This window comes from Manis javanica, chromosome 6 (genome assembly GCF_040802235.1).
Source record: "Manis javanica isolate MJ-LG chromosome 6, MJ_LKY, whole genome shotgun sequence".
In the NCBI taxonomy this organism is placed as follows: Eukaryota; Metazoa; Chordata; class Mammalia; order Pholidota; family Manidae; genus Manis; species Manis javanica.
The window spans coordinates 51,024,032-51,142,357 of NC_133161.1; the positions used below are offsets into that span (position 1 = coordinate 51,024,032).

The following is a 118,326-nucleotide window of genomic DNA, read 5'->3' on the forward strand; positions in this document are numbered from 1 at the left end:
CATAATAAGATGCTCCACACCACTAATCATCAGGGAAATGAAAATCAAAACCACAATGAGATACCATGTCACATTGGTCTGAATGGCCACTATCAAAAGACAAAAAATAAAAAGTGTTGGCGAGGATGTGAAGAAAAAGGAACTCTTCTACACTGTTGGTGGGATGTCAATTGGTACAGCCACTGTGGAAAGCACTGTGGAAACCTCAATTAACTAAAAATAGAAATACCATAGAACCCATTAATTCCATTCTAGGAATTACCTGAAGAAAACAAAATCCCTGATTCAAAAGATATATGCACCCCTCTGTTCATTGCCTCATTATTTACAACAGCTAAGATATGGAAGCAATCTAAGTGCCCAGCAATAAATGAATGGATAAAGATGTGTTACATATACACAATGGAATATTATTGAGCCATAAAACAAAAAGAAATCCTGCCATTTGTGACAACATGGATGGACCTAGAGGGTATTATGTTAAGTCAGATAAGCCAATTGGAGAGAGACAAGCACCATGATTTCACTTACTTGTGTAACAAAAAATAACCCAAAATGAACAAAAAAGCAGTAGAGTCATAGACACTGAGAAATGACTGGTTGTTACCATGCAGGAGGGGCTGGGATTGGTGCATGGGAAGGGTAAGGGGGATAAAGGGGCACAATAATTCTCAATCATAATATAAGTTGGTCACAGAGATCATAGTACAACATGGAAAATAAAGCCAATGATTCTGTAACAATCTTCCTATTTTGACAGTAACTGTCTGAGTTGTGAGGATTTAATAATGTGGCTAACTGTTGAACCACTGTGTTGTATACTTGAAACCAATGTAAGATTATCATCAATACTTCAATTTTAAAAAATGAGTCAGATGTCTATCCCTCAACCTCATCATTTCTCTCTTCCCTTCCTCTTCTTTTGGTGACATACATTTTTGCTCTTCCTATAGCTTATTATATACTGAATGATTCTCAGATGGCTCACAGGAGAGTGAATATATTTGTTTGCCTTTCCATTGCCAGTACACATATTTCAAGAAACATTTGTGGCATTGAAAAGGCACTTAGGAATTTGTCTTTTTACCACACGTTAATATTTGCCATTTTAAAACAAAAATAAATACAATCTAACTTAATATACCACAAAATCTAATTCTCACCCTAGTTTCATGAGATGGAAACTGCTCAATATTATGTGAAAAGGGGGTCTATCAATTTTTGCAAATGCTGCGCCAAATAAAACTAAACAGGTTACTTTTATAGAGAACTTTTTAGGAACTTTATCATCTAATACTCATGATCAGTCTCCAGTTTAACATTTGTTATTCTCCAAACTAATTACAGAATTCTTCTGTGTTGAACATCCCGAGGGACTAGTGTTCAACAGAATACATTTGGAAAAATGCTGGTCTATTTCTTTATTTACAGTAATGAGTATAAAGGAAGTGATCTATTATTTCTTCCCTTTAATTATCCAAAGTTTGTTTTAAACCTAACTGCTATTTTTATAACTGAAATAGCCAAAATTAAAGTTCCACTATAAAACAGGAAACCCAAAAGGTAATAATGGTTTGAATGTGTGACAATGGTTCTCTTTAGCATTCATTAGAATGACTTAAGTACTGGTTAAAACACAGATTGCCAGTCTCCAACCCTCGAAATTCTCATTTATTATGTCTGGAATAGAGCAAAGAATTTGCATTTCTAGTAAGTTCCCAGGTGACGCTGAGGCTGCTGGTACAGGGACAATACTTTGCAGTAAGGTTTTATTCTCTCAAATAACATGAAATCTTGAGGTTAGTACAGAGGCTTCAGAATTATTCTCATTAGTTCATGGGTTTTATCCTCAAGGTCACCTCATGATCCAAGGCAGCTCCAATTCTAACCATCATGTTTACTTCTAGGCAACAGGAAAGGGGTGAAGGCAAAAGAGTGCATCTCCCAGATAATTCAGCTCCTTTTGAGGAGCCTTATTTGCAAAACTTAGCCAAAAGGCCTCCACTAACAGAGAAAATTAAGTGTAATATTTGAGCCAGTACACTGCCATCCCAAATAAAAGTGGAATCTATTACTAAGAAAGGAAGACTGTATTTTGACTCGGTAACTAAAGACTCTATCATACTAATTTAGCTACATGTACCTCAATCACCAAGCCCAACCGATCTGCCTCATAATAAGTTCATAAATTTCTCCCATATGTTACATCAGTATTTCTACTTCCCTAGATCTTTTGATAATTTCTCACCAACTTTATTATAACTGCCTTCTAAACAGTCTCCCTACCACCTTTCAAGGTAGTAGGTGGGAGATGGATTTAGAAGGAGTTAAGCTGTTAAAATTCTTCAGTGACTCCATATTTCCCATGAAATGATTAGGTCTGAGCATTTTATTATTTCATACAAAGCCCTCATCCACCTACAATGACTATTGCCTACTTCATATTTTATACTATCAAACACAACCGTTTCTCCCTTCTCTGCTTTCATCATGCTTTCTATGCTAATTAAGATACTCTTGTTCCTCCTTCACCTTTACTATTCATCCTTTAAGACTTAACTAAAGCACTTACCTCTTCCAGAAAGCTTCAGCTCCTTTTGAGGAGCCTTATTTGCAAAACTTAGCCAAAAGGCCTCCACTAACAGAGAAAATTAAGTGTAGTATTAGAGCCAGTACACTGTCATCCCAAATAAAGTGGAATCTGACACCTCTCTTCCACAGGATGAGAACCTCTTATGTGTAATCTCATAAAGCTCTGTCCAGAGCTATCCCTGGATATTCCATATTGCATTATGGATATTTGTCTACATCTCTCACTTTCTCAATAGAGTGTGTGCTTTGTAGTGTAAGGACCATGTTTTATTTATCTTCATATCCCCAGAACTCAGTACAAAGCAGATGTCTACTATCATTTGTTGAATAAAAGTATCACGCTTCATCATCAGCTGGGCAAACATACTGAAAATCTGTATATGATCTGCCCAACAATCTAATAACTTTTTCTATTTCAAGTATCATAGTATAATTATAAAATTTCAGAAAGTAACTGCAGCCAAAAAATCCCTCCTTAACTCCAGTTAAATGCAATTTCAAAGTATAGAAATTTTGTATAGCCAAACAACTTTTATTTTTTACAACTGAAATACCAAAGACACAACCTGTCTAACCATTACATTTCCATATTTTTCTGTTTATTTAACCAAACTTTAAACAAGGTTTTTTAAAGGAACATCTGTAACAACAAAAGAATACTAATCATTCAAAGTTGGCTTCACCATTTTTTGCATTTTTCTTATATTTATCCAAGTTCTCCATCTTTAATTCTTTTTCCTCTTTGTATTGAGTATATTCCGTATCTTTTTCTGAGTTTGGTGTTGATTTCCCCTTTGGTTGCAAGAAACATTCAGAATTCAAAACTTGTTCAGCAGTAATTGAACTTCTACAATAGATCAAGCTACAGAGAAGGGATTTGACATTATCATCCTGCAAGGAAAAAGAGATGTTACCAAAAACAAACAAACAAAAGAAAGGGCAAACCTGTAATAAGGAAAGAGGATCCAATTCAAAAACACTTTTAATCAATGATACAGAGCTAAAATGAGTTTTTTCTTATACAGATTTTTTAAGATTTCTACAGAATTCAACTAGTTTTTACTGGAAAGGATTACTCCAGTGATAAAATAATGGAACTGAACTATAGGGAAAAAATGTAAAAGGAAAAAGAGAAACACAGTTTAAAAATCTCAAAAACAAGCTTAATTCCAATGAAGGACATTTCATGACTTCTTTTCCCTCTTTTTTTTCGGGTACTGGTCAGAGTTTGCCACTATGAAAATGTTACACTGAAGCTCTACCTGGAAGGGTAACCTCCTTTACCTGATCAACTGCTTCTGATTTCAGTCTTGAACTGATATCCAATGAGAACTCTTCTACCACCATTACCATTATCATCATTATGGGAGTCAGAATTTACTATGTGCCAATATTTTCGAAAACATTATTTGTATTAACACATTTAAACAAGATAGTAAGGCTGCTTTTCTACTATTTTCAACTCCGAAACACATGGATATGCTTTCTTTTGATTCCTATGCTGACTTTCAATATGGGAGCCATTCACACTGAATAAAATTTACCTTTTTATTGCTAGCATTCTAGTTAGACTCTGAGATCCTTAAGATCAGAAATTTTAGTATATCATTTCATCCCAAAATGAGCACAATGTCAGGTATATAACAGAATATTCAGTAAATATTAACTATATGACAGAATACTGATGCCCATATTGCATTCTACAAAATATTTTTAAACATATTTAAAGCTAGTACTTTCAGTAGGCATAAACTTAACTAAAAATTAGAAATCTCAACCTTTTAAGAAACAGTACATGCTTTTGAAAACCACAAAGGTAGATTAAGAACAAGTAGAGAATCAATTCATGTTCTTGGACAAAAAATCTCTCATCACAAATGTGTTATTTTTCCCTTAGTTACTTATTAAACTTTACATGATTTCAATAAAATTGGTTTTTTCCCCTTGGAACTAGACTAAGTTAACTATAAAGATCTTTTAGAAGAACAATAAGCAAGAAAAGACATGAAAGCACTGATAAAAAAAACAGCAATGACGAAGAAACTACCCCTATTAAAAGGTATTATGTCTGTTAATTAAGGGAATATGGCACTGGAATATGAAGAAACAAACCAACAGTAGAAACGGAAAATTAAAAATATGCTACTGCACAAATGAAATTTTAGTATATGAAAAGGTAGTATTTCCAATGGATGGAAGTGATAACTTTTTAATAAAAGGTATAGGACAAATGGATACTCAATGTGAAGAGAAAAGATTTTATCTGTTCCTCACACCAAACACCAGGATAATTCTAAGTGTACCAAAATATAAATGTAAAAAATAAAGTTGAGTAAGTACTAGGAAAAAATTCAATTACTGAATCCCAAAAGTAACTACAGACAAAAAAAATTCTTCCTTAAGCTTTTCCCTCTTACAGATTTCACCAAATCACAAAATACAATCACGGAAGACACAGAAAATCAATCCATAAAAATCAAACCAAAATGAAACAAATGAACTTAACTATGTATCTGGTGACATAATCACACAAAATAATTACTTCAAGTGACTTCATAACAAATATTTGGACTGTATAATCTTGGTGGAATAAAGATCTATGAGATATATCCTATGGTCAAAAAGAAAGACCTTCAAAGAAATGTTAAACTACTCAATAACCTTATTATTCCTAATACCACTGTTGTTTTCAAACTGTTACATTTATTGTAGAATAAAGCAATTATGTAATTGTTAATATAAGATTATTACTATAAAAGGAAGAGATTTGAATTTTAAATTAAGGCAATAATCTTGAATTTGATTTGGAAATCCTATACAATGTCTGTACTCATTTTTCTTTTTCTAAAAAAAGAAATGCATTTCCTTTTGAAAAGACCCAATAGTGATGAGAAATCTTTGCACTGGTATTTTTTATCTCTAAATTTCCTACATGTTGATTCCATTTACTGGGCAAGGAATGTAAAAGATAATCAGGGACATCTTATTCAAAAAGCAAGTTATAAAAGACATACTGTGACAAAGGTCATAGGATCCATCTTGAATAGGGTTCTCAAAAATATGAGACAATCTGAGCAAAAAGATTGACTTTTTTAAATAACTTCAATAAAGTGAGACACATTACATATGTTTAAATCTATGAGACTGTGATATTATAAAACAAAAATTTTGAAATCTGATACCTTCTGGAGGTTGTTAAGATAACAGTTCAATATTCCTAAAACAAATTTTCATGAATGGACTAAACATTGTTTCTCCTATACTGTGCTTTACATCCATGTGACTTACTTATTTTAAAATTCAAAGTCTGTACCTCTTAATGCCTTTTACCTATTTTGCCTGTCCCCTCACCGACCTCCCTGGTGGCAACCACCAGTTTGTTCTCCATGTTTATGAGTCTACTTCTATTTTGTCTGGTCGTTTGTTTTGCTTTTTACATTCCAAACATAAGTGAAATTATGTGATATTTGTCTTTCTCTGTCCAACTTATTTTACTTAGCATAATACCCTCTAGAGCCATCCATGTTGTCACAAAAGGCAAGATTTCATTCCTTTTTATGGCTGAGTAGCATTCCACTGTATGTACATACCACATCTTCTTTAGCCATACATCTATTAATGGACACTTAGGTTGCTTCCACATCTGAGCTACTTAAATAATGCTGTGATAAACACAGAGGAGCATATATCTTTTCAAATTAGTGATTTTGTTTTCTTTGGGTAAATCCTCAGGAGTGGAATTACTGGGTCTCTAGGTATTTCTATTTTTAATTTTTTAAATAGAAATTTAACCACCAGAGTGCTTTAGTGTCTGTACTAATTTACATTACCAAAATCGTGCACAAAGGTTCCCTTTTCTCCATATCCTTGCCAGAACTTGTCATTTCTTGTCTTTTGGACAGTGACCATTCTGACTGGCAGGAGGTGGTATCTCACTGTAGTTTTGCCTTGCATTTCCCTGATAATTAGTGATGCTGAGCATCTTTTCATGTGTCTTTGAAAAAATGTCTATTCAGGCCATCTGACATTTTTTCTTAATTGGATTATTTTTCTTAGTGTTGAATTATATGAGTTCTTCATATATTTTGGATATTACAACCTTGTTGAATATATTATTTACAAATAGAGTCTCCTGTTCAGTAGGTAGTCTTTACATTTTGTTATGGTTTCCTTTACTGAATAAAAGCTTTTTAACTTATTAATGCAGTCCCACTTCTTATTACTGCCTTTGTTTCCCTTGCCTGGGAAGACTTATCCAGAAAAAACTATGCCAATAATTCAAGAGTATACTACCTATGATTTCTTTTAGCTGTTTTATTGTTGCAAGTCCCATATTTAGTTCTTTAATCTGTTTTGAGTTTATTTTTATGTATGATGTAAGACAGTGGTCCAGTTTCATTCTTCTGTATGTAGCTGTTCAGTTTTCCTAATACCATTTGTTGACAAGACTATTCTTCTCCATTGTATATTCTTGCCTCCTTTGTCATATATACATGGTTTTATTTCTGGAATCTCAATTCTGTTCCATTAATCTATGTGTCTATTTTTGTGCCACTATCATACTGTTTTGATTACTAAAGCTCTGTAATATAGTTTGAAATCAAGGAAGCATGATACCTCCAGCTTTGTTCTTTCTCAAGATAACTTTGGCTATTCAGGGTCTTTTGCGGTTCTATACAAATTTTAGGATTATATACTCTTAATTCTATGAAAAATGCCATTGGTATTTTGATAGGGATTGCACTGAATCTCTTGACAACTTTACATATAATGGTCTTTTTAACATTAACTCTTCCAATCAATGAGCATGGAATATCTTTTTATTTATTTGTGTCATCTTTCATTTCTTCTATTAGTGTCTTATGGTTTTCAGTGTACAGATCTTTCACCTTCTTGGCTAAATTTATTCCTAGGTATTTTATTCATTTTTATGCAATTATAAATGGGATTTTCTTGATTTCTCTTTCTGCTAGTTCATGATTAGTATATAGTAATGCAGCAGATTTCTGTATATTGGTTTTATCATCCTGCAAATTTACTGAGTTCATTTGTTAATTCTGACTTTTTTGGTGGAGTCTTGAGAGTTTTCTACATACAGTATCATATCATCTGCAAATTGTGATAATGTTACTTCTTCCTTACCAATTTGGATGCCTTTTATTTCTTTTTCTTATCTGACTGCTGTGGCTAGGACTTCCAGTACTACATAGAATAAAAGTGGTGAGAGTAGGCATCCTTGTCCTGTTCTGGATCTTAGAGGAAAAGCTTTTAGCTTTTACAATGGAATATGATGTTAGCTGTGGGTCTATCATATATGGCCTTAATTATGTTGAGGTATGTTCCTATACTCAACTTTGTTTTTATCATGAGAGTTTTTATCATGAATGGATATTGAATTTGTGATATGTTTTTCCAACCTCTATCAAGATGATCACATGGTTTTTATCCTTCCTTTTGTTAATGCAGTGCATCCCATTGAGTGATTTGTGGAAATCTGCTTCCAGACTAAAATTTAGGGTAACAGTAGTTGTTGGAGGAAAGATTACCTTTTTTATTAAAATCGTTCAATTAAAAGGATTCCAATTAATAAGCACAGATGAATGATAGAACTGGAAAATCACCATTTTTCAGTATGACAACATCTCTAGACTATAATCAGTAATTGGTACTAAAACTATTAGGCAGTTAATGAAAAATTAAATAATGGATGGATTAGGATGACAACACTGAAACTCACTGATCAGTCTTACTGACAATCAGATGCCAAACGATACCCCTCATATGACACAATAAGATTGGTAAAAACACCAACTATAAAATTTACTTGGTGTAAAAATGAGACTGAATTTAATCAAGACTCCATATCTATCAGGTTATTTTTTACATTGGAGAAAGGAGAAACATGAAATAGTATCAAAGGATCCAATCAGCCAACTTCAAAATGTGAGAAATTAAACAGATAAATGGCATGTAGAAAAAGAGAACTTCACATACCAAAAGATATTTAAAAGACATATTAACCCAACAAATATGGGTCTTTTTGAGATCTTGATTTGAAATATATATCTATATAAATATATCTGATAATATAAGGAAAATTAAGCATGAATTAAAAAATTATTGGCACTGTAAACTGATACAGTCACTAAGGAAAACAGTATGGAGTTTCTGCAAAAAATTAAAAATAGAACTGCTATATGGCCCAGCAATTCCACTTCCACATATTTATCCAAAGAAAACAAAAACACTAACCCAAAAAGATACCTGTACCCCTTTGTTCACTGAAGCATTATTTATTTACAATAGCCAAGATATGGAAACAACCTAAGTATCCATCAATGGATGAATAAAGAAAATGTGTATTTAATACACACACACCATATAGATATGCACATACATGCACTTACACACATGCACATGCACATATGATGGAGCATTATACAGCCATAAAAAAAGAATGAAATCTTGATATTTGACAACACGGATGGACCTTGAGCAGATTATGCTACATGAAATAAGTCAGAAAGACAAATGCCAAATGATCTCACTTATACAAGGAATCTGAATGAATGAATGAATGAATGAATGAATAAATAAATAAATAAATACATACATACATACATACATACATACATACCAAGCTCACAGATACAGAGAACAGACTGGAGGCTGCCTGAGGTAGGGGCCTGGGGAGCAGGTGACATGGGTGAAGGAGGTCAAAAGTACAAACTTCCAGTTATAAAATAAGTAACTCATGGGGATATAATATACAACCTAGTGACTACAGTTAATAATATTGTGTTACTAATTGAAAGTTTACTAAGAGAGTAAATCTTTAAAGTCCCTATACAAGAAAAAACATTTTTTGTAACAATGTATGGTGATGGGTGTTAACTAGACTTATTGTGGTGATCATTTCACAGTATATACAAATATCAAATCATTACGTTATACACTTGAAACTAATATAATAATGTATGTCAATTATACCTCAATAAAAATTTTTAATTTTGTAAGATGTGATAATGGCATAATAATTTGTTATAAACTAAACCTAAAGTAAAAGGAATGAAATAATAAAGGTTAGAGTAAGAAATAATGAAATAGAGAACAATGGAAAAAAAATCAATGAAACCAAGAGCTAGTTCTTTTTAAAAAAATCAACAAAACTGACAAAACTTATCCTGATTAACGAGGAAAAAAAGAGCATCCAAATTAGTGGAATCTGAAATGAAAGAGCGACATTACTACTGACCTTACAAAAATAAAAAGAATTAAAAGGGAATAAATGGGCAATTATATGCCAATAAATTAAATAACTTAGAAGAAATGGAGAAATTCCTTAGAAGATACAAATTACTAGTTTTTGGCTCAGAAAGACATAGATAATCTGAACAGGCCTATTAAAAAAAGAAAAATTTAAATTCATAATCAGAAAAACTACCCCCATAAAGAAAATCCTGTGTCCACATGGCTTTACCACTGAACTCTACCAAATATTTAAAGAACAATTGGTAACAATTCTTTAAAATACCTTCTGAAAAACAAGAGAAGGGAATATTTCCCAATTAATTATCTGAGACCAGTATTAACTTAAATGAAAACCAAAGATACCCCCAAAAAAGAAAACTACAGATTAGCATCTTATGAATATAAATTTATCCCAGAAATGTAAGACTGGTTTAACATCATGTAGTTAGTTAATGTACTACATCATATCAACAAAATGAAAAACAAAAATCACATGATCATCTCAACTGATTCAGAAAAAATCTAACACATTTTCATTAGCAAAACTTAAAAAAAAACCACTTAAATAGAATGAACAAAACAGAATGGAATATAATACAGAAGAACTTTCTTAACCTGATAAAGAGCATCTAGGAAAAATCGATATCTAACAGTGTATTTAAAAGTGAAAGACTAGATAATTTCCTCCTAAGATCTGGAACAAGACAAGAATGTCCAGTCTTCATACTTCTACTCAACACTGTATTGGAGGTTCTAGCCACTCAGGAAAGAAAAAGAAATAAAAGGCATCATGACTGAAAATGAAGAAGTATAACTATTTCCATTTAGAGATGACATGATCTTATAGATAGAAAACACTAAGTAATCCACCAAAAAACTATTAGAATAAACAAGTTCAGCAGGATACACCAATATACAAAAATCAACTGTAGTTTACAAACTTGCAATGAACAATCCAAAAGTGAAATTAAGAAAACAATTCCATCTGCAATATCATCAAAACAATAAAATATTTAGGACTAAATTTCACAAAAGTAGCACAAAACCTATATTCAGAAAACCACAAAACATGGTCAAAAGAAACTAAACACCTAAATTAATGGAAAAATATCCCATGTTCATGGATCAGAAGACTTAATATTGCCAAGATGGCAATAAATACTCCCCAAACTGATCCACAGGTTGAATTCAATCCTTATTAGAATCTGAACTGACTTCTTCGTAGAAATTGAAAAGCTGATACTAAAATATATATGGAAAAAAGTGATGTAAGCAGAATGGCAGAATAATAGGTCCCAGTCCTGGACCCCCCACAAAACACTGACTTAACAACCATTCACAGATGAAAATACCTTTATGAAAACCCCAGAGTACAGCTGAGAGGTTCCAGCACCATAACAGAGCACAAAATCTGAGAACAGTTACATTGAAAACAGTTAAAAAGAACAGTTTCATTTCTCCTGCAGTTCAGTTCAGAGAACCCCTCAGTTCGGAGAACCCCTCAGCCCATAATTTTTCTCAAGAATAAAGAAAGTGGATTAAGCATCTAGCTTCCCCAGCTTTTCAGGGTACTACCAGAAGACACTCTTTTGTTTTGCCTCACTCAGAAAGCTGAGAATTCACATGACTGAAATCATCTGGAGGACAGCTAAGAACAAAAAAAAGTGGCAGAGAATCTCAGCAAGTGTCACATATCTCCAAGCCACTAGTCCAAAGACCCCACTGGCTGGCCCACCCTACAGACCCCACAAACCAACTGGCACACTCAGAGGCCCTGTAAGCTGGCCAACACATTTCACAAACTCTGCTAGCCAGCCAGGTAGCCTGACTGCAGCCCCAACAGATGACCCAACTGTGGACCCCAGAAGGTGGCCCACGCATGCCTCCACAGATGGTGCCCTGTATACCTTTACAGAGAACACAGAACTCAGCAGCCAGCTCAACTCTGCAGGATTGGGAGAAGGCACAGAACCCTAAGACTGCTCCATTAGGAGGGAGGGGGAACAGTGGACCTTGCACCTATCATCCCTGCACAACAGTGCTCTGGCCTAGGGAAAAGCAGGCAGCTCTATTTGGCACAGCTCTGCAGGGTAGGGAGAAGATACACACTTGCAAGACATCTCCTTCAGGAGGGAAGGAGAGGAAAGAAGTGGAGCCTGCATCCAATGCCCTGGTATTTTAGGATAGTGCTCTAGGGGAAAGCAGCAGACAGATCTCAGCACCTGACACAGTTCTGTAGGATCAAGAGAAGGCACACAATCCTAGACTTCTACTCCAGGAGAGAGCAAGAAAAGTGTAGCAGGTAAATTCATAGAAAAGGACTCAGAGACCTCCAGAATCTCTAGCCAGACTGATGCTGATCTTTGGTCTTTCCTTCCCAAAGGCAGTCCATAAACACTGAAAGAGATGACTGCTTCTTCAAATGCACAGACACTAACAAAAGGCTACAAGAAACATGGAGAAACAGGTAAATATGAAAACACAAAGGAAAAGAAAGAAAACTTCAGCACAAGTCCCCCGCCTAAAGAAAAAGATCTATAAATTGCCAAATAATTCAAAATAATCATCTTAAAGAAGCTCAATGAGCTAAAAGAGAATATAAGGAAAACAAAACTAGGTCACAAAACAGGTCTTAAGAAATTTAAGAAGACTGATATCATTCCAAGTATCTTTACCAACCAAAATGAAATCAAACTAGAAATCAATAATATGAGAAAACAGGAAATTCACAATATAGAAATTTAAAACTATACCATTCAACAGCCACTAATCAAAGAAGAAATAAAAAAGGAAAATTAGGAGTGATCAAGACAAAAATGCAAAACACCAAAACTGATGGAATGAAGCAAAGGCAGTATTAAAAGATTAAGTTTATAACAATAAATGCTTACATTTTTTAAAAAATCTAAAATAATTCAATAGAGAATTCCTATAGAGGACATTTTTTTTAATCTAAAATAACCTAACTTTAAACCTCAAGGAACTACAAAAAGAACAAACTAAGCCAAAGTTAGTAGACAAGATAAAGTCGTAAAAGGACTATAATAAAGATTACAGCAGAAAGAAATAAAATAGAAAATACAAAAAAATTGTGAAACTAAGAGAATATTTTGAAAATATAAAAACAAGCTCTTGGCCATGTTAAGAAAAAAGAGAGAAGACTGAAGTAAATAAAATCAGAAAAAAAAGAGAAGACATTACAATAAATGCCACAAAAATATCATAAGGGACAATTATGAACAATTATCGCAAAAAAAATAGACAACCAAGAAAAAATGGATAAATTCCTATAAATATACAACCTTCCAACGCTGAATCATGAAGAAACAGAAAACTTGAACATACAATGAGGAAAATGAATTAGTAATTAAAGCCTCCCAACCAAGAAAACTCTAGAACCAGATGGTTTCACTAAAAATTCTACCAAACACATAAAGAATTAATGCCAATCCTTCTCAAACTCGTCTAAAAAACTGAAAAAGAAAGAACACTCCCAAATTAATTTTATGAGGCTAAAATTACATGACATCAAAAAGAGAGAAGAATACTACATGAAAAGAAAACAACAGACCAATAACAACCCTGGTAATTAGGTGCAAAAATTCTCTCAACAAAATACCAGCAAACCTAACTCAATAACATATTACAAGGATCATACAAACAACATGACAAAGTGGGATTCATCCCTGGATGCAAGGATGGTTCACCACATGCAAATCAAAAAATGTGATGTGATACATCATATTAACAGAATGAAAGATAAAAATCACATGATCATTTCAACAGATGCAGAAAAAAGCATTTGGCAAAATTCAATATCCATACATTATAAAAATTCTCAATAAACTGGGTATAGGAGAAACATAATAAAGGCCATATATGACAAGCCACAGCTAGTATCATACTCAATAGAGAAAGGTTGAAAGCTTTCCTCTAAGATCAAGAAAAAGATAGGATGACCACTCTCACCACTTTTATTCAACATATACTTAAAGTGTTAGCCAGAAAAAGAAGTAAAAGGCATCCCAATCAGAAAGGAAGAAGTAAACTGTCTCTACTTACACATATGATCTTACATATATAGAAAACTCCAAAGACTCTACCAAAAAAACTATTAGAATAAATGAATTCCATAAATTTGCAGCATAAGAAAATCAATATACAGAAATCTGCATTTCTATATACTGATAATGAACTAGCAGAAAGAGAAATTTAAAAAAGCCCATTTGTAATTGTATCAAAACAATAAAATACTTAAAGTTAACTAAGCTAATGAAGTATCTGTTTACTGAAAACTATAAATATTGATGAAACTGAAGGCAGCACAAATAAATGGAAAGATATTCCATGCTCACAGATTGGAAGAATTAATGTTAAAATTCCATATTACACAAAGCATTCTAAAGACTCAAGATAATCCCTATCTAAATTCCAATAGAAATTTTCACAGAAACAGAAAAAATAATCCCAGAGTTTATATGAAAACATAAAAAAACCCTACTAGCCAAAGTCATCTTGAGAAAGAACAAAGTTGAAGGCATCATACTTCCTGGTTTCAAACCATATTGTAAAGTTATAGTAACTAAAACAATATGGTACTGGCACAAAAAGAGACCAGCTGAACAAAATAATGACCTAGAAATAGACCCACATGTATGGTCAACTGTTCTTTGACAAGAGCGTCAACAACACAAAATGGGGAAAGGATAGTTTCTTCAACGAATGGTATTGAGAAAATTGGATATACACATGCAAAAGAATGAAACTGAACTTTATCATACACTATACACAAAAATCAAATCAAAATGGATTAAAGATATACAAGACCTGAAACTGTAAAATTTCTAGAAGACAAGGGAAAAGCTTCTTATATGTGTCTTGGCAATGCTTTTTGAATATGACACCAATGGGAAAAGGCAGACTACAGAATGTGAGAAAACACTTGCAAACCATATATCTGATAAAGGTTAATATCCAAAATACGTACTTACCTTACAACCTAATAGCAAAAAAAAAAAAAATTAAAATATGGGCTAAGACTTGAGTAGACATTTTTCCAAGAAGTTACACAGATGGCTAAAAGGTACATTAAAAAAGTTATCAGTCACTACTCATGTGGGAAATGCAAATTAAAAATGTTAGGAAGGCTATAATCTAAACAACAAATATAAGTGTTGACAAGGATATAGAGAAAAGTGAACCCCTTGTACACTGTTGGTAGGAATATAAATTGGTCCAGCTGCTACTGAAAACAACAAGAGATTCCTCAGAAAATTTTTTAAAAACTACTATTTATTATCCAGAAATTTTACTTTTGGGTATATAGCTAAAGGAATTGAAATCAGGATCTCAAAGAGATCTGTATCTCCATGTTCACTGCAGCATTACTCATAATAGGCAAGATATGTATATCACAGATATCAATATAAAATGAAAAACTACAAAACTCCTAGAAAACAACATAGAAAAAAGCATAGGTGAACTTGGGTTTGGCAATGACTTTCTAGATAGGAAACCAGAAGCACAATCACAAAAGAATGGATAAAAAAGACTTCATTAAAATTAAAAATTCCTGCTCTGCAAAAGACACTCTCAAGGAAACAAGACAAGCCATATATTGTGAGAAAATATTTGCAAAAAACATTTCTAATGAAGGATTGTTATTCAAAATGGTTTTTAAAACTCCTAAAATTCAACAGTAAGAAAATAATGTGACCAAAATATGTGCCAGACCTTTCCAGAAACCTCACCAAAAAAGATATACAGATGGAGACTGAGAGAGATTAAAGATGGTAGAATGAAAGGTGAGACAGAGGCCTCCTCCCAAAACCACATGTAATAATAAAATATAATTAATACAACTAATCCTGAAAGAGCAACAGGAAAGAAGGTTACACCAGACTGCATACACCTGGAGAAAAGAACAGACCTCGTGGAAAAGGTTAATGCACCAAACCTGTGATCTGGTGGGACCCAAGCCCTTCTCCACATCAGGCTCACTGGCAGGAGGGAAAGACACAGAGCAGGAAAGGAGTGGAGGCCTGGGACTGCTGAATACCTAGCCCTGGAGATCTGCTCTGGGAGCATGAACCTGCATTGCATGGTGCTCTGGTGATTACTGGGGTTGGAAAGCTAAGACAGGTGGAATACCTGGAGGGATTGAGATTCCAGCTGCTTGTGGAAAACAGGGATCCATATCTGGCTGCTCTGGGACCAAAGAAAGGTGGGCAGTCCGAGAGATTTCCTAATGGTGAGAGGGCTGCTAAAGGGGCAAGAATTGCAGAGTTTTACTGTTCAGGAGAAAGGACAGGTAGACAAAATTGTCTGGGCTCACTCTGTCTAGCAGGTTATGAACTTTCAGGAGCTTCAGGCGCTCCATCCCCCTGCGGGGCTACACAACTCCAAGGCCCCCCATAATGATACACAGTCTGCTGGGCCTTCCTCCCAGCTGACCAGCACCTAGCTTGCAAAACAGCAGCCCCTGCCCTGGTGTCAGGCAAGCCAGGGGGAAGCCCTGCCTATGGCAGCTACAAACACAAAGCATAGAGGATTACACCTGTGTGTTCAGCCCACTGGTTCTGGCAGTGGAGACAAGCATAGCAGTCAGGAAGCAGAAAACAGCTCTTTCTTCCTCCCAAGCACCAGCACCACTCCCCTGCAACCCCAGACATCCCTCCAGGGGTTAAGCAACTCCAGAGAGTAGAGCTTCTGGGCACTAGAGGGTGTCACATACGAATATGAAACGTCAAAGGAACCTGGTTCAAACAAAAATACCACAAATACCAGAAAAAGGTTCAAGTGAAACTGAACTCATCAATCTTCCAGAAAGAGATTTCAAAATAAAAATCATAAACATGCTCACTGAGGGACAGAAAAGTATTCAAGAACTCAGGAACAAATTCAGGATGGAGAACCAATCATTATGGAATTCAATGGAGGGATTTATTTTTTTTTCTTTCTATCTTTCTTTTTTTTTTTAACAATATAACAATATGACAGCAACAACATGTATGGAGCTGGAGGATATTATGCTCAGTGAAATAAGCCACATGGAGAAAGACAAGTACCAAATGATTTCCCACATTTATAGAGTATAAAAATGAAGCAAAACTGAAGGAACAAAACAGCAGCAGACTCAAACTCCAAGAAGGGACTAGCAGTTATCAAAGTGGCAGGGTGGGGGAGGGAGAAGGGGATTGAGGGGTATTATGATTAGCACACATGGTGTGGGGATCATGGGGAAGACAGTGTAGCACAGAGAAGGAAATAGTGACTCTGTGGCATCTTATTACACTGATGGACAGTGACTGCAATGCAGTATGGGGGGGCTCAACAATATGAGTAAATGTAGTAATCACATTGTTTTCATGTGAAACCTTCATAAGAGTGTGTATCAATAATACCTTAATAAAAAAATAAAAATATATAAATACTAAAAAAATAAAACAATTAAATAAAAAGATATACAGATGGCAAGTCAGCATATGAAAAGATGCTCCACATCACGTTGTCAGGGAAAATAAAACAACAGTAATATACCACTACATGTTTTAGAATGGCCAAAATCCAGAACATTGACAATACCAAACGCCAGCAGGAATGTAGAGCAATAGGAATTCTCATTCATTGCTGGTGGCAATGTAAAATGGTACAGCCACTATGGAAGACAGTTTGACAGTTTCCTACAAACTAAACATACTCTTTACCTTACAAGTCAGTACTAATGCTCCTTGGTATTTACCCAAAGGGGTGAAAACTATGTCCAAACTAAAACCTGGACATGGATGTTTACTATAGCTTTATTTATTATAACTGCAAAAACCTGGAAGCAACCTAAATGTATTTCAGTAGGTGAGAGACTAATACATCTAAGCCATGGAATACTATTTAGCACAAAAAAGAAATCAGCTATCAGGCCATGAAAAGACCTGGAGGAACCTTGAAACTAAGTGGAAAAAATGCTATCTAAAAATACTACATCCTTTTCATCTATGTAGATGGGGAATGTTGATAATGGATAGACTCTACTTATGTGTCAGAAAGATGTATCTGGGAAATCTCTGTATCTTCCTCTCAATTTTGCTATGAACTTCTCAAAAAGTTCATACTACTCAAAAAGATGAAGTTGTAACAACAGTTATAAAATACTACAAAATAAATGTTTTCTTTATTTAAAAAATAGCATGAGAGCTTTTAGAGCTTGATCATTATACTTTTATAGACTCATTTCCTGCCATATTTAACTTCTTAATAACTAGTCATACTGGATTTAACACTTTCATGTCTAGTGCAGACTATTTTCTTTACCTGCCATGCCCATCATCTCATCCCACCTTTTGTAAACTCTTAATTCAATCCTCAAGATTCACCTCAAGCAACTCTCTGGTGCCATTTTCAACCAACCTCTTCCCTTCTCCTTTCTCCAAAGAATTAAAAATTAGCTCCCTCCAAACTACTTTCTTAATACCCTATTTACAGATTTGGTACTTGTTCACATTTCTGAATTAATATTTTGTTCAATGCTGCAATTCTTGTAACCTAACACCTACTTCAATTGCTAGTATAGAATAGGTACTCAGAATATGTTGGTTGCATACATATATGAATGGCAAAGCAGTATGAATGAAATACATATGACAAAAAAAGATAGCTTAGATTTACTAAAAAAATTGTAAAATATTAATTTCAATATGATATGATATTAGAAAATATAGCAAAGACTATTTGTCCTTAATTACTATTTAGATTATAATGTGACAAACATACAGTCCAGCAATATTCTGTAGCAGTAAGTCTCTGGTGGTGGTATAAATATGGCACTTGAATTTTTTTCAGTACTTCTTTATTGTGAATGCTATTTTACATTCTCACAAAAATTACAGGACATTTTCAGTCAGACATTTAATTTTGCATCACTGTCACACACCTACAGCACATGTTTCCAACCACGAAATGACAAAAAGTTCACATACCAAATGAAACTGATCCACTTTTGGGATTCCATCTTCATTTTTCTCAAATTCCTGACTTCGAACAGAAAGCTGTTAAAGAAAATTAGAATAAGTAAATTCCCAGTGTACCAAACTACCAATCTTACAAAAGACTCAAATGTGGAACTCTTCAGTTTCTGATAAGGAAGAAGAGCTCACTCAAAAATAGCACATTAGCTGTTGCAGGATAAAAACAGCTTCTTAATAGTAACTACTTATTCACAAACAACCAAACAGTTCCTGAGGCTTCTAAAGTATCAATCAGGGTTGATGAACACCTACAGGCACTTTCTATACTTCCTCACCTTGTAAGCAATATATTAAAATTTACTAGTTATATCATGTCAATTTCACCAATACTCACATATTAAGGACAAAGTAAATAAATCAGGAAACTTTGTCTCCCTCCTAATACCTAGTCTGTGTTCAAGAAATGCATATTAAACTTTTTTAAACTATTTAATATAGAGAATTTCTCACATAGAGATACTCTGAATCCCAGGCACTCAACCCCAAGAACTATCAACCACAGCCACTCTTTCCCTATGCACAAACCTATATATGTTATTTTGTGAGGCAAATCCTATGCATTTCATAATTTCATCTGTAAAAATTTTAGTACATATCTCTAAAAGATAGTCTTTTGACACAATCACAATATTAAACTAAAAAATTCCCTAATTAAAATAATAGTTTTCAAATTTTTATCTTTGCAAAAACATCGTATGTTATTTTACTTTTGTATATACATATTTTTAATCCAGATTGAAGTAATTGTCTCACATTATTAAAATAAGCAGGACTTGTGGTCTCTTCCTGCTCCTTACCACTAAGTACAACTATAAAGTTTAGAAATAACATGAAATACAACCAAAGCACAAAATAGATAAGCCTCTAGCCAGACTTATTAAGAGAAAAAGAGAATCTACACACATCAACAGAATCAGAAATGAGAAAGGAAAAATCATGATGGACCCCACAGACTATGAAAATATTCATGCTAAGAAGCCGCAAAACCTAGAAGAAATGGACAACTTCCTAGAAAAATAAAACCTTCAAAGACTGACCAAGGTAAAAACAGAAAATGTAAATAGACCGATTACCAGCAACAAAATTGAATTGGTAATCAAAAAACTACCCAAGAACAAAACCTCCAGGGCCAGACGGATTAACCGCTGAATTTTATCAGACATATAAAGAAGACAAAACACCCATTCTCCTTAAAGTTTTCCAAAAAATAGAAGAGGAGGGAATACTTCCAAACTCATTCTCTGAAGCTACCATCACTCTAATACCAAAACCAGGCAAACACCACACAAAAAAAGAAAATCCCTGATGAACATAGATGCAAAAATACTCAACAAAATATTAGCAGACTGAATTCAAAAATACATCAAGAAGATCATACACCATGATCAAGTGGGATTCATCTCAGGGATGCAAGGATGGTACAACATTTGAAAATCCATCAACATCATCCACTACATCAACAAAAAGAAGGACAAAAACCACATGATCATCTACATAGACACTGAAAAAGCACTCGACAAAATTCAACATCCATTCATGATAAAAACTTTCAACAAAATGGGTATAGAGGGCAAGTACCTCATCATAATAAAGGCCATATACAACAAACCCACAGCCAACATCATACTTAACAGCGAGAAGCTGAAAGCTTTTCCTCTAAGATCGGGAACAAGACAGAGATGCCCACTCTCCCCACTGTTACTCAACAGTACTGGAGGTCCTGGCCATGGCAATCAGACAAAACAAAGAAATAAAAGGCATCCAGATTGGTAAGGAAGAAGTCAAACTGTCACTATTTGCAGATAACATGATATTGTACATAAAAAAACCAAAAGAATCCACTCCAAATCTACTAGAACTAATATCTGAATTCAGCAAAGTTGCAGGATACAAAATTAATACACAGAAATTTGCTCCTTTCCTGTACACTAACAATGAACTAGCAGAAAGAGAAATCAGGAAAAAAATTCCATTCACCATTGAATCAAAAAGAATAAAATACCTAGGAAGAAACCTAACCAAGGAGTGAAAGACCTACACTCTGAAAACTACAAGACACTCTTAAGAGAAATTAAAGAGGACACTAACAAATGTAAACTCATCCCATGCTCCTGGCTAGGAAGAATTAATATTGTCAGAATGGTCATCCTGCCTAAAACAATCTACAGATTCAATGCAATCCCTATCAAAATACCAACAGCATTCTTCAATGAACTGGAACAAATAGTTTTAAAATTCATGTAGAACCACAAAAGACTCCAAATAGCCAAAGAAATCCTGAGAAGGAAGAATTAAAGAAGGAGGATCTTGCTTCCCAACTTCAAGTTCTACTACAAAGCCATAGTAATCAAGACAATTTGGTACTGGTACAAGAACAGAGCCACAGACCAGTGGAACAGAATAGAGAGTCCAGATATTAACCCAAACATATATGGTCAATTAATATATGATAAAGGAGCCATGGACATACAATGGGGAAATAACAGCATCCTCAACAGCTGGTGTTGGCAAAACTGGACAGCTACATTTAAGAGAATGAAACTGGATCATTGTCTAACCCCATACACAAAAGTAAATTCAAAATGGATCAAAGACCTGAATGTAAGTCATGAAACCATAAAACTCTTAGAAAAAAACACAGGCAAAAATCTCTTGGACAGTGACATGAGCGACTTCTTCATGAACATATCTTCCCGGGCAAGGGAAACAAAAGCAAAAATGAACAAGTGGGACTACATCAAACTGAAAAGCTTCTGTACAGCAAAGGACAGCATCAGTAGAACGAAAAGGCATTCTACAGTATGGGAGAATATATTAATAAATGACAGATCCAATAAAGAGTTCGCATGCAAAATATATAAAGAGTTCATGCACCTCAACAAACAAAAAGCAAATAATTCAATCAAAAAATGGTCAGAGGAGCTGAACAGTTCTCCAAAGAAGAAATTTAGATGGCCAACAGACACATGAAAAGATGCTCCACATCACTAGTCATCAGAGAAATGCAAATTAAAACCACAATGAGATATCACCTCACACCAGTAAGGATCACCACCAACCAAAAGACAAACAACAACAAATGTCGGCGAGGATGTGGAGAAAGGGGAGCCCTCCTACACTGCTGGCGGTAATGTAAATTAGTTCAACCATTGTGGAAAGTAGTATGGAGGTTCCTCAGAAAACTCAAAATAGAAATAGCATTTGACCCAAGAATTCCACTCCTAGGAATTTACCCTAAGAATGCAGCAGCCCAGCTTGAAAAAGACATATGCACCCCTATGTTTATCGCAGCACTATTCACAATAGGCAAGAAATGGAAGCAACCTAAGTGTCCATCAATAGATGAATGGATAAAGATGTGGTACATATACACAGTGAAATATTATTCAGCCATAAGAAGAAAACAAATCCTGCCATTGCAACAACATGGATGGAACTAGAGGGTATTATGCTCAGTGAAATAAGCCAGGCAGAGAAAGACAAGTGTCAAATGATTTCACTCATATGTGGAGTATAAGAACAAAGAAAAAACTAAAGGAGCAAAACAGCAGAGGACTCACAGAACCCAAGAATGGACTAACAGTTACCAAAGGGAAAGGGACTGATGAGGATGAGTGGGATGGGAGGGATAAGGGGGAAAAAAAGAAACGGGGCATTATAATTACCATGCATAATGTGGGGCGGGGGGCACAGGGAGGGCTGTAGAACACAGAGAAGACAAGTAGTGATTCTACAATGTCTTACTACTCTGATGGACAGTGACTGTAATAGGGTATGTGGGGTGAGCTTGGTGATGGGGGTAGTCTAGTAAACATAATGTTCCTCAAGTAACTGTAGATTAATGATACCAAAATAAAATAAAAAGTAGAATAAAATAAAGAAAAATCAACGGGAAAAAAAATACAACTAAAGTCAGTTTCTTAAAGGTCAAAAGAAGGTGGCAGCCTGGCTGAAGAGCACAGGACTGGAGAAACAACACAGTGACAGGGTGTCTTAAGAACCCTCTCCCCAATCCAAAAAGGAAAGTGACCAAATAGGATAAACTCAAAGAAATTAATGCAACTTCTGAAAACTGCAAACAAACAAAAAATCTTGAAAGCAACCAAAGAGAAACAAAACATTACTTACAGAAGGATACCAAATTAAATAACCAAGAATTTCTCATGTGAAGCCACAAAGACCACAAGGAAGTGGCACAAAATTTTTCAACTGATGAAAGAAAAGCACTTTCAACCACAGATTCTTGATCCAGTAAAACTATCCATCAGGAATGATGGTGAAATCAGTATGTTCTTGGCCGAAAACAAAGTAAAGGAATCTGTCACTAAATTCTTGTCACTAGATTCATTCACATCACCATAAAGAGTGGCTAAAAGAAAACACCTCAACCAAAAAAGAAATGAATAAAGAAAGGGAGTATTGAACCATAGGGAAGGAAGAAATAACAATGGAAAGAACAGAAATAAAAAAAGAACAGACTAAAGACTATCCTATTCATGTTTCCTAAATCACACAATGACTGAAACAAAAGTTTTAACACTATGTAATGCTCAAAATAATATTTAAAAGTGGAGAGGATAAAGGAACCAAAATGGAAGGCTCCTATATTCCAAATGGGGTGTTAGAGAAGACTGCAACCCAGAAATGCCAAGAGTCACAGACCAGAAAAGCACCAAGAAAAGCCTGCTCCTTTTAGCCAAAGGACTGGGAATAGGGCTGGTGGTCCAGCAGAACAGAAAACCTTTTTGGTAATATCCCCTATTACAGTCAACTATCAAAGGAAAAACTGCCCTTATCCCACCCACAGTGTCAGCAGGGCTGAGTAGAATATTGGACTTTCACCTCCATCCATCAACAAACAAGCAGAACAAGGCAATATGAGATGGGACTAACTGGCACTCTACCCAGTGGTGTACCATCAGCGGGACCCAGGAAATTGCTAACTTCCATTCCCTCTCAGTGGCAGCAAAGTGAAACAAAGTAATGTGAGGCCATGCTGGTAAACACTCTTTTTCCTTCCTCTGTACAGAGAAAGGCAGTAGAAATGTTAGTGGGTTCCTTCAGCCTGGAACTCTTAATCCACCTACATGCAACTCTGCAACAATGAGATCCATTCTACTCAGTCTATTTGACTATGATGCTAGAATCACTTCTAGATTTGAGGGAGCTGCCACCCACTTTCCTTCTCCTAAAATGTCTTAAATGGAATATCCCTAAGACTCTTATCACAGGCCACATAAGCTAAACCTAAAGGAATGACAGGATATGAAATACTACTTTTCTCATTGTCTTATTTTTGGATTAAGCATCAAAACCACGCATAATGTGTGAAAAGTACACCTGAATTCTAAACCAATTAGCTCAAAGAAAGTAAAGTTAGAGATATCTTGAAAAAAGGGATTATATAATGTGAGGGACTTCATAGTAGTTGGTGTAATAACGTTTCTTAGTAACTTATTTCTGAGCCCTGGGCTCTTTCAGCAATTGTTTTTCAACTAACTTTAGTGAAGGCTGTGCCTTCAGGACCTAATGATGTGTGATGTGATGTGAAGGCAAAAGGTGGTCTTGCACATAGCCTCAAGACACTGAAATTCTGAGATGGGACATCACCTCTTCGTAAGTGATGTCTTTCTTTAACTCTCAAATCCTCATGTCTACACTTTGGGATAATGATGTGCTCCCTCATATGGTTGTTTAAGAGGATGCAATGAGATAAAGTTTCTAAAGCAGTTAGTTCAGTTCCAAACATGCACTCCCAGCAAGGGAGAATATTATTACCACGTTAAAATAGACATAATAATGTCCTTAAATTAATAAATACAATGCTTGGTCATATATTGGAGAAAAATCACATATATATGCCTTTTATAAAAGTTATTTGCACATGGAAATAAAACCTTTAAAAAACTGGGAAGGAATGTTTTTCAATAGTATATATACCAGACTATAAAACATATCTATAATTGAGGTCTGTCTAGAAAGGCTAAACAGAAGAGTAGGAGTAAAACAGAATACAAGATAGGCCAGATGTTTTATGATGGGCTCCAAAGTTGAAGAAGGAAGGAAGAGGAACTAGAAGGTTGCTGATACTCTGGGAGAAAAGGGAACTAATGAAAAAAACACATTGGAGATTTAAGAGCAGTTATAGTAAAATGTAAGGATAGGAAGTCCTGTCCAGATAAAAATATATTGAATTAGATCCTATCACTTTTGTAAAAGAAAATTATATAGAATCACAAAATCCTGGTTTTGGAGGTAACTGAAATTGCATGAAGGTATATGTCTCAAAGTTGTTAAGGAGGTCCAGAAAATGCAAGCTTAGGTTGTTCAATGGGTCATCAATATGAAGTTAGCTCTCCTAGATACACATTATGAGCTGGAATAAAATCTTCAAGCCAGGTTCCAAAAAATGTACAAGGGTCCATAATGAGAGATAAGTTGATGAACTCACCAAAAAAACATGGTATACTTTCTTTAACAGCCTAATATTTCAGCAATAATTATGGCTAAAATTTATATGTTCATTCTGATACATAAAAGCATGCATTCATTCACTTGGTTAATATTTAAGTGTGCCTGCTCTGTACCCAGCATAGTTTAAGGCAGTAAGGATACAATAACAGCCAAAAAGACAAGCTGCCCCCAAGGAGATTATGTTCTATAGGTTGAAGAAGATAATAATAAAGATAAATAAAAGTATAGTATGTTAAGAGAGAACTAAAGAAAGGAAGAGTTGCATTTTAGAGAAGGCCATGATGAAAAACTGTTAAACTTTAATTTTAAAAAAGGAGCCATTCACTTCTATTTTAAAATTATTCAGCTTCTTCCCAACAGCATCCACACACACATTTTTTTCAATATAAGTCAGAACTGCTCTAATTTTTAAAACTGACTTTTCAAAATTTCTTCTAACTTAAAAAAATACTGAAAAATCTTAACACAAATGACTTTAAGATAAAACTGCCTTCCAAATATACATTAAATCTTAACACAAATGACTTGAAGATGAAACTGCCTTTCAAATATACATTAAAAGATATGGTTTAAACTACATCTATGTGACAGGCATCAAGTAATGTATTCAGTTATTATGTCACCATGTTGTACCTTTCTATGTAAGTGGCTGAAACCCAGTAATAAACCAATATGAAACCAGTATGTTGTATATCAACTTTATTGCAATTAAAAGATATGGTTTATAGCTTAAGAGAGAAGGGTAGTTAACACTCAAACACTAAAATTTTATGTAGTTGAAGGCAGTCTTCAGAATGTTTCCATCATTTGATCTCAGTCTCATTACAAAAATGATCCAAAACCAAAATATCTTATGCCCAATATCAGTATTCCAGAGTTTTAATATTAAATAAGCTGTTACTTTTATTTTTGCTAATTCTAAAATTCTCAAAAGCCATAAATGACAGCAATCCATTCATGGCCCTAGAAATAAGATCCTTTGATAATGAATCCAGTCTAACTCTGAATATTGCCTTTTCAAGCATAGCCCTTAGGTAGTCATTTTTTGCCCTTTCATATATTTTAGACTATGTGTTTTTGCTGTAACTTGCCTAATTCTTTGAGAAAGAAGATCAAAGTATACAAAACCTTTGGTACTAAAGTAACTTTCCTATCAATAAAAAAATAATTTAAGAAAAAGAATTTGAACAAATAGAAATCAAAAAATGTTTTAAGTATCACAATAGCCCCCCAAAAATGAAATATTTAGGTATAAATCTAACAACACATGTGTAGGACCTGAAAGCTCAAAATTACATAATGCTGATGGAAGAAATCAAGGAAGGCCTAAATAAATGAAGTTCATGGATGAAAAGATTGAACTTAGTAAAGATGTCAGTTCTCCAAGATGTCATTCTACCCAAATTGATCTACAGATTTAATGCAATTCCAATCAAAATCACAAAAGAGTTTTGGTGTGTGTATATATATATATATATATATATATATATATATATATATAGATAAGTTGTTTCTAAAATGTATATGAAAAGGCAGAGATTTCCAAATAGCTAAAACAATTTGACAGAGAAAAATCATACTAATCATACCACCCAATTTTAAGAACTAGTATAAAGATAATCAAGACACTGGAGCATTGATAAACAGATATATAGACACAGATCAATGGAACACGTCAGAAATAGACTCCCACAAATATAACCAACAGAATGCTTACAAAAGTACAAGGAAATGCAGTAGAGAATTATACTTTTTAGTAAATAGTGTTGGACAACTGAACATCCATATACCATAGGCATCCATATACCATAATGCCTTAATATAAACCTCACTCCTTACACAAAATACATCAAAATAGATCCTACTTCTAAAATGTAAAGGATTTAACTATAAAGCTTTTAGAAAATCTTCATGACTGGGGTTAGGCAGACTTTAGATATAATATTAAAAGCATGATCTATAAAAGGAAAACAATAATAAATTAAACTTTATCACAATTAAAGCCTTTTTTCTGGAAAAGTCATTGTCAGAAGAATGAAAACACAAGCTACAGACTAGGAAAAATATTTGCAAATTACATCTGACAAGGGATTTGTATCTAGGATGTAATTTTCAATGCTCACAACTCAACAGTAAGAAATCCAATTTTAAAATGGGCAAAAGATTTGAACAGACACTTCACCAACGAGGAAACTGAATAAAAGGATGCTCAACATCATTATCCATTAGAGAAATTTAAATTAAAAGCACAATAAGATACTACTCTAGACCTATGAGAATGGCTAAAACAGAAAATGAAGGCAATATGAGATGTTCATGCAGAGCATCTGAAACTCTCATAAAATGGCAAGGATATAAGAGCAACAGGAACTCTCATTCATTGCTGGTGGGAATGCAAAATGGTACAGCCACTCCGCAAAACAGTTTGGCAGCTTCTTGTAGAGTCATACATATAATTACAATTTACCCAACAATCTCCCTCCTGGGTTCTTATTCTAGAGAAATAAAAACGTATGTTCAAACAAAAAATACCTATACACAAATATTCACACAGCAGCTTTATTTGAAATAGCCAAACTCTGGAAACACCCAAATGTCCTTCAATAGGTGAACAGATACATCAACTTGTTACATCCATACAAATAGAATATTACATACTCAGCAACAAAAAGGAATGAACTATTGATACACCAAACAACTTGGATGAATCTTAAAGGCATTATGCTGTGTGAAAAAGCTGGGCTCAAAAGGTTACATACTGTATGATACCATTTATAGGACATTCTTAGAAAGACAAAATTATACTGATAGGGAAAAGAACAGCAGTTGCCAAAGGTTAAAGCTTGGGGGAGGGAGTGACTACAAAAGAACAGCACATATGATTTCTTCTGAGTTATGAAACTGTTCTATATACTAACTGTGGTGACAGTTATACTAATCTATACATATAATAAAATTCATAAGTTAAAATTAATCAACATTAAAGAACAGGAATTCAGCAAAACAATACTATATTTATTCACAGAACTCTATTTTTTAACTAAGGTATCATTGATAAACAGTCTTATGAAGGTTTCACATGAGCAACATTGTGGTTTCAACATTCACCCATATTATCATCAAGTCCTTACCTCCCCACTGCAGTCACTGTCAGTGTAGCAAGATGCTATACAGTCATTATTTATCTTCTCCATGCTATATTGCCTTCCCCATGACCTATCTATAATGTCCCTTAATCCCCTTTTCCCTCCCACCCAACCCAACCTGCCCAAGCCGTTCCCTTTGGTAACCGAAAGTTCCTTCTTGGAGTCTGTGAGTCTGCTGCTGTTTTCTTTCTTCGGTTTTCCTTTGTTGTCATACTCCACAAATGAGTGAAGTCATTTGGGACTTGTCTTTATGTGCATGGCTAATTACACTGAGCATAATACCCTCTAGCTTCAGCCATATTGTTGCAAATGGTAGAATTTGTTTCATAAAACTATTATCATTTGACAAAGAAAACAAATTGGTGAAATAAAGACTGCTATTAACATACATAAATGACACCTTTGATAGTTCCCAGGAACATAACAATATTTGAGACATTTACTTTCATCCCTCTGATTTAAAGAATAGATTACTGATTTAAATTATTTCAGTTGAATCATTTCTATGGCTATGATCATTCTACGAAACTGGACAACTTTAATTACACATGCCAGGATAAGGCTAAAAATACTAGGGGATAATTAACTGGGGAGTGGGATTCCTGATATACCTAGATATACCTGAACAGGTATAAACACTCTTTTTGTAACAGCTTTATTGAGGTATAACTGATACAATAAATTACATATATTTAAAGTATATAATATGATTAGCTTTCACATATGGAACCACAAAAGCCACTAAATAGCCAAAGCAATCCTGAGAAGGAAGAATAAACCAGGGGAGATTATGGTCCCCAACTTAAAGCTCTACTACAAAGCCACAGTAATCAAGACAATGTGGTACTAGCACAAGAACAGACCCATAGATCAATGGAACAGAATAGAGAGTCCAGATATTAACCAACACATATATGGCCAATTACTATATGACAAAGGAGCCACGGATCTACAATGAGGAAATGACAGCCTCTTCAACAATGGATGCTGACAAAATTGGACAGCTACATGTAAGAGAATGAAACTGGATTTCTGTCTAACTTCATACACAAAAGTAAACTTGAAATGGAACAAAGACCTGAATGTAAGTCATGAAACCATAAAACTCTTAGAAGAAAACATAGGCAAAAATCTCTTGAATATAAACATGAGAAACTTTTTCATGAACATATCTCCCTGGGCAAGGAAAACAAAAGTAAAAATGAACAAGTGGGAATACATTAAACTAAAAAGATTCTGTATAGCAAAGGACACCATCAGTAGAACAAAAAGGCATCCTACAGTATGGGAGAATATATTCATACATGACATATCCAATAAGGGACTGACATCCAAAATATATAAAGAGCTCACTCACCTCAACAACCAAAAAGCAAATGACCCAATTAAAAAATGGGTGGAGGACTTGAACAGACACTTCTCAAAAGAAATTAATTCAGATGACCAACAGGCAAATGAAAAGATATTCTACATCACTAATCATCACAAAAATGCAAATTAAAACCACAACGAGATATCACCTCACATGTGTTAGAATGTCCAACATCCAAAAGACAAAGAACAACAAATGCTGGTGAGGATGAGGAGAAAGGGTAACCCTCCTACACTACTGGTGAGAATGTAAATTAGTTCAACCATTGTGGAAAGCAGGATGGACATTACTCAAAAAACTAAAAATAGAAATACCATTTACCCAGGAATTCCACTCATAGGAATTTACCCAAAGAAAACAGGATCACAGATTCAAAAAGAAATATGAACCCCTATGTTAATGGCAGCACTATTTACAATAGCCAAGAAATGGAAGCAACCTAAGTGTCCATCAGTAGATGAATGGATAAAGAAGATGTGGTACATATACACAATGGAATATTATTCAGCCATAAGAAAAAAACAAATCCTACCATTTGCAAAAGCATGGATGGAGCTAAAGGGTATTATGCTCAGTGAAATAAGCCAAGTGGAGAAAGACAAGTACCAAATGATTTCACTCATTTGTAGAGTATAACAACAAGGCAAAACTGAAGGAACAAAACTGCAGCATACTCACAGAACCCAAAAATGGACTAATAGTTACCAAAGGGAAAGAGACTGGGAAGTGTGGGTGGGAAGGGAGGGATAAGGGGATTAAGGGGCATTATGATTAGCACACATAATATATGGGGGGCACAGGGAAGGAAGTATAGCACAGAGAAGACAAGTAGTGACTGTATAGCATCTTACTATGCTGATAGACAGTGACTGCAATGGGGGTGTAAAGACTTGATAATATGGGTGAATGTTGTGACCAGTATATTTGTCATGTGAAACCTTCGTAAGATTGTGTATCAATGGAGAGCGAAAAGATGGCACATATATTTTGAATATACAGCAAATACAACTATTCCTAAAAGAGTGACCAGAAGTAACAGTACACTAGCCAGTCTACATCTGGGAGAAGTCAACATCTCACGGAAAAGGGTGCCATGACCCAGTGGGACCAAAGCACTCCCCTTACCCCAGCTCACACATGGGAGGAAAAGAACCAGAGCAGGGAGGGAGTGGAAGCACAGGACTGTTAAATACCCAGTTGTAGAAATCTACCCTGGGAGCACGAACTCACATTGCATGGTGCTCTGGAGATTGGAGGAGCTGAAAGGCAGAGTCTGAGACTAAGACTGTGAACAGGTTCCCACAACTAGCTATCATGGGACCAAAGAAAAGTAAGCACTTTAAAGGACCTCTCAATGGTCAGAGGGCTGCTGGGGAGCAAGGGTTTGAGAGAAGGAACTGGTGGACAAAATCGTCCTGACACACTCAGCCCGGCAGTCTGGGAACTTTCAGGAGCAGCAGTTCTAGGAGTAAAGTATATAGCAATCCAAGCCTATTTAAAGAAGGAAGAAAAATCCCAAATGAACAGTTTAAATTCATAATTATTGAAACTAGAAAAAGAAGAACAAAGGAGGCCGAAAGTCAGCAGAAGGAGGGACATAATAAAGATCAGAGAAGAAATAAATAAAATTGAGAAGAATAAAACAATAGAAAAAATTAGTGAAACCAAGAGCTGGTTCTTTGAGAAAATAAACAAAACAGATAACCCCCCAGCGAGACTTATTAAGAAAAAAAGAGAATCTATACACACAAGCAGAATCAGACATGAGAAAGGAAAAATCATGATGGACACCACAGAAATACAAAAATTATTGGAGAATACTATGAAAAATTATATGCTAACTAACTGGATAACCTAGAAGAAACAGACAACTTTCTAGAAAAATACAACCTTCCAAGACTGACCCAGGAAGAAATAGATAATCTGAACAAACCAATTACCAACAATTAAACTCAATCGGTAATCAAAAAAACTACCTAAGGTGGGAGGGGAGGATTTGGGGAAGATGGTGGCACGAGTAGGGCAGTGGAAAACTACTCCCAAAATCATATGTATTTTTTAAAATACAACAAATAAAACTACAGGCCTAACAGAGAGACCAGAGGATACAGTATAACAGCCAGGCTACATCTACATCTGGGAGAATGCAGCTTCTAACAAAGGGGGTAAGATACAAGCCATGACCCAGTGGGACGTGAGTGCTCCCCCTACCCCAGCTTGCTGCGGGAGGAAAGGAGTTGGAGCGGGGAGGGAGTGGAAACACAGGACTGCTAAATAACCAGCCCTAGTAATCTGCATCAGAAGCACAGATACACATTGCATGATGTGCTGGATATTAGGGAAACAAGAGTAAAATCTGTGAGTGGGTCCCCACAGCTGGCTGCCCAGGGACAAAAGAAAAGCGAGTGCTTTTTGAAAGTTTTAAAGGGGTGGGGCTTCACAGTTGGATGGACTCGTCCTGGCACAATAAGCCCACCAGCTGGGAATTCCGGGGAACTTCAGGCACCCTAAACCCATGGGTGGCAATGCAGCTCTGAAGCCCTGCATGGCGATCAGCCTGTCGTGCATTCCCTCTCCCACGCGGCCCCAGCAGAGCAGCCTGGGAGCAGCCGCGCCCACAGAAGCCGGCCAGAGCCTCCTCCGAGAGGGCAGCTTCCCGGGCCAGATCGAAAAGCCGTGGCCAGCGAGCAACAGCCCGGCGCAGCCAGAGGAAGCCAGGGCAGTGAACGGAGGAGTGCCATTCTCGCAGGAGAGCACACCAGGTGCACCTGCCTCTCCCAGAAGGGCACTGGGCTGCCCCACACACTGTGGCTCATGAAATTAATCCAGAGGCTGCTCCTGGAGTGCAGGTAACTGGCACAGGCAGCAGAGAAGGGCAAGGCAGCCAGCAAGCAGGAAAGGACTTTGTTCTCCCAGCTGACACATGTGCTACCTGTCTACGACTACCTCTATCACAATGAAAAGGCAAAAGAATTTGGTCCAGTCCAGACAACCCCTGAGAGAGGGCCTGGGGATATAGATATAACCAATCTTCCTGAAAAAGAATGCAAAATAAGGGTCAAAACCATGCTGACTGATCCGCATAGAAATATGCAAGAGCAAAAGGAGCATGTTGGGAGGGAGAATACAGATATAAAACAACCTCTGAAAGGACTTAAGAGCAGACTGGATGAGGTGCAAGAGGCCATTAATGGAATAGAAATCAGAGAACAGGAATACAGAGAGGCTGAGGCAGAGAGAGAGATAAAAGGATCTCCAGTAATGAAAGAATATTAAGAGAACTGTGTGACCAATCCAAATGGAACAATATTTGCATTATAGGGGTAGCAGAAGAAGAAGAGAAAAAGGGATAGAAAGTGTCTGTGAAGAAATCATTGCTGCAAACTTCTAAAAAATGAGTAAGGAAATAGGCTCTCAGACCATGAAAGCCCACAGATCTCCCAACATAAGAGACCCAAAGAGGACAACACCAAGATATATAATAATTTACATGGCAAAGATCAAAGACAAAGACAGAGTACTAAAGGTGGCCAGAGAGAGAAAAAAAGTCACCTACAAAGGAAAACCCATCAGGCTATCATCAGACTTCTCAACAGAAACCTTACAAGCCAGAAGATAATGGCATGATATATTTAATGTAATGAAAAAGAAGGGCCTTGACCAAGAACACTGTACCCAGCACAATTATCATTTAAATATGAAGGAGGGATTAAACAATTCCCAGACAAGCAACAGTTGAGGGAATTTGCCTCTCACAAACTACCTCTACAGGATATTTTAAAGGGACTGCTCTAGATGGAAGCACTCCTAAGGCTAAATAGATGTCACCAGAGAAAATACAATCACAGCAGAGAAAGCAGACCCACCAAATACTAACTAAAGGCAAAAAATAAAATCAACTATGCACAAAAGCAGTCAAAGGAAACACAAAAGAATACAGAATAAAACACCTAACATATAAAGAATGGAGGAGGAGGAATAAGAAGGGAGAGAAATAAAGAATCATCACTCTGTGTTTATAATAGCTTATTAAGCAAGTTAAGTTAGATGATTAGATAGTAAAGAAGCTACCCTAGAGCCTTTGGTAACCAAGAATCTGAAGCCTGCAATGGCAATAAGTGCATATCTTTTAATAATCACCCCAAATGTAAATGGACTGTATGCACCAATCAAAAGACACAGAGTAACAGAATGGATAAAAAAGCAAGACCCATCTATATGCTGCTTACAAGAGACTCACCTCAAACCCAAAGACACACACAGACTAAAAGTCAAGGGATAGAAAAAGATATTTCATACAGACAATAGGGAGAAAATAGCAGGTGTTGCAGTACTAGTTATCAGACAAAATAGACTTCAAAATAAAGAAAGTAACAAGAGATAAAGACGGACATTACATAATGATAAAGGGGTCAGTCAAAAAAGAGAATATAACCATTATAAATATATATGCACCCAATACAGGAGAACCAACATATGTGAAAGAAATACTAACAGAATTAAAGGAGGAAATAGAATGCAATGCATTCATTTTGGGAGACTTCAACACACCACTCACTCCAAAGGACAGATCCACCAGACAGAAAATAACTAAGGACACAGAGGCACTGAACACCACACTAGAACAGATGGACCTAACAGACATCTATAGAACTGTATACTCAAAAGCAGCAGGATACACATTCTTCTCAAGTGCACAAGGAACATCTCCCAGAATAAACCACATACAAGGCCACAAAAAGAGCCTCAGTAAATTCAAAAAGATTGAAATCCTACCAACCAACTTCTCAGACGACAAAAATATAAAACTAGAAATAAATTGTACAAAGAAAACAAAAAGGCTCACAAACACATGGAGGCTTAACAACATGCTCCTAAATAATCAATGGATCAATGACCAAATTAAAATACAGATCAAGGGGCGGCGGAGCCAAGATGGCGGCGTGAGTAGAGCAGTGGAAATCTCCTCCCAAAAACACATAGAGCTATGAAAATATAACAAGGAAAAATCTTCCTAAAATAGAGACCACAGGACACAGGACAGCATCCAGGCCACATCCACACCTGCAAGAACCCAGCGCCTTGTGAAGGGGGTAAGATACAAGCCCTGGCCCGGCGGGACCCGAGCGCCCCTCCCCCTGGCTCCCGGCGGGTGGAGAGAAGCCGGAGCGGTTTTTTTTTTTTTTTTTTTTTTTTTTGGAGAGCGCTTTTTGGAAGCCTTAGAGGGACGGGCCCCCGTTGCTGGGGAGGCAGGGTGGCGGGACCGGTGAGGGGGTGCCTGGGAACGGCGCCGGAGGACAAAGAATATCCCGCGTTTCTCCCTGCGAGACCTGGGGGCGGGTGCCTGAGACCGGTGCCTGAGGACGGAGGAGGTTGCGCGTTTTTCCCCTTTTTTTTTTTTTTTCTCTTTTTGGCGAGCGCTTTTTGGAAGCCTTGAAGGGACGGGGACCCCAGTGCTAGGGAGGCACGGTGGCGGGACTGGTGAGTGGGTGGCTGGGACCGGCGCCTGAGGACAAAGAATATCCCCCGTTTTTCCCTGCGGGACCGGTGGGCGGGTGCCTGAGACCGGCACTTGAGGACAGAGGAAATCGCGCGTTTTTCCCCTTTTTTTTTTTCTCTTTTCTGCGAGTGCTTTTTGGAAGCCTTGAAGGGACAGGGACCCCAGTGCTAGGGAGGCAGGGTGGCGGGACTGGTGAGCGGGTGCGTGGGACCAGTGCCTGAGGACAAAGAATATTGAGCGTTCCTTCCCTGCGGGACCGGTGGGTGGGTGCTTTTTGGAAGCCTTGAAAGGACAGGGACCCTGGTGCTAGGGAGACAGGGCAGCAGGACCAGTGAGCGGGTGCCTGGGACCGGCACCTGAGGACAAAAAAAAAAAAAAAAATCGCTTGTTTTTTCCTTTTTTTTCCTTTTTTTTTTCTCTTTCTTTCTGTTCCCTCTCTCATTGTTGCTGCTGTTGTTTTGGTTTGGAGAGTGCTTTTTGGAAATCTTAAAGGGGCAGGACAGGTCACTTAGACCAGAAGCAGGGAATCTGGGGATCTCTGGGCACTCTAACCCCCTGGGCAGCAGGGAGCACAGAGGCCCCTTACGGAGATAAATAGTCTCCTGGCTGCTCCCCCTCCAACGGGACTCCACCATTTTGGAGGAACAGCCCCAGCCAGGCCAAGCTCACAGCAACAGCGGAGATAAACCCCAAAGCAACTGGGCGGGAAGCAGAAGCCCTGTCTGCGCACAGCTGCCCAGCACAAGCCACTAGAGGTCGCTATTCTCCCAGGAAAAGGCTACAAACCAACAAGAAGGGAAGCTCCTCCAGCAGTCACTTGTACCAGCTCTGCAAACTATCTCTATCACCATGAAAAGGCAAAACTACAGGCAAAGATCACAGAGACAACACCTGAGAAGGAGACAGACCTAACTAGTCCTCCTGAAAAAGAATTCAAAATAAAAATCATGAACATGCTGACAGAGATGCAGAGAAAAATGCAAGAGCAATGGGATGAGATGCAGAGAAAAATGCAAGAGCAGTGGGATGAGATGCAGAGAAAAATGCAAGAGCAGTGGGATGAAGTCCGGAAGGAGATCACAGATGTCAGGAAAGAGATCACAGAAGTGAAACAATCCCTGGAAGGATTTATAAGCAGAATGGATAAGATGCAAGAGGCCATAGAAGGAATAGAAGCCAGAGAACAGGAACGTATAGAAGCTGACATAGAGAGAGATAAAAGGATCTCCAGGAATGAAACAACACTAAGAGAAATATGTGACCAATACAAAAGGAAAAACATTCGTATTATAGGGATACCAGAAGAGGAAGAAAGAGGAAAAGGGATAGAAAGTGTCTTTGAAGAAATAATTGCTGAAAACTTCCCCAAACTGGGGGAGGAAATAATCGAACAGACCATGGAATTATACAGAACCCCCAACAGAAAGGATCCAAGGAGGACAACACCAAGACACATAGTAATTAAAATGGCAAGGATCAAGGACAAGGAAAGAGTTTTAAAGGCAGCTAGAGAGAAAAAGGTCACCTATAAAGGAAAACCAATCAGGCTAACATCAGACTTCTCAACAGAAACCCTACAGGCCAGAAGAGAATGGCATGATATACTTAATGCAATGAAACAGAAGGGCCTTGAACCAAGGATACTGTATCCAGCACGACTATCATTTAAATATGATGGTGGGATCAAACAATTCCCAGACAAGCAAAAGCTGAGGGAATTTGCTTCCCACAAACCACCTCTACAGGGCATCCTACAGGGACTGCTCTAGATGGGAGCACCCCTAAAAAGAGCACAGAACAAAACACACAACATATGAAGAATGGAGGAGGAGGAATAAGAAGGGAGAGAAGAAAAGAATCTCCAGACAGTGTATATAACAGCTCAATAAGCGAGCTAAGTTAGGCAGTAAGATACTAAAGAAGCTAACCTTGAACCTTTGGTAACCACGAATCTAAAGCCTGCAATGGCAATAAGTACATATCTTTCAATAGTCACCCTAAATGTAAATGGACTTAATGCACCAATCAAAAGACATAGAGTAATAGAATGGATAAAAAAGCAAGACCCATCTATATCCTGCTTACAAGAAACTCACCTTAAACCCAAAGATAAGCATAGACTAAAAGTCAAGGGATGGAAAAACATATTTCAGGCAAACAACAGTGAGAAGAAAGCAGGGGTTGCAGTACTAATATCAGACAAAATAGACTTCAAAACAAAGAAAGTAACAAGAGATAAAGAAGGCCACTACATAATGATAAACGGCTCAGTCCAACAAGAGGATATAACCATTCTAAATATATATGCACCCAATACAGGAGCACCAGCATATGTGAAGCAAATACTAACAGAACTAAAGACGGAAATAGACTGCAATGCATTCATTGTAGGAGACTTCAACACACCACTCACCCCAAAGGATAGATCCACCGGGCAGAAAATAAGTAAAGACACACAGGCACTGAACAACACACTAGAACAGATGGACCTAATAGACATCTATAGAACTCTACATCCAAAAGCAACAGGATATACATTCTTCTCAAGTGCACATGGAACATTCTCCAGAATAGACCACATACTAGCTCACAAAAAGAGCCTCAGTAAATTCCAAAATATTGAAATTCTACCAACCAATTTTTCAGACCACAAAGGTATGAAAGTAGAAATAAATTCTACAAAGAAAACAAAAAGGCTCACAAACACATGGAGGCTTAACAACATGCTACTAAATAATCAATGGATCAATGAACAAATCAAAATAGAGATCAAGGAATATATAGAAACAAATGACAACAACAACACTAAGCCCCAACTTCTGTGGGATGCAGCGAAAGCAGTCTTAAGAGGAAAGTATATAGCAATCCAGGCACACTTGAAGAAGGAAGAACAATCCCAAATGAATAGTCTAACATCACAATTATTAAAACTGGAAAAAGAAGAACAAATGAGGCCTAAAGTCAGCAGAAGGAGGGACATAATAAAGATCAGAGAAGAAATAAATAAAATTGAGAAGAATAAAACAATAGCAAAAATCAACGAAACCAAGAGCTGGTTCTTTGAGAAAATAAACAAAATAGATAAGCCTCTAGCCCAACTTATTAAGAGAAAAAGAGAGTCAACAGAAATCAACAGAATCAGAAATGAGAATGGAAAAATCACGACAGACTCCACAGAAATACAAAGAATTATTAAAGACTACTATGAAAACCTATATGCCAACAAGCTGGAAAACCTAGAAGAAATGGACAACTTCCTAGAAAAATACAACCTCCCAAGACTGACCAAGGAAGAAACACAAAAGTTAAACAAACCAATTACAAGCAAAGAAATTGAAACGGTAATCAAAAAACTACCCAAGAACAAAACCCCGGGGCCGGACGGATTTACCTCGGAATTTTATCAGACACACAGAGAAGACATAATACCCATTCTCCTTAAAGTGTTCCACAAAATAGAAGAAGAGGGAATACTCCCAAACTCATTCTATGAAGCCAACATCACCCTAATACCAAAACCAGGAAAAGACCCCACCAAAAAAGAAAATTACAGACCAATATCCCTGATGAATGTAGATGCAAAAATACTCAATAAAATACTAGCAAACAGAATTCAACAGTATATCAAAAGGATCATACACCATGACCAAGTGGGGTTCATCCCAGGGATGCAAGGATGGTACAACATTCGAAAATCCATCAGCATCATCCACCACATCAACAAAAAGAAAGACAAAAACCACATGATCATCTCCATAGATGCTGAAAAAGCATTTGACAAAATTCAACATGCATTCATGATAAAAACTCTCAGCAAAATGGGAATAGAGGGCAAGTACCTCAACATAATAAAGGCCATATATGATAAACCCACAGCCAGCATTATACTGAACAGCGAGAAGCTGAAAGCATTTCCACTGAGATCGGGAACCAGACAGGGATGCCCACTCTCCCCACTGTTATTTAACATAGTACTGGAGGTCCTAGCCACGGCAATCAGACAAAACAAAGAAATACAAGGAATCCAGATTGGTAAAGAAGAAGTTAAACTGTCACTATTTGCAGATGATATGATACTGTACATAAAAAACCCTAAAGACTCCACTCCAAAACTACTAGAACTGATATCGGAATACAGCAAAGTTGCAGGATACAAAATCAACACACAGAAATCTGTAGCTTTCCTATACACTAACAACGAATCAATAGAAAGAGAAATCAGGAAAACAATTCCATTCACCATTGCATCAAAAAGAATAAAATACCTAGGAATAAACCTAACCAAGGAAGTGAAAGACTTATACTCTGAAAACTACAAGTCACTCTTAAGAGAAATTAAAGGGGACACTAATAAATGGAAACTCATCCCATGCTCATGGCTAGGAAGAATTAATATCGTCAAAATGGCCATCCTGCCGAAAGCAATATACAAATTTGATGCAATCCCTCTCAAATTACCAGCAACATTCTTCAATGAATTGGAACAAATAATTCAAAAATTCATATGGAAACAACAAAGACCCAGAATAGCCAAAGCAATCCTGAAAAAGAAGAATAAAGTAGGGGGGATCTCACTCCCCAACTTCAAGCTCGACTACAAAGCCATAGTAATCAAGACAATTTGGTACTGGCACAAGAACAGAGCCACAGACCAGTGGAACAGATTAGAGACCCCAGAAATTAACCCAAACATATATGGTCAATTAATATTTGATAAAGGAGCCATGGACATACAATGGCAAAATGACAGTCTCTTCAACAGATGGTGCTGGCAAAACTGGACAGCTACATGTAGGAGAATGAAACTGGACCATTGTCTAACCCCATATACAAAGGTAAACTCAAAATGGATCAAAGACCTGAATGTAAGTCACGAAACCATTAAACTCTTGGAAAAAAACAGGCAAAAACCTCTTAGACATAAACATGAGTGATCTCTTCTTGAACATATCTCCCCGGGCAAGGAAAACAACAGCAAAAATGAGCAAGTGGGACTACATTAAGCTGAAAAGCTTCTGTACAGCGAAAGACACCATCAATAGAACAAAAAGGAACCCTACAGTATGGGAGAATATATTTGAAAATGACAGATCTGATAAAGGCTTGACGTCCAGAATATATAAAGAGCTCACACGCCTCAACAAACAAAAAACAAATAACCCAATTAAAAAATGGGCAGAGGAACTGAACAGACAGTTCTCCAAAAAAGAAATACAGATGGCCAAGAGACACATGAAAAGATGCTCCACATCGCTAATTATCAGAGAAATGCAAATTAAAACTACAATGAGGTATCACCTCACACCAGTAAGGATAGCTGCCATCCAAAAGACAAACAACAACAAATGTTGGCGAGGCTGTGGAGAAAGGGGAACCCTCCTACACTGCTGGTGGGAATGTAAATTAGTTCAACCATTGTGGAAAGCAGTATGGAGGTGCATCAAAATGCTCAAAACAGACCTACCATTTGACCCAGGAATTCCACTCCTAGGAATTTACCCTAAGAACGCAGCAATCAAGTTTGAGAAAGACAGATGCACTCCTATGTTTATCGCAGCACTATTTACAATAGCCAAGAATTGGAAGCAACCTAAATGTCCATCTGTAGATGAATGGATAAAGAAGATGTGGTACATATACACAATGGAATACTACTCAGCCATAAGAAGTGGAAAAATCCAACCATTTGCAGCAACATGGATGGAGCTGGAGAGTATTATGCTCAGTGAAATAAGCCAAGCGGAGAAAGAGAAATACCAAATGATTTCACTCATCTGAGGAGTATAGGAACAAAGGAAAAACTGAAGGAACAAAACAGCAGCAGAATTACAGAACCCAAAAATGGACTAACAGGTACCAAAGGGAAAGGAACTGGGGAGGATGGGTGGGCAGGGAGGGATAAGGGGGGGGAAGAAGAAGGGGGGTATTAAGATTAGCATGCATGGGGGGGAGGGAGAAAGGGGAGGGTGGGCTGCACAACACAGAGAGGACAAGTAGTGACTCTACCACATTTTGCTAAGCTGATGGACAGTAACCGTAATGTGGTTGTTAGGGGGGACCTGATATAGGGGAGAGCATAGTAAACATAGTATTCTTCAGGTAAGTGTAGATTAAAAATTTAAAAAAAAAAAAAGAAAGAAAGAAAGAAAAGGGGGATTACTCCTTAACAGGATAAAACTATTGGTAAATCAAAGATCAACGCATGCTTTAAATATCCTTAATGTTGATCACTTAAAGGGTGTCAGATGATCAGCTATGGAGGTACTCTTTTCTGATAATATTCCTTTCTCTTAATTAAAAAAAAAAAAAAAAGCAGTTCCTGTGTGCTGACCTCCAATGAGTTCTGCACAGTGGTATAGAGGGCATGTCAAAGTGTGGGCAAAGGGTCTGTTTGTTTCTACGCAGAAGATCAAGGCCTAGCTTGGATATCCAGAAAATGAACTAAGATACAATATGAGGAGGAGCTTCCGGCATCAGCACTCTCTGGAGGACTCGTGCCGGGGGATGATCATCAAAAAGCCTCCACAGGGATCCGGACGATGCTGCGGTTGTGGCTGCATCCAGCCCACCGTCTCCTGGACTTGCCATAAGAAGGAGGAGGGAGATGTCTAGGCTGGCATGTGCATACAGTGAGACAACGAATTTGACTGGATCTGTACTGTTGGAACTCAACCAGGGGTTGGGAGGGGTGCAAGTTGTAGCACCCCAAAATCTCATGACTATAGACTATCTATGGTTAAAAGAACATATGGGATGTGAACAGATCCCAGAAATGGGCTGCTTTAATTTGTCTGATGGTTCAAGTACAGTTGGAAAATATCCATCATATCATAGATAAATTTTCACAAATGCCTAGGGTGCCTAAATGGTTTTCTTGGCTTCACTGGAGATGGCTGGTAATTATAGATTTGCTTTGTTTATGTCACCGTATTCCTATTATGTTAATATGTGTGTGCAAATTAGTTAGTAGTTTAAAACCTATACATACTTAAGGTACTATACAAGAAGATATGTCAAAGAAATAATCAATCCTCCCAAGTTTCCTTCATATGCTACATCTATAGCTTTTCTTCTTCCTTCCTAATTACAAACCTTAAATAGAATTCGTGCCTCATATCGAATTTACCGAGTATCATAATTCCTCCAGGTGGTAAAGATACCTCGAGACAAGTGCTGGGCATAGAAGCCACAGGGCATAAATCTGCAAAGAAGTAAAAAGCTAACCTTTGCAAACAATATGGCTTCTCTCTCACTTACCAACTTTACATTTCCCTGTATGGCCCCGGAAGATGACTGGTTAGCCAGAGACGGGTAAGATTCCTCAAGGGAGGAACAACCTAAGACAGGCACAGTCGCAGGGGGGCCATCAGGTGAGAATTTGGGGATCAACAGAGGTGAGGCTCAGAACCTCACCCCCCCTGCTTTGAGAGAAATCTTCTGCATCCGTGGATGTCTTGCTGCCCTTGTCTAGCCTGGATTAATACTTAGTCCATAGGCACACACCTGATCATCTGATCATCTACATTTGCCTTCTTACAGCACTAAACTATCTTTTCTACCTTTATCTTGCATCTACCTACCACTTCAGCATTTTATTAAAAATAAAAATAATAATAATAATAGGAGAAATGTGGGATCAACATATAAATCAAGTACAAAAATCAAATGAATATTCATATTTGACCTGATGGTTTATAGGTCATATTGCATGATCAAAACCGAAAGTTTCTGTGATGAATGCCCTTGTACTGTTCACCATGTAAGAATTTATTCACTCTGTAAGAATTCGTTCACCATGTAAGAACTTGTTCGTTATGCTTCAGAAGATTGGAGACTGACGAGAATTAGGCTTGAGATGGATTAATGATTGTACATTGAGCATTGACCCCCCTATACTGAATTTTATTGTTGTTAACAACCATTTGATCAATAAATATGAGAGATGCCCTCTCAAAAAAAAAAAAAAAAAAAAAATACAGATCAAGCAATATATGGAGACAAATGACAACAACACCACAAAGCCCCAACTTCTGTGGGACACAGCGAATGCAGTTCTAAGAGGAAAGTATATAGCAATTCAGGTCTATTTAAAGAAGGAAGAACAAACCCAAATGAATAGTCTAAAGTCAGAATTATTGAAATTGGAAAAAGAGGAACAAATGAGGCCCAAAGTCAGCAGACGGAGAGACATAATAAAGATCAGAGAAAAAATAAATAAAATTGAGAGAATAAAACAATAGAAAAAAATCAATGAAACCAAGAGCTGGTTCTTTGAGAAAATAAACAAAATAGATAAGCACCCAGCCAGACTTATAAAAAGAAAAAGAGAATCTACAAACACAAACAGAAACAGAAATGAGAACGGAAAAATCAAGACAGACCCCACAGAAATACAAAGAATTATTAGAGAATACTATGAGAATCTATATGCTAAAAACTAGAAAACCTAGAAGAAATGCACAACTTCCTGGAAAAATACAACCTTCCCACACTGACCAAGCAAGAAACAGAAAATCTAAACAGACCAATTTCCAGCAACAAAATTGAAGCAGTAATCAAAAAACTACTCAAGAAGAAAACCCCCGGGCCAAATGGATGTACCACTGAATTTTATCAGACATACAGAGAAGACATAATACCCATTCTCCTAAAGGTTTTCCAAAAAACAGAAGAGGAAGGAATACTTCCAAACTTATTCTATGAAGCCAGCATCACTCTAATACCAAAACAAGGCAAAGACACCACCAAAATGGAAAATTACAGACCAATATTCTTGAATGAACATAGATGCAAAAACACTCAACAAAATATTTGCAAACCAAATTCAAATACACATCAAGAAGATCACACACTATGATCCAGTGGGATTCATCCCAGGGATGCAAAGATGGTACAACACTTCAAAAATCCATCAACATCATCCACCACACCAACAAAAAGGAGGACAAAAATCACAAGATCATCTCCATAGATGCTGAAAAAGCATTCGACAAAATTCAACATCCATTCATGATAAAAACTCTAAATGAAATGGGTATAAAGGGCAAGTACCTCAACATAACAAAGGCCATATATGGCAAACCCACAGCAACATCATATTTAACAGTGAAAAGCTGAAAGCTTTTCCTTTAAGATTGGGAACAAGACAACGATGTCCACTCCCCACTTTTATTCAACATAGTTCTGGAGGTCCTAGCCATGGCAATCTGACAACACAAAGAAATAAAAGGCATCCACATTGGTAAGGAAGAAGTCAAACGGTCACTGTTTGAAGATGACATGATACTGTACATAAAAAACCCAAAAGAATCCACTCCAAAACTACTAGAACTAATATCTGAATTCAGCAAATTTGCAGGACACAAAATTAAGACACAGAAATCTGTTGCATTCCTATACACTAACAATGAACTAGCAGAAAGAGAAATCAGGAAAAAAATTCCATTCACAATTGCATCAAAAAGAATAAAATACCTAGGAATAAATATAACAAGGAAGTGAAAGACCTACACTCTGAAAACTACAAGACACTCTTTAAGAGAAATTAAAGAGGACACTAACAAATGGAAATTCATCCCATGCTCTTGGCTAGGAAGAATTAATATTGTCAAAATGACCATCCTGCCTAAAGCAATCTACAGATTCAATGCAATCCCTATCAAAATACCAACAGCATTCTTCAATGAACTGGAACAAATAGTTCTAAAATTCATATGGAACCACAAAAGATCCCAAATAGCCAAGGCAATTCTGAGAAGGAAGAGTAAAGCTGGGGGGATTACCCTTTCCAACTTCATGCTCCACTACAAAGCCACAGTAATCAAGACAATTTGGTACTGGCACAAGAACAGACCCATAGACCAATGGAACAGAATAAAGAGCCCAGATATAAACCCAAGCATATATGGTCAATTAATACATGATAACGGAACCATGGATACACAATGAGAAAATGACAGCCTCTTCAACAAATGGGTGCTGGCAAAACTGGCCAGCTACATGTAAGAGAATAAAACTCGATTACTGTCTAACTCCGTACACAAAAGTAAACTTGATATGGATGAAAGATCTGAATTTAAGTCATGAAACCATAAAACTCTTAGAAGAAAACATAAGCAAAGCTCTGTTGAATATAAACAGAGCAACATTTCATAAACGTATCTCCCCGGGCAAGGGAAACAAAAGCAAAAATGAACAAGTGGTACTACATCAAACTAAAAAGATTCTGTACAGCAAAGACCATCAGTAGAACAAAAAGGCATCCTACCATATGGGAGAATATATTCATAAATGACATATCTGATAAGGGATTGACATAGAAAATATATAAAGAGCTCATGCACCTCAACAACCAAAAAGCAAATGACCTGATTAAAAATTGGGCAGAGGATATGAACAGACACTTCTCCAAACAAGAAATTCAGATGGCCAACAGACACATGAAAAGATGCTCCACATTACCAATCATCAGAGAAATGCAAATTAAAACCACAATGAGGTATCACCTCACACCAGTAAGGATGGCCAACATCCAAAAGACAAACAATGACAAATGCTGGTGAGGATGTGGAGAAAGGAAAACCCTCCTACACTGCTGGTGAGAATGTAAATTAGTTCAACCATTGTGGAAAGCAGTATGGAGGTTCCTCAAAAAACTCAAAATAGAAGTATCATTTGATCCAGGAATTCCACTCCTAGGAATTTACCCAAAGAATACAGGATCCCAGATTCAAAGAGACATATGCACCCCTATGTTTATGGCAGCACTATTTACAATAGCCAAGAAATGGAAGCAACCTAAGTGTCCATCAGTAGATGAATGGATAAAGAAGATGTGGTACATATACACAAGGGAATATTATTCAGCCATAAGAAGAAAACAAATCCTACCATTTGCAACAACATGGATGGAGCAAGAGGGTATTATGCTCAGTGAAATAAGCCAGGTGGAGAAGGAGAAGTACCAAATGATTTCACTCATCTGTGGAGTATAACAACAAAGCAAAAACTGAAGGAACAAAACAGCAGCAGACTCACAGAACCCAAGAATGGACTAAGAGTTAACAAAGGGAAAGGGCCTGGGGAGTGTCGGTAGGAAGGGAGGGATAAGGGGATTAAGGGGCATTATGATTAGCACACATAATGTAGGGGGGCACAGAGAAGACAAGTAGTGACTGTATAGCATCTTACTCTGCTGATGAACAGTGACTGTAATGGGGTATGTTGTGGGGACTTGATAATGGGGGGAATTTAGGAACCACAGTGTTGCTCACGTGATTGTATATCAATGAAAAATGTTTTAAGGTAAGTAGGTTTGCATGATTTAGGGTAGTATTTTATAGGCATTAAAAAATATTGGATAACCAATTTTTGACTGTAATCAATATGTACAGTGTAATATAAGGATCCTGGCAATTGTTTCTTGCATAGTGATTTTTTTTTTCTCCAAATGATAAAATGATGGAAAAGTGAACTACATTGGCCTCCACCTAACATATATTTTCATTTTTAATTTGATTTCCTTTTATCTATTCAAACCTAATTTTTCAATGTTTGTTGTTCAGATGGATTATGGTTATTAAGAAAAATATTTCCTTAACCTACGAAATAAAAGAAACTAAATTAGGGAAATTAGTAACTTTCATAAAATTCTCTTACTTAGAAAACTAAACAAAGCAAGTTCGTCAATAAAGGTAACTTGGTGTGCTTGATTAGTATAAATCCAATCACTAGCTAAGTGCCAGCCCCACAGAATGTATACATTGAGATGTTTAAAAAGTGTACTCATTTCAATTTCCATTGTCTTTAGGTTTATCTCAGAGATTACCTCCACTTTTCACCATTATCTGAAATTCTACCTAAATGCTCACATGAATTGTTTTTGGAAATATGGATCTAAAACACAGAAGGTGAGATTGGTGAGAAGGTGTTGAAAAATTAGAACTGTCATATCATAATTGTTCTAGCTATACCTTATTTCACTAAAATATATGGGATTACCTACAAATTCAAGTCTATTTAATGAATCTTATGCTTCCATTTACTTACTTGCTGTATATATGGTAAAAATGACAATGTTTAAAAATATTTCTAGAAAAGATTACCCCCTAGAAATATCTATATATGTGAAATGATCCAGAGTAACCTATACTGGCAAATCATGTAGGAATTAGTTGAAATCCAATGATTATCATCACTCAAAGGAAGTTTAGGTAAACCATGTTTCCCATAGACGATGAATTGTCACAGTACAAATGCACATATGTGATAAAATACATAAAAATGAAATGGGTTTACTTAAAATTAATGCAGATGAGGTGCACATTGTTTCACAGAAAAATATTTATATGATTAGATTGAATGACTGTACCGATTGCAGCAAATATGACAATACTTGGTTCAGATCTATCATTAACTCTCAGATCCTCGAGTGGCAAAATGGCTAACAATATACTTATCAGTACACATTTATATCACCAACCTTTTAAATATAATCTACAAATATTTGAGTGTTCTGTAGTAATCTTTAAAGATTGTCCAGAAGGTTTTATACAAATATACATACACAGGTGCATGAACAAGCACACAAGTCCTTGAAAGAGAGAATAGGATTAGGCACATTGTCTCTCATTGTTGATTATTTATTCAAGGCCACTAGATCACCTGTCATCTGCAGCATAAACAAAACTATGTAGAATATACCAAAGATGAAATTCAGTTATCTTAATAGTTACTTCCAATATCTGAAAAGTGGCACTTAGTAACTAGATGGCAAGTAGGTTGTTTTATTGAATTCAACTAATTATTTTAAAGTAAATGTTGGAAAATACTGTTTTTTCATTTTCATTTTGCCTCTATATTGTTGATTGATCCATATCTTGCTTGAGACAAACTCTAGGTTACTATCTAGCAAATAGTAGGTATTAAGAACAGTGGCCCATTACACAAATACTCTTACTGAGGAAAATAATGTATTTCAGTTTTAATATTCAAAACTTAATTTATCATAAAATGCCTAGAGAATATAGACTTAAATATAGATATTCTGTATGTAAACACAAAGTTAAAGTGTTTGCCCTGCCATATTATTTAACTTTTTTGGATAATAATGATATTTAGGTTTTTAAAAATTATATTTCTTGTACAGCAGATTATTCACTTAATTTTTAAAATCTGGTTTTCTCCTAAGGCATTTCTACAAGTAATTCTCAGCTATGACTACTTAGAGAAAAATGTCCCAAAATAATATGGAAGAAATTTCAAATAGATTCCTTAACATAAAATTGCTTTGAGTTAAAAAAAATGTTAATACAGTACCATCAAATAGTAAAGGTTACTTTCATAATCTTTTCAGTTTTAAATAGCTAATTTTATGAAATTGTTTTATAGTATAATGGAAAGCTAATACTAATTTAAAAAGTCAGATTTCATTCTGCATGTTTTCTTCATTTTTCTCATGCAATGGTATTTTTCTAGTGCTAAAACAAAAGTAAAATAAAATTTTTATACTGGTAAAATTTTTTAAAAGATTGTGTATCAATGATACCTTAAGAATAAATAAATAAAAATAAAACTACCACTGTTTTTTAACCAGAGTAATACAACTGAGGAATAAATGTACTATAAAGCCACTTGATATTTTGAAATGTACATATAAATGACTGATCTACTTTAATTAAAAAACATACCCACAATAAAAGGCAGCCATAAGCATATAAGTCAGAACTTGGAGATGCAGGTTTCCCCATTTTCAGTTCAGGTGGTATCAAACTCAAGTCACCAACCATCATGTTCACTGAGGCTCGCTGACTCTACAAAAACAGTAAGTTACATATTTTAGAGGCAACACAGTTAAGGCAGCTTTCTGTAAAGTCTACTGCATTTAATCAAAACAGAAAACAAATTCATTTGAAATATTTCATTATTTCTTGCTTTCAAATATTTTTACTTTATCTCTGCTATTATAAATTGCTCTTAAAATCAGTCTCATAAAATTAACAGTGAGACTTTGGTTGCCAGTTCACAGTGTGCACTCAAGCAGATTCAAAACTAAGAATCACGGATGCTTTAACATTTGGTATCTCTCTTCTTTTTTAATAAATTTTCTAAGGGTTAAGAGGGGTGCTACTTTCTTTCTTTCTTTTTTTTTTTTTGGTCTTATTCAAAAGTTCTCTTGAATTTTTCTCAGATAAGGTTAAGTTCACATTGTGGTAAGTAAAAACTCATTTTAGTGTATTAACTGCGTAAGACTACATGTAAGTTTGCAAAGTAGGGTAAACGCCTAAAATAGTATTATAGTGTACTTTAGTTTAAATGTTGAGAACTTTGCAAATATGTAGAAGAAAAAAGTAATTTTTATATATGTTCCTTGAGTTCACTAAACGTTCTTTTTGACACTGACTCTTGACTCAAAGAATGAAAGTGATGAAGGACTGTTTTCTTAGATTCTGGTTGACTTCTCTTCCAATTTTCTTTAGAAGATTTTACTCATTGATTTCCATTAGCCATTTTATTGGAAGGTTTTTCCACTTGTTCTGCTTTCAGACACAGCAAGTTCAGATGTTTTACTAACTGCTCAACCTGAAAGTGAGAAACTGAAAGATCTGGCCTTTCTTTAGACCTCATAATCTCATCTTCATCACAGACTAAATTTGGTTCCCCAAGTTCAGAAGATCCAGGGTTTTTTACTGCTCTTCCATTTTAGCTTCAGTGTCAAAACCATCCCTTCTCTGTGTGGGCATCTCTTCTTCGCCAGGGATAGGTGGTCTGTTCTGCAGTCTTCAGGTCCTCTTCAGGGTTAATCCTATTTGCTGTAGTTGCTTTCTTAGTGTGTGTGTGAGAGGAGGTTTCGACCTTGCCTTTCTACTCTGTCTTTTCCCCCGCTCCTCGAGGTGCTACTTTCTAATTCTGAAAATCCTAAATAACTATTTTAAAAAACTGGAGGTCTACAAAATACTTTCCTTCTTTACTGGCCATTTTCAAAGTATACCACTTCTAACATGCCAAAAGATGATGAGTGACAAAAATATGAACCCTGGATTTTGAAAGACCTTGGTTACAATTTCCAATCTCCCACTTATTTGCTGTGTGACCTTGGGCTTTAACTCTTTGAGCCTAAACTAACTAATTTGTAAAATGAAAATAATATCTACCTTACAATTATTGTAAAGATAAAGGTAATTGACACAATAATTACCTAGCATGTAATCACTAAGCATTATCTTTTCTCCTACTATCTTTATTCTTGCTTCTCAGGTATGGTCCAAAGACTAGTAGCTACAACATCACCTGAAAGCTGGTTAGAAATGCAGTATCTCCATCCCAGAAATGCTGAATAAAAATTTGCATTTTAACAAGATCCCTAAGTAGTTCATACACATGGTAAATCTGAAAAGCAATGATCTTGACTACAGACTACTTTTCAAATTTTTCTTCCTAGTTAGTACTTCAGTGAAAGTTGTGTGGAAAATGGAGCAAAAGGTGAGTTTAATCAACATTTCAGAGCAAATGATTTTAAATGAAGATTTTAACAATGTTTTGAGTGATAACAGTAGCTGATAAATCAGTATAAAAAAGGAAGACTAATTATAGGAGTAGTCATGATATCTATAGTTATGCACATGGCACATTCAAAAGGTAAACTAATAAGATCCCTAAAATCAAGAACTTTAAAAAACTTATAATTAAGTTATTTTCTTAGGACATTATCTTAATTTTCAGATCAGTTAATATGATAAAAATATTTCAGCAAACATACTTTGTAAAATCCCTCATAATTCAGCATTTCTTTATAGATATACATTTTACTTTTCTCATCTTTTTGAGCCACCATATGAAAACCATTGAGACTAAATATGTACAAGCAGCATTACCCTATGACTTGTAGATGACCAAAGTATAAAGCATTATGACTTATACTAGTCAAAAGGGAATTGTTCATACTACACTGATGGACAGCGACTGCAATGACGTATAGGGGGGACTCAATAAAAAGGGTGAATGTATTAACCACATTGTTTTTCTTGTGAAACCTTCCTAAGAGTATATATCAATGATACCTTAATAAAAAATAATAAAAATGAAAACTAAAAAAGGGGGAATTTCTCAGATAATAAAATGTTGTCAAGGATACAGAGAAATTGGTATCCTCACACACTGCTGATGAGAATGTGCAACAGTGCAGCCCCTTTAGAAAAATAATTTGGCTCCTCAAAAAGTAAAACACAGAGGTACCATATAACTCAACAATACTACTCTCAAGAAAAATGAAAACATATGTCCAAACAAAAACTGTATACTAATTCTCACAGCAGCATTATTCATAATAATCAAAAAGTAGAAACAACCTAAATATCTATCAACTGATTGATGAATGTAAAAACAAAATATACTACATCCATACAATGAAATATTTCGGCATTTTTAAAAAGGAATAAAGATCAGATGCATGCTACCACATGCGTGAACCTTGAAAACATAAGGCTAAATGAAATAAACCAAACACAAAAGGTCACATATTGTGTGATTCCATGCATAGAAAATGTCCAGAATAGGTAAATAAATACAGAAAGTTAATTAGTGGTTTCCAAGGGGCTACACAGAGGAGGAAATGAGGAATGACTGCAAGTCAGAATGGGATTTCTTTTTGGGGGTGACAAAAATGTTCTGGAATTAGATCATGATGATCATTGCACAACTTTGTGAATATATTAAAAACTACTACTAAATTGTACACATTATGACATGTGGATTATATCTCAATAAAGTTATTTTAAAAAAGAGAAGTGCCCCCTTGCAATCATATTTATTTTGAGACAGCCCATTTTATCAAAATGGAAAAAAAGGGATCACAATATGCTTTCATTGTCTGGTATTTGCTATCTCTACAAACTGCTCTGAAATAATATGGCACCAAATTAACAGCAAATATAGCTGAACCAGCATTTAAGCTACATGGAAAAGTCCATGGTTCCCAAGTTTCTAAAAATGCTCATTAATCAAAAATAGCTAAGTATGTATACTTAAATATAATCTACTAAGGGGTAGGGCACCAGCAAAAGGGGAGATAAGAGATGGTCACCTAGTTTTTCTTGTATATCTCTTAGCAATTAAATGTTTCTTGATGATGATAAAATAATTCATGATTAATGTTGTCAATGCCATTGACTGTAATGCCAGATTGCTCCTAAGACTTTAACTGTGGTTAAAAAACATAACACACGCAATTTAGAAATTCTTGTTAGAGCACCTATCTGATAACAGATAGTTGCTTGTACTACATGACACTGTATGCCTTAACTGAACGTAAAGATATCATAATAAATCATCATATCATGTAAAAGTGCTAAACTACTGCCTAATAATATTATATGAAATCTAGAACCTATTCATAAAACGACGGTATTTACCACAGATTTGGTGAAGTCAAAATCTCCAACAATTCCTTGTTCACGATTTAAAGCAAATACATTGTTCTGATGGAGTGATCCATGAATTATGTCAGCCTTGTGCAGTGTATGCAGACCCTGGGCAACACCTTTCATGACCTTTAATGCTTCCTATAGATAATTAGATACAAAAAAAGTCAGAAAGTAGGCAAATCATTTTAATACCTGAACCTTTTCTCTAATTAAAAGACTTTTACAGAAGTGAGTAAAGCTTCCTTCAAGTGAACCTTTAATAAAAATACATCACAGAATTATTTAAAGTCCAGAAGAGCCCTGATTATGTAACTGGTGATATCATGTATGTATGTACGTAGATATGTGTGTGTATGTGTGTGTGTGTGTATATAAACATATATATATATATATATATGACTTAGACACTAATCTCTAAGAAGATTTAGGTTATAAATAAATAATGACCATATAAAGCTTCTAGAAAAGAAAAAGACTGAAATAATGCTACTGGGTAGGAAGAACCCAGGACATCCTTTATTGTTATTACTAATTAAAATCTGCAACAGAAATTAAAGCTATCACTTAAGCACTTATAATACCAAGTGCTCTACCATGCCATTTATGTATAACACAGCTTCCTAATCATAAGTATGGGCTTTGGTACCAAAAAGACATAATTTCAAGTCCCAATTCTGCCTCTGGATGAGGGACACTGTGCAAGTCACTTACTCTCTGTGAGTCTCACTTCTCTCATCCTTATATAACAGAATAACTCCTATCACAGAATTGATGGGACAATTAAATATTACAAGTCAAAGTTATAGTATAAAGTATACAATATGCCCTCAAAAAACATTAGATATTATTTTCTCATTTAACATATCCACAGAAATAGTGGTTTTTACTTACTTCTGAAGTTAATGGAACACTGGTTTGAATAGCACTCAGGTTTGCCCTAGGATAGTATGGGACCATCAGATAAGCCATAGGATCAGACTAAGAAGTAAAACAGAGAATGAGACTCAAAATGAAAAACTTCAATATATTTTAGTATCACAGGGTAACTTTTAGTGTACAAGATAACATTTCCTTTACTTTAGAAGGAATGAATTAACTCTCTAATACTTGGAGCTAAAACTTTTTTTAAATAAAATGTTTTCTGCAATAGATTAGCATAAGAACATTACCTTACACAAAAATAGGAATATTAGTGGTAGTAACCCAGACTCTTCTTTGGCTTCTCTCCAAGCTCTATGATAAATAGCTGCTCTCTGAATCACCCTGGCTTCTGTGTCAACATCGACAGAATAGCCCTTGTACCAAAAAAGAGCAGAGGTAGTTCCAACATTAAAAATCCCACTCGAATTATACATCATTCCAATTCAAACATGATTGTTATATAAATTAAGTTACATCTAATTTAATCTTTAATTGTATAATTACTGTATCTACTTTGAGTGCTACTATTTGGAAAGGAAAGAACAATTCTACCTGTACCTTAATATGCATTCTACAATGTGTAGCCATTAAGGCCAAATTAATTATCCTATTATCATGTTTAACAGTTTCCTAGATCAATAAAGAAATCAAAGAAAAGATGACTATGTTGGCAAAACCATTAGGATTTCAAAGAGAAATATAAGAAAAACAAGAATTTTAAAAGGCTATTGAATAGGATGTAATAAATTCACCCAAAAAAGGGAAACAAATATATCCTATTAAAGAAATATACTATTTAGGGAAGTGAAAGAAACTTTAAATTCAAATTAGTTCTGGCACCCAAACTGGAAGCATAATCATCAAGTCAATCAACTCTCATAACTTGAAAAACAAACAGTGAATTTTTACTTTCCTGGAAAATAACACTACCACTCCCCTTTATAGTTCTGAATCTCCCACAAGTCAGAACATAAACTAACCTTTAGAAGAATTAGCTGCCCGTTCACCTCAGAACACACCAAAGGACGCTTACTGCTGAGTTCCTTCATGGGCTCAGCATCAAGAAGATCTCGTTCCAAGCTCATAGTAAGAAGACCACCAGAGTTCTAGGCACAAGTTTTTGTTACAGCTGCAAAACTCTAACAGTCACAGCACTATTAAATCATCAACCTAACTAATTAAATGCTATTAAATATATTAGACATCAACCCTTCTGGAGAAACCAATAAAATAAAAATATTTAAAGTTTCATATTTTTTCTAGTTCCTGGCTCTTGACTCCTCCCACCCAAGGTATAAACACCACACATTTAATCACTGTTACAATTCTGGAACAGATTCTGAAGACTGGATTAACCAGACAAGTTTCCAAGGAATCCTGATGTTTACACAGAAGACTTGATGTGTTTCCTAGAAATATTAAAATTATGACAAGAAGCAGGTTGTAGAATGGAAATGAGAAGTCTACAAATTATGACTAAAATGAAGTAATTCTAATCTCTACCTCTGTTTGAAGTGGAATTCTCAAAAGTCAAAATGCCTTCAAATATTTTAATTCTACTCAATATTTCTGCTACTTTTTAAAAAGAAAACTTTTTTCGCTAAACCTATCAACAGTTTAGATCAAGGTAAGTTTTACTGCCATATAGATTCAGTTAGAGGGGTTGTAGAATTGTTCTCTGGTTTGTGTTTTCTAAAAGCATTGTCAAATACACAATATATAATCAACCTACATGGTATCCTAAGCATACACCATATTTAAGTATCTTAAAATTATTAAATCTTAAAACCATAAGCCCATGATTCAAACCTCTTATAAAATCTTCCACAATAGATGAGCATATTTTTAAAAATTAATTTTCAACTCTTACACAGCACTACATATTCAGTCACCCATCTTACATAAGACAGTCTCTAAGCTAGAGTTAAATAAAAGCAAGAAAAGCTGCACATTATTTTAAAATCTAATCTGGAAAGATTTTATGATAATTGCTTTAACAATCTACAGAACTTTACTCTTACATATTTGAGTTCACAGTCTATATGTACATTACTTTTTATCCTATCTTTAAGCTATTATCATGAATTTAATGACAATGTTAAAGAATAAATTTCATCTAGTCCCTCATAACACACAGAGCTAACAGATTCTGCCCTGAGAGCCAGAGTTTGCCAGTACTGCTCCAAACTGCCATTCTCGACCTTCCAGGCTTTACATCCTGCCTGCCTACAAAACTACACCCATGCTAAATCTCTACCTTAACCAACTTCTCTAGAATTTTTTCCCAGTTTGCTGTAACTTTAAAGATACATTCTGCTTAAATTCCTCAAGATTAGCAGTGTCCTGCTTTTATTCTAACTCTTGCAACAGCAGCTAAAATTCCTGTCATTTCAACAATAAACACCTGTATTCAACTATCATGCAATGTACTGAAGGAGTAATAGGAAAAAAAAAGAGAAAAACATACAAATAATATGAATAGTAAAACAAAATATGCCAGTATTAAAGACAGTCTTGAGAAAAGGTTTTAATAATACCTAGAAACTATTCATCAGGAACATTTTTATAGTAAAGATATTATACATTTAACACTGACACACAATTTTAACATCATCACTTTTCAATTACTACTCTCCCTCAGGGGAAATAAAGCTCACCATGTAGTTAGGTAATCCTATTTCAGGATAAAGCAGAGGCAACTCAGGGAACCACTTGTGTACCAAACTATTCAGCTTCTCCTAAATTTAAAAAATATTTTTATTATAGATCAATATATATTTGTGACATGTTGGTCTTCAGGAAAAAATAACATACCACTAATTCCCTTAATATATATCTAGTAAGATATATATTCTAATAAGATACATAGCATAGTAAGATATATCATAACTGATTTGCCTTCTACTATAAGAAATACCAAATGAAAATGAAGTCATCTTCAATCTAAATTATCATTCAATAACACAAGAAAAAATTTACCAATTCCAAGTTTGGTGTAAATATTTAGGCACAAAATCTTGCCTATGGTCAAAACCCACACTTACTTTCAAGGTAAAATTAAAAAGTGTATTGATACACCAGTCTGAATCATAAAATTGTCATTTCTCAAAATACTAAGAGCACAGTGACATTTAAAAATAATGGCTTTTTCATTGAGGAAATAAATCATAAAAGCTTTGAAAAAAAGATAAAAGATGTAGCTCTATAAAAACCACCTTGGAAGTAAATGTGAAAATCAAGGACTCGCAGAAATCATTTACCACATGTTTATTAAGTACTTAAGCTTTTAGACACTTGTCAAGTCACTGGGAGATAGCTCTTTAATCCAAGGTTCATAAGGTGAATAGTGAAGTAAGTATACACTGTCAGATGAGTTTGTTAAATAAGGTATAATACTTAAAATGTCTATTATTTTTATAGTATTTTTATTTTTCAAAGCACTTTGTCTTTCTTCTTCCCCATAACATCCCTGAAACATAAAATACAATATTCTTCTCTTTTTAAAGAAGAAATACACTGTCTCTCCCAAGATCACAAAAAAGAGTGCAGAATGGAGACTTAAAGATGTAACTCCTCCCCAAAACTAGGTAGTTTTGTTATATTCTTCAACTAAATTATGTTGCACCATTAATGTTTTCACTGCAGTTTTATGCTAAAATGATGTTCATATAGATTTTAATAAAGGAAAAAATCTTTAGGCTTTATGTTAAACAGAAAACAAGCAGCATGTGCAAAGTATAATCACACTCCAGCCTTGTTATTATAGTCCACTTTCATAAAATAGATACTTGAATTCAATTTTTAGAGTAAAAACTAATTCAAAACCTCAAAAAAATCAAATACTTACATACTCCTCCCTCTCGTGATAAACTTCCTGGAAGACACTACTGCGCAACTGAGTTATATCTTGTTTTATTTTTTCAATTTGAGATCCATCATATTCATCAGACTTTAATCAGAAAGAAAAAAGTATCCTTACAGATTTATTAAAGCATACTGAAAACAAGTTTTTCTAGTAAGAATTAATGCAACTTCTATACCTAGCACATAACACTTATACCTAACTCGTCACACTTGCTGAATTACTATTATTCTAATGCTGACTTTTCCAAAACCTGGAAAAAGGAATTATAAAAAATAAAGACATAAAATCAATTACATAGATTTTTCTCTCTTAATTTGCTGTAGACTTTCAAAGATGACTGAGTACCATCATAAAGTAAATGTCAAGAATAGGAACCAGAGAACCATTAAATTCCCTAGCTTTGATTTACACGTGAGAGTTGTCTAAAAAAAAAGGAGTCAGTGTGTGGTGTGTCTACTGGAGGAAAGACTTGGACTCACAAAAACTCCAAAACTATAAGGATAATAAATAAGCAAGCCCAAAATATATGTTTTCCAGCAGTAGACTCATAGAAACTGAGAAGTGACTAGTGGTTACCAAGGAGGAGGGGTTAGGGCGGATTGAGGAGAGGGAGACAAGGATAAAAGGGCACCATAATTCTCAATCACAATATAAATTGGTCACAGGGATGGTAGTACAGCATGGAAAAGAAAATGATTCTGTAACATCTTTCTACTTTGATAGACAGTAACTATGCTAGAGGGGGAGAGGATTTAATAATGTAGGTAACTGTTCAACTACTTTGTTGTACATCTGAAACCAATATAAGATTGTATAACAATGATATTTCAATTAGAAAAAGATATGTTTTCAAAGTTGGATATTTCTTCAAAATTTAAAAAGTTAAACTAAAAAATTCATTCATTCCCTACAGACAGAATAGGATAAAACTGGAAAAATCTTAAACTATTAAAGTAGGTCCAATCCATATCCAATTAAATGCTCCAAAGAGGAAGAAAGCTAATTCAAGTTGGATTAAGACATAATGTGGATCCCTTTTGTACATATACTGACTCCTCAAGGGAACACAAAGAATTAACCAATTTATACACAAAGTTCAGGCTAAATAAAGAGGTTAGTCCAGATTAGAGTGTCCTAATTCTCCCAAGTTCTATTACCATTTGAAAACAACTTTAAATTTTTGCAAGAAATGGTATGTCCAGCCATTAAAGAGAGAGTTAACAAAAGACATCATAATCTTAAAAATACTTTATGTAAAACTTCTAATTTGGGGGAAGCACCCCATTACCTTGCATATAGTAGGTTTCTTTTATAATAGGCTTATGACAATTCAAACCTAAAGTTTTTTATATTATTCTAAAATGTTCCTGAAAACCAAGGCAGCCATGTTAATCGTTATTAAAAAACATTTAGTAACATGGCAAAAAGTTTACACTAATGTAATAATATCATTTACATACACAGAGGAAAAAAAGATAAAATATATAAAACAAAATGTAAATAACAGTTCTTTTAAATAGTGTATTTATGCATTACTTTGATGAAACAGAGCCCAAGTAAAATGAGGTACACATAGAGTTCATTAAGAACCAACTGTTTCCTTACTTCTTCCAAATTATTCTTTTCAACCAATTTCCATCTCAGTTGAGCTTTTAAACTTTTCAGCGTCTTTTTAATGGACAGCAAGTGATCCACATTGGGACTCTTATCTAAACATTCAATAATCTTCTTAAACTAAGTGAGAGAAAGAGTTAGTTAGATTTTCAAAACATAGACAATATTTATTGAAAACTTACTGACCATTTCTCTATTAAGATTCAACTAGTGAGATTCAAGACAGCAGCATGAGAGGTGAGATGGAGAATTCCTCCTAAAACTACAGATAGTATGAAAATGTAGTTAACTGATACAACTAACCCTAAAACAACAAGAAAGAAGGCTGAACCAGACTGCATGCAGACCTCGCGAACAGAGCAGACCTCACAGAACAGGGTAATGTACGAAAGCCTTACTCAGGCAGGACCCAAGCCCTTCCCACACCTCAGCTCACCAGTGGGAGGAAGAGAAATGGAGTAGGGGAGGAGGTGGAATCTTGGGACTGCTGAACACCCAGCCCTGGAGGTCTGCTTTGGGAGCAGAAACCTACACTGTGTGGTGCTCTGGACATTGGGGAGCTCAGACAGGTGGAGTGCTTGAGAGACAGATTCCGGCCATTTGTGGAGGAGGGGATCCACACCAGCCGCTCTGTGTCAGAGGAAAGACAGACAGTCTGAGAGGCTTCCTAGCAGCAAGAGTGCTGCTGAAGGAGCGGGGTTTGCATGGAGCTTGCTGTGTGGGGGAGGGGAGAACTGGACAAGGTTGTTTGGGTGCGCTCTGCCCAGCTGGTTGGCAACTTTGAGGAGCTTCGGGTGCCCCATCGCCCTGGCTGCCTACTCAGCTCCAAGGCCCCCCACTGTGACACACAGCCTGCTGCGCCTTCCTCCTAGCCTGCCAACACCGGTTCACAAAACTCCAGTCACTGTGCTGGCATCAGGCCAGCCAGAGGGAGGCCCTGCCTACAACAGCTAGAGATGCAAAACACACAGGCTTACACCTGTGTGCTTGGTCCACTGGCTCTGACACTGGAGACAGGCACTGCAGACAGGAAATAGGAAACAGATCTTTCCTAACCCCAGGCACCAGCTCCACTCCCCTATGATCCCCAGCCTCACTCTAAGGGCTGAACAGCTCCAGAGACTGGAGCTTCTGGGCACTAGTGGGCACCACAGAGAAATATGAAATGTCAAAACAACATGGTTCAGACCAAAATCTCACAAACCTCAGAAAAAGGGCCTAATGAAACTGAACTCACCAATCTGCCTGAAAGAGAGTTCATAATAAAAACCATAAACATGATTATGGAGGTACATAAAAATTTTCAAGAACTCAGGAATGAATTTAAGTCAGAGATTCAATCATTAAGAAATTCCATATTTGAAATGAAACATACAATGGAGGGATTTAAAAGCAGATTAGATGTAGTAGAAGAGATGGTAAGTGGAACAGAAATTAGAGAAGAGGAATACAAAGAAGCTGAGGCACAAAGAGAAAAAAGAATCTCAAAGAATGAAAGAATATTGAGAAAACTGTGTGATCAATCCAAATGGACCAATATTCGTATTACAGGGGTACCAGAAGAAGAGAGAAAGGGACAGAAAGTGCCATTGAGGATGTAATTACTGAAAACTTCACCAAGCTGAGCTCAGGCCATGGAGGTGCACAGATCTCCCAACACAAGAGACCCAAGTATGCCAACATCAAGACATATAACAATTAAAATAGGAAAGATCAAGGATAAAGACAGACTTTTAAAAGCAGATAGAGTGAGAGAAAAAAGATCACATACAAAGGAAAACCCATCAGGCTACCATCATACTTCTCAACAGAAACCTTACAGGCCAGAAGGGAATGGCAAGATACACATTTTAATGCAATGAAGCAGAAGGGCCATGAACCAAGAATACTATACATGGCAAGGTTATCATTTAAATTTGAAGGAGGGATTTAAAAATTTTAGAAAACGTTGAGAGAATTTACCTCCCACAAACCACTGCTACAGTGCATTTTGGAGGGACTCCTATAGATGGAAGTGTTCCTAAAGCTAAACAGATGGCACCCAAGGGATAGACAAAGAGTACAGAATATGATTCATAACATACAAAGAATGGAGGAGGAAGAAAAAGGAGGAAAAAAAAAGACAACCTTTAGGTTGTGTTTGTAATAGCACACAAAGTGAGTTAAATTAGACTGTTAGATAGTAAGGGAATTACCCTTGAACCTTTGGTAACCACAAATCTAAAGCCTGCAATGGCAATAAGTACATACCTACCGATAATCACCCTAAATGTAAATGGTCTGAATGCACCAATCAAAAGACATAGAGTCACTGAATGGATTAAAAAACAAGACCGTCTATATGCTGCTTACAAGAGACTCCAAACCCAAAGACATACACAGACTGAAAGTAAAGGGATGAAAAAAGATATTTCATGCAACTAACAGGGAGAAAAAAGCAGGAGTTACAGTACTTGTATCAGACAAATCGACTTCAAAACAAAGAAAGTAACAAGAGACAAAGAAGGACATTACATGATGATAAAGAGGTCAGTCCAACAAGAGGATGTAACTGTTATAAATATCTACACACCCAACACAGGATCACCTACATATGTGAAAAAAATACTAACAGAATTAAAACGGGAAATAGAATGCAATGCATTCACTTTAGGAGACTTCAACACAGCACTCACTCCAAAGGACAGATCAACCAGACAGAAAATAAGTAAAGAGACAGAGACACTGAACAACGTATTAGAACAGATGGACCTAACGGACATCTACAGAACACTCCATCCAAAAGCAAAAGGATAAAGTGCACATGGAACATTTTCAAGAATAGATCATATACTAGGCTACAAAAAAAGAACCACAGTAAATTCAAAAAGATTGAAATTGTACCAACCAGCTTCTCAGATCACAAAGGTATGAAACTAGAAATAAACTACACAAAGAAAACAAAAAAGCCCACAAACACATGAAGGCTTAATAACATGCTCCTAAATAATCAATGGATCAATGACCAAATAAAAACAGAGATCAAGCAATATATGGAGACAAATGACAACAATGATTCAACAACACAAAATCTGTGGGACACAGCAACAGCTCTGCTAAGAGGGAAATATATTGCAATACAGGGTTACCTCAGGAAAGAAGAACAATCCAAAATGAGCAGTCTAAACTCACAATTAATGAAACTAGAAAAGGAAGAACAAGTGAGGCACAAAGTCAGTAGAAGGAGGAACATAATAAAGATTAAAGCAGAATTAAATAAAATTGAGAAGAATAAAATAATAGAAACAATTAATGAGAGCAGAAGCTGGTTCTTAGAGAAAATAAACAAAATAGATAAACTCCTAGCCAGACTTAATAAGAAAAAAAGAGTCTACACACATAAACAGAATCAGAAATGAGAAAGGAAAAATCACTACAGACACCATAGAAATACAAAGAATTATGAGAGAATACTATGAAAAATTATATGGTAACAAACTGATAACCTAGAAAAAATGGACAACTTTCCAAGGCTGACCCAGAAAGAAAAGAAAATCTGAATAGACCAATTACCAGCAAAGAAATTGAATTGGTAATCAAAAACAACTAATAACAAAACACCTGGACCAGAATGTTTCACTGCTTAATTCCATCAAACATTTAGTGAAGACCTAATACCCATCCTCCTTAGAGTTTTCCAAAAAGTAGAAGAGGAGGGAATACTCCCAAACTCATCCTACAAGGCCAACATCACTCCAATACCAAAACCAGGAAAGACACCACAAAAAAATAAAACAGACCAATACCCCTGATGAATATAGATGCAAAAATACTCTACAAAATATTAGCAAACTGAATTCAAAATTACTTCAAAAAGATCATCAGTCATGATAAAGTGGGATTCATCCCAGGGATGCAAGGATGGTACAACATTCAAAAATCCATCAACGTCATACACTACATCAACAAAAAGAAGGATAAAAACCACATGATCATCTCAAACGATGCTGAAAAAGCATTCAACAAAATTCAACATCCACTCATGATAAAAACTCTCAACAAAATGGGTATAGAGGGCAAGTACCTCAACATAATAAAGGCCATATATGACAAACACACAGCCAACATTACACTTAACAGTGAGAAGCTGAAAGCCATTCCTTTAACATCAGGAACAAGACAAGGATGCCCACTCTTCCTGCTTTTATTCAACATAGTTCTGGAGGTCCTAGCCACAGCAATCAGACAACAGAAAGAAATAAAAGGCATCCAGACTGGCAAGGAAGAAATCAAACTGTCACTGTTTGCAGATGACATGATATTATACATAAAAAACCCTAAAGAATCCACTCCAAAATTAATATATCTGATAAATGAATTCAGCAAAGTTGCAGGATACAAAATTAATACACAGAAATCTGTTGCATTTCTATACACTAATGATGAACTAGCAGAAAGAGAAATCAGGGGAAAAATTCCATTCACAATTGCATCAAAAAGAATAAAATTCTTAGGAATAAACCTAACCAAGGAAGTGAAAGACCTATACCCTGAAAACTATGGGACACTCTTAAGAGAAATTAAAGAGGATGCTAATAAATGGAAATTCATCTCATGCTCTTGGCTAGGAAGAATTAATATTGTCAAAATGGCCATGCTGCCTAAAGCAATCTACACATTAAATGCAATCCCTACCAAAATACCTACAGCATTCTTCAATGAACTAGAGCAAATAGTTCTAAAATTCATATGGAATGACAAAAGACCCCAAATAGCCAAAGCAATCCTGAGAAGGAAGAATAAAGCAGGTGGAATTACGCTCCCTGACTTCAAGCTCTACTACAAAGTCAAAGTAATCAAGACAATTTGGTACTGGCACAAGAATAGACCTATAGACCAGTGGAACAGAATAGAGAGTCCAGATATAAACTCAGGCATATATGGTCAATTAATATACGATAAAGGAGCCATGGATATACAATGGGGAAATGACAGCCTCTTCAACAGCTGGTGTTGACAAAACTGGACAGCTACATGTAAGAGAATGAAACTGGATTATTGTCTAACCCCATACAAAAAAGTAAACTCAAAATTGATCAAACACCTGAATATAAGTCATGAAACCATAAAACTCTTAAGAAAAAACATAGGCAAAAATCTCTTGGACATAAACATGAGCAACTTCTTCATGAACGTATCTCCCAGGCAAGGGAAACAAAGGCAAAAATGTACAGGTGGGACTATATCAAACTAAAAAGCTTCTGTACAGCAAAGGATACCATCAGTAGAACAAGAAGACATCCAACAGTATGAGAGAATATATTCATAAATGACATCTGATAAGGTATTGACATCTAAATTATACAAAGAGCTCACTCATTTCAACAAACAAAAAGCAAACAAGCCAATTGAAAAATGGGCAGTAGAGCTGAACAGACAATTCTCCAAAGAAGAAATTCAGATGGCCAACAGACACATGAAAAGATGCTCCACATTGCCAGTCATCAGAGAAATGCAAATTAAAACCAATTAAAACCACAATGAGATATCACCTCACACCAGTAAGGATTGCCTCCATCCAAAAGACAAACAACAACAAATGCTGGCAAGAATGTGGAGAAAGGGGAACTCTCCTACACTGCTGGTGGGAATGCAAACTAGTTCAACCAGTGTGGAAAGCAGTATGGAGGTTCCTCAATAAACTCAAAATAGAAGTATCATTTGACCCAGGAATTCCACTTCTAGGAATTTACCCTAAGAATGCAGCAGCCCAGTTTGAAAAAGACGTATGCACCCCTATGTTCATCACAGCACTATTTACAATAGCCAAGAAATGGAAGCAACCTAAGTGTCCATCTGTAGATGAATGAATAAAGAAGATGTGGTACATATACACAATGGAATATTATCCAGCCATAAGAAGAAAACAAATCCTACCATTTGCAACAACACAGATGGAGCTAAAGGGTATTATGCTCAGTGAAATAAGCCAGGTGGAGAAAGACAAGTATCAAATGATTTCACTCATATGTAGAGTATAAGAACAAAGAAAAAACTGAAGGAGCAAAACAGCAGCACTCACAGAACCCAAGAATGGACTAACAGCTACCAAGGGAAAAGGGACTGGGGAGGGTAGGTTGGAATGGAGGGATTAGGGAGTAAATGGGGCACTACGATTAGCACACATAATGTGGAGGGTGGGGGTCATGGGGAAGGCAGTATAGCACAGAGAAGACAAGTAATGATTCTATAGCATCTTACTATGCTGATGGACAAGTGACTGTAATGGGGTATGTGGGGGGGACTTGATAATGGGGGAAGCCTAGTAACCATAATGTTGTTCAAGTAATTGTACATTAATGATATCAAAATTTTAAAAAAAAGAAGAAACAATATGAAACAACATGGAAAATAGTCATGATAAAACATTAATACAAAAAAAGATTTAACTAGTATTTATTGAGTTCAGACTGAAATAAGAAACTCTACATTTTTCAATACACAATTCTACCAACTGATTTCTTAATTATCCACATTTCTATTGAGAAGAATATCAGTTTCAGCAATCAAGGTAGTAAAGGCAAAAGAAGTATTTCAGGCTGAAACAGAGTGAGACACACTTTGCAGAAAGGTTGTAAATTGGAATTTTTGACTGTAAATTGAAATTACCTTTCCCAAAAGTACTTTGACAATATGTATCAACTTTTTAAAATGTTCATTCCTTCTGACTTAGTAATTAACAATTTTTAGGGATTGATATGAGAAAATTATGTATACAAAATTATGTACCCACAGAAAATTATGCATGAAGATTATGTACAGTGTTACTTATAGTAAAAAAAATGGAAGTAAACTTAATGTCTAACATGAAAGGTTAAATAATGTATATATATTCTGGGATGATGTTTTAGTAGCTCAAAATGACAGTATAGAGTAACTATTAATCATATGGGAAAATGTTCATTAATACGCCATTAAATGAAGAAAACATTTTCAAAATAACCTAGAAAATAATGCAATGCACATGATATATATATGCATACATGTGTCACCATCCAAAAAGGAAATACTCTGAAACTGTCAGTGTCTTTTAGGCTAAGGGGATTATAATCAATGTTTTTATTTCTTCTTATCTTTCATTATATAGCACATTCTACTGTAAAGTTGTATAAGCAGAAAGAATAATGATATAGGTTATGTTTTTTTAAGGAAATAAGGAAATAAAAGATTTAAGACAATGAAAAAACTCAATATATTTGTATCAGTGAAGTTGCCATTTCCTCTGTGGGGTGAACTTAATCATATAGTGGCTAATGATAGCTATACTGTTTTTCTAGTAATGAAAAACAGTTTACCTACATATTGAACATTAAAACTACTTGAGATTAAGTATTAAAACCTCAAAGTATAGATATATAAAACCAATAAAATAAAGCATATTCTAACCTCGATACTGTCCTTATACTTGGATTGTACCATGGCAATAAGCTTTTCCTCTGAATGGATTTTTTGTAGCACTTGGTTGTATGTATTTAAAACGATCTCCTTGTCTGCATCACCTTGCTCCTGAATGAAATCACACACGGAAATGTACACAAAGGAGTATCCAAAATAGTTAAAATTTTCAATAACAATGGGTAAAATTAAAAATAATGGCTGTAACAAATTTCTGTATCCATTTTAAAATACTTCTTAAACACAAATATTTTTCTAGAAAGAGAGATAGATGTCAAAGATGTTCATACGGAAATTTTATTTTCATTACATTATTATTCCTAAAGCTGTCTGGAGTGAAGGGAAATAAGTGATATTAATCTGTTAAATTTAAGAACTAAAAATATATAGAACTTCAACACTTTATTTTTAGAAATCATCTATTAACAACCACTTCTAAAATCAACTCTGATGAAACCATTCAGGTAAGAACTATTTGACAATAGGGAAATACAGTAATGCATATGTATTTTTTAATGCTAATCTGAATAAAATCCCAAAAGTGAAAAGAAGCAAGTAAAATGAAGAACATAACCACTGAGACATTGGTAAGCATCCTAGGAAAACTGGGAAAGAGTCCCAGTGAGCAATATTAACTATATTAACTATAAAATGCTCTTTTGAGGAGCTACACTAATTTTTAGCCTGACACAGCAATAGCGAATATACACAACAGAGAAAGGGAGCTACTAATCCATTTTGTGTATCCATTTACAGGGCTCTCCCAGATTTTATTTCAAGTTTTCACAAACTCTGAAGAGTCTTTTCTTATAGTCATTGGGTATGATGGACTCAAGAATCAAATGATACAGAAAACTGATACACTCAGATTAAGAGGAATCTTTCTACAATTAAACATTATTTTTTTAATGTAAAATGCCCTATTAAAATGAAAATACCACCCTGTGGAAGAATAAGACTTTGCATTGTGTTTGGATTAGAATTTGACAGTGTTACTATTTCAAACAGGCTGCCTATAAGAAGACCACTTAATACCAATCTTACTACTTTCTAACCAACAACAGAAACCATACTGATTCAAAGAAAGCAGTAAGAACATCAATACTCACAACCAGAGATATCTCCAGCTCTTTGCAGACATTTGACTCAGTCTTCTCAAGGATTTCATCAATATTACCAATTGTGTCTTCAGAAGTCAGTGATTCTCCCACAGACAAGTCAAAAGCCTCATTTGAAAAAATAAAAATATAAACTATTTCATTAATTATTTCAATTAGTATTGTGCCCTTATACCTGGAACATTAGACTATGTATTGGGTCATGTGGCAGAAATAAGGATACATAAGATAAAGGACTAGCTTCATAAAACTTATGCAACAAAAAGGTAAACACAGATTTTTAACATAATTAGTAGTTAAGAGAGGTGAGAGGACAAACACAGATGAAAAGTATGGGGGAAAACAGGCACATGACCATGACTTTTTGGTAAATAGTAAAAGAGGCAGCCTGACTAAAAGATGATGATAAAAAGCCTTGAATGCTCAGGTAGCAAGTTTAAATCTAACAGGTAGCAGGCAGGCAATGTCAACTCTTGAACAAAGAAGAGGTATGTTTATACCTGGTACTTACTGATGACTTAGTAGTATTTAGGAGTCTAGAGATTAAAACTATCTAGTTTCTATCTCATTAGGACAACCAAGGTATTTTCTACTAGGAAATAGACTTAATAAGGTATTAAATAGAATAAAATTAGGGGCCTAAACTATAAAATGAAACATAAAGGTCACAAGCAATCACTATGATTTCAGAGATTCAGATTTGTGATTATGGAGATCTGGATTTGGAAAATAGCTAGGGAAATGAAAAGAAAAGGGTAACTGATATTAACCTAAACAGAAAGATAGTTATGGTCAATAACAAAAGAAAACAAAGAAATAACTTGGATGTTAGTATATCCATAAGTACCAAAAATGAAGAGTTCTGGAAGTAGCTAGAAATTAAAGATTTTTTCCCAAAACAAAGCTAGAAATGCATATTTAGAAATCATTCACACAAATAGGGTAAATGACACCATCAGAGTCCTTGCCCTTGCTGAGGAAGTTTTAAGCAGTCAAAAGAACAGAGAATCATTAACAAAATTAGGCCAAAATTTAATTAGGATTCTGAGTACATTACATAAGACCACATGCTCCCAAGCCTTTTGGAAAATTACATGGTGTTTTTACAATAAAACATCTTTTCTAATATATAATATCAACTAATACTCCACATTTATTTAAGATCTCTTTAAGATATTTAATATACCTAAAACTTAAGACTTAAATACTGTCAAACAACTGGCATAACATTTTAAGCATGACTAGTTAGCCAACTAATGTTAAAACACATTATGTCAAAAAAAAAAAAAAAACACATTATGTCAAAAAAAAAAGAATATGCCTAACAACTGATGGTTAAATATAGTGTTGTAATAATTTAAGATTTTACATAGGGTAATTTAGTGAAGAAAATAAAATACTCTGGTCAAATTAAAAAAAAACACACATTGTATCTTGCTAAAAAAGAAAACAAAAAAAAAGAACAAAACCTACTTACTACCCTCTAAAGCACATGTATATATACATACTCTTATCTCAACACTGTAGCTATAAAATACACATTACACTTGAAATAAATTACAATGCTATCTTACACCTACATTTTAACTGCAGTTTTCATATATGTCCTAAATAGAGAATATACATATGTGAATGCCTTATTCCTCCATCCCAGCCTTCTCTCTCTATCTGCTTCTCCCCCTTCTCCCCACCTTCTGAGAAAAGAAGTAAATTACATTTGAAAGTTTTTTTAATATTCTTTGGTTTATACTATACCACTGGGCAAGAACTCTTATTACCTTTAAGGTGTTCTGGAACCATGCTACAAGATGTTGTAGAGAAACGTCTGTTTCACTTCTAACACTGGTGAACTCCTCTCTTTTACCACACTTCCAGTCATAAAATTTCTTAAGTATTTCCTCAGAGTTTGTCCCTTCTTTGGCCTGTCCATATACTGCTTTTAAAGAGGCTGACAAATCCTGCAAATATTTATTTCTGTTTTAATAAAGTTTTTTAACTTCATATTACAATTCAAGCTCTGTATCAGAATCTAAGAGACAGAAAAGCAGTATGTGGAATCCCTATCATTGACAATTTTATAAATAAAACAGAATAAATAGGCAGTCATGAAAACATAAAACTACCTAGAAAATGATTTATTTGGTTTATAATAGCAAAAGTTTATCAAGTGAATTAAGATTACAAATAGCTTTATATTCTTAGATTTTTAATTAAGTAGAAATTACCCTCTTTTCTCTGACTTTATATAAGAATCACTACTGTTTTATCCTGACATGGAAGTTTCCAATAACTTTTGCTAAATAAAAATAAACTACAGACCAAAATATACAAATAATTCCAATTAAGTAAAGACTTACTATATAAACACACACACACACACTTAAAAGCATTTTTTAAAGGACTGGAAGAGACAGAGAGCTCTCAGAAAGCGGCAGCCCAAGCAAGAGGCAATGGGTTTATACAGTATATCATAGAACTTAGATGAAGCAAGAATTGATAGCCAGTACAGAAGGGTTGGCCAGCCCTCGGGCATTCTGTTTTCTTCCCTTTTCCCCTGAATACCTGGTAACAGTTCCATCCAAGGTGGTAGCCACTGGAAAAGAGCAGTAGCCAAGGTACAGAGACTGGGAGGTACACTGAAGAGTAAGATCATCCAGAACAGAAGCCAACAGAAAGTAGCTGAACCCAGACTGCAACCCTAGAAGCTCAAAGAAACAACCCAATCCTGTTCCCTAAACCCACCTGAAGTCTTTGAAGTCATAGTCCAAGCTTTCACATCTCCTTAGGGACCTCTACTGTACTATCCCAAAGCTACATAACAGCACAAAACTAAGATAGCTTATAGTTCTCCAACAGAGTATGAGATCTTGAGGGGACGTTAGGAAGGATGAAATATGTGAATAATACAGGTACTCTGAAAGAAAGATAAACTTAGCCACCACATTAAAAAGGAAGCAAGATCAGTGGCCCATATATTGGTAAGAACTCAAAATAAGCATAACAAATATTCTCAACAAAAAGAAAGAATACTGCAAATACAAAGCAAAACCAAGCAGATATAAATAATAACCAACTGAAGTTATTAGGTATGAAACAAATAATCTCTGAAATAAAAGAACAAAATGGATTGGCTAAATGGCAGAAAGAATATAGCTAGAGAATCAGTGAGCTAAGTCAAGGATCCCTCCAAAAAGACACAGAAAGGGATAAAAAGAAAAAACAATGGATGAACAATTAAAATATATAGAAATACCCATCTAACAGAAGTCCAAAAATGAGAGAAAAATAAGTGGGAATAAATGGGATATGCAGGGGTGGAGAACAGTATCTTTAAGAAATAATTATCAAATATTTCTTACAGTTAAAGAAAGATAAAAAAAACCTCAGACTGAACTGACTCAGATTAAATCTAAATATATATGCTTTAGTGTAATTTTGTAATAAAGTCAAGAGAAAATGTTAAGCTTCCAGGAGAAAAAGTATCACAGGACAAAAATAAGATTGATATCAACGGCTATGGAAATTATAAAAAAATGAATTATTACTGTTAAACTTCTAAAGAAATAAAGGCCTTTATTGGACCCAATATTTTATAGCAAGCTAAGCAATTGTTTTAAATGTAAGTGATTGTTTAAATGTTTGAATTGTTTAAATATCTCAAGTCATTTAATACCACCGAAGGACCTCTTGGAAAGCACTCCTAGAGAAACACTCCAACACATAGAAAAAAAACAAAAAGATATCCAACTTCTGAAATAAGAATTAGAAAATAACTCCAAAGTTTGTTATTTAATTGAGCTATCATTTACAATATCCACAATAGTCTATGACTAAAATCTAAAATATCAACTGTGGTTGGTTGGTTAGTTTGTTTTTGGGAAGGAGATATAAACAGAGAGGAAGATATATCAAAGGCAAGTGACCATTTTAAGATATTAAGGGTAGAGGGCAAAATAGGAGGAAAAAAATTTACAGAAGTAAGTTATATAAAAGTATTGATTATAAGTAAACTCAAAATGGATCAAAGACCTATGAATAAAAGACATGAAACTATAAAACTCTTAGAAGAAAACAGGCAAAATCTGCTGAACATAAATATGGGCAGTTTTTTCCTGGACACATCTCCTCCGGCAAGGAAAACAAAATAAAAAATGAACAAATGGGACTACATCAAACTAAAAAGCTTCTGTACATCAAAGGAGACCATCACCAGAACAAAAAGATAACCTACAGTATAGGAGAATATATTTGTAAATGATTTATCCAATAAGGGGTTAACATCCCAAATATATAAAGAGATCATACACCTTAACACACACACACACACAAAAAAAAAAAAACAAATTATCCAATTAAAAAATGTTGGGGAAAAAAAACAGACATTTTTCAAAGAAGAAATACAGATGGCCAACAGGCCCATGAAAAGATGCTCCACATGGATAATCATCAGGTAAATGAAAATCAAAACCACAGTATCACCTCACACCAGTCAGAATGGCCATCCAAAAGACAAGAAATAACAAGTTTTGGCAAGGATGTGGAGAAAAGGAGACCCTCCTACACTGTTGGTGGGAATGTAAACTGATACAGCCACTGTGGAAAACAGTATGCAGTCCCTCAATAAACGAAAAATAGAAATACTATTCAACCATGTAATTCCACTTCTAGGAATTTATCCAAAGAAACAAAATCCCTGATCCAAAAAGATACATGAACCCCCATGTTTACTGCTGCACTGCTTACAACAGCCAAGATATGGAAGCAACCTAAGTGTCCATCAACAGATGAATGGATAAAGATGTGGTATATATATATACAATGGAACATTATTCCGCCATAAAACAAAAAGAAATCCTGTGATTTTCAACAACTGAATGTACTTGAGGGCATTATTCTAAGTGAAATAAGCCAGGAGGACAAACACAGATAATATGATTTCACTTATTTGTGGATAATAAATACAGAGCAAAACAGACTGAACAAAACAGCGGTAGGCTCACAGACACTGAAAAGGAACTGGTGGTTACCAGGAGGGAGAGTTTACGGTGGGTGGGTGAGGATGGGGAGGGGGTTTAAGGGGCACAAAAATTCTCAGTCATAATGTAGGTTAGTCATGGGGATAGTAGTACAGCATGGAGAATACAGCCAATGATTCTGTAACATTTTCCTATGTTGACAGATACTAGCTATACTTATGGGGGTAAGATTTAATAATATGGATAACCGTCAAGCCACTGTATTGTATATTTGAAACTAACATAAGAATGTATATCAACTTTTTTAAGAAAAAAAAAAAGAAAGTACTGATCATAAATAAATAAAGTTACTCATAAAAAGATAAGATTTATAGGTTAGATTCTTTTTAAAAATGATCCATTAGTGTGTCATGTAAGAGAGAGATTTAAAATAAAAGGGGGGGAGATACAAAGCAAATAGTAACCAAAAAGACAGGCAGTATAAGAATTTTAAAAGGGAACAAAATTTTATCCCCAAACAACTTAAGGCGGAACACAAAGATACACAGTGGTTAAAAAGAAAACAGTTTAAAATACATAACAACTGTGAATAATTAATATCCAACAATACAGCATTGAAATATTTTGAACAATTTTAACTAGTATATATAACAAAATATACCAAGTAGAACATACAACAAAAATATCTCAAAACTGATAAACTGCATAACTCAGTCCATGCAGTCCAAAACAAGACCAAAAAGTAAGCAAAAATACATTAAGATAAAAGCTTAAAACAACAGGAACTGCATACCAAGAAAATCTACAATATACTTCCTTTTTGACTTGTAAGGGACATTCCTGAAAAATCACCACAAAAAAAGTTTTAATAGATACTGGAAATCAGAAATCATGAATTTTAATCTCTTTGGCCTTCCTCATTGAAGTGTAAGTTGTATCTCTTAAGTACTTGAAGAATATAAAAAGAATCAAACTTAATCACCAAAATAAAGGGAAGATTAAAGACCTAATTTAAAGATTCTGGTGACCTAGGGGAACAGTAAAAAGGGAGACAAACCTGATATGGCAAAAAGATTTTTCTTGTTAAGAATAAATTTTAAAAAGAACTTTAGAAATGATCTTGGTTGCAGACCTGTGTTTCCTAACAGCTAATGAGAAGAAAAACAGACCTTACAGGATAAAGTAGAATTTGCACTGTAGACAGGTAAATTCTTACTATGCCACTGCCTTTTTACATGCAAAGCATACTTTACCATTCTGGAAGAACTTAACACTATTGATGCAATTCCATTTAAGAAAATGTTTCAAACCAGGACTCTGATGGCTTCTGAACCATACAAAGTATCATCAAAACTACATTTTCATCTAGGTGGACAAAAAGAGACAGACCCCAAATGTCCCTGAATATCTTTTTCTCCAACTCTCTAGCAAAATAAGACAAGGACACCAGCTAACAAGCTACTCTTCAATTTGGTATTAAAAATACCGACCGAAGCAGTAAAAAGTCAGTGTGAGGTCACGGGGAAGACAGTGTAGCTCAGAGAAGACTAATAGGGACTCTGTGGCATCTTACTACACTGATGGACAGTGACTACAATGGGGTATGGCGGGGAGGGGGGGTGCTCGATAATAAGACTGAATGTAGTAAACACATTGTTTTTCTCGTGAAACCTTCATAAGAGTGTGTATCAATGACACCTTAATAAAAAAAAGTCAGATACATACAAGACAGAAGTAGAAAAGGGATATTGTTTTCAAATGACATGACCACACAGAAAGCTCAAAGGGTATCAACAGACAAATGAGAACTAAAAAAGAGTTGCCAGAGAAACATCAATATAGAAAAAGCAATAGCATTCCTCTACACCAACAAAAATAGTTAGGAAATGGAAAGTAAGATAATATTCACAAAAACAACCAAAACTACAAATATCTTAAAGTTAAATGAAGAAAATGCATGAGTCCTTCAGAGAAAAATTTTAAACATCACTAAAGGACATTTAGAAAAGATCTGAGTAAGTAGAAAGAAATATGTTCCTAAGTAGAATGATTATACTGTCCTGCTAATTCACTCCAAATTAAACTCACTGCTGAAATGGCAGGACAGAGCTAAAAAGACAAGGCTCCACAACATCACACAGCTGTTGTACTCTAATCCCTGATCATGGATCTTAACACCCTATAACTTAAGTGCCAGGATCCATCTCCTAACTCTGACATGTGGCCCTACTAGATTTTCTCCTCGAAAGCAGTGGGCAACAGGGACTCAGATGCCTTCTACTGCTCCCAACTCTATGGGTTTTCACCATGAATACTGCTCTAGCAAGCCTAACATGTGTGACCATTTTACCTTGTTTGTAGGATAGATATACATATATACATAAACAAATTCAATGTGTTAATATAAAATTTTAATTCCACTGAAAATAAATTAAAATTCACCAAAGAAAAACTTCTGCAACCATCAGTACTATCTGAAGTCTCAAGGTAAATGTTAATTTCACCTCAAATGATAAACATATTTTAATGTATATTTAATAATTTTTAAATTCCAACCTGCAACGTTTTCAAGCGTTTATTAAGAGGTAACTCATCTACTTCCAGAATAAAAACTTCAACTGCTAATTTCAGCTCTTGTTGCAGCTCATTTCTTTTAGCAATCAAAATAGTCCCTTCATTCTGGAGGAAGGAAAAAGAATAACCATTGTTAATTCATTAGGTGTTTTTTCACACATTGACCTATGTGAAAAAAACTGACCTTGTAAAATTTAACATTATATCCCCCAAACATACTAATCCTTAAAACACCTTGCTCTTTAGATCAACAAACTGACAAAGAGCTTTTTTCCTGTAACTAGAAATGACATTCAAGTTCAACAATCTTGCTCTAATCTTTATTTTTCCCATTATTTCTGCAAAAGTAAAATTTTTGCTTTTCTTAAGAAAATTATACAAGTTCCTATTATTATCTACACACTGCCTCCCTCCTACTCCCACCCTACCCTCAATTCCTTCATCAACTGATCTTTAAGGTTCATTCATCTGCACCAAGATAAAACCCCCACTTGCCCAAAAGATTATTTTGTAAATAGGTATGAGAGATATCCAAGAATCCTCTGCATTTTGTCTGTTATAGTAGTTAACAAACTATATTGAAACTATTTATACATCTATCCCATACATAAGAAAGACAGAAAGAGAGGATCATAAACAAATTTGTGTCTCTGCTACCTGTAACAGTGTCTAGTACATACACTTTAAAGCCTGAATTTTATGATACTCTTCTTGTGTAAGCTCAACCAGACTATTTTAACCATAAAGACAAAAGAACAAAATTTTTTCACCAAAAATATACATGGCAATCAAGTTAAGGAGCTGTGCAAAATACAAAAATGAAAATAACAATACTAAGGCCCAAATTGAGCAAACAACAATACTAAGACCCAAATTAAATAAAGGGAAATAAAATGGCAACTTTATATGAGTGAAAATTATTACTCTGTATTTATCCAATCTACTCTTCAGTCTCTAAAATGAACTTTAGAGCAATGAAGCCTTAAAGGAAGTCCTGAAACACTAACAGTAGCAGAAACAAGTATCTGCTTTAAAAAAAGAAATTTGTTCTACTAGAATACCTAATCCTAGAGTTATATTAAACTCTCTCCCTCTGTCCTGAATCACTTTCCTATGCTCAAACCACAAAAAACAAAGCAAAAAATAGAAGAGCAGTTCTTTTCCATCTTATTATATGAAAATGCATTATGAAGTATTTTAGTGTTGGCAGTATGGTTTAAATGTTAAGAGAACACACTTTGCAGCCAGACACACCTGGGTTCGAATTCCATATTAACATTTTGAGCAATTTCCTTAAATACTGTGGGCCTCAGCTTTCTCATTAATAAAATGGGAGTAAAAATGCCCATTTTAAAATCACTGTAAGAAAAAGTTTATGAAGTAACTATATCATTACCTGTGTTTCATTCAGATTCAAAAACTATTACTTCTGTCACTTTTTTTCCTCCATAATCAGAAGTGACCAGTTATAGTCTAATATGTAAAATAACCCAAATATAATCCCTTCTCCAAATTACACATTCCTGGAATTTCCAAAAGCCTAGTTATTCTACTCATTTTTCTCATTCAAAGCTAGTTATGCTGCCAACTGACCAACTTAAGGATGAATAGGGAATAAGACATTCAGGGAACAATCTTCCAGAGACAGAAACCAACATACTTAAGATGGGACAACACCAAACAGAAGTACAGAGCTCACAGATACTATGGAAAGCTATGATTTCTGTACCAAATACCTTTAAATGAAAAATAAGGAATTGTGCTCAGCTCAATATAATAAAACTAAAGAAAACTGCAAGACGAAATAAATGTACTTTAAAAGAATTCATATAAAATATTCCATTCTTCATACCCCTACCTAGCCCATGAATAACTACCTCTTAACAATGGGTACCTTAGATAGCATTTAATAATAAGGTGGAATCCAATATTGCAGTCCAGAAGACAAGAACACATTAGTGGGAGCCAACCTGATTTAAAAGGCTCATGCCTCACAATATTTTACAGGCATAGATTTCAGGTCCCTCAGGGGTATGCCCAGTTGCAAGAGTCCTTACCAAGTATTTGGTAACAACATTTTATAATCCTTCCCAGTTTATTTAAAATTAACCAATCAGCAATTTTATTGACCTAAACAATGTTGCCTAACATGACTAAAATATCATTTTATCAATTATCAAGGGAACATAGAGAGGAAATTAACCAAAGGTCAAATTCTCATTCAAAAGGGGAAAAGATTTTGTTAACCTTTATCCACAATTCTATGTATCTATCCTACCTTTTTTTTACAAGGCAATAAAGGGAATAAAATTATTAATATGAAGATACTGTGTTAAAGGTTTCATGCAAAGTATCCTTACAATATCTCAGTCCTTCTGCCTTCTCAAAACAGCATTTTCTTATGTTCAACAGATAAAAACCATAAAAGAAAAAAATTCTTGACCCACCACATTCTGACAAGTTTGAATCTTTTCCTGAGCCAGATTGTATTCTGTCCAAATTCTCTCTAATTCATTCAAAGAAGCTGGGGTTGTAAAGCACTCTTCATCCAACACTTGTATAGCATCTGAAAGGTCATTTCCAAAATGAAGATTGATGCTGACACATCTGTATATTAAAAAATAGCAAAAAGAAAAGATCAAGAAATTTGTAAATTGGTGTGAGCAAAAGTTACACTAAAATAATAAGTCTAAAGTCACTACTTACAACACTGGCTTTGAAGAGATACTTTTACAACTTTACAAAATCACAAATAACTTTGATAAATTTTTAATTAAAAATGAGAAAAAATTAAGTATTTTCTTTAAACCTTTATATAATGAAAGTAAAGCTTCAAGTCTGCAGAATTTTAAATGATATCAATGGACTTTCAATTCTAGCCTACCATTAGATTGGTAAATACTTCTTTAAAACCTTAGACTTAGCTGAAATAAGTAGGGGAAAGAAAGACAAATACCATCATTTCACTGATATGCTAATTCTAAAAAACAAACAAGCAAAACAGAAATAAACTCATAGACACAGAGAATAAACTAGTGATTGTCAAAGTGGGGGGAAGCAGGAGGAAGGATGATGGATAAAATAGATGAAAGGGAGAAGAAATTAATGAAAATGGTTGAGATCTTGATTTGGGTGATGGTTACATGACTGTATACACATGTCAAAATTCATTGAGCTATATACTAAGATTTATGAATTTTATTGTATACACTTCAATAAAAAATAATTTTAAACTTTTAAAAAATAAAAACTTTAGACTTAGCCAACCTGGTTTATCAACACCACAGGAACATAGTCTTTGTATACTAAAAAACAGGCTAGTATTCATGAAGTTTAAAAAAGAATGTTTTTTAAAAAAGGAATTAGAGGGATTGGATTAAAGATGGTGGTGTGAGAGGTGAGACAGAGACCTCCTCCTAAAACCACATTTAATACAAAAATATAATTAATACAACTAATCCTGAAAGAGCAACAGGAAAGAAGGCGGCACCAGACTGCATACACCTGGAGAAAAGAGCAGATCTCACGGAACAGGGTAACATACCAGAGCTATGACCAGATGGGTCCCAAGCCCTTCCCCCACCACAGCTCACCGGCAGAAGGAAGAGAAACAGAGCAGGGAGGGAGTGGAGGCCTGGGACTGCTGAACACCTAGCTCTGGACATCTGCTCTGGGAGCAGGAACTTACATTGCATGGTGCTCTGGTGATTAGTGTGGTTGGAAAGCTAAGACAGGTGGAATACCTGGAGAGACAGAGATTCCAGCTGCTTGTGGAAAACAGGGATTTATATCTGGCTGATCTGGGTGGGCAGGCTGAGAGACTTCCTAAAAGCAGGAGGGCGGCTAAAGAGGCAAGGATTGCACAGAGCTTATGGCTCAAAAGAAAGGACAAATAGACAAAATTGTCCAGATGCATTCTTCCCAGCAGGTTGAGAGCTTAAAAGACCTTCAGGCACTCCATCCCCCTCGCTGGCTATGCAGGTCCAAGGCCCACCACCATGATATGCAGCCTGCTGTGTCTTCCTCCCAGCTAGCCTGCACCTGGCTCAGGCTCGCAAACCCGCAACTCCTGCCCTGGCATCAGGGCAGCTAGAGGGAAGCCCCACCTATGGCAGCTACAAACATAAGCACAGAGGCTTACACCTGTGTGTTCCGCCCACTGGTTCAGGCAGTGGAGACAGGCATAGCAGCTGGGAAGCAGGAAACAGCTCTTTCCTCCCCCCAAGCACCAGCAAGACTCCTCTGCGACCCCCAACATCTCTCCAGGGGTGGAGCACCTCCAGAGTACAGCTTCTAGTCACTAGAGGGCACCACAAACAAATTACAAAACATCAAAGGAACCTGGTTCAAAGCAAAATTATGAACACACCTGGGAAAGACTGAAATGAAACTGACCTCATGAATCTTCCTGAAAGATATTTCAATATAAAAATCATTAACATGCTCATGGAGGTACAGAAAAACATTCAAGAACTCAGGAACAAATTTACGATGGAGATCCAATCATTGAAGAACACAATGGAGGGTATTAAAAGAAGACTAGATTTGGTGGAGGAGACAATACACAAAATAGAGAAGAGAAGAAGAGAGAAATAGAAAGTGTCTTTGAGGAAGCAATTGCTGAAAACTTCCCCAATGGGGGAAGGAGATAGTCTCTCAGGCCATGGACGTACACAGATCTCCCAACACAAGGGACCCAAGGAGGACAATACCAAGACATATAATAATTAAAATGGCAAAGATCAAGGATAAGGACAGACTATTAAAAGCAGCAAAAGAGAGAAATAAGATCACATACAAAGGAAAACCCATCAGACTATCATCAGACTTCTCAACAGAAACCCGACATGCAAGAAGGGAGTGGCATGATATATTTAATGCAATAAAACAGAAGGGCCTTGAACCATGAATACTTTATCTGACAAGATTATCATTTAAATTTGAAGGAGGGATTAAACAATTTCCAGATAAGCAAAACCCGAGAAAATTTAGCTCCCACAAACCATCTCTACAGTGCATTTTGGAGGGACTGCTATAGATGGAAGTGTTCCTAAGGTTAAATAACTGTCACCAGAGGTAATAAAAAGGGACCAATAAAGCATACAGAATATAGTACATAATAAATAAAGAATGGAGGAGGAAGAAAAGGAGGGGGGAAAAAAAGAACCTTCAGATTGTGTTTGTAAAAGCATAGTAAGTGAGTTAAGTTAGACTCTTAGACAGTAAGGAAGTTAACCTTGAACCTGTGGTAACCACAAATCTAAAGCCTGCTATGGTAATAAGTACATACCTATCAATAATCACGCTAAATGTAAATGGTCTGAATGCACCACTCAAAAGACATAGAGTCACTGAATGGATAAGAAAAACAAGACTGAACTATATGCTGCCTACAAGAGACTCACTTCAAACACAAAGACATACACAGACTAAAAGTCAAGGGATAGAAGAAGATATTACATGCAACTAATAGGGAGAAAAAAGCAGGAGTTGCAGTACTTGTATCAGACAAAATAGACTTCAAAACAAAGAAAGTCACAAGAGACAAAGAAGGACATTAGATAATGATAAAGGGGTCAATTCAACAAGAGGATATAACCATTATAAATATCTATGTACCCAACACAGGAGCACCTACATATGTGAAAAAAATACTAACTGAATTAAAAGGGAAAATAGAATGTAATGCATTCATTCTAGGAGACTTCATTGCACTCATTCCAAAGGACAGATCAGACAGAAAATAACTAAGGAGACAGAGGCATTGAACAACAGATTAGAAAAGATGGACCGAATAGACATCTACAGAACTCTCCACTGAAAAGCAGCAGGATACACGTTCTTTTCAAGTGCACACAGAACATTTTCCAGAATAGACCACATACTAGGCCACAAAAAGAGCCTCATTAAATTCAAGAAAATTGAAATTGTACCAACCAACTTCTCAGATCACAAGGGTATAAAACTAGAAATAAATTGTACAAAGAAAACAATAAGGCTCACAAACACATGGAGGCCTAACAACACGCTCCTAAATAATCAATGGATCAATGACCAAATTAATACAGAGATCAAGCAATATATGAAAACAACAGCACAATGCCCCAACTTCTGTGAGATGCAGTGAAGGCAGTTTTAAGAGGGAAATATATAGCAATCCAGGCCTATTTAAGAAGGAAGAAAATCTGAAATGAATACTCTAAATACACAATTATTGAAACTGGAAAAAGAAGAATGAATGAAGCCCAAAGTCAGCAGGAGGAGGGACATAATAAATATCTGAGAAGAAATAAATAAAGCTGAGAAGAATAAAACAATAGAAAAAATTAATGAAACCAAGAGCTGGTTCTTTGAGAAAATAAACAAAGTAGATAAACCCCGAGCCAGACTTACTAAGAAAAAAAGAGAATCTACACACGTGAACAGAATCAGAAATGAGAAAGGAAAAATCACATCAGACACCACAGAAATACAAAGAATTATTAGAGAATACTATGAAAATCTATATGTTAATAAACTGGATAACCTAGAAGAAATGGACAACATTCTAGAAAAATACAACCTTCCAAGAATGACCCAGGAAAAAACAGAAAATCCAGAGACCAATTACCAGCAATGAAATTGAATTGGTAATCAAAAAGCTACACAAGAACAAAATGCCTGGATGAGATAGATTCACCACTGAATTTTATCACACAAAATACCCATTCTCCTTAAAGTTTAACAAAAAATAAAAGAGGAGGGAATACTTCCAAACTCATTCTGTGAATCCAGCATCACTCTAATACCAAAAAGAGGGAAACCTTTTCCAGAATTGACCACATACTAGGCCCCAAAAAAAGCCCCAGGAAAAGACACCACAAAAAAGAAAACTATAGACCAATATCCCTGGTGAACATAGATGCAAAAATACTAAACAAAATTTAAGCAAACCAAATTCAAAAATATATCAAGAGGATCATACACCATGACCAAGTGGGACTCATCCCAGGGATGCAAGGATGGTACAACACTCAGAAATCCATCAACATCATCCACCACATCTACAAAAGGACAAAAACCACATAATCATTTTCATAGATGCTGAAAAAGCATTTGACAAAATTCAACACCCATTCATGATAAAAACTCTCAACAAAATGGGCATAGAGGGCAAGTACCTCAAAATACTAAAGGCCAGATATGACAAACCCACAGCCAACATCATACATAACAGTGAGAAGCTGAAAGGTTTCCTCTAAGATCAGGAACAAGACAAGGATGCCCACTCTTCCTGCTTTTAGTCAACATAGTGCTGGAGGTCCTAGCCATGGCAATCAGACAACACAAAGAAATAAAAGACATCCAGATTGGTAAAGAAGAATTCAAATTGTCCCTGTTTGCAGATGACATGATATTGTAAATGGAAAACCCTAAAGAATCCATTCCATAACTACTAAATCTGATATCTGAATTCAGCAAAGTTGCAAGATACAAAATTAATACACAGAAATCTGTTGCATTCCTATATACTAACAATGAACTAGCAGAAAGAGAAATCAGGAAAACAATTCCATTCACATTGCATCAAAAAGAATAAAATACCTAGGAATAAACCTAACCAAGGAAAGGAAAGACCTATACCCTGAAAACTACAAGACACTCTTAAGAGAAATTAAAGAGGACACTAATAAATAGAAATTCATCTCATACTCCTGGGGTAGGAAAAATTAATATTGTTAACATGGCCATCCTGCCTAAAGCAATCTACAGATTCAATGCAATCCTTATCAAAATACCAATAGCATTCTTCAACGAACTGGAACAAATAGTTCTAAAATTCATATGGAACCACAAAAGACCCCAAATAGCCAAAGCAATCCTGAGAAAGAAGAATAAAGCATGGGGGATCTTGCTTACCAACTTCAAGCTCTATCTACTACAAAGCCACAGTAATCAAGACAATTTGGTACTGGCACAAGAACAGACCCCCATAGACCATTGAAACAGAATAAAGAGTCCAGATATTAACCCAAGAATATATGGCCAATTAATATACAATAAAGGAGCCATGGATATACAATGGGGAAATGACAGCCTCTTCAACAGCTGGTGTTGGTAATACTGGATAGCTACATGTAAGAGAATGAAACTGGATTACTGTCTAACTCCATACACAAAAGTAAACTCGAAATGGATCACAAACCTGAATGTAAGTCATAAAACCATTAAACTCTTAGAAGAAAATATAAGCAAAACTCTCTTGAATATAAACATGAGCAACTTCTTCATGAACATGTCTCCCCAAGCAAGGGAAACAAAAGCAAAAATGAACAAGTGGGACTACATCATACTAAAAAGCTTCTGCACAGCAAAGATACCATCAGTAGAACAAAAAGGCATCCTATAGTATGGAAGAATATATTAAAAAATGACATATCCAATAAAGGATTGACATCAAAATATATAAAGACCTCACAAACCTCAATAAGCAAAAAACAAATGACCCAATTAAAAAATGGGCAGAGGACATGAACAGAAACTTCTCCAATGAAGAAATTCAGATGGCTAGCAGGCACTTGAAGAGATGCTCCACATCGCTAATCATCAGAGAAATGCAAATTAAAAACACCAGTTAGGATAACCACTATCCAAAAGACAAACAACAACAAATGCTGATGAGGATGTGGAGAAACGGGAATCCTCCTATGCTGCCAGTGGGAATGTAAATTAGTTCAACCATTGTGGAAAGCAGTATGGAGATTACTCAAAAAACTCAAAACAGAAATACCATTTGACCCAGGAATTCCACTCCTAGGAATTTGCCCAAAGAATACAGGATCCCAGACTCAAAGAGACATATGCACCCCTATGTTTATTGCAGCACTAGTTACAAAAGCCAAGAAATGGAAGCAACCTAAGTGTCCATCAGTAGATGAATGGATAAAGAAGATGTGGTACATATACACAATGGAATATTATTCAGCCGTAAGAAGAAAACAAATCCTACCATTTGCAACCACATGAATGGAGCTAGAGGGTATTATGCTCAGTGAAATTAGCCAGGCAGAGAAAGACAAGTATCAAATGATTTCACTCATCTGTGGAGTCTAAACACAAAGCAAAAACTGTAGGAACAAAACAGCAGCAGACTCACAGAACCCAAGAATGGACTAACAGTTACCAAAGGGAAAGGGACTGGGGAGGATGGGTAGGAAGGGAGGGATAAGGGGAAAAAGGGGCATTGTGATTAGCACACATAATGTAGGCGGGGGGCATGGAGAAGGCAGTGCAACACAAAGACAAGTAGTAATTCTATAGCATCTTACTATGCTGATGGACAGTGACTGTAATGGAGTATGTGGTGGGTACTCATTAATGGGGGGCATCTAGTAACCACAATGTTGTTCATATAAGTGTATATTAATGATACCAAAAAATAAATAATTAATTAATTAATTAAAAAATAAAAAAGCAATTAGAGAAGCAGACCAACTAGCAAAACAAACAAGGCCTGTCCATATGCTTTTATCTGGCTTCCAACTGGACTGCCCCATTCTAACAGCACATCATTTCATCAAATATGGATTAAATATATTTTAATTTCTGCCTCACAGCTTTGCCAGTGTAGACACTTGACTTTCAGTACTGCATCAGAAGCTTATTAACCTCTGGAGAGACCAAATTACTCAAAGTATTTGGACACTTATAAACTAGATGCCAATTGACCGGGTTATACTGAAGAACATAAATTTCCATTGGACAAAAGAACATGCAGTGTTAACTCATGGCAATCTTCTTAGCATTTCAAAGTACATGAGAAAATGAATTACTGTTTAAATACTGTGTGTAGCATAAAAAGGGAACTAAGTTGTTTTAAGAACTATTTTTTCCACATTTCAGAAAAGGCTGAAAATTATCCCTAGCCAACAATAAAGCACCCTCTATCAAGATAAAAATACCTACATAATTCATATACAGAGTCTAAGAAATGCTTAATAAACTCTGCACAAGACTTATTAACCAATTTCTTCTCTTTTCTTCTAACACCATGAAGACCACATATTTCTTTTTTCATACAGGGTATAATTTAGATTACTGAAATCTTTAGTTTCAGTATAGGCCTGAAAATAACCCCAAGCAAAACAACCAGACATAGTAGTTTCTCATCAAACTACCACTTAACAAGTTGTGTTCATTTTTTAATTTCACTCTTGTGGAAGACTTTAGGACACTATAATTCCACATAGTATCAACAAAACACTGACAAACATGCTATAAAATTTGTCTCAGGAGTAATTATTTTTACTTGCTCTCTTTAAAATTATAAAAATTAAATGACGACGTTTGAAAGCAAAAATAGTGGGCAATTTAAACCATCACCAACTAATTAGCATTAATTTTAAATTATTGTTCTCAAAACTATGCTTCTACTTACCTAGTTTCTTTTAGTATTTCAACCTTAGCGGCCAGATTTTTCATTCTGGTACCTACACAAGTCTTCAGAGTACTTTCTAAATGTTTAGTCAAGTCCATGGTAGTTGCTTTCTCTTGCTGAAACAAACAACAAGCAGTGAGACCCAAATAGGAAATTATATTTCTACTGTTATTTAAATGTTAAAGGTTAAAAAATGGTAGGCCACAGGATAAACAGTAATTCCCCTACTAACTGGGATCTGAGAAAGATAATCTAATCTATTTCAGCCTTCTGCCTTCACCCAAATTAAAGACTCTTGTATTTCATCCTAATTAGAAGCCAAATAGAAACTTTCACATAGTGTATGTCTTAACACTTCATTTCTAAAAAGATAAAAAATCCCTGTAGAGGGCCTGTCCACCACTCTGCAGACCAGTCGAGAAATAAAAGCCTGCAGGCCTCAGGAAAAAAAAAATCCCCATAGAAATCAAATGATCATCAATGACAATGTTTTCTGATGAAGACTTACAACATTCTGCATTACAAAAGAATCAAAAAACATAATTTCCTTAATCCAAGCTAAACTCCCTGATTCTGAGTGGTATGTCAAATATATGTCTACTAATGATTATCCAAAATTATGTATGCAGCAGAAATGTGGTTAAAGACCTGACCATTTTATTCCAATTATACTACAAATCAGATTATTACATAGGTAAAAGAACTTTTACACAGTATTTAAACATGCTCTCCAATCCTCACATTCTCTCTTCAGTTAAATAAAAAGAGAGAACCACCATACACCGAATTCTTATTAACAGCAGGCTACATTCAAGTATGCATATGCCTTCTGCTCCCATTTGTTGAGCTAGAATGACCAGGAAGAAAACAGTTATGTTTGTTTTTAATCTGTTTATACCCACTGTAACTGTTATGATAAATACTAAGAAATAAATTATATAAATCTAAGAAATAAATGTGGGTAAATGAAAAGTTGTTGAATCTTTGAAAATGTCATTTTAATACATTGCAAAGACTTCATAAAAGCAACTTTTAATACAAATTGCTAATGTATTACATGTGGTTGAGAACTATAAAAGAATATATGAGGAAAAGAATCATTAAAGTCTAAAAGAACTGTGAACTTAGATTGTTTCTCAAATGCCATGAACTTATTAATCCACTTGTAAACAAAACTGGAAATCAGATGACAAATAATGAGTTAGGTTTTTAAGACAAATAGAAAAGATGGCAAACTTAAACCCAACCATATCAGTAATTATATTAAATGAAAATTAGCTAAGAACTCCAATTACAAGATATGACATTATCAATCTGAATGAAAAAGCTTAGACTCAACTACAGGCTCCTTATAGAAATCACTTATCAAATATAAAAAGACAGATGAAAATCAAAGGATAGAAAAGATATAACATGTAAATATGGCTATATTAATACCAGGCAATGAGGATTTCAGTACAGGGAGCACTTCCAACAATAAACAGAGATGTTTCATAAAAACAAGTGAGTCTATTCATCAGGAAGACACAATAATTCTAAATGTGCATGTACCTAATAACAGATCAAAACACAAGTAAAATCTGACAAAACAAAAGGAAGATACAGACAAAAAAACACAACAACATGTGGAGATTTCAATACTTCCCTCTCAGTGACTATTTAACAAGTAGATAGACAATTAGGTGGCAAAGATCAAGCATAAGGACAGACTGTTAAAAGCAGCCAGAGACAGAAATAAAGTCACAGACAAAGGAAAGCCCAGCAGGCTAACATCAGACTTCCCAGCAGAAACCTTACAGGCCAGAAGAGAGTGGCATGATGTATTTAATGCAAAAAGCAGAAGGGCCTGGAACCAAGATTATTTTATCTGGCGAGATTATCATTTAAATTTGAAGGAGGGATTAAACAATTTCCAGATAAGCAAAAACTGAGAGAATTTACCTCCCACAAACCATCTCTGCAGTCTATTTTGGAGGGACTGCTATAGATGGAAGTGTTCCTAAGGTTTAATAGCTGTCACCAGTGGTAATAAAACCACAGTAAAGAAAGTAGAACAGCTAATTACTAAGCAAATGCAAAATTAAATTAACTATCCCAAAGTCAATCAAGGGATAGACAAAGAGTATAGAATATGATACCTAATATATAAAGAATGAAGGAGGAAGAAAAAGAAAGAGAAAAAGAAAAGAACCCTTAGAGTGTGTTTGTAATAGCATACTAAGTGAGTTAGGTTAGACTCTTACATAGTAAGGAAGTTAACTTTGAACCTTTGGTAACCATGAATCTAAAGTCTCCAATGGCAAAAAGTACATACCTATCAATAATCACCTTAAATGTGAATGGACTGAATGCACCAATCGAAAGACATAAAGTCACCGAATGGATAAAAAACAAGACAAATCTATATGCTGTCTACAAGAGACTCACTTAAAACCAAAGACATACACAGACTAAACGTGAAGGGATGGTAAAAGATACTGCAACCAACTAATAAAAAAAGCAGGAGTTGCAGTACTTGCATCAGACAAAATAGACGTCAAAACAAAGACAGTCACAAGAGACAAAGAAGGACATTACATAATGATAAAGGGGTCAATCCAACAAGAAGATATAACCATTATAAATATCTATGCACCCAACACAGGAGTACCTACATATGTGAAACAAATACTAACTGAATTAAAAGGGGAAATAGAGTGCAATGCATTCATTCTAGGACACTTCAACACTCCAGTCACTCTGAAGGACAGATCAACAGACAGAAAATCAGTAAGGACACAGAGGCACTGAACAACACATTAGAACAGATGGAACTAACAGACATCTACAGAACTCTACGCCCAAAAGCAACAGAATACACATTCTTCTCAAGTGCACATGGAACATTTTCAAGGATAGATCATATACTAGGACACAAAAAGAGCCTCAGTAAATTCAAAAAGATTGAAATTGTACCAACCAGTTTCTCAGACCACAAAGGTATGAAACTAGAAATAAATTATGCAAAGAAAATGAAAAATCCCACAAACACATGGAGGCTTCACAACATGCTCTTACATAACCAATGGATCAATGACCAAATAAAAACAGAGATCAAGCAATATATGAGACAAATGACAAAAATAATTCAACACTGCAAAATCTGTGGGATGCAGCCAAGGCTGTGCTAAGAGGAAAGTATATTGCAATACAGGCCTACTTTAGGAAAGAGGAACTGTCCCATATAAGCAGTCTAAACTCACAATTAATGAAACTAGAAAAATAAGAACAAATGAAGCTCAAAGTCAGTAGAAGGAGGGACATAATAAAGATTAAAGCAGAAATAAATAAAATCAAGAATAAAATAAAATGACTCAGTGAAAGCAAGAGCTGGTTCTTCAAGAAAATAAACAAAACAGATAAACCCCTAGCCAGACATATCAAGAAAGAAAGAGAGTCTACACACATAAACAGAATCAGAAATAAGAAAGGAAAAATCACGACGGACACCAAGGAAATACAAAGAATTATTAGAGAATACTATGAAAAATTATATGCTAACAAACTGGATAACTTAGAAGAAATACACAACTTTCAAGAAAAATTCAACTTTCCAAGGCTGGCCAAGGAAGAAACAGAAAATCTGAAAAGACCACTTACCAGCAACGAAATTGAACTGGTAATCAGAAAACTACCTAAGAACAAAATCCCTGAACCAGATGGCTTCACCGCTGAATTTTACTAACATTTAGTGAAGATCTAATACCCAGCCTCCTTAAAGTTTTCCTAAGAGTATAAGAAGAGGGAATACTTCCAAACTCATTCTGAGGCCAGGATCACTCTAATAACAAAACCAGTCAAAGAAACCACAAAAAAAGAAAATTACAGACCAATATCCCTGATGAACATAGATGCAAAAATACTCAACAAAATATTAGCAAATCGAATTCAAAAATACAACAAAAAGATCATCCATCATAATCAAGTAGTATTTATTCCAGGGATTCAAGGATGGTACAACATTCAAAAATCCATCAACATCATCCACCACATCAACAAAAAGGACAAAAACCACACAATCTTCTCCAAAGATGCTGAAAGACCATTTGACAAAATTCAATACCCATTCATGATAGAAACTCTCAACAAATGGGTATAGAGGGCGAGTACCTCAACATACTAAAGGCCAGATATGACAAACTCACAGCCAACATCATACTTAACAGTGAGAAGCTGAAAGCTTTTCCTGTAAGATTGGGAACAAGACAAGGAAGCCCACTTTCCCCACTTCTATTCAACATAGTACTGGAGGTCCTAGCCATGGCAATCAGACAACACAAAGAAATAAAAGACATCCAGATTGGCAAGAAAGAAGTTAAACTATCCCTTTTTGCAGATGACATGATATAATACATGGAAAACCCTAAAGAATCCACTCCATAACTACTAAATCTGATATCTGAATTCAGCAAAGTTGCAGGATACAAAATTAATACACAGAAATCTGTTGCATTCCTATACACTAACAATGAACTAGCAGAAAGAGAAATCAGGAAAACAATTCCATTCACATTGCATCAAAAAGAATAAAATACCTAGGAATAAACCTAACCAAGGAAAGGAAAGACCTATACCCTGAAAACTACAAGACACTCTTAAGAGAAATTAAAGAGGACACTAATAAATAGAAATTCATCTCATGCTCCTGGGGTAGGAAAAATTAATATTGTTAACATGGCCATCCTGCCTAAAGCAATCTATAGATTCAATGCAATCCTTATCAAAATACCAATAGCATTCTTCAACAAACTGGAACAAATAGTTCTAAAATTCATATGGAACCACAAAAGACCCCAAATAGCCAAAGCAATCCTGAGAAAGAAGAATAAAGCATGGGGGATCTTGCTTACCAACTTCAAGCTCTATCTACTACAAAGCCACAGTAATCAAGACAATTTGGTACTGGCACAAGAACAGACCCCCATAGACCATTGAAACAGAATAAAGAGTCCAGATATTAACCCAAGAATATATGGCCAATTAATATACGATAAAGGAGCCATGGATATACAATGGGGAAATGACAGCCTCTTCAACAGCTGGTGTTGGCAATACTGGATAGCTACATGCAAGAGAATGAAACTGGATTAATGTATAACCCCATGCACAAAAGTAAACTCGAAATAGATTAAAGACTTGAATGTAAGTCTTGAAACCATAAAACTCTTCGAAGACAATATAAGCAAACATCTCGTGAATATAAGCATGAGCAACTTCTTCCTGAACGCATCTCCTTGAGCAAGGGAAACAAAAGCAAAATTGAACTCACAGGACTACATCAAACTAAAAAGTTTCTGTATGGCAAAGTACACCATCAACAGAACAAAAAGGCATCCTACAGTATGGGAGAATATATTTGTAAATGACATATCCGACAAGCAGTTAACATCCAAAATATATGAAGAACTTATATGCCTCAACACCCAAAAAGCAAATAACCCAATTAACAAATGGGCAGAGGATATGAAGAGACAGTTTTCCAAAGAAGATATTCAGATGGCTAACAGACACATGAAAAGATGCTCCACATCACTAATCATCAGGGAAATGCAAATTAAAACCACAATGAGATATCACCTTATACCAGTAAGGATGGCCAGCATCGAAAAGGCTAAGAATAACAAATGCTGGTGAGGATGCAGAGAAACGGGAACCCTCCTCCACTGTTAGTGGGAATGTAAGCTAGTTCAACCATTGTGGAAAGCAATATGGAGGTTCCTCAAAAAACTAAAAATAGAAATACCATTTGACCTGGGAATACCACTCCTTGGAATTTACCCAAAGAATACAAGTTCTCAGATTCAAAAAAACATATGCACCCTTATGTTTATCACAGCACTTTTTACAACAGCCAAGATATGGAAGCAACCTAAGTGCCCATCAGTAGATGAATGGGTAAAGAAGAGGTGGTACATATACACAGTGGAATACTATTTGGCCATAAGAAAGAAACACATCCTACCATTTGCAACAACATGGATGGAGCTGGAGGACATTAAGCTCAGTGAAATAAGCCAGGCGGAGAAAGACAAATGCCAAATTATTTCCCTCATTTGTGGAGTATAAAAATGAAGCAAAACTGAAGGAACATAATAGCTTCAGACTCAGAGACTCCAAGAATGAACTAGTGGTTACCAAAGGGGAGGGGTGTGGGAGGGCGGGTGGGGAGGGAGGGAGAAGGGAATTGAGCGGTATTATGTTTAGTACACATGGTGTGGGGGATCACGGGGAGAACAGTGTAGCACAGAGAAGGCACATAATGGATCTGTGACATCTTTCTACACTAATGGACAGTGACTGCATTGGGGTATGGGTGCAGACTTGATAATATGGGTAAATGTAGTAACCATTGTTTTTTCATGTGAAACGTTCATAAGAGTGTATATCAATCACACCTTAATAAAAAATAAAAAATAAAAAATTCCACTCCTGCAACTAGGTTAGATAGTAAGTCTTGATTTGCTGGAGCAAGACTCCATTCCGGGCCAGCTGTTTCTTTTTTTAAGTGTGTAAAATTGTACTTTGATCTCAAGGGTCTAAACCATAAGGTTAACTGTAATTGTCAAATGCTTGATTGGATGTAGATTTACATGTGTGTTATTTTGTGCCAATTTATGAAAAAAATTTTCATAATCCCAACATAGACAATGGCTTTAAAAAATTAACATGAAGGGTTTATGAAGATGTGACATTTAATCCAGTCCTTGTTTGGTCATGTTCAATTCAGGGAGCTTTCCTTTCTTCCTCTTCTCTCGGCTCTGCTCCCTTCCTTCCTTCTTTTGTTTGTTTTTGAATTTAAGTTTTGCCAATATTTCTAGAACTTTCTGTCAGTAGAAGTTGCATTGGTAGTGTTTTGACCATCACAACGTTACACTGAAAGGCAAGATGGGATTTGGTGCTACAGTAAAATGTCATGCAGGACACTCTTGTCTCACTCTGCCTGCAGCCCCTCCCTGAGCATCTGCTGTAGGACATGGCCACGGGAACACCACCTCAAGAGTTCCTGTCTTCACAGTTCACCTCTGGCAGGCTCAGTGGGAAGAAGCTATGTGGTTTACTTTAATTTCAAAGTACTTGCATTTCTGCTTGCAGTACAATAAACCACGTTAGTTCAGCATTGTGGGTAAAATTGTAATGTTTCCAGAATACCTCACCTGGCTTTAGTATATCTGCATATCAACAAGTGCTCAAGGGTGGAGAGAAGTATGACTTCAGTGCATTTGCACCATTCCTCAGGGATGGAGAGAAGTTCATCTCCATATCAATGGGTGATTACCTGGGCAACTGAGGGCTTATCTGTACCTGAGAGGTGAGGGGGAAGGGCAGGTTTTGCTTCTACCAGAGCAGGAAAGAGATGGCCTTGGACTGAAGTTTGTAAGTAATAAATAGATTTTAAACTTTAAAAAAAACAAACAAACAGGGGATTAAAAATGGATATGAATTTCCATCTAAAGGAACTAGAAAAGCAAATTAAAGTAGAAAAAAGGAAATCATAAAGAAATCAATAAAATAGAAAATGGACAAATAAAGAAAAAAATCAACAGAGCCAAAACTTAGTTCTCTGAAAACATTAAGGGCTTTTAGTTTCTCATCCAGCATGTAAGAAGCTAACAGCAAGTAAACATCCATTCTAAAAAGTAAAAACCTGAGCAAACTGAAAAATAAACAATTCTTAGATTTTAAGAGAGCTAACTGCTGCCCCCAAAACTGGGAGACTGGCAAAAAGATGAATAACAATTTTCTGAAGCAGCAACCTCCCAGGGAACCAGTCTCAAGTAGGGACACCTCAACTGTAAATGACAAATTGCTGAAGGTTCAGAGTGAACAACTCTGTCTTAAAAACTCCAGGGGGACCCAGTCATCAAGATGCTCCCACATTTCTTGTTTTACCTCCTGGATCTCTACCAGGTTCTCACAGTTAATATAAGAGAAAAATCTCAAGCTTCCAGCAGAGGGATGGGAAAAGAACAATTGTGAAACAGGCCACAGCACTCACTCTTTCTCTTAACATCTTCCCTCAGAGGAAACTTTAAACTGAGACTAACCTGCTGGGTCTTATCAGAACCTAACCTAGAGAAAGGGAAATACCCAACTCCAGCCCATTCTAGCCATCCTGTCCTACCTAAGGAGGTTGGGGAGAATAAGAAGCATGTGTGAAGTTCACAGTCTATGGTCATAGGCTCACTAAGAGACTTCTCTGTCTTCTTGCACTGTAAAATGCTTCTCTCCCCACAAACTTTATCAACCGCATTACTAAAGGCCTATTTATAGCAGTACTTTTAACTCACTACAGCGTGCCCATCTATCAAGAAAAAAATTACAAGACATATAAAGTCAAAAACACAGAAGAGATAAAGCAAGCATCAGAATCAGACTCAGGTACAGCAAGGGTGCTGGAATTATCAGACCCGCAATTTAAACTTGAAGATTAATAGGCCAGGGGCTATAATAAATAAAGTAGACAACATGAAAAACAGATGGGCAACATAAGCAAGGACATGGAAATTCTAAGAAACAAAAAAGAAATACTAGAGATCAAAAACACTGTAGCAGAAATGGACAATGCTTTTGATGGGTTTATCAGTAGATTCAACATAGATGGAAAAAAATCTCTATAATCCAAGACATATGAATTCATATGTCCACAGAAAGACTTTCATAAGGATATTAAGTGGCTTTACTCTTAATGGTCAATAACTGGAAAGGAGCCAAATGCCCATCAACAGGAAAATTGGCAAACAAACTGGTATACTGATACAGTAGAATACTACTCAGCAATAAAAACAAACAAACAGATATACACAACATAGATAAATCTCACAGACTTTAATGAAGCCAGACACAACAGAGTATATATCAGAGGATTTTATCTATATGAAATATGGGACCAGGTGATACAAATCAGAATAGTGGTTGCGCTGGCAAGGAGGAAGAGAGGATAGGCTGGAAAGAGGCCCCAAGGAACTTTCTGTGGTTGAAGAAAATTTTTCGTATCTTCCTTCAGTAGGTAAAGCAGATGGCCTGTAATCCATTTACTCTATCCATGGAAGGGCACAGGGGCATACCCCCAGAGAAGAGAATAAAAGAGAGGTGAGTAGTCTAATCTCCTTGTCAACTAGATGCTAAAGAAAACACAACATTTTCTAAGAGTAAGAGACATTATCTCTAAAGTGCCCTTAGCAGGATGACCATGGACAAAGGATTAGTTTTAGTTCATAGAAACCAAGATTTATAGATTTATAAGGTACACTGGAGAATGTCTCATGCATTTAAGAGCTGGACATTGAATTCAGTTACCAATAATCAATGATTTAATCAATCAGGTCAATGCAATTAAACCTTGACTAAAAAAAAAACTCAGAATGAGGTTTTAGGAAGCTTCCAGATTGGTGAACAAATAAATCCCTGTGGTGGGAGAGTGGTAGGCCAAGAGATCCCCTAACCTCACCTCCACCCCCATAACTTCCCCTGGCATCACTTCTGTTTATTTGTCTTTTCCTGAGTTTTATCTTTAATACTAAAACAGCAATAATAATAATAGCATTTTCTAAGTTCTGTGAGTTGTTTTAGTGAATTACTGAACAGGGAAGGGGGAGAATTATAAGGACCTTGAGTTTATAGTCAGTCAGACAGAAGTGTGGATAACGTGGGAACCTGATTTGTGGCTGGTGTCTGAAATGGGGGAAGTCTAATGGGACTGAGTCCTTAACTTGTGGGGTCTGAGTTAATTCCTTGTATTTAATGTCAAAAAATTGATTTTAGGACATTCAGTTGATGTTGGTGAACTGGTTAGAATGATGCATCTGGTGTCAAAAAGCTACACACTTTAAAGTAATACAGTGCTATTGCAGGGTGGGGAAGGTAGATAGTGCCCTGAATGTGAGCAAACTTTGAAACCTAACTACCATGGAAGGAAATACATGGAGATAAAGGAACCTGATAAGCAATATAAGGATGCAGATTAAGCAATTAAAACATTTATCAACCAAACTGCAATGTATGGGCCTAATTGGGATCCTGGTTTGAAGAAATCAACCAGAGAAGGGCATTCATGGAACAATATGGAAAATCTGAACACTGACTGAATTTTAAGGAATTATTGCTAATTTTAATGAATACTATATACTTCTGTCTTTTTTGGAGAGCTTTTTACTACAGAGACATACTAAAACATACAGCAAAATATTATGAATGGGATTCTTTTTAAAACAACTCAGGAGTTAACAGATTTTCAAAAAAGATTGCCCATGTGTTTAGTAGTTGTAAAAACTGGATGACGGATACATAAGGATTAATTATTCAATTCTATCTCCTTTTGGAATGTTTCAAAACTTCTGTAGTTAAGTTTTAGAAAGAATGTAAAAGGAAATTATTCATCTTTCAAACAGCCAATAAAAGCCAAAGATAGATAGTTTGGAGTGTAAGACAAAAAATTAACTATCAACAAGTATGAAGAAAGAAGGAGAGAATGAGAGAGTAAGGAAAGCAAGGGAAGTGAAGGAAAAGTGTCAGAAAACTAAACAACTAAGAGCAGCTGAAATATACAGATTTCCCAGTTAGTTATTCTTTACCTTAAGCCATTGAACATACCATACCTGCAGCTCCTGAGCAGTCTGTTCTACTTTGGATTCTAATGCTTTATAATTTTCAAGGAGAACCTCCTTCTCCGTTTTAAGCTTTTCATTTTCTTCAATCAGTTTCTGGTCCTGCTTAATTTTTGCCAGGCTGACATTAGACCCTAAGTTAAAGTCACCAACAGCCAAACTTTCCCTGTTAAAAACAAATTAACTCATTTTAAAAACCAAACTGAATGAGGCTGGTAGAGATCAAAAATCTAAATTAAGTTATCTTGGGCTTTTTATACCATAATATATCTTGAAGTTGATTTTGGAAACTAATCTAAAACCTTTGCCTAGTTCAATACTTAAAAATACTTTAATGCAAACTAGATTTATAACTGAAGTCATACTCCAAAACAATGCCTCCAACTCTCAAAGAAAATATATTTCAACTTCCTCTTTGTATTATCAACCCCAGGAAATATAGTAAAAACCATTTCTATATCAGTTCCAATTCCTCCTCCCTCATCACTCCCATTCCACATGACAGTTTAGTTCCTAAAGCACTAATAAGATCCCAACAGCTTAATCACCCAAGACATGACATCATGCCTTGGATCATGATACAGAAGTATATGAATGATTTGGTACTTACAAACATCAAATCTGCCTTTCTGCTTTAACTTTATAATTCAAAATTATCTAAAAAGTGAACTCCTTTTGCAATAATGAATTTCCATCACAGTAAGTTTTCACAGGAAGAATAAAGAACCTCACTTTTGTTAAAAAGGAAAGACAATTCCCTGAAACTCCTTTAAGTATTAAGGCCACAGAAAAACCTCAAAGTTTATTTGAAATTCTGACTCTGCCTGGGTAACTCAGATTTAGGAGTAAATTTTTATTTTTGATAAATGTATTCAAAAGAGATGGCATAATAGTGATGCTCTAACATATTTCTATGTGGCAGATAGCAATCTCACTGGTGGGGGTGAGGATTTAATAATATGGGTAACAAACCACTGTGTTGTATATTTGAAACCAATATAAGATTGTGTATCAAGAATACTTGAATAAAAAAGAGTTGGCATGAAGACTTGGTATGTGAATTTTAAACAATTCAGGAATATTTTTCTTTCAAAATGGCTTTTAATGAAAATATTCCTGCTACAGCAGAGAGGAATGCATGTTTGAGAAAAACAGAAATAATCAGTAGCATTACTTGAAATCACTGACATAGTTAAGGACTCCAAAAACATAAGCCTTGACTTCTACTGTGACAAGGGCTTCTACCACAAGTTACAAATTAGGTAAGATTAAAAACCACAGACTTACTTTGGAAATGTCACATGATTTCCTGCATCATTTTCATTCTTCAGGTTAAGAGCCAGCCTCCCATTTAAGTGCTCCTTTGGCCCACTGAAGTTTGACTGGTTTGATCTATGCCCCCACAAAGGAATGGGGTTTTTGAGGTTCCTGAGAACAAGCTGACCAGTATTTGATTTTTTTTCCTCACAGGTGTTAGTGATGGAAGTGAGTTTGCATTTTTCTGCAAATCCTTTCTTAGCCACCTCTTCCCCTATATCCACACTGCCATACTCAGCCTGAGCAATAACTGTTCCATCTTGATAGGTTGCTTTAATTCTCATTTTTATTTCCTTTTCAAAAATTAAGCTCCCCAAAAAGGTTCTGCCCTAAGAAAGACAGGGGAAAAAAAAGACATAAACCAGCTACACCAACATGTTTTTCACTTACTTTCTTTCTACCCAATTTTTCTAACAATTTCTTCAATCTGAAATCTCTACAGAAATGGTCTTACCATCTTGTTGGCTATATGCAAATATACTGCTTTATGTGTATGAATATATTCTAATTACATACTAAAATCTTCCTTTCCAGAAGCAGAGCTAATACCTATATAGGCAGCCATGTTTATAAATTGTTAAATGTGTACCAATAAAATACTCTAGAATAATTTTTTTAACCAGGCATATTGTGTTGACCATTTTTGCCCCAACTAAATGAAATGTTATCCCAAGGAGCTACAGCAAATAAAAATGAATTTTGTTATCTAGAAAAAAGTACTCAAACTCAACAGAACTTTAAAAATAGTTTTACGGGCAGAATCAGATACTCTGGTTTTAAAGTAAGACAAGGGCAAGAGCAAAAAACAGAAACTCAAGAAACTCAGAATACACACATCAACAAATTTTTTAAAAATCAACAAACTGAAATTATGGACTATGAGATATTAGAAATTCCTAAATTCAAAACCCTTTTAAAATGTAATTGTGTTTAAGGGAGTAGCACTTACACAACTGTCATATGAAAAGCCATATGAATAACTACGTACTTGCTAACTTTTAACTGTTGATTATCCATTCATAGCACTGAGCACAAATACTTGGAAGATACCGTGAAATTTAATTTTAATAAGAACTTGCTTACATGTGCAGAAAATTTGAATTCCCAAAATTACTTTGATATTATCAAATTTCAATTATTATTATCTTCCCAAATGTCTCTTAAGTTCCCTAATTTTCACCCTGTACTATAAATCATTTCTCAGAATATATAAAGTACAAATGTGAAACAAAAATAGGAACTTCTCAAATTTAATGGTTAATATCTTCCTTGAATAGAGACCCAGTATAATTAAATTTATGGGCCATATCTCTCTTACAGGGTGGAGCTTTATTTTTAGCTATATTCCTAATAGATATATGTGAAAAACAATACACTTATGAAAAGAAAGCAAACTAAAAAAAGGAAATCATACCAATAATAATCCAGGTAACAAGAGCATAAAGATCAAACTAAAAACATAAGTTGGGTGGGGTGAAGAATGGAAGAGGAGGAAAGGAAGAAAAAGAAAAAGAAAAATGTTTTTCAAGGTTCAAGAAACTAAATCCTATAGGTAGGGAATAACTATTTTCTCTTGTTCAACTACTTAGTAATACAGAGGGCAGAAATATGACCTATGTTGGAGAAGTTCTTAACCTTTTTTTGTGCCATGGACTCCTCCTTTATCAGTCTGGTGAACCCTTTTGACTCCTTCTCAGAAAATGTTTTTAAATACATAAAATACATAGAATTACAAAGAAAATTATTTCACTGTATACATTTTAATCCCAGGTTAAGAACTCATAGACCTAGAAAGATGCATCTAAAAGGGCAGAAGATCAAATTATTTGTCCTGAAGGATCACCAACCATCACTGCCTATTACCCCCCAACCAAAAAAAAAAAAAGAAAAAATAATTTTAATCCACATGACAAAGTATTTTAAGTTAACAAAAACACAGGTTTTAAATACCATTTGACCCAGGAATTCTACCCACTCCTAGGAATTTACCCTAAGAATGCAGCAGCCCAGTTTGAAAAAGACATATGCACTCCTATGTTTATCACAGCACTATTTACAATAGGCAAGAATGGAAACAACCTAAGTGTCCATCAGTAGATGAATGGATAAAGAAGATGTGGTATATATACACAATGGAATATTATTCAGCCATAAGAAGAAAACAAATCCTACCATTTGCAACAACATGAATGGGGCTAGAGGGTATTATGCTCAGTGAAATAAGCCAGGCAGAGAAAGACAAGTATCAAATGATTTCACTTATCTGTGGAGTATAAGAACAAAGAAAAACCAAAGGAACTAAACAGCAGCAGACTCGCAGAACCCAAGAATCGACTAACAGTTACGAAGGGGAAAGGGACTGGGGAGGTGGGGTGGGAAGAGAGGGATAAGGGGGAAAATGGGGCATTATGATAAGCACACATAATGTAGGTGGGGGGACATGGGAAGGCAGTATATACAAAGACAAGTAATGATTATATAGTATCTTACTATGCTGATGGACAGTGATTGTAATGGGGTATGTGGGGGGACTTGATAATGGGGGGAGTCTAGTAACCATAATGTTGTTCAAGTAATTGTATATTAATGATATCAAAATTAAAAAGTTAAAAAAAAACACAGGTTTTATAAATTTTTCAAATCATAAAGTTTTTAAGTATATACCTTTTGAGAGGCTTGAATTCACCAAGGATACCAATATAAAAAGCATCACCAACAAATGAGATCAAGCAGGCAGGCAAAGCTTACAAATTAAAAAATATATTTCACTGATAGAGATCAGATTAAGATTTTTGATCAATAAGAATATAGTTTTTAGTTAACTCATTCATACAAAAACCCTCAGTTTCAACCCTTAATGTTGAAAGTTTATCTAAAATTGAATTACAATTTACACATCTAACCAGTGTTAACAAAAGTAACAGTGTCTGAAAATTATTGGTAGAATATGAGGAATTCTTAATATTTTGAGACACTGTCATTGAGAGCAACATACAAATTTAAATGTAAATAATCTACTTTCTTTAAAAGTTCCAATTACTTTAAGCTGAATGTTCCAAAGGCATACTATTTCTCACTTAGAACTATTTATGCAGAAATCTGATTTTTAGAATTTTCTCTGAAGTCAAATTCCTTTTAGTTATTTATGATCACCAACCACAATACAAAATTTTTCAACCATTCTCCCTGAATCATACATACCCAAAAGGACAGACCCTAAAAAAAAATACCTGAGTTCTCCTAAATTCTAACGAAAAGAATGACAGAGCAGATAGGAATTTTAATATTATACTTTATCATAAATATATGTTCTATATATTCTTTTTTAAATGTCAAATATTTAATTTTTATAGTGAAAAGTATGTTACATTTCTCATTAAATCCTGTGTGCTGCAAAGAGATATATTTATGTATTTCTTAAACATATTTAGGGATTTAAAAAGTTCAGAACAAACGTTTTAAATTAACCTGATCATTGGTTTAGAACACACTGCTTTCAATCATTAAAAAAAGATAGTGTCATTTTTCTAAGCTATATCATTCTGTTTCCCAAAATGCTAAGCTTTCGTAAACAATAACAAAGCATCACCTGCTTTCTACTTTTCCCTAAAGTTGTCTGGGTATACTAAAATACAGGCAAAAGGCCTTTAAACCCTAATTCCAATCTCTAGTTCTACTTCCTGATTCTATATAAAATTTTTAAAGTAAAAAAGGCATTTAGCACGTAATTTAATCTTCACTTAATCTTCAGCAATTTGTAACCACCATTGTGAGTATCAATTTCAACTGTGCTATAGGATAGGTGTGGAATTATTGGTTTGATAATGCACTGAAGGGAGGATTTAATAATATGGGTAACTGTTGAACCACTGTGTTATATACCTGAAACCAATATAAGATTGTGTATCAACGATACTTCAATTAAAAAAAGAAAAAGAAAAAAATGTACTTAAAGTATTTCAGTACCTAGGACACCCTCTGGAAGTGACTTTTTTTTTTAACTGAATCCTTATTATTAATTCATCCTTTCAAATGCTAGATAAACTGGATGCTCATCTAACAACACCTAACAGGCAGGAACAGGGAGATTAGACATTGAAAAATGAACACAATACTTTTCTCTACTAAGAGAGTCTTGTCTCTACCAAGCTATCTTGTCGGGAGGGAGAAACTACAACTGTACATTACTTACACTGTTTAGTAACTAAAACAGATGTAAGGGAACAATGGATGATGGGTATCAGCAAAGACTTTATATAGGAAATTATATTTAAGCTGAGAATTAATGGCTAAACATGGGCTTCCTAAGCAAACATTCAATAATAATTTTTTCCAGAAAACATTTAGTTTGCTATTAGCTCAACTCCAAGAAATAGTCTTTCTACTGAACTCAGGAATGCAAATACAAATAGTAACACCTTTTAAGAGTCTATGAAGCATAGAAAACATTCTCAATAAGCGAAGTTTACTCCTTCAGTTCCAAAATTTAACTTTCAAAAACTACCATTCTCCTTTGATTCATATTTCAATGAACATAAATTTTACATCACCTTTCTATGAGAACAGCAACAGACTTAAATTCTAGTCCCACCTCAGACTTAATTAGTTTTATGACTTCAAATAAGTCATTTATTTATTTATACCCAATTTATTTATTTGTAAAATAATAAGGTGAGAGCAGATGAATTCTAGGGTCTGTAAGTTTAAGATTCTAGGGTTCTAGGCATGCAAGAAGTTTAAAACAAGCCTATACCTTGGTCAAAACATTTATATTAAAGAAAAAAGTAATAAACTTCAGAGTTTAAACCAAAAATTTAGGACATAATTTTACAATAGTATCTATGCTTTACCCTACATGAAAGTCTGAGTTCTAAGTATGAGAAATGTCTCTTGTAAGCAACTATCACGCAGACAAAATTATACTCAAAAACCAGTAAGATTTAAAAACAAAAAAAAGAGGCAAATAGAGGTTTCCAAATTTTACTGTTCTTTATAGTATTGATTAAATCATTTTTCATATAAGTCATTTGAGCTGCTAAATAAGCATACAATTCTGATTACTCTGCAATGTAATGATACTCTCAAAAGCACAGAAGATTTAGAAGGACATAGGATTCCTGTAAGACTACCCCTGAAATAATCAGATGTCTTCCAGAATTAGGTTAATGGAAATGAATACAAACTAGAACCTAGATAGTACAACACCAATACATCAAACAGTATGAGCCTCTGCCAAGATGTTAAAATCTGAATAATTTACAGCTCCACTAATTAATTTCAAATTTGTGATATTTATGGCCAGAGGTACGTAAAGATCACTTTTATTTCAAAAATACTTTCTCAAAAACAAAAGATAACAGATTATATTCATCTTCTCCATCACATAAGAGACTATCTTCTTACACTTTCACATCAGAAGAAACTATTTATATTTATTACATAGACATATATATCACTCTTATCTGATCAAGAATCAGTTTACCTAGAAAACATGATCACACATATATTATTATATAATTGCTTTTGAATTATTCTAAAATTCATGTTTTTTACTAATTTATACAAGGTTTTATGTTAAAGAAAATAAGTGGAATTCAACTATACTTTTCAAGCACAGTTCTACTTCCAATAACAAAAATATTAAAATCAGTGACTTGCCTGATCAAACTGGGTAAGTTCTTGGCCAGAAGGAATCTGTAATCCCCAAAGTCTATACTTTTTGGCAACACTAGAAAATTGCAGATCCAAAGGAATCTCAACTATATCAGACCGATTTAGAATTTCAGCATTTCCATAGTCAATGTATCTCACCAAACACTGGGGAAAAAAATGAGACAAATAATAAATGGAAGTTAGATTAAATATATATAAAGAAACCACCATTTTGATGCTTTCTGTTAATTACCTGTAAATGAAAAACAGCATTTTACTTCAAATTGACAAAATGCATTCAGAAATGAAAGCCCCAGCATTATCCTCAAACTAAAGAAAACCCATAGTCCCTGAGATTCCAGTGATTTCTATAGTTTGTACTAGTTAACTATTACCAAATAGTACCATTTCCAACAGTACCTTTCTCATTTTGGCTTTTTTTTAACAATTGGTATTTAAGTAAATATAAATCTTTGATTCTGATAGCCCTCTTCTATATTGAATGTTAAAAATTCCAATATTTTCTTAAATTCAAAATGGAAACCTCTGAAAAGAAAAGCAAACTTATCAAACTTTCTTTGATAAAAACTAAACCCACTCCACATATTAGACCTTGGAGATGAATCAAATTCAAATTCACCCTCACCTCCAGCTCCATATGTTTAAAAAGTAAAAAAAGAAAAACAGTTTATCACAAAGTAAAAAGTTATCTTGCCCCTCAATTTAAAAAGTTAAAGTGAAACCAAAAGCAAGCACAAAATATCATCAGTTGTCAAATTGTGGGGAAAAGTTCTATTAGAAAAGTCAATTTCACTAAAATAAACCTTTATCTGTGACAGCAATAAATTTGTAAAGAAGTTATTGGGAGCATTACTCAAACTGTATCATCTCATCATCTCCTTTACTACATCTATATGTTTCATATATATATATATAAAACATATATATGTTATAAAACATTTTAAGTCCAGGGAAGCAGGCAAAGAAAAAAAAACTTTAAAAAAGCCTACAGCGACGCTTTTACACAAATGTGATGTGCAACTGCCACCAAGGACTAATCAGAATCTCATCTCAAAAAGCTAAACACAAAGAAAACTAAACAATCATCAATTCACCCCATTTAAGCAAGGCATGAAAAAAGCAGCAAGTCAGTCTTCACCATTAACAATATGCACATCGACTAAGTAAAAGAAACATAACTTCAGAATCAATCAAATGTGCTTTTCCTACTCAACCTTAATAGAATGAATTTTAAGTTACTCAGCAAAAACCAAACATAATTTTTAAGAACTGAGGTACAAAAATCCAACTAGTTGCCAAAAATAATCCACGAATTATGTAATCTATTCTTGGACAATCCAAGATAATTATATGATAATTTAAATTCAGACACATATTCCTGAATCTATCCCGGATTTTTTTAAGCCATTTATTTTTTTTTTGTGCTTACTAAAAAAAAAAACATGTTTTGATCAATTTATAAGTTCAATTGAACCAGATTCTTATTACCAGTATGAATAACCAATGAAGGGCTAAATAATCATCAAATTTTGGAACCAGAATAAATATTCCTTAGAGCAAAAAAACTGAACACTTGTTCCTGCCTTTTCATCACTGATGATTTTCAGTACTTTGCACCTGTACCAACATTTATCTTCAGAAAATAATCCACCATAAATCTACAAAGAAAAAAAGAAAGAAAAATTATTTGGCATTTTAGTGAGGCAAAGCATGATTAGATCAGAATAATGGTTTATGTTTATTAAGCACTTACTATATGTCAATAAGCACTTTATATGTAATAACCTATTTTATTCTCATAACACCCTATGAGGCAGGTACTTTGTTTTCACTATTATGTGCCCTAAGTCATGAGCTAATAAGCAGTAGAACCAGTATTCAAAATCAGGTATTCTAACTGCAGAATCCCTTATGCTATTTGGCTTCTTCAAAAAAATGGGGCTAGGGTAAGGAAAGACATAAAAAACAGAAAATTCAAAAAAAAAAAAAGGGCACAAGCATCAAAGGCTTAAAATCATACTGTTTTAATGTCTGAAAATATAACCAGTACAATTAATTGTTCTTAAAACATAAACATTCCAAGTACATGCCACTAAGTCTAATTCTCAATGTGGGATCCATATATTCTGCCAGTCATGAAAAATTTTTACACTTTTTACTTCATAAGGACTTTAGTGCTATTAAGTAGATAAAATTAAATGAGGTCATATCCTTAATACTGAGCCTTCAATTATTTTAAAGTTATATTTTAATTATTTAATAAAAGAACAACAAAATTTACATACTTTAAGTCAATTTCCCAATCTGAGCTCTACTGACATTTGAGAATGGTAATTCTTTCAGGGCGGCGGTTGCTATCCTCTGTCCTGTACACTGTAGGATGCTTAGGAGCATCCCCATGGCTCTACGTATACAATGCCAGTAGCGTTCCCTCTTAGCTGTGACAACCAAAAATGTCATCAGACATTACCAAATGTCTCCTGGGGGTGGGAGTAGGGGATAAAAAATGACCCCAGGTTGATCACCACTTGAAATCATACATTCTCAATGGGGGGAACAAGAAAGTGAAAACTGCTCTTTCAGGGGTGGGGCAGAATCTTAGGTATTACAATGGTTTGTAGCCCTCCAAAGTTTAACAGAGGAGTGGAGACCATTAGGGAAAAATACCTTAGAAGAGCATAATGAAAGAGGTTAAGGAACACTGCTTTAAGTGATGAATTTGAAATTGACTTTAAGTGTATCCCTCTGAACTAGGACAAATTCACAGATTTTAAAGCAAAAGGAATACACAGTGTGAAACGTAAAATTCTTTAACTCCCCAAAGCAACAAAGTACAAATCAGTTCAGACACACAAATAGATACCTAACAAAGCAAACACTACAAAGGACAGGTATGGTCAATTAGCACTTAAATCTGGTTCCCTCAGGTAACATTCAACAACTGGAAGGCAAGAAAGAGCACAGTGGCATGGTACCCTCTCCCAACCATCTTCATTTTTTGTAAGCAAAAAGATTTAACAGCAAAAATAGCTGATAATCAAAAGCCCTATTGAATTTCAAACTCTGAAAAAGGTCACACATTACCTTCATTTAAGACTTTGTAATAAAGCAAAACAGAACACAGACACCAAGAACGAACTAGTGGTTACAAAAGGGAAGAGTTTGGGGAGAGTAGGGTGGGAGAAGGGGATTTAGGAGCACAATAATTTGCAATCACAATACAGGTTGGTCATGAGGACAGTAGTACAGCATGGAGAATATGGTTAATGACTATAACATCTTATTACATTGATGGACAGTGACCACACTGGAGGGGGTGAGGACCTGAAAATATGGGTGAATTTTGAACCACTGTGTTGTATATTTGAAACCATCATAAGATTGTATATCAATGATACTTTAATTTTAAAAAAAGACTTTGTAATAATATACCAATACAATAACAATTCAATATAAGGCAAGTGACAGAAATGGTGTATCACTGCAATTCAGTCTAGGTAGGGGGTGGGACTACTTATATCCAGGAATAGAGATGGTACCCAGTCAAAATGAGGATCTGAAGTTCTTGGATCTGACAGTGTGAATAATCACAACAACCCTCATATATGTGTTTATCCCAAAAAGATCTGTCTTTAAAACACAGTCAGAACTATATATTCACTCTGTGCCTGGTCTCAGTCTCCTTCCACAATTCCACTATTCATAACCCATGACTTGCCTACATGATGAAAAAAAGAGAACCAACAACTCAATCACTATGGAAAATTTACAAAGTACATCCACTCCTGGCTGAGTAATCATTAAAAATGAGAAACCTATTATTGAAACTAGATATTTCACAAAGCAAATAATTTATTTTGCATTCAACAGAGGAAAAGTAGGTATGTCTTAACTTATAACACTATTAAAAAGGCATAGACAACAAGGATGCTAAAACTAAAAACTAAAAACTTTACTAATTGCATTACCTTATCCATTTGGATGCTCAGCTCCAAGCTACATTTCTTCCTTTCTTCTAAATTTCTTCTTTTTACACATTTTTATATATGCCATTAGGGTTTTAAGTATTTTAAAATAAAACTAATAAAGACATTTTATTAAAAGAAAATCAAAGTATTTCAGGTGTCAAAAATAAGACTTTTTCCAAATGTTCTTCAACCTGCACCTCCTGAAAATAATTTAATGATTACACTAATTTTACTCTACACTAGGATATATGTTTATGCTTTTGTATTTATACAAATGGGCTCATTTTACATACACCATTTTGTACCTCAATTCATATCAAAATAGAGAGATCTACTTCTCTCCTTTAAATAACCAGGGCTTGGAGCCGGGTGAGGCAAGACAGGTACTCATGGTACAAAATTTAAAGAGGTTCTGAGGTACCTACAATTACATAAGAGCCACCTTAAATGTTACATTTACACTACCCTCTTATCAGCCCCCAAAATGATTAATTAGTATTCCACATAGGATCTAAGATAATTCATTACCTATTCCAATATAAGGTAACAGTTAAGAAGGTGATCTCTGTGAGTTTGAATACTTGATCCACTATTAACTAGCTGGTGGTTACCATAAAGTTATCCTAACTGTGCCTCAATTTCAAAAAACTATATAAAACATTAACATGTGCCTCACAGGGTTTCTGTGAGAAGTAAATGAGTTAATACATGCAAACTGCTTAGAATACTGCCTCACACAGGGTAAGACTCAATAAATGCCATTACTACTACTATTATTATTACTACTATAGTATTATATTGAAAGATATTAAATAAAGGATATTTAGTTATCATGTAATGAGTTAAAGGACACGTAATTTGCCTATTACAATTAATGCTGCAATGAAATCTCTGCAAAACATATTTGTGTACTTATAAAAATGTACAAAGGGTAAACTCTTGGCAGAGAAATTGATGCATCCAAGATTATAGGCATTTTTTCCTTAAAAAGGATGATTAACACGTATACAGTCACCTGGTTTTATTGGAACAAAGATTCCAATAAAATTCAATAAAGAAAAGATGGTCATTTCAATAAATAGTGCTGACATAATCGGATGTCCATATGAAAGAAAAATTAAATTTGACCTCTACTTCACATAACCAGATTTTACTGGAGGTAAACCACAGCCCTAAATGCAAAAGGTAAAAGCTTCTAGGGGAAAAACAAAACATAGAATATATTCATGACCTTAGGATAAGTAAAGTGGTCTTAAATGGGAAACAGAAAGCAAATACTAAGAAAGTGAGTAGGGAAGCCAAAGATTAGGAGAAGACACTAGCAATATATATATAAGACAAAGGACTCATATCCAGACTATACAAAGAATATATTTAGAACTTCCTACAAAATCAAGACAATCTTGAACACGGGGAAAAGATGTGAATAAGCACTTCACAAAAGAGGATATCCAAATGGCTAATAAAACTATGAAGACATGCCTAAGGCTCAGCACTCATTAGGAAAATAAAATTAAAATCACAAAATAACACTCCACACTATCAGACAAGCTAAAATTAAAAAGACTGATAATGCAAAAGGTTGGTGAGGACATGGAGGAACTGGGAGTTTCATATTTGGTGGGTAAGGATGAAAATTCGTTCAGTACTTTTGTCAAACTGTTTGGCCAGAACCTACTAAAATGAAATATGCCTATCCTCTAACTTAGCATTTCTACTCCTAGGTAACTAAAAAGAAATGAGTCAATACATCCAATAGAAAGCTGTATAAGGATTTTATAGCAGTTTAATTCAGAATAGTCAAAAACTGCAAACAATCCAAATTCCCAACAAAGAAAAACAGATAAATTGTGGTATATTTATACAACGAAATACTGCATAGCTTGAGAACAAACTACCAATACACTACACACAATAATATGGATGAACCTCAGGAAGTATACTGAACAAAAGAAGCCAGACATATACAAAAGAGTACATATTATAAGATTTAAGAAGAGACAAATGAATCTATGCTGATGGAAGTCTGATGATGATTACCTCTGTTAGGGAGACTACTGACCAAGAATTGGTGGAGAAGGGGCCTGAGGGAATTTTCTGGGATGATGGAACTACTAGTATATTGATCTGGGTGGTGATCATACAGATGCATACATATGTAAAAATTCAGCAAGCTGTATATTTAAGAGATACATACTTTAGTGTATATAAGTTATACTTTCAATTAAAAAGGAAAAAAAAGATTGTCAAATTATTCTATATAGACATCTTTTACAGATTTTTTGTGAATCAGTGTCAAAGGCAAGGGTTCCCCATTTTGCTCACCACGTATATTCAAAGCTTAACACAGTTCCTGGTACAAAGCAGATAGTCTGTATGTATTTTTGAAAGAATAAGTTTATGACTATAGTTTATACAAATTCTGAGAATCTGCCTTTTCCTATGAAATACATCAAAAATTCCAAAAACAATATGTAAAGACATAGTAAAGTTAACACAAGTCATGGAATAATTATACCCAAGAATATGGCTCACCTTCCTTGGATCAAGATTCCCAAAAACTGAATTGGCATGGGGACAAGCTTCAGACAGTGAACCACTGATCTTCATAATATCCTTATTTCTACTGATACTCTAGAAGGAAGAATAGCATAAAAGTCAGTAAAATATTCTTTGACAGTGTTATACAATTGGGAGTTCTACCTCCCACAGTACTTAAAAGATTCTAGAACATTAGAAATTAAATCAAATTCTTATGTCAGTATTTCTCCATAATTCAAATGAGTTCTTTATAAAAATGCCCTACAGATTCAATGCAATCCCTAGCAAAATACCAACAGCATTCTTCAACAAACTACAGCAAATAGTCCTAAAATTGATATGGAACCACAAAAGACCCCGAATAGCCAAAGCAATCCTGAGAAGGAAGAATAAAGCAGGGGGGGATTATGCTCCCTGACTTTAAGCTCTACTACAAAGCCACAGTAATCAAGACAATTTAGTACTGCACAAGAACAGACCCACAGACCAATGGAACAGACTAGAGAGCCCAGATATAAACCTAAGAATATATGGTCAAGTAATATATGATGAAGGATCCATAGATATACAATAGGGAAATGACAGCCTCTTCAACAGCTGGTGTTGGCAAAACTGGACAGCTACATCCAAGAGAATGAAACTGGATTATTATCTAACCCCATACATAAAAGTAAACCCAAAATGGATCAAAGACCTGAATGTAAGTGATGAAACCATAAAACTCTTAGAAAAAAATATAGGCAAAAATCTCTTAGACATAAACATGAGCAACTTCTTTATGAACATATCTTCCCGGGCAAGGGAAACAAAATCAAAAATGAACAAATGGGACTACATCATGCTAAAAAGCTTCTGTACAACAAAGGACACCATCAGCAGAACAAAAAAGCATCCTACAGTATAGGAGAATATATTTGTAAATGACATAACTGACAAGGTGTTAACATCAAAAATATATAAAGAACGCACATGCCTCAACACCCAAAAAGCAAATAACCCTATTAAAAAATGGACGGAGGATATGAACAGACAATTCTCCAAAGAAGAAATTCGATGGCCAACAGGCACATGAAAAGATGCTCCACATCGCTAATCATCAGAGAAATGCAAATAAAAACCACAATAAGATATCACCTCACACCAGTTAGGATGGCCAACATAGAAATGAATAGAAACAACAAATGCTGGCGAGGATGCAGAGAAAGGGGAACCCTCCTACACTGCTGGTGGGAATGTAAACTAGTTCAACCATTGTGGAAAGCAGTATGGAAATTCCTCAAAAAACTAAAAATAGGAATACCATTTGACCCAGGAATTCCACTCCTAGGAATTTACCCTAAGAATGCAGGAACCCAGTTTGAAAAAGACATATGCACCCCATTGCAGCACTTTGTGCTTTGCTCTCTATTTAAAACTCAGTAAACTTATCTGACTTGAAACCTGCCAATAGAAAATTGGGACTATTCTACTGGTGCTTACAATTTTATGACAAAGATAATGTATCTCAAATTCAAAATTAAGCCATTAGAAGGAGAGGGGGCACGGAGATGGGTAAAATAGGTAAAGAGGATAAAGAGGTACAAACTTCCAATTTTAAAGTAACTTAGTCACGGGGATGGATGTACAGCACAGGGAATATACACAATAATACTGTAATTTATTTTTATGTTGACAGATGTTAACTACATATTTACTGTGGTGAGCATTAAGCAATGTATATAACTGTTGAATCACTGTGTTGTACATCTGAATCCAATACTGTATATCAACTATGTTTCAATAAAAAAGAGAATTAAGCCACCAGAAAAAAAATGACAGATTTAAAAACTCAGTATGTTTCAAGACACAAGCTTATAAAAGGCCTCTAGATGGGACTGAAACTTCATAAATACAAGTTTCTCAGAATCTCCAGTAATTAGGCAGTTTAGATTGTTGATGTTACATTGTGTGAAATTTTGAAACTGCAACTACAATCTTGCTGTTTTATTATTTAACTCCGTGTACTATAAGCATACTACTCACAATTCAGGTATTAAACTCAGCTGTAAGTCATTTGTCTTCTAATAATGCCTTGTGTTAAATAGTGTCGATAAAAATTAGGCACTGAAAATGATGATATATATCCATTACCAGGTTTTTATTTTTGTTCTTGTTGGAGAGGACCTGGGTGAGTGGAGGAAGGGGTAGGAGAGGAAATCAACCAAGTTGCTATTTACCTGGGCCCAAAATGTTACTGCATCTTCCACATGACTTCCAACCACATCTTCAACTAAAACCAAATCACAATGCAAGGAAATTAGAAATTAATCAATATATCTAGCTCTTATATTAAAAAATTTTTTTTAGTGTCAGTACCTTTATTGTAATGTGTATCTTCATCCATCTGGACATTTCTTGAAAAACTAAAACAATTCAATACCTTGTATTAGGTTCTAATAATCTGTCCATTAACAGTGAATAAAGAAAGATGAAACCATATGACGTTCAAATTCTCACAAGTATGTTTTGACCTAAATAAAATTATTAAAATCCAAACTCTAAGATCTTAAAGATATTTTCTTCAATTATTCTTCTGTTTTGAGTGTACTGTATTTTACAATTTCATCATAGATAATCCTTATTTGAAATTACCTCTTAAACTAAACTTGTACAAATTTACACCGAAGCAGATAGTTGAAGCACATTTTGATCAGTTACATAAATACTTCAGAACAATGTGCACATTCTTTCAAAATTAATGCCTTCCCAAAACAACAGCAGGATTTTCACAATTTAAACAAAAAGAAATGCTACAAATATATAGAGAACAAATGCTTCAGACTGGTAGTTTTAAAAGGTACCATGGTTTCTGCTTTAGAAGACAGCCTGCAATTAGACTGTCTTAAAATGACAAGACTATAAAATGAATCAAATTTTGCCCACTAGCAAAAGTAATTTCATTACATATTATACTACGCCACCTACAAAATATTTCAAAATAAACGTCTAGTAGTTTATAATTTTATCCTTACACATTAGAATATTGCATTTTACATCCATAAATGTTAGTTCTTTAAGTGAAACTGAAAATACATTTTTTTAAGAACTTTAAAAGTTACCTAAGAGCATCACTATACCAAAGTACCAAATGCTCTCTCCACTACAGAAAGAGAAATGTTAACTCTGTTGTCACGGGGGAAGAGGGTCATAAAAACTTTTTAAACTTTATTCTTCTAATTTTTGCTAACGCTTAAAATTTGTTTTCACATAAAGTAGCATCAAAACATCTTCAAAACAAAGGATTCTTCTCCCAAGACTGATCAAAGGGAATTTAATTGAGCAAAAGTTGTAAAACCAAGTTGTAATCTGAACCGTTTGGGGGGGCTATATTTTACTGAAAGACACTGGCTTTAGTAAAAATGAAAATGTTCATTTTGGAAATCCCACCACAGTCTAAGAAGCTATTTCTATAATAGTTTTAAAATCTTATTTTAAACGGGGTCAAAAGATTTGTCCGTGACTATTATGAAGGAACTAATACTGAACACACCTGCTACAGACCTGGATTACTAAATGGCACTTACAAATCTACAGTTCACGGTGAGAGTTTTGGATAAGCGAGTCCAGGCCCCTCCTTGACAACTATTTTATGAGGGATTTGGACATTAAAATGGCACAGAATTTGCAGGAAGGCAGAATTACAAACTGCAACACCGTTTTCACCGAGAACGCCCAGGCCCCAGCCGGTTTCGCCTCTGGGCAGGGCACTCAGCGGCTGGGATCCCTGTCACCCTCACAACTAGGCAGACGCTCAAACACTAAGGCAGGCCAGGAAATTGGCCTCACCCCATACCTGGAGGCCTAATGGCAACCAGGGGTGAAAACAGGTCCCTGACGAGGCCACCATCTGACCTGCCAACTACAAGAGGACTTACTGACCTCACACTTTCTGCTACAGAAACGGTAGAAAAGTGCCCTGGCCCCCACATGACAGGGCCTCCGGATTCCGCCGCCGCCACCACGGGTCCCTCTGCCCACTCCGCGCACGTGCAGAAACATACCGTGGGGGCCTCGAGCACTTGAGCTCCACCCTGCGCTTGCGCGCGCGGCTCTGCGCCATCGTCCGGTTTGGGAGCACCGCCTCGTTCGTTTGGCCGCTGTGGCCGAGGTCTGTGGGGCACGATGGGCGGGGCGACGCACGAGGGGCCACGCACACAGGAAGCACAGCGCGGAGGCTGCGCACTCAGGGGGTTTATACCCTGCACCTGCGGAGTAATGGCAGGTCATTTCAACGCTTCAAATAATGACGCCTGGTAGTGGGTTTCGTGAACTTCCTAATCTGTTCATGTTGATTTAAACCAAATTAGAAGAAACCCAAGTTTCTTTTTACAAGATGGAAAGGAGAAATTGAGTTTGGTAAATGACTGTGATTTTCAGATTAGTAGCTTTGCAAGAATTTCTCAGCCCAAACTTAGCATCAGATCTCTCTGATGTTGCAGCCTTTTTTTTTCACATGAAGAAAACAATAATATATCTCAGCTCTCTGGTTATATGCAGATGTTACACATGTGGCAAATCTTGCACAACAGTTGAAAATTCTCCCCATTTTTTGGAGATTGAAGTATAATCAACATACAGTAAACTGCACAACCTAAACGTGCATAATTTGGTAAAAATGAACATATATATACACTGTTGAAGTCATCTTTACAGATTAAGATAATCATTTCCTTCACCCCCATAAGTTACCTCATACTTCTGCATACTTGGCTCCTCCAAGTGACAGACTATGCTGTCACCATACATTAGTTTGCATTTTCTAGAATTTGATGTTAATGAAATACAGTATGTATTTTGTCTGCTCTCTTTCACTCAACATAATTGAGATTCATCCATTTTATATATATCAACAGTTTCTTGCTCTTTAATGCTGAGAGCACTATTCCATTGCATGGTTATACAACTTACCTACTTTTTAATAAACATTTGGATTGTTTGATAAACAAGTCTGGGCTTGATCCTAATAAAAGCTGCTATGAACAATCATGTGCAAATCTTTGTATGGCATATGTTTTTATTTCTCTTGGGTTAATACCTGGGAGTAGAATGGTTGGGTCATATGGCTGTGTGGTTTTTTTTTAAAGAAACTGCTGAACAGTTTTATGAAGTAGTTTTACTATTTCATATTCCCACCAGCAGTGTTTAAGAGTTCTAGTTGCTGCATATCCTCACCATTTTATATGGTCAGTGTTTTTAAGTTTAGATATTTATATATAATGATACCTCTTGTAGTTTCAATTTGTATTTCTTTATTGAATAAAAATGTTGAGCATCTTTTAGTGTTTATTTTCCATCCATATTCCTTCTAAGGTGAAGTTTCCAAATGTTTTCCCATATTTTAACTTGTCTTCTTATTGAGTTTTGCAGTTCTTTATATTCTGTGTATACAACTTAAGATTTGCAAATGTTTTCTCCCAGTTTGTGGCTTGTCTTTTCATTCTCTAAAAAGGGTATTTCAAAGAGCAGTCACTCTTAATTTTGATGAAGTCCAGTGTATCAGTTTTGTCTTCTATGGATCATGCTTTTGTGCTGTATCTTAAGAAATCTCTTGTCAAACCTAGGTCACAAAAGTTTTCTGTATTTTCTTCTAGACATTTACATGTTTAAGCTTTACATTTAGATCTATAATTCTTTTTTGAGTTAATTTTTATATAAGATGCAAAGTATGAATAAGTTTGTTTTGTTTTTTTGTATATGGATATCCAAGTTTTCCAGCACCATTTGTTGAAATGTTATCATTTCTCCATTGAATTGCCTTTACACCATTGTCAAAAATCAACTGACCTTATATATACAGGTGTATTGCTGGATGCTCTTTTCTGTTACACTGATTCACTTCCTTTAGATTAAAATCTCACCATCTTGATTATTGTAGTTTTTTAAGTCTTGAAACTTACAAATACTGTTAGTCTCTCAATCTTGTTCTTTTTCAGTTGTTTCAGTTTTACAGTTCTGTGTGAATTTTAGAATTAATTTATCAGTCTACACAGTCTGCTGATATTTTTATTGGAATTACATTGAATCTATAGATCAATTTGAGAATTCATATTTTAATAATCTTGAATCTTATGATGCATGAACACAGTATATGTCTCCACTTACTTAGATCTTGCTTCTCTGAGCAGAGTTTTGTATTTTTCATTGTAAATGTTTTGTACATCTTTTGTCTAATTTATCCCTAAAGACTTATTTTTGTTACTGTAAACAGTATTATTTTCTTACTTTCAATTTCTGGTTATTTTGTTGCTAGTATATAATTTTTGTATATTGATCTTATTTTCTGCATCATTGCTAAACTCATTTGTTATTTTTAGTGGTAGTTTTTTTAAGATTTAATAGAATTATCTACATAGATGGTCATGTCATATGCAAATAAACTTACTTTTTCCTTTCCAATCTGAATGTTTTTCTTTCTTTTATCTTGCCTATTACAATGGCTAAAACCTCTAGTATGTTGAATAAAAGTGATAAGAGCAGTCATTCTTGCCATGTTGCTAATCTTAGGAGGAAAGTATTTGCCTTTTGGCATTAAGTATGATGTTCCTATGGGCTTTTAGAGGATATCCTTTGTCAGATGGAAGAAATTAGCTTCTATTTTTAGTTTGCTGAGAGTTTTATCATGAATGCCTGTTGAATTTTGTCAAATACTTCTGCATATATTGAGATGGTTATATGGTTCTTTTTTAGCTTATTATGTGCATTACATTGATTTTCAAATATTAAACCAACCTTGCATTCCTTGTCTAAAACCCACTTGATCATGATTATCATAATAATGATGTATTATCCTTTTATTCAATTTGCTGAAATTGTTAAGAATGTTGGCATCTGTGTTTAAGTGAATATTGGTCTGAAATTCTCTTTTCTTGTAATGTCTTTCTCTGGTTTTCAAATCAGAGTAATAGTAATGCTGGTCACATAGAATGAGTTATTAAAAAAAACTCCCAACTTCAATTTTCTGAAAAATCTGTATAAAATTGGTAATCTTCTTTCCTTAAATATTTGGTAAAATTCATAGTACAGCCATCTGGGCCTGGAATTTCTCTTTGTAGGAAGCTTTTAAACTACAGACTCAATTTCTTTGATATATGAGCTAAGTAGCATATAACAGATATATGACTAATCAGATTATCTTTTATTGAATGTGTCTCTTAGTTTTTATCTTTCAAGGCATGTATCCATTTCACCTAAGTTGTTGAATTAATTGGCATAAGGTTTTTTATAACATTCCATAATTTTCCTTTTAATATCTATAGAATTTATGTCACCACTCTCATTCCTATTATTGGTGATTTGTATGTTCTATCTTTTTCTGTCTTTTGCTGATCAGTCTAGCTAGAGGTTTAGCACTTTTACTGGTCTTCCAAAAAAAAGTTTTATTCATTTTCTCTATTGCTTTTCTATTTTCTATTTCTATTTCTGTTCTTATCTTCATTATTTTCTTTTTCCTATTTTAGTTTTCATTTGCTTTTCTTTCACTAGTTCTTTAAGGTGATTTGAGATCTTTGTTCTCTTCTGATACAGGCATTTGCTGCTATAAATTTCCCCTATGTATTATTTTAGCTGAATCCAACAAATATTATATTTTCATTTTCATTCCACTAAAAACACTTTGATTCCTCTTTTGATTTTTTTTTTTGACCCATGGATTATTTAGAAACCTGTTATATAACTATAAAGTAGTTGGAGATTTCCCAGATATCTTTGTTACTGATTTCTTTTTCAATACTATTGTGGTCAGAGGACATGCTTTATGATCTGAATGATCTTTAAGTATTGAGACTTGTTTTATGGCCTAGAATATGATCAATCTTAGTAAATGTTTCATGTGCATTAAAAAAAAAAAAGAATGTGCATTCTGCTCTTATTAGATTGAGTGTTCTATAAATGTAACTTGGGCCAAGCTGGTTAATAGATGCTCAAGTCTCCTATATTCTTACTGACTTTTTGTCTGCATAACTCATTGGTCAAGGGAGGCCCATAGGTCATTAATTCTGACCCAAGTCTACAGCACCTGAGAAGTATCTGGGGCAAGAAGTAAGAGCTATCAGTGTAGGCCCAAGGATTCTATCAGCTTCTAAGTATACCTACCCCAATTATATACATTTAGGGACTATAGAAATAAACAGAGTGGGGCCAGACCCATTGAACCCATTAAGATGGAGTTTGGCAAGGACTCCATTTATCACTAGGCTTCTATAAAACCAGAGACCACAGTGTTCTGGATCTGTTAGGATCCGTATCAGCTCAGACTTTATATCAAACTGTCTTTGGTTGAAAAATCTGAGTATGCCTATCTCCCTGCATAGTTACCCTGGTAAATGATGTTAAATGACTGCCCCCTTTGGGGAAGGATTAAGGGGATGTTTATCATATACACTTGAGGATTCTTACTCAAGGGGATATGGGCTTTCCCTTCCATCAGTGGGCTCTAGATATGAACTGCCTTAG

General features: G+C 35.2%; 1 protein-coding gene across 4 annotated transcripts; it reads right to left on the bottom strand.

Annotated features, from left to right (window-relative positions):
* Positions 1-3,087: 3,087 nt before the first annotated feature.
* Positions 3,088-114,015, bottom strand: STK31 (serine/threonine kinase 31). Of its 4 annotated transcripts, none has more exons than XM_073238693.1 (24): positions 113,877-114,015; positions 112,192-112,238; positions 112,053-112,105; positions 109,831-109,929; positions 104,911-104,985; positions 103,313-103,471; positions 97,625-97,983; positions 96,329-96,503; positions 85,695-85,810; positions 77,725-77,884; positions 75,260-75,382; positions 69,506-69,685; positions 67,719-67,835; positions 66,601-66,720; positions 59,167-59,295; positions 57,544-57,645; positions 56,354-56,434; positions 54,677-54,802; positions 53,945-54,070; positions 53,667-53,753; positions 52,764-52,913; positions 49,044-49,166; positions 18,816-18,884; positions 3,088-3,483 (listed from the first exon to the last, which is right to left on the bottom strand). In XM_073238693.1, the coding sequence occupies exons 1-24, from the start codon at positions 113,933-113,935 to the stop codon at positions 3,256-3,258; spliced, it is 3,063 nt and encodes a 1,020-aa protein (XP_073094794.1). In that variant the 5' UTR covers positions 113,936-114,015; the 3' UTR covers positions 3,088-3,255. The 4 variants fall into 4 exon arrangements, with proteins under 4 accessions (XP_073094794.1, XP_073094795.1, XP_073094796.1 ...); XM_073238694.1 differs by lacking the exon at positions 113,877-114,015 and adding an exon at positions 113,755-113,875; XM_073238695.1 differs by lacking the exon at positions 104,911-104,985.
* Positions 114,016-118,326: the final 4,311 nt, after the last annotated feature.

Excerpts from the sequence above, each read along its gene's own strand:
- STK31 (XM_073238693.1), bottom strand. The coding sequence starts at position 113,935 with ATGGCGCAGAGCCGCGCGCGCAAGCGCAGGGTGGAGCTCAAGTGCTCG. Across the intron at positions 97,984-103,312 it reads AACTTACCCAGTTTGATCAG|GGCAGAACCTTTTTGGGGAG; the intron begins GCAAGTCACTGA and ends TGTCTTTCTTAG. Across the intron at positions 77,885-85,694 it reads GAAATACTAAAAGAAACTAG|ATGTGTCAGCATCAATCTTC; the intron begins GTAAGTAGAAGC and ends TTTAATATACAG.